At 40.2% G+C, this 144,179-nt stretch overlaps 5 protein-coding genes and 1 long non-coding RNA gene across 12 annotated transcripts in view; 4 read left to right on the top strand and 2 right to left on the bottom strand.

Moving 5' to 3' along the window:
- The window catches only part of cdh13 (cadherin 13, H-cadherin (heart)), a 311,068-nt gene extending 295,828 nt beyond the window's left edge, over positions 1-15,240 (top strand). Inside the window, exons 13-15 of the mRNA XM_086029056.1 lie at positions 1-18; positions 2,093-2,311; positions 13,098-15,240. The exon at positions 1-18 is cut by the window's left edge and continues 216 nt beyond it. Coding sequence (XP_085885182.1) covers positions 1-18; positions 2,093-2,311; positions 13,098-13,105 — 245 coding nt within the window. The 3' untranslated portion in view covers positions 13,106-15,240. The remainder of the gene's footprint in view (positions 19-2,092; positions 2,312-13,097) is intronic.
- Positions 15,241-39,027: 23,787 nt separating this feature from the next.
- Positions 39,028-48,187, top strand: LOC147148541 (uncharacterized). Its single transcript, XR_015086672.1, has 3 exons — positions 39,028-39,120; positions 39,314-39,632; positions 47,931-48,187. It is a non-coding gene; the product is annotated as an uncharacterized LOC147148541 (long non-coding RNA).
- A 3,703-nt stretch (positions 48,188-51,890) lies between these two features.
- Positions 51,891-62,178, bottom strand: mlycd (malonyl-CoA decarboxylase). The gene is made up of 5 exons (XM_086029683.1): positions 61,537-62,178; positions 59,550-59,662; positions 59,269-59,425; positions 57,407-57,559; positions 51,891-53,482 (listed from the first exon to the last, which is right to left on the bottom strand). Exons 1-5 carry the CDS (start codon positions 62,080-62,082, stop codon positions 52,937-52,939), a joined length of 1,515 nt encoding a protein of 504 aa, XP_085885809.1. The 5' UTR covers positions 62,083-62,178; the 3' UTR covers positions 51,891-52,936.
- On the top strand, positions 62,151-94,459 carry LOC147148539 (DNA topoisomerase I, mitochondrial). 6 transcript variants are annotated; one of them, XM_086029681.1, is made up of 21 exons: positions 62,151-62,279; positions 63,473-63,601; positions 66,411-66,462; positions 69,026-69,072; positions 73,111-73,209; positions 73,726-73,746; positions 73,820-73,907; positions 74,017-74,144; positions 74,390-74,505; positions 76,468-76,589; positions 80,677-80,799; positions 81,600-81,787; positions 82,240-82,384; positions 82,604-82,747; positions 83,837-84,022; positions 87,099-87,167; positions 89,437-89,551; positions 91,938-92,068; positions 92,846-92,946; positions 93,648-93,797; positions 94,096-94,459. In XM_086029681.1, the coding sequence occupies exons 2-21, from the start codon at positions 63,486-63,488 to the stop codon at positions 94,196-94,198; spliced, it is 2,244 nt and encodes a 747-aa protein (XP_085885807.1). In that variant the 5' UTR covers positions 62,151-62,279; positions 63,473-63,485; the 3' UTR covers positions 94,199-94,459. The 6 variants fall into 6 exon arrangements, with proteins under 6 accessions (XP_085885807.1, XP_085885806.1, XP_085885808.1 ...); XM_086029680.1 differs by lacking the exon at positions 62,151-62,279 and adding an exon at positions 62,795-63,167; XM_086029682.1 differs by lacking the exon at positions 62,151-62,279 and adding an exon at positions 63,063-63,200 and having other exon boundaries at positions 73,823-73,907.
- Positions 94,460-94,475: 16 nt separating this feature from the next.
- On the bottom strand, positions 94,476-100,347 carry hsbp1b (heat shock factor binding protein 1b). Its single transcript, XM_086029686.1, has 4 exons — positions 100,146-100,347; positions 97,406-97,472; positions 97,046-97,172; positions 94,476-95,102 (listed from the first exon to the last, which is right to left on the bottom strand). Exons 1-3 carry the CDS (start codon positions 100,188-100,190, stop codon positions 97,048-97,050), a joined length of 237 nt encoding a protein of 78 aa, XP_085885812.1. The 5' UTR covers positions 100,191-100,347; the 3' UTR covers positions 94,476-95,102; positions 97,046-97,047.
- Positions 100,348-100,405: 58 nt separating this feature from the next.
- On the top strand, positions 100,406-143,971 carry LOC147148537 (solute carrier family 66 member 2). Of its 2 annotated transcripts, XM_086029685.1 has the most exons (5): positions 100,406-100,737; positions 102,386-102,628; positions 103,508-103,641; positions 125,025-125,241; positions 139,160-143,971. In XM_086029685.1, the coding sequence occupies exons 2-5, from the start codon at positions 102,420-102,422 to the stop codon at positions 139,332-139,334; spliced, it is 735 nt and encodes a 244-aa protein (XP_085885811.1). In that variant the 5' UTR covers positions 100,406-100,737; positions 102,386-102,419; the 3' UTR covers positions 139,335-143,971. The 2 variants fall into 2 exon arrangements, with proteins under 2 accessions (XP_085885811.1, XP_085885810.1); XM_086029684.1 differs by lacking the exon at positions 139,160-143,971 and having other exon boundaries at positions 125,025-126,626.
- The last annotated feature ends 208 nt before the right edge of the window (positions 143,972-144,179 follow it).

Genomic DNA, 144,179 nt, shown 5'->3' with positions numbered 1-144,179 from the left:
ACGTCACCAGGGTCAACTGTAAGTATTTTATAATTTTGCAAGGTGTATTAAATATACTACTGTATACATTGTATATATGTGATACACAGTGGTTACTACATCACAGCTACATTTTAAAAGGATTACATTCAACTCTGATCAACACTTTTAAATAGTTTAAAGTTGAGAATGCAAAACAAAATTGCACATCTTCAATTCGGAATGGTTCAATAAGTTTATTTTTAATCTAGGCAGTGCTCATAGGATTCCACACTAAAAACAAGTATAGATCTGCACTGAGGATGAAGAGTCAAATGATCTGAAGAGGAAAAGGGTGTGTGTAGGGGTGTGCGTGTGCGTGTGTGTAGGCAGACAACCAAGACATTGATTCAGGGTTTCATGGCCGACAGCGCTGTCTTTGTGTGTTTGAGCGACAGAGCAGAGCTAAAAGTTGCCCACAGGTAATACTTGTGACTGACAGCTGGTGTAGGGGGGCACAGATATTCCTCAGTCACTAATTTGTCTGTGTGCCTTTGTGTGTCTTCATTTGAACTTATACTAAGAATATCAGTATTTAAGTATATCGCATGAATGCGTGCATACGTTTGTTGACAATCCATGTGAAATCACATGCACATTGCATCACTTAAAATTTAGTTGAGTTTTGAAGACTCTGCAGCAAAGCATCCTCTGCATTTTGTCCAAGAAAAGAAAATTGTATTGAATAATCTAAATACAGTGGTGCCTTAAGGTACAAGTGAGCTGACTTACACGTTTTTCGAGATACAAGCCGTAGGTAGGCTAGTTTTTTAAATTATTATTACTATTTATTATTAGTAATTCACATCACAACATGAAGGAGTTTGGCTGATGGAGAACTATTCTTCAAAAAACTAGGGGCTTCAGGCTGTTTCATTTCACTCCTGGCTGAGGTTTACTGTCAAACCAAAGATTAACAAAGAGAATTACATTTTTTTAACAACCATAAAACTTTGCTTAAAAGACCGTTAGATTCATGCTAACACATAATTGAATAACGATATAACGTTGTAACGATATTCACTGGCATATATCCCTTATCCTTATCTGTATGATGACGAGATCTGTTTTGATGCGTGGGGCATGTGCTTGAGTTGTTGGGGGTGGAAAAAACCATGGTCAGTGTCACACCCTGAAGTGGACACTGATAGTCTGTCATTGTGTTTGGCATAACCTGATAGGCTCCTGTTGTAGGTGAGAGGGCAAGTTCAGGAGCAAACCCATGTTTTAAATGAATATATATAAAATAAAAAAAATATCTAAAATACAGAGAGAGAGAGAGATAGAGGGCGGCACAGTGATCGACTGGTAAGCATGTCCGCCTCAGAGTGCAGAGGTTGTGGGTTCAAGTGCGGCCCCGGCCTTCCTGTGTGGAGTTTGCATGTTTTCTCCGTGTTTGCGTGGGTTTTCTCTGGGTACTCCAGTTTCCTCCCACATTCAATTCATGAATTGCTCGGTTGACACATGCACGACTGAGTCTCCCTGCCCTGGTGATAGTCGTGAGAGAGGCCGTGGTATGGCGGGTTACAATATAGGTTTGACTTTATGTATTTCTTCTGGCGTCTTCCTTGCCAACACGGCAGGACAGTGTTTTGTTACGCCTTTATTCAGACGTACACAGCCTCGCTCTAATTCACCTCTCTCTCGGTGTACCCCGTCTTTCGCCCAAAGAATAGGGGGCAAGCCAAGTCACATGACTTAACCAAACATTTGAAGGTACTGTATATTCCTGCTGTAAACCAAAATATGGAAATTGGAAGGGACCTGAACAGCGTTAAGATGGCATCTTACCAACCCTTAATACCAATTTCCATATTTATGGTTTGCAATGGATCTTGGGCCTGCGAGCATTAAGTACCTCAGCCAAGTCTTTACAAACTGAGGCATCGCTGCCCTTTTTTGTTCACTAAACCACTTACGTATTTCTGCTTTGAAAAATATGCTGCCGTTTTTTGTGTTCATTCAAACGTATCGAGAATATACTTTGAGGTGATGATGTTTATATTGACTTTATTAAACCTCTCTCTTTCTTTCTCTCTCTCTCTCGTTCTTCTCTGTCTCTCTCTGTCATTAGCCACACACTCCCAAATCATGTTGCTGCACAGTCTGAAAAAAGCCAACTATCATCTGCCATTGCTCATCACTGATTCAGGTGTTCCTCCTTTGTCCAACAACTCGGATGTCAAAGTTCAGGTCTGCGTCTGCAAGAAGAACAAGATGCTCTGCAGCTCTGCCCACTCACACCACGCCAGCCTTCTCGTCATGCTTGCAACACTCATTCTTGGCCTACCCTGTAAGTATCAAAGCACAGACAGAGAACCAGATGGTAATGTTTCCCTTAGTACTTTGAAACATACTTTTAATTATCCTGATCAAATATCAAACTTGAAGTTATTACAGATGACATTCTTTGTCGCTTCATAAATCTGAATACCTTGTCAACAGCCTTGATTTAGATTCACCAGTGTTTCTGAATAGAATGTTAAATAAATTTGGCTATAAATTATATATGAACCAACTTCACAGTAATAACCTTCAGAATACAAATGTGAGAATGTTTGTCACGCTCACGCTACTGAAGTACATATTCATGGCTCACACATTCTTTTTTAACTAAATAAATACATCTCTTTCAAAAGCTCCTCTTGTTTTTGCTGGTGGATCACAAACTTATTTCCAATAAGTCTCACGAGGCCATTAGCAACAGCATCAATAATTCAGCCTGCCCCATTCACTAAATAAATGTCCAACAGCTATTTTGATAAGAAAAATCTTTAAGAATTTAGGGGAGCTGTACATTCTGTCTATCCCTCTCGAGGCTTGTTGTGGCTTTCAATTTATATGCCAGAGGTGAGGAAAGTAAAGGCAACGGTGAAAAGAAGAAAGCCATAATGTGAATATTTAAAAGAGAGTACCAGAGAAAGTAGACACCAAAACAAGCAAAAAGAAGACTGTGATTTTCGCCCTGAAGGAAGGTGTAGGAGTAGTTCTCCCATCATTGCTTTTCTGATTTGCAGTCCGCAATGAAGATCATTGAGGAAAATCACAGCCATGTCTCTTTGAGCACTCTTTTCCATCTTGCAGTCTTGTTGTATTGATCCTCCATCTGTCGCACTACTTGTCTTCTATGCCAGCTCCTTAGTACTAATTTCAGAGTTGGTTCCCTGGCTGTTTTCTCTTTATCATGCTGTTTCTTTAGTAATCAGAACATTCTCATAATATCATTTACTCATGTGGACTGCAGTATCTAGAAGTTCACCACTGATCATTCTCATGGTTTGGAACGATTTGGCTATCAATGCAGATCAATACATTTGGTGTGTGTGTGTGTGAGGAGACCAATTGTCAAGTTTTGGGTCGGAGAGTTTGTTGTGGTGGTGTGCAGGAAAAGAACATAGGCAGACGCATTTTATTGAAGCAGATAAGGAAGGCATTAGTTCAGGGAAATCTAAAAATAAATTAATTAATTAAAAATCCCCAAGACAAATAAAAGCTACATGGTAACAAATCGAAAATGCTGGACGAAATTAACAATATCGACTACTGTACATATTTCAAGAAGTCTGTTTTCATGATGTGTATATCTCTACTCCGACCGGTGTCTTTATAAGTAGTGCTTCGAATGAGTCAGACTCATCGCTGTTTAACAGCGGGAGCACATATCATACATCTCTGCCAATTTACGGAGCTCCGTTTTAGATGAAAGATGAGAGCCTGAAAAATCAAGTTTCATTTCTTTTAGTTGTTTTACATTGTCTTTGTCTCCTTCAGCGCAGCGTTAATGGCCTCTCATTCTATTGAAGTATGGACGGTGAAAGATGATTCATTAGGCTGGATTGAAGCACTGGGGAAGCACTTTAATCCATTGCATAATGCAGGGGTCCCCAACCACCGGGCCACGGACCGGTACCGGGCCGCGGGCCACTTTGGACCGGGCAGATGAAAGAAGAAAAAAAAAAGCGCAGTACTTCCGGTTGATTTATTATCCAAGGCTGAAAAACATTTTATTTTGAAAAGTGACTGGATCTGTCTGTTACATCCATCTGTGACTCTACTCTTGACTGACGCATGTCAAGTTGTCTCCGTCGCGTAACAGTAATATTAACCGCACAAGATAGCAAATGAGTAAAATGAACAGACGTATTTGGAAGGGGTAGGAAAAGGGGTAGAAAAACTACATTGAGCAAATGAAAATATGACCATAACCTTCAATATCTGAAGAAACGGAATCTACAGTTTAAAGATGTGTAGAGGAGAAGCTCAGGAGAAGATTGAATTACGAACAGAAAATTATTAACACGAGGGATACTTGAGGAAATCCGTGAAAGAGAGAGCTTACTGGTTAAGGAGGGACTTGATCTGCATGATCAAGGTGATGATGAGGAGAGTGACAGCATGCAGGCGCGTGTGTGCGTGTGTGTGAAAGTTTGTTGTTATTGTTATATTCTGTCTCAAGGACTCAGCATCCAACCGCAGGATGCTCTTCGATAAGAGCATCGTTCCTATTCTGTAGCTGCGTCCTTCTCACATTCCACTTTCTTCACAAGCAACTTCGACTTAGATGATTCAAACACGTTTATAATACTGAATATTTCTGTAAATGCCTTAAAATACTTATGGGTAAATATGGAATAGCTTATGTACAGTTATTCTAACACGCGTGATGAAATGCGATCTCACAAAGACAAGCAGGCATTTTTGGATATACGGCAATAGTTGCTGAGTGGTTTCGAAGACGACCGGAGGCGGGAGCGTTGTAAGGTGGCAATGTCAGAAAGACTTGCTCTGAAAAGTAGTTGTTGTTGTCTGGGGAACCTGTTTTTCTGAAAAAAAAAGAAAAGAAAAAGAAAACCATGGGTAGGGCATATTTTGTTTTATTTACTGCTGCCTCCTTGTTCATAAATAAGAGGGATTCTTTGATTGGCTACATTCCATTCACATCACAGTCCGCAGACTCACATGGACAATTTGCAGTATTCACTTAACCTAACCTTTTGGAATGGCGAAGAAATCGGAGCAGCCAAAGAAAAGCCATGCAAGCAGGAAGTTAACTCCACACAGGAAGCCCGAATTCAAACCCCACTCTTAGAACTGTGAGGCTGTGCTAAACACTCAGTCACTGTGTTGACTGTTCTGAATTGAAAACATTTCCCATCAAATTTAACAAAGTGACTACCGTATGTGACAAATCTGTATTTTAAAACCTGTTGAAAAAGTATGTCGACTGTTATTTCCATACATGCTTTTTTTAATCAACGTCATCTGGCGGGCCAGATAAAATTGCTGACGGGCCAATTTTGTCCACGTGGGCCACAAGTTGCTGACAGACGCAGTAATAGAGCCTTTAAATCAATACTGAATCACACAGGAAGCTCATTTAGATTTTAAAATCGGTGTAATATGCCCCTGCCTTGTGGTCTTTGTCAGGACAATTTCTGTAATTGCAAACATGAGAAACTCTTTTTAGGAAGATCAGAGAGCATGCAGGGCATTAAAATTAATCTGTCTTCGTGAAAGGGGTCGACTCAGGTCATATTCTTCAAGTGATAACATAGTTATAATTTTAACGTGTGATAAAGACTGAATTCAGATTGTAAAATAACGCCCAGATACATTTTTTTTAAGTTGCCCATCATGAAATATGTGTCTGCAGTGGAACACCACCACGCTTGATAGCTTTGGCCATTTCACCTGTGGTGAGGGATTTAGAGAAAGTGTACAAAATGTAGTTAAAGGTTTCTCTCCGGGCCTCAGGACCAATGAATAAAATGTTTTTTCCTGGACAAGATGGAGAAAGTTCTCAGCCATCTGGAATTTGATGACAAAGACACAATTAAAAAGAACAGACTGGTGTTATCAGGAGATACATAGATGTACAGGTGCAAATCATCAGCATAGTTGTGGAAGTTCCTGTCGACTTTGTGTCTCCTGATGACACTGCTAAGAGGTATTATATATAAACTGAACATTAAAGGGCGGAAATCAACCCAAACATTTTTTTTTTTTCAAGAATATGTTCCCAGCAGGCCCACTAGTTGAAACACATGCATTCTGATTAATATTGCGTTTGTGGAGTATGAGTTAAGCGGCAAAATCCACCTGGGGCGGCATGGCTCAGTGGTAGAGTGGTCGTTTCCCAACCCGGAGGTTGTGGGATCGATCCCCGGCCAATGTTACCATGTCGAAGTATCCTTGAGCAAGATACTGAACCCCCAGTTGCTTCTGATGCTGCGTCATCAGTAGGTAGATGAGGTACAGTGTAAAGCGCTTCGAGTACCCAAGGCTGAAAAGCACTATATAAGTGACAGCCCATTTACCTGTTTTTAGCCATCTCAGGGGGCGGCCATTTTGTTACTTCTGTCGACTGAAAATGACATCACAACTGCTCAGGGCTCAGGTAATGACTAATCACGGCTCAGCTTCAGAAAACAGATCAGCCGTGACAGGTCGCTACCTGAGCACTGAGCAGTTGTGATGTCATTTTTAGACGACAGAAGTGACAAAATGGCCGCCCCCAGAGATGGCTAAAAGCGGGTCCATGAACTCTTATTCCACAAACGCAATATTTATCAGAGTGCCTTGATACAACTAGTGAGCTTGCATACAAGATATTCTTGAAAAGAATATGTTTGGGTTGACTTCCTCTTTAAGGACTTAAAATTCAACCCTGAGGCACACCATGTTTTTTCATAGACTTTAGCGGAGCATGTATCTCAACTCCAACCATAAAACTTCTGTCAGTGAGGTAGGATAAAAAACAATTGTGTACAGAACCAGAGAGGCCAACCAGATATTTTAGTCTCTTTAAAAGGACAGTGTGCTCTACCGTATCAAAAGTGGCACTAAGATTCAGCAGAACCAACACCATTCATTTATGGTAATCAAGATTACTTCTAAATTGATTTAATAATTTGACAAGGACAATCTTGGTGATGTAGTTTACCCTAAAACCAGACTGATACCTTATGGAAATATTAATTATTTGCAAAGAAGTTGTTGAGCTGAGTAGTTTTTCTACATTTTTACTTTAAAGTTAGAGGCCGATCTGGAGTTGTCAAGATTGTTAAAATCTTGCGTCTAAGTTTTATGACAACCTGAGCAAACGGGTCGGAGTCTACTTTAAAGGAATGCTCTTATTTGCAGTTGTAATGACAGTAGGTGCCTCTGCATTTCGAAAGTGTGGTAATTGGTGACATTTGCATTATTATTTGCCATTTCTTTTTAATCTCAAAGATATCTGCAGTCATGCAAATATCGCACTGATCTACCGTGGCATTCATTAACCAAATAGCTACTACAGATGACACATTCTTTCCCCTCTGACCCTGAGCGTGCGCACATGTCCTTTAATTTGCACTGTCCAACAAGCTGATCGATCGCAGATGTTGCGTTAGCTTGGATGTGACTGCAAAAAGTAAGTGCTCGTGTCCCCTTTTCACAATGCCACAGTCGGTTATGAGTGACAACGACTCCAGGTCAAACACAGAAAAGCTCTGCACACAAGCTCAGCGGGCACCAGGAGAGATGACTTCTGCCCGAGCTCATCACAGACAGCGGCACTGGGCCACAGATATAGGTGACTGATCACTACAGTGTTGAATCTGAGAACATGATAGAGAGCCACACAGGATCCTATTTCTATTCCCTTATCTCCAAGCTGAACTCTGACCCTGACACAGAGAGATGAGAGAAAGGGAAATGGAAAGAGCCAGAGGGAAGGGATGAGAAAAGGAGATGAATGTGTGGAGATTAAAATCTTTTTTTTCTCCTTTTATGGCACTAGAACAGTGTAGTACAGTCTATCCATATACATACAAGTATATAGAGCAGTGTTTGGACTTTGAGAAAAAAACAGTCATTACATTAAAAGAGATAAACGTATTTGTCAGGCATATGCCCTCGGTAGTTCCGAGGCATATGCCCTCGGTAGTTCCGGTAGTTCCGAGGGCATATGCCTGACAAATACGTTTAGATAAATGGAGTCAAACAATGTGGTTAGGGGTTCCAATTTGGGCGCAGGCTTTCCTCTGTTAAGTTTGCGTGTTCTAACTGAGCTTGTGTGGGTTTTCTCCAAGTACAAAAACATGCTTCTCAGGTTAATTAAAGACTTGAAATTGTTCTGAAGTGTGAAATTGCGTGTGAATCCTTATTTGTGTATGCGTGCCCTACGATTGTCTGGCGACAAGTTGAGGAATCCAAACAAATTGTGGCCAAAGTGATAGTATTTTGGTCGTATCCTCTCAAGATATTTCATATTAAGGCAACAAAGTGGACTGCACTGTCCTCTATCACAGCACATGTAAACTGATGTTGTTTTAGTTACTTATGGTCACGTATTATCTCTCCTCAACAGCTTTTCGGGTGTTGCAAAGTAACACACCATTAAAGCTGAAGATGTATGGCTGAAGCCAATGTGAAAGCACAGACAGTATAGCCTATAAATAGTTTTGACAGATTGGTGGCTTGGACTTTAACTAATCATGCCTATAAGATAATTTAACTTGTGAAGTGAAGTTTCTTACACACACGTGTTCCCCCCCCAACGCCCCCCCCCCCCCCCCCACACACACACACAGTTCCCTTATGTAGTGCACAGAATTCCCCTACTTTTACTCGATTTAGGTCTAGAAGCTCAAACTTCAATCTTGTCCATGCAGGATTACAGGCTGTAGCAGTAAATTGGTCTGAAGCTGTGGTGCACTGCAGAAAACTTGATTGCTTCTGCTTTTCTTTGTCATTTCAGCAAGAGTCACAGAATATTGAAATGGCAAGAGAAAAGGAGAGCGGGATTGTGATGGTGTCGTAAAACCAAACAATTTACCCCTGAGTACTGCAAAAACACAATGTCTCTAATTTACCTTGGATCCCCGGGGTATTTAGTCCACGCTGTTTGTCTTCGCTGATCCTCCACTTCACTACGACAGCGATTTTTGTTCTTCTACAGCTCTACACGAATCCCCTTTCCATCTTGAAAGAGAGAGTGTGTTTACAGGCTTATTTACTCTTGGAAAGATGAATCTTTTCATGGTTTTCAGTTTCTTTGGATGGATACACTATATTGGAGTGTTTGCTCTCAGATCATGCTGTGAAGACTGATCATTGAGTTGAAATACTGAAAAAAAATCACCTTGTTTCTGTGGATATGCACACATCAAATATGATGGAACATGATTCGCTAATGAACTAGAACATGGTGGCAGATCATACTACACTATTCCTATAATAGTGTCTTTATTGGATGAGAAAGCTAATACCTTTGACCTCATTCTAAATGGAGAACAGTGAAAATCATTCATTTTCTTGCTTTTTAGAATAGTCTTAAAAAACACAAAAGGTTTGGGGGGACTACTGCAGCCATCTTCTGCCAGTCAAAATAAGTGTCCTGAGATAGTGAAATATGCTGTAAAAAAGAATGAAAAGATGATTACATTTAATTATGTGACAGCCGCTGTTCACACCGTCCGCCTTCCATTGATGAGCGTGGTTGCTTTAGCAACCTGTGACCTGGGTCACTAATGTGGCCCAGATTCTCACCTTAACAAACAAATGGTGAGTGAATGCATTGAAGCCATACTTTTGAATTATGAACTAAGCATTGGAATCTTGGAAAAAATGGTACGTGTTTTTTGTTGTTGTTGTTTTTTAATGAATTACAGTACAGTACATCAGTTTCCGTAATAAAAAAATATTGTCCCATATGAAAGTTCCATACTTTCTACAGCTTGTTCCTAGTTCATTTTTTTTAATATAAGTATCTTCAAAATATTCAAATTGATATTAATTTTAATGTTATGTGTAAATACTGGTTAAGTGGGTATAAAGAACAATGGGGAAGTCATAAAGTGAAATCACCAGGTTGCCATACTTAATTCAGCCCTTTTCAAACGGCCCTTCGGCAACAATGCCAGCTGTGAGGTTTATCAGGCCATTTCCTGCAAGCATGGCTCACTTAATAAAAATGTGCATATTTTTTTCCAAGCCTCAATTTGAAAGGAAAGCGTCTGTGAACAATGACTTTTAATTCTTGCCACACAATGTTGCATGCAATAAGGCTTTCAGTCTGTGACACTTTACCTCATAAGCGTCTTCTCTGTAGTTTCTCCCTAATGAAAGCTTGATTGATGAGTGGCTACTGCCAGTCCTCATACTGACTGGTTCCTCTGAGATCATTTAATTGGGACCACAGAGTTCTCAGTTATGAGGTTAGAATCGCTCAATCATGTCTCATCAGTAAGAACCTGTCACAACACTAGAACATCTATCGTGTCACCAGTTTCTGCAGTTTGTATGAATAAGGACATATTTATGTAAGGTAATCCCATAAACACGAAGCCATAAAACATGTTTTGCCACTTTTCCACTGCAGCTCTACTTATAATGGCTCAAATAGTGCAGAGTCGTTTTAATACATTTTTAGCTTCAGTGTTCCGAAAACGGACACACCTGCATTAAATCGACTGCAGATACTTTAATGAGCACAGGGGTAAACTGGGAGGTAATTGCGGAGTCATTAAAGCTGATTTTCTAACAAGGGACCATTCCAAGAGTGATATCCATTACTTGTTGTCGACAACAGCAAAAAGAAACGATGGTCGATGGCTGCCGGTGTCACGTCCTCTGGCTTTCCCTCTGTAGCACTCTCAGTCTCAAGTTTCTTCCCTTCAGATCTCTCAACACCATCATCTGGAGCTATCACAATTTTTGCCTCCTTTCTATTCGTCTATATGGTGCAGAAATCCTTCTTTGTCACCATTTTGAACCATGGAGAGGAATGTACAGCGTCTCAGCAACCCAATTTATAAATAACACATATATAACAGGCTTAGTGTTGCAGGATTGCTTGGTTTTGTGATGTGGTAAGATGAACAAATGTCAGCGGGTTGAATGTGCCCCCTTTGACAAAATCCTATGCCCCAGCCAGGACCCCTCAGTAAAATTGATCTAGAAACCCCACTTCTCCGGAGGTGTCTTTCTGCAGCACTTCATCTTATTAATTGGACTCTCACGCTGCTCTAGTTCACATTGTTTAGCACCACATTATGTGTTAAATGTCGCCCACTCTGTATCCCTCGCAGCCTGGTTATCCTGGAAGCGGGGTAGATAAGGGGATGTTGTTAATATTTGTCAACTGTGGGCCTGTGAAGCCCTTTGAAAAGTCGTTTGTGATTAAGGGCTTTATAAATAAATTTGACTTGCCTTGACTATAGAACCACCACAAAAGACAAGAGATGTCATGTTAATAATGTACTGTAGGTACGCAATGAGTTCAACTAAACGATAGCGAACTGCCAACCTTTGAAACAAGGCTCAGCAGGACTGTGACCCCCAATGTTAAGAGAAATACTGTGCTTTGAACAGAATCACAAGACACATCATTTGACAGTAGGCCATTAAAAACCGAAAGACGCTGGCTATGTCAAATTGCCTCCCGCTTACACAGTCTGTTTTACACCATATTGTACCACATGCACTTCGCTTAATGAGCAGTCCCAAAAAGGCTTAGCTGTAAGCCTGTAAAGTGAAACCTGTTCTCCTCTTGACAAGTATTTCTACATCAGTACATTAAATTGTGCATGCAATGGTGTAGTACCTCTGCACTATCACAGTCATACAAGAGTGTTGTGTTGCAGTACAATCAAATATAGTGGAGTGTGCACATTTACATGCGCATGCGACCTGATAATCTCTTCGGCGTATTTAATCACTAGAGGAAAAGCACAAGAAGAAAAAAAAAAAGTACAAAACATAAGGTACACCTGCACAATCCGACTGCGGTTGGCACCACACCTAATGAGTTCCATGGCTTTCCTTGGAAGCCCCAAGTGCTGGAGAGGGCAGAATAAAGCTGTGAGCTGGAGCGAGCAAATACTTCATTCAAGATCAGCCATCTTCCAACATGTCACACACAGAAGACGAGAAATGATCGATAAAGCCTCATATTTCAAATCATACTTCAGTGTGGGGGTGTGCGTGTGTGTGAGTCGGCCCGCTCTGTCTATAGCTATGACTGTCTTGGTTCTATTACATCTTGTGCTGTAATTCCATCTGCTGTGACAAATTGTCATACTACCACAGAACACCACCCAACACGCGCAACACGCGCACACACGCGCACACACACACACACACCCGCACACCCCCCCCACACACAGCTAAGATCCTGCGCAGAACCCTCAAGTACCCAGGCCTCTGTAGTGGTAAGGGTACCGAGTTTGGAAAAAAGAGAAAACGGTGTTCATTCATCAGTGCTTCAGTCCGTCTGTGAGTTCTCGTCTGTATTTCAGGCCCGACCAGTCGGTCCGAGTCAACCAAACGGCGTCAAGAGCGGACTTAGCAGTACCACGTCACACGCAGGTGCAGCACTCCTGGCACGCAGCCAAGTAAAGGAAAACTAAAAAATAATACGGTGTTCTATACCTTTCAGTCCCACAGACGCAATGACATGACCCATATTGTTTTTATTTCACCAATCACCACACTGTGCATGTCTGTTGTCTTTATTTGATATTTGTTCTTTATTTGGCTGCCTATCTGCTTGTGCGGCACCTGCGTGTGACATGAAAATATGTTCTTGATGCCGATTGGCTGTCACCGACTAGGGACTGACTGGAACCACGTGGGTCGGCCGGGAACTTAGTGACGGCTAGACAATGCCCTCTTCAGAGTATATATATATATATATATATATATATATATATATATATATATATATATATATATATATATAAGAACCCCCCTCTAAACAAGTCTGTCTCTGCAAAATGATAATGCAGAATGTCAGAGCGAGTGAAAGAAACAAGAACAAGGTGACATTTCTTATCCTCTCACTACAGCAGAATTTGTTATAATTCGCAGAATAGAATGCATACAGTACATTTTCTAAGTGCAAAGGAGTATTTTTCTAAGACTGAACCTCTCTCATCTGTTGTGTCCTCACTGAATATTTAATGAAACGACATGGATACCTGGTGTATGTAATTTACCTGATTCCCTGCTGACCTTGGTTTACCTCCTGTGTCCTTGTCCTTGCCGCAATTTCATGCTATTCAACCTTTTGCCTTCATGTCTTGTCTCACCAGGCCTGTAGCTTCTGCAAAATGGTCCTGTTTGCAACACCGGAAAGCAACAACTTATCTCCCGCAAACAACGCTGGCTTGGCAGAGAGGACGAAAGAGAAGGAGAAGGAGTCTTCACACCATGAAAAATTATACATGACAATAGACACAATCCCCACAAGCTCAACAGCTGTGTAAAAATCACTTATCTTCTCGCTACACTTGTCTGCTTTTCTTCATCGCTACTTTCCTTGGCGCATTGCTCTTTCCCACATAATATCACATCATCTTTACTTTGTCTGACTGACTTTAACATTTTCTCATCGGTCCATACTTACCCCGCACGCCATTGATTATTTAATCCTTATTTTTGACACTTTCCGGTTCTTACTTTTTGCAGTGTCAAAAACAGTGTGTGACCGTCAGCCTGTAAAGTCTATTTCAGTAGAATGTGTCATGATTACTTTTTGAGTCTGGTTCCAATGTGTTCTGTCTTAGCATGTTCCAGCATCAAGTGACCTGATTTGATTTGAGTTCACATTGAACCCCATCACATAATCAATATTCTGCTGAATCAATGTTCCACGACTGCTGATAAAGTCGATTAATTTCCATTGTTTTAATGACTGCTTTGCATCCTCATGGCAAACATCTGCCAGACATACTTGAGTTTATACAATCCCAAACTTTACATAGGCTGGACCATCTACAGTGATGATTAACATGAAAAATTATGACTAATTCCATCATTACAAAGATAACAATATTCAAAGATGTTGTGTTTAATCGTGTGGAACTGCTGCATCATGCCATCATTTTAGTTATCTCGTTGAGCTCGAGGAAAGGAAAATGCAAAAAAAAGAAAAAAATAAAAAGCTGACAGTTCTACCACAATAATAAACATGATAAATTAATGTCTCAATGGCAGTCTTGATAAAAACTGCTAGAGGACAACACAGTTGGTAAGCCTTTGTGTGTGCAGTTTGCATGTTCTCGCCGTGCTTGTGTGGGTTCTCTCTGCATATTCCAGCGTCCTCCCACAGCGCAAAAACAATTATGTTAGGTTCAAAGAAGCCTCAGTTGTCTTTAGGTGTGAATGTGCGTATAAATGGTAGTCTGTCCCTAAATGCCGGGTTTGTGATTGACAGGCGACTAGTCCAGGATGCGCACCACCTCTCATTCTACATCGACATGCCTGCGACATTAAACGGGAAAAGCGCTGTAGTAAATGTATGTATTAATGGTGGAAAAACACTACAGTATCATTTTCAAAGTGAATTCACTATTCGGCCCTTTGCAGAGTTGGTCTGCCATCCTGAATGTTTTTCACACCAGCTCCCCTACATAAGCCCCATGCCAACAAACACGGCAAGGGCTGAGACCGTCGTGGTGGGCGTAGAGTGTTGGCTTTTTGATGTGTTCTTTTCTATTCTCAACAGACTGTGTTTGATCTAGTTTCTCTGTTTCAGAGGAGAGAAGCTGCCTGTTTCTTTGTCTGCAGTGCTTGTGGTCTCTTAGGACAAGGTGGTAGCCAATAAGCCTTTAAAGTCGGAAAAACTCTGGAGTTGTTTCTTCAATTTACCTGTTTTTATTGCATTAGTTGTAATGGAGTGGAATCGGTGTATAATGGTGTACCTTAAAAAGTACTATTACATCAATATTTTATTTTTTACCATTGTATAAATACGATATTCAGTATTGATTAACTTATGTAGTTTAATTGGTTCCCCACACAGACAGTGACGAAAAGAGAACTGCTCCCCTCGCCACTCCGCCCCCCACCCCCAGTGAACTTGAGCACTAGTTCTAATGCCATTGGTGTTGGTGTTGACTTTTTCATCGTAACATCTTTGCTGGTGTTTTCTATATTTTTTTTATTGTGTTGAATTGCAAAGTGAGAGGTCTTTGAGTTTTCAATGCTCATGTGCTTAGGTTCAAATTTTGCTCCCCTGTTCGCTCTTCATCTGTTTTTCAAGTCCTAAGAAAGACGTAAAAGAAGAAAACAAAGAGTGTGTTTGTGGTGCGTAGTTCATCTTTTCTCTCCTGCCTGCACTCATCAAGGGGAAGGAGTGTGGGCTCGATTGGAAAGCAACCTCAAAGAAAAAGAAGACATTTTGAATGAGTAATGTCTGTCTTTTGCACTAATTTAATAAACCCGTTACTGAAAATTGCCACATGCTGCCTCTGTGCAATTTATTTGTATGCTTAACAAACACTAAAAAGGTACACAATATGCTCACTAAACTCACTCAAAATTACCTGACAAGAGTTCAAAATAAATGCGTCAATGTGTTGATGTTCCAAGCAAGGACAAGATAAGTCCCAGCAAGAAGGATACGGTTATGATGTGGAGTATAAAAGTAAATGACTTGAAGGCATGTTGACATTTCATCTGACTCACTGTACCTTCAAAACAAAACCATGCATAAATTATTTTAATTTCACATCCTAATTATAACCAGCTGATCTACAGCTTTGCCAGAATTGAGGATTTTCTCCTTACAGCCCCCCCGCCAGTTATTTCTGGAAATGTCAATAGCAACCATAATAGCCAATAATAATGATACTAATATCATCCAGCCGCCATTTCCCACAGAGCCATTCAAATTCATTAATTCCCTCCGAGATGATCATTTAGCACCTATTAACAGAAGATCCTCATCTGTAATGACCACTCAAATTTCATGTTCACTCCCATTCATCTCAGCATCTTAGCAAGGTTAAGTAACACCCTCAAACTGTGTCAAATGATGAACGGGCCATTGGCAGATATTAGCAGCAATTACACCAACAATATAATCAACCATAGGCCGAAAGGCTAATCAGATGCATTTTCTGTCTCCCTAAAATCTTACAATGGGCCGGCATGGCTCAATGGTAGCGTGGTCATCCCCCAACCCGAAGGTTGTGGGTTTGATCCAAAACCCTTGTGGTGTACTAATATAAATCATTTGTGCCTTCTATATAAAACTACAATGTCTAAAAATGATGTGTCAAAAATGTGTTGCTCTGTTTAAAAGTACTTGGGAAATACTTTAAAAACAATGACATTTTTTTGAGGGGCTAATAAACAGTTGTGTCCTCAACTGTATATGCCTCCCTCATTACACACTAGATGCGAAAGGCCGGTTTCGATGCCCTCCAAATTTTTGGGGTTAACGGGCACGGGGTGGGGGGACTGGGATGCAGCGGACGGACTTTCTCGAAGTTTACGCCCCCTCATGCCATTTCAAACATGAACATTCATCTATTATCGATCGCCATCCCATTTTTGACGATGGCCGACTGAGCAGCAGTGCATGAGGCAACTGTGAAAATAATAAACAAAACATTTGTAGTATTTGTACTATAGTGAAAAAAGTGCTAACTGAGTTATAACCAGTGATGTGCCGTCAAGGCTTTCAAAGCCTTCTCTCCTGGCCTAAACATTATTAAAAGTACTGACATGCATTTAAAACTTTCTGTGAATTTGTAAAATACTGTATGCATTTATTTTCAAAAGCCTTTTGTCTTCATTTAATATCACGTGTCTTGGCAGCGCAGTTTACCGTTGTTTGTGGGTTATCACGAATACTTTTTTTTCTTTTTGTCAAATCAGATTTCAGCTCTTTGTGTTGCTATATCAGTGTAAACTTCCCAACGCATTCTGACACAGGATTGCAAGCCCAGTGTAACTTTTTTTTTTCTTTAAGAATCTTGTGCTATGTAAGGCCTATGTCTGAAAGGCAGCGCACGCCACTGATTATAGGAAATATAATCAATTGCTCACTTCAGGCAGGTGAGTTTCCTAAATCCCTGAAATTGCCTGTCATCAAGCCACTTCAAAATTAAAAAAAGAACGTTGTATGCTTCCTTTTTGTTAATTACAGACCAATCTCAAACCTCCCCTTCTCAACCGAGATTGTCAAAAGAGTGTTTTAATCAACTTAGCAATTTTTTGAACCCAGATGGATTTTGAGGTATATTTCAATCATGTTCCGAGCCTCATCACATTATGGAATTGGCTCTTATTAAAGTACGTAATTATAGATTGAACACTGAAGATTGAACACTGACTCAGGATAGATGTCAGTTCAAGTCTGAGTGGATCCCAATGCAAAGTTTGATACAGTTGATGATAATTTTCTGTTGAACAGGGTGGAAACATACAGTGGAATCGTCCTAAAATAGTTTAGGCCCTGCTTGGAGGAAAGGGTTAGTTTTGAATTTGATCCAATGACCATGGCATGTGGGGTCCTTCAAGTGTCAGTCCTAGGACCTTGTCTGTATATGCTACCCTTGGGTGAAATTCTTCAGAACGCCAATGTTGCCTATCATGGCAATGCAGATGACACACAGCTATATCTATCAATGTCCCCAAATGACAACAGTTCAATTAAGGTGTTGTGTCATTGTCTAAAATACATTGATGACTGGATGAATCTAAATGTCCCTCAATGAAACCATAACAAACTGATGTAATTGTTTTTTACAATAAATAAAAAAGGATTGCTGTTTGTAAACACCTGTGGCCCTGTTTTGGTAGACTGGCGCACGTGCACTCGGCGTAAAAATGAGTGTAACTTCATTTTTGTGCCATAAAAAACAAATAAATAAAGTTTTATGAGCACACATTCATATGGTACAGATGGACTGGTCACCAGCCATTCGCAGGGCACAAATGGAAAAACAACCATAAATACTCAAATCCACACCTATGGATAATTTAGTAAAGTCAAACAGCTAGAGGAGGTCATCTTAGCGCACACACATCAATATTTTTAGTCGTAAATACTGAACAGTGAACATATTTACTATTTAAGAGATTGCCAGCCCAACTCTTACCACACCTCAGACCAAAGCATAATCTTGGCAGGACAACGTAAGACAATCAGGCCTTTGATGTCCTTGGTTGAGAAGCAGGAAAATTGGGACAAAAACAGCCCGATTGTCTTTGTGTGTACCCGGCTTTACTGTGATACGCAGTTCGTGACTTTGCCGTTTAAGTTCCTTCCGATCACTGTGTGCATTGTACACTATTTGTTTTAAACTTTCACTAACATTCTACAAATCATCACCAGTTTTGATAACTGCCAAGAAGATTCTTCCCTTCCACTCCACTTAGTTTGTTATTGATACATTTCAATGTCACTTCCACACGGTGCTTTTTTTTATTTTTTTTATTTTACAAAATGGTGTCAAACAGAAGATTTTGTTGTGTGAGTGAGGTCATAAAAGATTGGGGATGTCAGTGTTTTATTCCAACAGTCGACAATCTGCCTGCATGTGATGTGCACATCATGTATATTATATTATAGAATGACGGTAAAACTCTTGCCTCAATTATAAAACCTTCTCTCATAAGCATGGCTTTAAAATCAACACTGTGTAGTTGCCAGGCGCCTTATGTGTTAACTGTGGTGAAAAAAACTTCACAGGTGAAAAGTTGTTCTCAGCTGCATGTGGGAAACAGCCAAAGTTCAGGAAGCTTCGTTCCATGATTCTTTGGTACGAGACAGCCTGCCTGTAGTGTAAAGAATAATTTAGTGCCTCTGAGGATTTAACATCAATTCAGCAGCTGCCAGAATAGCATTTTAGCGCCAGACGCCCGTACTCTCCAGAATTACATGTAATTAATGTTTATCAAGCTAATTCTGTGTGGGACTAAAGCCTCTCATGTTCAAGTCATTACTGGAGCTTGGTCAACTTGTCAAGAAGTCAGCGGTGGGCTTTGCTGCACAAAGCAAAGAATATCAAAAGGATGGTTGCAGGGCTCTTATCATGCAACATCACACTGTTTGAATTCTAAGTGAGCACAAAGCTTAGTATGTGATGCAATTTAATGTCCCCAGGCCATTTTTATGATTACAAATAGAAGCCAATGTATGAAGTCAACCTCGGTGCGTTGGTTATCTTGTAAGACATGAAGGTTTTTATTAGCATAGCCTGACCTTTCCATGTTACTGTAAATACAGAAGTAATTTTGTTATTTACAATCCCTGCACAGCCACGTTCTCCCACATTGCAGCAACCCTGCCATCTTAATTGAGGCATCAGAACTACCAACAGTAGCGAGATGATTTGATGAAAGTCTCATTCAGTATTTATGTGGTCAGACTCCTGTGTTTTTTTCCTCGTGATGCAAATCAAACAGGCTTGGTTGTCATGGAGGCCTGTTAGGCGAAATTGTTAATACGCTTGCACCAGCAACGACTTTGATATGATTTAACCGGGGGGAAACAAGTAATGTTTAAAATTTCTCTTCTGCATCAAGCAAGTTGTATTTATGCTTCACCCGCCTTTAACTCTCGTGAATCACTTATCATTATCTTCACTTAAATATTCATCAGAGAAAAAACTTAAATATTCATCAGAAAAAAAATTAAATATTCATCAGAGAAAAAAAAACAAGCAATGTCAAATCCCAAAATGCTAACAACTTGGTTTCGAATTCAACCCACACTTGGTTTCTGTGAGTAAAATATGAGTGGAAGAGCTAATTGAAAATCATCATGTTTTATGATAAATGGGTTGTTGTTTTGTTTTGTTTTCTCCATTGGTTGAACACTATAGACACATGCTTAACCCTTTCATGCATGAATTATGATTTGATGATATGATTTATAATATAAAGATTTTTTTTAGATGAATTAATATAGGCGAAAGCAACTTTTAAACAACTGTCCATTATTGTGACCACTGTGCTTGAAAGAGTTAAACCAAAGTAACATAACTTTTAGTTGTTGAAGTTGTTGTCACTATTCCTTAAAGTGTGACCAGATCTTAAACAAGAGTGTTGCTTTGCACTTTAGTTGAAATTCTGGAACACCCTTGCTCTTTTTTTGCAACACACTTGCTCCTGTACACTACACACTATTTCATTCATAAACCGGTTTTAAAAAATGTAATCTCAGGGCACCAGTGAGAAAACACATCTATTCAAAATATAACACACATTGTTTAGTTGAACGTACTTAGACACACACTTAAAAATACTTACTTACAAAATTGAACACCAATCAGCCTGCTACAAAAAAAAAACTCAGTTAAGCCATTTTGACAACTTTGCGAGCATGGAGGCAGTGTGGTGGAGGACAGAGAGAGAGAGGAGGAAGTGGTCGAAGAGGCAATGGAACGGGCCTGCGGAGACATTCAGGTAAGGTCAATCCAGGGATGGATTCGGCACACAAGGGGATATTTTCCCCGACGCTTAGCTAGAGAACACATTGTTCGTGATGTTGACGAGATCTTGTGGCCAGACCGCAACAGACGGCTTGATTCAAAAGACCACTTGCACAGAGTTGTGTTTTTTGTGTTTACAGTAGCGCAGTTTGTTTTATTTTTGCCTTAATTGAATTGACTCCACTGGAAAAGACACTACTGCAAAGTAATGGCTGTTGTGAAAAAGTGCCTTCTGTGGAAGTCAATAAAAAAGTGAAAACGAAAGACTGTTGTGCTTTATATAAAGTAGACTAGTGTGTTGCTGCTGGTCTGAGAGTGTACTCATATGATGTAAGTGGCTATCATTTTGTCAAAGAAATGTTCGGTTTTGAAAGCAGAGTTTGAATTTGACATAGATGTGAATGGTTTAGTTACCTGTTAGACACAGTGAGCCAAATTTTGCAAAACGTATTCAAGCAATGGGAAAAAACTGTAATCCAGGTACCACTTCACCGCATTACTTACGACTTTTAATTATGTAGATCTTCTAACAGTCTGTATTCCATTTACAAGGGATTTACAGTAGTTTGAACGAATAAAGACAGGTTGCATTATATTCGGCGGAATTAACTCAGATTAGACGCGTCCTGGAATGTGTTTCCATTTTGTGAGCTCTAAATCTCTACAGGATGCAAATTACAAAACAAAGGTCCTGTAACACATTTCTAGAATATGATATGTAAATGACAGCTAAATGAGTTGTCCCAAATACGGTGTAGTTATACACCATGGAAAAGATATATTTGTAATTGTAGAAATACTGTGAATTTAATCCATCTCACGTAGAGTGTAGAAGCAATGGTTATAGTCCTGAAGAGATGAGTACTTAGGAATTGCTTGAAGGGAAGAAGTCTGACTATTGGGAGTGAGGTGACAGGAAGAATATTGTGGATGCAGTCTTGATTTTTGTCACTTTATATATATATATATATATATATATATATATATATATATATATATATATATATATATATATATATATATATATATATAAAATATTTTTTTGTTTTTTTTTTGTTTTTCCATTTATGGTGGAGCTTTCACAAAAGTATATATATATTTTTTTTTCGACTGATTGATTCAATAAAACATGATGGAATTGCTGGACCAAACACGGATTGAACCAAAATGAATTTCATTACGACTGTCAGGCTGTGCCATGATTAGCATTAAGTAGTTAGCGACATTATTAACGTCCAGCAAATGATGGGCAGCTGTTTTAGCCTGCCATTTACAGGAACAGCTAATCACGTCATACCGTGACTGCAGGGAATCAAACATATTGCTTAGAGCTGACATGTGCCTCACATGGTCTGAGAGTCGAGAGCACTTTACATTACTTCCAAAGTTATTAAATGTCTTATGTTCTTTGTACATGTGGCAAGTTAATTGACATGAGGTGTGACTTAATCCACCATCACATTTTGTCTGAGAGTTGTACATGTGTTAGAGTTAGTATTTTATAAATTATTCTTGTATATTGGCAATGGAAGAAAGATGTCTGTCATCTTTGAATCACTTAAACTTTTAAATGCTATTTGTTCCTACAGTTACAAACCCTCGTGTTTTATTAGTTATTTTATCAATTTCTGCATTATGTTGAAAACACAGTAGAGGCATCTCACCTCAAATCTGTCAGCTGCTCCTCTGACAATTTACAGTAATTAACTATGCTGAAGCTTGCTAAAGAGGCATTACTTACACTGATAGTTATTCATGTTGATTCACCTGTTGTCTTGGTGTTTTGGAGGACCGGCATGGTCGTCAATACACTGTTCTAATAGACCAAAACTTTCAGTGAAAGATTTCGATTTTTCTTTTTGGCAGGTATTCAATAGAGTACACAATTTTGTACATTGGTTGACGGTTGGAGTCTGATCATAAATGTATTCCATCTTACACGTTCAATGAATCAGTCAATGGTTATTGGAAAGTAGAATCATTTACTCTACAAACCACATAAACTCAGCTATGCTATGCTCAGTAACAGAGTTCCAAATGTCCAAATATATATATATATTTTAAGACATTATGGCTAACGCCAGCTCTCGATAGCTGGTACAAAGAATTTTACCCCTCTGTTGGTTGACCTGACTTGAAAGAATAAGACTGCGTGCTTTGGCGCTCAAGGTCATGTTAACCAATCAGACGCCTATTTTGATAACCTGAAAAACTTCATTTCAAGGAGGACGCTAATTTTCAGAAATAAAGACATAGTGGTAATGGTTGAATCGATAAAAATATTTTGAGAGTCCGAAACAAGTCTGAGTCAAGGAGTCTGAACCAAGTCCGAGACAACAACAAAATGCGTGTCTTGACGACGCAGAACGGAAAGGGGTCTATGCTATTTTGGAGTTCAAGTTCAAACTTATTTGAACTTACTTAACACTATTTATACTGTATATCAAAGGACTTCCAAAACCCAAACATCTTTTGACTTGGAAAATGCCTTCAGTGAGCCAAATTATTCATTGAACTAAACCTAAGTGGGGGCACACACTGTGGCCAGACAGGTGTTTTTTCTCATGAGGGTGAGAAATCTCATTTAGCATTCCTTGTCAGAACAGGAGCCGATCAATAAGTACAAAGTACGATGATGTATCAAGGCTGAGTTGTTGCGGTTTGGGCAACCACAATGTAATAGATGAGTTACAATCCTTTGTCCCACAAGCAAGGGCGTTTCTACATCCTCTGGGGGCCCGAGGCAAGAAGGACTGCAGAACCACAACCCCTCAAAGTAAATATATTAGAAAATAAACAACTAGAATATAAACTTACAAACTTCCAACAAAGAAAGCAAGCAAAAGAATAGAGCAAAATATATTTTCTTAGCCTACATTAAAATGCCCATGCAAATTGTTTCTGCCGCAAACACTGACATTTCAGATGTGTATGCAATAATTACAAAAGCAACTGGCAGTAACGACTTCACAGCTTCATGTTAATGTTTTGTTTAATGTACCATTTAGTCTTTACCAGAAAATTCAAGGAGACACAGTACATCCAGAGATGGGAAATCCAGGTCCACTCAGGGAGCTCATTTACCTGTCGGTTAAGTAGAAGCACCTGTGGCTAAAGCCAAACTGTGGCAGGGTTTTACTTCCTGAATTGCCCATCTCTTAGTATACCGCATCTTTCTATTCAAACACAAATAGTGCAATTTTGGACAGAAAAAGCTGACAGTGTTTTACTGCCTATTGTTCTACCATTTCATTTTTTATTTACAGTCACCTCGGGAGCACTGGTGGGCGGTGCCACTTGCTGTCAATAATCTTCAGCGGGATGTTTTGATGCAGTAGAAGAGGAAGTTTGACCCTGACTTATTCTATTTCTTGTCACCAGTGTCTCATAGTAGTCTTTCTTCCACCACTTCTCTGTCCATCTCTTTTTGTTATTTCTTGTTCTGTCTGAGTAGTTTTTCATTTTGTGTTTCAGCTTTGTACTTGGGATTTTTCTCTTTTGGTTTAATGATCACGTCTGCTCTGGGGTCCAGGATTCAGCATATTCACCACCTTATGAAATGCGCTATATGAATAAAATTGTATTGTATTGTATTATGCATTATAAATGCCCAGAGCTGGGCAGTCTGTCCCGGGGGCGTAACCATCCGTCCCTCTATCCCACGCCCATTTTTGGGACGGGGGGCGGGGGCCGACATGGACTAAGTCAGGGCGGAGCTGGATTTTAGTCCGACTCACTAATTGACCCTCATAAGTGTGACGTTGTCGCAAGGCGGCAAAACTTCATCTCAACCTACTCGGTGAAATGGGCGAATGACAAAAATAGCCTCAGAACACTTCAAACGCACCACTAGTCACTCAACTGGGTGTACATACTTGCATTGAGAACGCCCCGGCGGAAACGCTGTGCACTGCCCACGTTCGGTCTGCATGGATGGGAGATGAAAAGGAAGAATGAGAAGAATGAGATGAATAAAAAGAATGGGAAGAAGTAGAAGCGCTAGTGTGTGATCTGGGGAAATTTAAAACCTGACTGCCGTAGCCGCTTCATTCGCGCACGTGGCAGAGGGGTGAGGCTTTGCTTGGTAGAAAACATTGACTGGCAAAACAAAAAAAGGATCAAGTGGGCGACACTGTACCAAAGCTAATGCAAACAAATTGCCGTCTTGGTAAAGTTCAACAGCTGTAAAAAAAAACTAAAGAAAGAAAGTCAAAACATACCATGTGTAACAAGCTTTTTTTTCTTTTTTTTTTGATGGGTGGGGACGGACGTAAGGACGTAACCGTTTTAAAGGGACGGGGGTCACAGGGCGAGCATTTTTATGAATAAGGACGGAGTGACAAGGCCGGAAGGGTATCCAGGTCGCGGACGGAGGACGGACCGGCAAAAAAGGGTCAAGTGCCCAGCTCTGTAAATGCCTAAGCATTATTCTACTATAATTGGAAAAAACAGATGAGTATTGTTCCGTCTCACGTAGTTTATAAACTGGTCTGCTATTTAAATAATGTTGGTGAATAATGTGAGCAACTTTTTCTCATACTGTATTTGTTGAGACTGGGACAAACTGTAATCACTACTTTTCTCCTGTTACATATACACTTTCCCCCATACCACTATCATGTTACTTCTTAACCTCTTCTTGTTTTTTTCTTTTCTTTTTGCGCGCCCTGAGCGATATGTACACCTCATTTTGTTGAAGTGTAGGTGCATTCCAACAAGCCCGCTAGTAGATGGCCGTGTGCAGAGGATTCCCTCCGGTGACACGCTGTTGCAATGGGCCAATGTCAGCCATCTCTCGGGGCCCCCTTTAGCTTGGGGCCCAAAACATTTGTCTGGGTTTACTGCCCTGTTGTAGTGTCATTGCCTACAAGACCCGCAAAATGTTCTCTCTCTTTCTGCAGAGACGGAGACACAATGGAGCAACTTAAAACTTCCTTATGACCATTATTAAAACCAGCTCTCGGATGTAGAGGAAGGATGGTAAAACAATCTTCAGCCATCTCTTGCAGCGCCACTCAATTCTGGTGGCAGCAGCAGTTTGATGGATGACATTCCCCAGCAGGGATGGAACAGGCGGTATTACCATGGAGCAGGTATTAGTATGGAGCCTCTCAGTCCCTTCTCAGCTCATCGATTTGGGCTGCTACATGACCCTAACTTCCTAAAGGGGCCACTGAACTGGAGACACTGAAACATGTGTCAAGCCTGGGGGATGCACTTTGCTTTGCCTCTGTCTTTTATCATCCTTATTCATTTCTTGCCTTCCCCCATCTCCTCCATAACCTCTGCCATGCTTCATCTTCCTAACTCTTTTTTTCTAGTCTCCAACACAAAAGACCTGAACATTTTTCTGAAAATGGCTAAAAATGGGTTGATTTTGCTGCTTAACTCATATTCTAGTAATACAATACAGGAAGTCCTCAAGTTACAAACGACTTCCATTCCTACACTGGAGATGTAACATGAATTTCCGCGCATGTCGGATTTCACCATTAAGGGCCAAATTTACGTCAAAATACTTTGTATAAAAAAAATGAAAATACATTAAAATGAAAAAAGCATAAGATGTTGTATTTAGCACTACTGCTGAGAGGTGGATGGAGAAGAAGGAGAGGAGGGCGAAAAAAGCTGGTGGCCAGTGGGCTGACCCGGCTTTGCCTAGTTTGACCCGGTGTTGTTTCAGTTCTGAAAATGGCTTTTTTATTCCGCACAGAATTACTAAGCATTTAAATTCATTTGTTGCCCCTTTCATCTTAAGCTTCCTGTTTGTTCGGATATAGATATTCAACAGGCATCCAAGACAAAGTGAATTGTAATAATCAATGAAACACTAATATGCAATTAAAAAGGTTGCTTGTTCGGTTAACAAATGCACATGTATTACTGCTGAATAAACCAAAAAAGACTTAGCGAGAGAGAGAGAGGGAGTGAGTGAGAGAGAGAGCTTTTACTTTAAAAAAAAAACCTTTTATTTACACTTTTTAATTAAAACAGGGAGTCAACACATCCAATAAATAACCTCAGTTTCTTTTCATACAAAAAAAATCATTGCATTGAAAGATAACCCCATATATAAAATGACAACAAAGCCCATTGGATGAAGAATATTCACATTAACATGTTAAGATTCCAGTCGCAGGAGGACCCAAATAGAGAAACGAGAGTGAACAAACAAGTGGGGGATGTTCATGTATGACAGGAGGGAGTACATGGAGGGAGAGCCGTTGTCCGTAGGTATGCAGTTGTGCAGGAGGTCCAAGAGCTGAGTCCGGATGGGCATGTCAATTGCAGTGAGCAGGCTCGCTGCGAGCGTAGGGAAGATGACAGGGTGGCAACAAGGAGCAAAGGTCTGAGGTTGGAGTAGGGCAGTTGGTGAAGATGGGGAAACAGCTACTGAGTCACTCCAGTGCATCAAACCAGAAAAAAATTAAATCAGAGGCACACGCACACACTTGCATACACAAACTCAGAAAGCTGGGACACCAGCTCCCAACCAAAAAAAAAAAAAAAAAAAAAAAAACAGTTCTAAGTAACAAACTTTTCTCAGAAACAGAGCAAATGTACAGAAGCGTGGAACCGCCAATGAGTAAACATTTTTGACTGGCAAATACGTTTGAATGAACGTACGAGCGAAAGTGAGTTTTCCCCAAATTCCCCATGTCCACCACACCCCTGATTCCAACAGTCAAACATGTTAGGGGGTAGTGTGATAGTCTGGGGCTGCTTTTATCTTTCAGGAGCTCGACGACTTGCTGTAATTGATGGAATTCTGCTATTTACCAGAAAATCCCAAGGGGTAATGTTCGGCCATCACTTTGTGATCTCAAGCTGAAGCGCTTTGTGTTCCGCAGCAGACCAATGATCCAAAACATGCAAGCAAGTCAACTTCTGAATAGCTTTAAAAAACACCAAACAAAATGAAGGTTATGGAATGGCCGCGACAAAGTACAGACTTGAATCTGATTGAAATGCTGTGGTATGACCTTTAAAAGGCCATTCATGCCCGAACACCCTCCAGCATTGCTACATTAAAGCAATTGTGCAAGAAAGAGTGGGAAAAATATCTTCACAGAGATGTGAAAGTCTCATTGCCACTCATCGAAAAAAATTTATTTTAGTTGTTGATGCTGAGGGTGGTCCAAAACAGTTATTAGATATGGTGATTAGTACGTTTTCCACACAGGGACCTGTATAGCTTTGAATAGTTTTTATTTCCTTAAAAAAGAAATTAAAAAAAAAATCACCATTTCAAAATTGCATTTTATGCTTACTTGGGTTGCCTGGAATTTACATTTGTTTGATGATCTACATCATTACACAACATTAAAGTGGGGAATCTTTGCAAAAAAATATTAATTTGAGAAGACAGCAAATACTTTTTCATGTCACTATCTATCTATCTATCGATCTATCTATCTATCTATCTACTGTCTTTCTGTCCGTCCATCCGTTTGTCAGTCTCACCTTTGACCACCAAAATTTAATAAGTACAAAGATGTTTGCATCAGGGCCACTCTAAATGTAAAGCTCCGGACCTCAGCTATTGTAGCTATGCAGACATCAAAATGGTCACCTCTTCACATTTACCTTCAATCATTTGAGAAATTTTCAAGTTACCTTGAATTTTATGAGAGAACAGGACAGTGTCATCATTGTTTTAATAGAGTTCAGGGCAAACAAATTATGTTTCTTGTGCGCAATTACATTTTATGGACTGTGTTGATGATTTTACACAGATGCGCATGCACGCTCACACACACACACACACACACACACACACATTACTAACCAACCCACACTGCTGTTTGTAAACGAGATGATACTTTGATAACCCCCAACATACGAATATTATCCAAGCTGCTCACCCTCACAAGTGTCACAGGCGTGCTGGAGCCTATCCCAGCTGTCTTTGGGCAGTGGGCGGGGTACACCCGGAATTGGTTGCCAGCCAATCACAGAGCACACATAGACAAAGAACATAACATTCACACTCACAATAACACCTAGGTACAATTTAGAGTGCTAATTAACATACTATGCGCAATTTTGAAATGTGTGGGGAAACTGGAGAATACCCATACAGGCACAGTGAGAACATGCAAACCCCACACAGGAAGGTCGGAGCCCAGATTCGAACCCTAAACCTCTGCACTGTGAGGCGGACGTGCTAACCAGTTGTCTACCGAGTTCACCTCCATTGGTTTGCGGATTTTACTTTTAACATCTGAAACCTTGCAACCCACTCTTAGTAGCTTCGTACAAAAACATGGCAAAATCTGAACTTACAGCAACATTTTACTGGATGTGAATTGAGGACTTGTTCCACCAATATTGTATAATGTGTATTCTTTTTACATATCTCCCATTCACACTGTTTAGTATAGCTTGTTAAGTGAAAGTGTCTTAACCTATGTTGTGGACACTTTTTATTGGCCCATTTTATGTCTTCCTTTAGGAAAATCCGCAAACAAAGACAAACACTTCTCTTGTGTATTGTTTGTGTGCCCTTGCTGTCCCTCTGTTGACCCTTTAAACTGCACCTGGTCATATTTGCTATGTGGCCGAACGATTTATCATTCTAGTAACTATATCTAGATATGACCCTTCAAGATATTCATATCTTGAAATCAACAATATAGGTTTTGCCTGCTTGAAACTGCATGTACAGGAAGTCCTCAATTTAGGAACGAGTTCCGTTCCTACACTGGCGATGTAACCTGAATTTCCCCGTATGTCGGATTTCACCGTTATAGTCGAAATTTACATAAAAATGCTTGGTATAAAAAAAAAAGAAAATATATTAGAATAAAAAGCATAAGATGCTGTAATTAGCATTACTGCTGAGAGGTGGATGGAGAAGAACCGGCTGCTTCATTCCTGTGGTGTGTGACATGACTATCGAGTGTTTTATTGACAGTTAAAAGTAACACACGGAAATGACGTCGATTTGAGTCACGACTCCGTGTGTCGACGTCACAGTGGCTCATTCAAATGCCGGAGCAACTCTGTCCGCTCATTCATGTAAACAGGGTGTTCAGAATGTTTCAGAAATCTGAATTTTGACGTTAACCCAAATACTCACTATGGTGCTGGGGACAAAATAGAAGAGGAAGAGGCATGGGCGTCGTAAAGTCGAAACGTCGTAGGTCTCGGACGTCGTAATTTGAGGACTGCCTGTTCATTCAAATGCAACACTTAGGCCAACCACTCACAAACCCCATTTCGTGTTTACCGTGGCACGTCGGTGCACATGACATAACTCAACGGATTTAGTGGCAAAAATAAATCCTCCATTATTATTTGGAGGTATTTTGGTTGAAATAAAAGAGACTGAACCAGTAAAGTGTTGTACTTGTTGTGCTCACTTAGTAAGCCAGTACAACTTTATGTTAGAGTATACCACATGAAACAAAAACGACAACAATGTTTTTAGTGCATTGAGCAACATCGTAAATTGTCAGAGGTCCTGTCTGAAGCCAGACATGATTAGTAAGATATTGTTTCTCAAATAATCTGTACAAGTTGTACTGTTCCTCTATGCATTTCTTTTGCCCCCCTTAAAGACTGAGGTCTGGTGACGGATCTGCTCTGACCCATCCTGGATGACTGAACTAATCACCCTCTCTCTAATGGAGTGCTCAGATACCCTGCAGAGAAAACTAATTTTAGCCACTTGTTCTCATTGTTCTTTCACTTCCCACAGCTCGAGACCATAGGGGAAGGTGGGAATAGATTGACAGGGAAATGGAGCTGCAAACCGCTCCAGTGAGAGCTGAAAATCACAGCCTATCAAGCATGCATCTGCAAAACTCAGAAACTCAACACTGAGGTGACCAAACCTGACCCTCTCAACTCTGCAGCTAAAATTACGTACCTGTAAGCACAACAGAGTCTGTTGATGGTGTCCAAAGCTCACTGGAAACAAATCTGAATTAGTGCCAGTAATGCAGACCAAATTCTGACACGGGTTGTATCAGGGATCCCCATACTTCCGGAGCACCATGCGCAGGAATCCCTTGGGGGGTGGTCAAACACTTTCACCAAGTACACATGTACAGTGTGGTAGCACGTGTAGACCGATAGAAAGAAAAGCATGAGAGTTCCCTCTCTCGCTCTTTCTTTCTCTTTATTTTCCACGCATATTCTTAATTGCCCCATTGGGATTTGTAAAGCTATCTGAACCTTATTATGAATCTGAATGGTCCCTCCTGAACTGACTGCGTAAAGCTGGTCGACTTCTCCACAGTCAAGAAGACAACCACGTTGCTTCCCAACTCCAAGGTTTGTCTTTCCGATGGATGATCCTCTCCAGAACCCCCAAATTACCAGGGAGGCTGATGAGTTATGGAACACACACTCTTGTCCCACTTCTCATACAAGACAGCCCCATGAAAACCAGAGCCTTGAGGAACTCAGTGCAACATTATCTCATCAACCCCCGGGGCCCCTGCCACCGTGGAGCTTTTAAACCACCTTGGAGACTTTGCTTCTTCAGTGTGTTGTCATTACTCTTATAACCCTTAATTTTTCTGAACTCTTTTTCCTTCCTGGTGAGCACTATTACATTTTGTAATTGATAAAATAATATGTGCCATCATATTTTTTTCCAGAGATATTCCCCCATTGACCCATGTCCCTGCTCCATTGTCACCCACTGGCCACAAGATTAGGTACATCTGCATAGCATAATGAACTCCAATACTAGATGTGTATTGACTTTACAAATACAGTATATTACTTTTTTGACCGACACGGTCAGAAAGGTGTTAATCCAACACTAAGTTAACTGTTGTATTTATAGTTTAGAGTGCTTTGTAGAACCTCTCTACACTATGCTGTGTAAAAGTTGTGAAACAACTACTGCTATCGCCAACACATTCTTTATGACACGAGATTTGTTTATACAGCTCTTTTATTGATGAATTTTTAATGAGACCAATTACATGATCTTTCCACAGCTATAATGGTATAAATCTATTTTTAAAGAGAGAGAACTCCCCGACAAGTGGTGGCTTAAACCATGGAGCCTTTGTGCATCCATACCAAAACAATAACATCACTATCATGATTAATGACATGACTATCCCACCACTTCATCAAACAATAAAAGTATCTAATCTCAATAAGTGCCAAGGGTCTCTCACTGTAAAACGAAAAATACATAAAATTAAGTTCAACAAAATTTTCAAAAGGCATTTTAGTGGTAAGGATGCTGTGCTGTGAGGTCTTTTACACAACAAGCAGGAAAAAGCCAAGCGCTCTCGTGGTCTGATTAGAGCAGCGACAGGGGAGAACTGGGAGGAGGCTTAATTAAAAATCATCGAGATGAAAAACGCTGGGAAAAAATCCCATTTTGTTGGGGAGCTGCTGGCATCTCCAAGGTTGTAGAAGCAACTGTATCTGTACCTAATCACAATGTTGGAACGGAGAAGGACACACCAGCCAACTGGCTAATGTAGATTGAAAAACGAATGCAATTAGCATGTGCTCAAGCTGCCTGGGTTACAGAGTCCAGATGCAAACGTACTTTTGCTTCAGGTGACAGCTCTCTCTCACTTGCTTCCTTTATCTTTAATTTCGCTTCCGTATGCTCCCTCTTTGTCAACATGTTGGCGCCAAAGAAAACATACATCAATGTACATTCTTATGGATACAACAATGAGTCAGAACACACCTTTGTCACACCTCTGTTGGTGAAGTTTATTCCCAGCGTACCTCAGCCAGTTTGTCTGATTCATTTCTTCCTCCTGGTTTTATAAATGACGGCACAGCATGGCAATGAAGCCCATCTCGAATGCCCATTAAAAATAATGAGATGGCCATTTTCGCCGCCTGTTACTTGAAAACAATCAATATCACACAGGGGACTTGTGGCACACTCAAGGGGAGCCGAGCAGAAGGCAACAATAGCTGTGTGTAGATTTACTTAACAACCCCTTGTTGTCCTTGGACTGGCTGGACTGCTGAGCTGCTGTCCTACAGGATGCCTCCAACAAAACACAAACACTGTACACTAAAACACATCCTCAGCATACTTCTGGAAAAGCATGCCTGTGCTTATTTTGTGTGTTCGTTTCTTTTATGTCTTCTGTTGGCTTTTTGATCCTCTGCACGGAGACATATGGTGTTTATGAGCTCAAGAGAAGAACATATTGTGGCATTAATGCAGTAAAATGAGAGTTAAGGAAGTTTCTTTTGATAAATAAGTATTTTTTCCTTGCCTGTTTGAAATTAGGAAGGATGCTGCATGCACCTCATAATATCATTGCAGTAAACTTATTTACGAATCACCTGCTGGTTCTTGGACGAGGGACAGAGCTTTTTAAATACGTGTATTTGTGTATCCACAATTTGAGAAAATATGTACAATTAAAGTCTCTTTCCCTATGTCTGACAAATATAAGTAATTATAAGAATATGCTAGTGAAAATGTATTCGGACTCGCCGATAGGCGCCCGTTTAAAATTAGAGGCGAACCGGCCTATAGACGCGTATTACCATTTTCCCCCCGGAAAAAAGGCGAATGACAGACAACGGAAGGGTACCCACGCTGCAGACGGATGACGAATAACAGGCAGTTTTTAGTAAGATAACAGGCAGTTTTTAGTAAGATGCCCATCTCTGTCTATATGTCTACAGGAAGTCCTCAAATTTTGTCTTTAGCGCCATAGTGACAACATTTATATGAAGTCAATTAAGGTCAAAATTCTGATTTCCGACACACTTGGAATAACCCGTTTATATGAATGAGTGGATAGAGTTGCTCCGGCATTTGAATAATCCACTGTGAACGGCGACGCAAGGCGTCATGACTCAAATGAACGTCATTTCCACTTGTTACTTTCAACTGTCAATAAAACACTCGATATTCATGTCACTCACCACATGAATGAAGCAGCCGGTTCCCTCCACCCTGTAAAAGTGTGCTTTTGTGCTGCATCTCTGAGCTTGTTTACCTCTCCTTCTTCTCCATCAACCTCTCAGCAGTAATGGTAAGTACAGCATCTTATGTGTTTATTTTAATGTATGTTTTCGTGTTTTTATACTAGGTATTTTGATGTAAATTTTGTCTTGACATCGCCAGTGTAGGAACAGAACTCGTTCATAAATCGAAGACTTCCTTTATCTATCTATCTATTTATATTTATATTTATTTATATCTCTATACACAGTATATCTATGTATATGTATATATCTATATCTATTTATCTCTTGTATATTATATATATATATATATATATATATATATATATATATATATATATATATATATATATATATATATATAAAATCAGCAGTAATATGTACACCGTTTACTCAATGTAAATTAAAGATTTAAAAACTGTTGATTCTATAAAAAAAAAGAAAACCAATTTTTCATTCATTATATTGACATATTTTTATTGTTTAATAAAGCCAGAAAACATGGTCTAAAAGCATGCCTGAGCAGGCATAGTTCCTCTATGAGCATCCTTTTAAAAATCCTATAAATCATCTGGAAATTAACCCATTGTGCCATTTCCATTCCAATTGCTCTGATAAGCCAGAGCCAAGTAATTACAACTGTACACATGGCCCCCACAAAGGAGATGGAGAGAGTGAAGAAAAACACAGGAGGGAAATCCATTTGTTCCGAATTGAGCAAACAGCTGGGCCTGGCTGCGTTGAACACAAAAAGGAAAGAATAGCCCAATCTTTACAAAATGATAGCAATTCTCAGCACATTTCCCTTGAGTTTTCATCAAGAGACACCACTGCTAGAAACAACTTGACTTGCATCTGTACTTTGCCTGAGAGAACAAGATAAAGTGGGGCCAGATGGGACATGGAGAGGGATAAGGCTAACAGCATTGATGGGTTAAAACAATGGTAGAGATAGCAACTAAATGAGCTCTGCAAGGGAATGGGAGAAATTGGCTGAAGCTGAAATAAGATATTTCCCGAGGAACATATTAGGAAGCATTCTTACATAATGCCCTTGGTTAATACGGACTGCATTGTTCACCGAAGTTGCAAGTTAATCATTCTTTCCAATCTGTGTCCTGTTATTGGCTGTAATGAAGGTGCAACATGAGTGAGAGGCAGCATCAGTGTGTGTCCATGTTCATGCCTTAGCGTATCTCACAATGCAGTAGAACAGGAGAAGCCAAGTGGCTGCATCAGTTCACATTTTGAAAAAATGTCCATTACTATGCAATGCTGTGAGAAAGTATTTACACTCTTCTCATATTCTTACTTTTTTGCATAGTTTACCCTCTTTAACCCATTAAAGCCGAAACGCACAAATGCGTTTTTTGCAAAGAGGGCCATATTTGGTGAGGTGAGAATGTGTGGGGGCCGACCATTCAGCTTCAAGTTGCTTTAATTTTTCACGGCATTTGTCACCTTATTGTAGTTTGCATGTTTCATCTGGTAGTGGCGCTTGATAATCAATTCCTTGAAAAAGCCACTGAAGAAAAATATGACAATTTCCACTTGTCCTGGAAGCAACGGCCCTCTCTGTCAACTTTCTTTTTCTTCACTACAGTCTCCATTTTAGAAATGGTCTGGAAAGGGCCACGCAAAAGGTCATGTGCTTGCAAGGTGTTCACTATGACACCGAACACGACTTTGAGATGGGGTGTTCTGAGAGGCGGAGCATGCTTCTGACCTGAGAGGGCAACCACAGGTCTGCTGCCACATGGTGGTCAAATATAATTTTTCTTTTTTTTTCCGCGTATTTTGTACTGTTGTCAACACTATTGACGGGCCACTCATTATTCATTCTATGCTAGAGGCTGTGGGCTGGTAGAAATTTGAACATGGGCCGAATTTGGCCCCCGGGCCGGACTTTGGACATGTCTGCTTTAAAGTGTAAGAGACAAGAAAAAAGTTACCCTAAAAAAAAAATGTAAGAAGCAGTACAAGTACAAATAGTGAGATTCCGATGATTACTTTGGTAAAAACGTAATGAAAATGCCTCAAAAAAGATGCCGAAAACTCAAAATTTTCACCAGGTAGATCCTCCTATTGGCCGTTTGACCCAGTGCATGCGTGACGTCACTGGCCCAGCCGCGTTGTCTTCAGACTCTGAAAATGGCAATGACAAGCTCTCGGTAAGTATTGGTCGCTCATTTATATTGATGAAAAACCACGATGAGCACACTTCACAGCCACCAAGTCAGAGACGTGGCTCAATGATGTCATATTTGCCATCTCCACGATTTTGCCCTGCCCGGAAGATTTGCAAAGCATAATGCTAAATCAGGGAAATACTTGGTTAATGTGTATCAATTCGAGAAAGCGTTAATTGCAGCATGGATATTTTATTGTTTAATACAACATCTTAAAATTTGTAGAAATCGTGACCCATACACTTATGTTTAAGATCATCAAACGTAGATATCAGACAAAGACAACCCAAGTAAACATAAAATGCAGTTTGAAATGGTGATTTTATTTAATAATGGAAAAAACAGCTACCCAGGGCCTGTGTGATCAAATACTTGCCCCCTAAACCTAATAACTGGTTGGGCCACCAGTATCAGCATCAACTGAAATGAAACTTTTTCTGTAACAGGCAATAAGTCTATTACATCTCTGAGGATATTCTGGCCCACTCTTCCATGCAGAATTGCTTTATTTAGCAACACTAGAAGGTTTTCGAGCATGACCATGAGCCTTATAGGGACTATGCGGCTAGAACAACCTATTTTTCCACTCAAAACTATCTTTATGCAATTTTTGATCAGGTAAATGAATTTATGTTACATTTTCAATTTGATCAATTTGTTTGGGAAAGATCAGCAAATAACTCACTACTGTTAAAACGTCTCTTTCTGCTGTCCAATATGGACACACACCTCCCTTTCTCCCCCCATAATTTGGTGTGACATCAGCAGAGGAACTACAATCTAAATCACTGAACATACATATAATATCCAAAAACTGGACTCAATCGGCACCAAAATGTATGTGGAACATCTCTACTTATGCCCACGTCAACCTCTGAAAATATCACAACAATAAGGCTCTCCATATGAAGTCACTATAAGAGAATGAGGAAATTAGTACATAAATGGGGTGCTCTTTTTTTTTTCTCTTATGCATGCTTATATTTCTTTGATAATAATAATAATGACATTTATATAGCACCATTCACACCCAGGGATGCCTGTTTGTGTCAAAACAAAATAAATAAAGGAAAAGAAAAAAACTACTAGGCCTACTTCTTGTTGCCGGTGGCGACCAGAAGTCCCAGCACTCACTGAGAGGAAGACAAGTGAGGCTAGCTTTACTCGTTGAAGCTCACTGCTGTCGGCGTGCAAAGCAGAAGCCATACCTGAAGAAAATCCACAGAACTGATCCAGAAAGAAGGCAGTAATTGTCCGGTTAGCATTGCCTGCGTTAGCGGCTGGGAGCTCACAACTGTCAGCGGGCGAAGCAGCAGCCGTGCCCGCGAAAGAAGTCAGGGATACTGCTGCTGCGAGGGTCAACCGCGGCAACATAACATTAAAAAAGTTTGACCACAAGACGGCCCATGGGTTTACAAAACCCACCAATCATATGTCATCTATGCTACTGCTCCAAAAATCAATTATTCAGTCATTTGAAGTAATTTAAATGATTAACAGATAAGCAGGTGAGAAGTACTTTTTCTTTCCCCTGGGGTGGTATCTCACTTAGCGGCAGGTGATGAAGCTCAGTCAGTCTGTCACTCATTATCAGTTAAACGCTGAATGAAAATGGCATTATGGCAGAGTGTAAACGGCGTCATGTGTGGAGCTATTTCAGTTACACAAACAGCCAAGATGTGGTTTGTGATATTTGTGGAAAGCCAATGTTATGGCAACACAACAAACATTACGAAACACCTCAGCGTTAAACCACATCATACAAAACAAGGCATTTATGATGACATAGAAGAAGAGAGCAAAGTGCCAAGTGCTGCTGTTTGGGCAAGACAGACTTCTCTGGCATTATCCAGGTACTCTTAATTCTGTTGTGAATAATTGCCAAGGGCTTTGGAGATTTGTCCATGCTATTTTGATCATGTAATTTCTGTTTCAAAACATGAGCCAAAACAAATCTGGAAGTAAAATTTCAGGAATGCAATTATTTTCCCAGTGCGATAGTATGGTAAATTAGTAAACATCACATATTGTACATAATCTTACTTTCAGAAAATATTGGAGGAAAATTGACAGGATATAGTGATACAGGCCTTGAGGAGTTGCTTTACAGTGAAAATGAAATCTCACATCCAGGGGTGCACATAATTTTTTTCATGCGGTACTCGCATGAGTACAAGGAGATTGTCTTTGGTATTCACTAGTGATCCACCGGATCGCTTCATTTATTTTATAAAATGCTTTTGACCATAAAAATAACAAATCAACTCCTAATATGGCCGTTTAGGATTTAAGAACACAATTTAAGTATGTAAGTGGTACAGTGTATACATTTCAAGGTATCCTGTCAGACATTTTGAGCTGAATGTTTTCATACAATTATAAGGCAAACGTGTTGTTATAAATTAAATGAAGACAAAGTTTTATTTTTATTTTCATAATGAAAAAGATTTGAAATGCAATTTAAGGCACCTTTCTTAAAACATGGACAGCACATTACAAAGTAATTTAGGTCCACAATATAGAAAAAGAAGTTTAAAAAAAAAAAGTAAGCCAAGAGGCAGCTGTTGTACTACCAGCTAATGATAACAGCTGCTAGCCACTAACGCCGGAGACGTGTGCCGTATCATACAATGACATCGTAATTAACCAGCGGTTTGTTCGTGTCCTAAATTAGTGACTGAAAATGATTTCGAGACAGCGTTGTGTTGGTGTGAGTAGTACTGAGTAGCAAGTATTAAAACTGTCGAGAGACGTCGAAAACGGAACTTAGCCGTTACGCGGGACAACTTCAAAGTAAAAGTCAACTAAGGCTATTGCATTGGCATTAAGGACTCAATGTATTAAGCTTTATTTTGAAGTTAGCCTTTGTGGAGGCTGTGTGTTCGTTGAGTATGTTTGCAAAACGTCCTCTGCTGAATGCAGACTAATCACGTTGTGTTATTGTGAACGTGCACAGTTTATTTCACCAACTATTCTGCGAATCTACCCATGCTTGATCCTTACCAATCAAAGATGATTTGTTCCACTGCATCACTAGTGTTAACAGGTACGCAAATTTGCGTCGTGACGCAAATGACAGTACGCATCAGTGATTTCTGTTGCGCATGTGTGCCTGCGTACCAGTTATGTGCATTGTGCGCCCCAGGTCATATCTATATTTAAGTGGTTTATTATATGCAGTGATCCCTCATTCATTGCGGTTAATGGGGGGACAGAACCCGCAAAGTAGAAACCCGCAGTGTAGAGTCTGACTTACGATTATGATTATTATTTTATTTTATATTTATTGTACAGTTTTATTTTGGTGGGATTTGCGGCTCTGTTACGTCGACATGGTTCCTACACTTCTAAATACTTGTTAAGCAATAAATTTAACAATAAAAATGCAAAATGAAGAATATAAATACCAAGCTGCAGGATTTAATCAGAATTTAGCTTCGACCGCCCGCAGCAACTGGCGATCATGGAGGAACGTTCGATAAAAACTACGTTAAAGTTTTAATTTTTATCATAAAATTGACTTACCTTAACTAGAATGCCATAGTGTAATTCATCCAATCCTGCACTTTAAAACGCTTGTCGTCGTCGTGAAAAGTGAAAGTAAAACGGCCGCTTCTTCTTCGCATGATTTTTCTTCTTCTACTCCTCCTACTTCATTTCAAAAACGAAGAAGAAGCATGGCCGCCGGATAGGCACCATGCATTAACTTTATCTTTGCACAATAACATCAATAATGTCCTTCAGATAAAATGCAACGCGGAATTGTAGTTAAGGTAAGCTGTTTTAAGACAACCTAAGACAAAACTAACAAACACTTTATTTGGCGATGTCCTAAGTCGTCCGTGCCACTGGCCGGCCGTGAGTGCAGCTTATAAACACAGCTGTTGTACTGTACGATTTTTACAAAACCTTATTAGAGCAAATATCCAGCTTGACTCTGACTAAATCAACGGCACATTTGAATAGTGAACGAGACTAAGCGAGAGGCTGCAATGATGTGCACCCAGTCAGCTCTCGTACAGTACAGTGTGTGGAGAAAGTAAATCCACTTTGGTCGATCTCGCGCTGGGAACCAGTCACCGCCTTTTATGAGTGCCTGCGGGTAAGTACAAAGCCTCCGAATGCAACTCATATCTTTGAAACAATGCATCTTTCTGCAATATAGCTCCTGATACGGCTGTGTTGTTTCGTTTTTAATTTGTTATGAATGCTTCTGAAAAATCTGTGATGCATCGATGGCACGAAAGCTGAAGTGCGAAGAACCGAGGGAACACTGTACTGAGAAGTGAGTTTATGGATTGTGTTCTTTCCTGTTCTTTAGTGGTTGTAAATTAGTGTACATTTCTGTAGTGCTATTTCTTCTCCACAACATTCTACCTGAATTGGCAATTTGATGCTGTGAAAACACTTTTGTAGATTAAATGTGTGTGTTTGTGACAAAATATGAAAGGGGCCCTCGAAAGTCTTCGTCTGTAACAGTTCCACATGCGTTCAGAGCACAGTGCAGCTATGACAGAAGGAGAAAGGCTGCATTACAATCTTGAACTATATGCGAACTCTTGTGAATTGACACATAAATAAATTGGAGAAAAAAAGAAACCAAAAATTGTTTCCTTTGCAATCCTGGCATTTCAACATAAATTGTGACGCTCTAAAATCCAGAAACAACTTGTTGGAAAGCTCCAGCTTGCTCCCTTCAAAAGAATCAGCTTCACGCATGCCTCCCTGTGGAGCTATTCTGGCCACATCCAACCGAGGAGACCTCAAGGCAAAACCAAAGCATGCTGCAGGGATTACATATCCCATCTGGCCTGGATATGCCTCGGGGTTCACCCAGAAGAGCAATCCAACGTGACAAGAAAGATAGATGCGTGGCCTCCAGTAGCCTTGTGCCACAGTGACTCAGAAATGTGCATTGATTAAATTTCCTGCCAGCATGTGGGTCTGAAAATGAGAAAGCTGGTAGGCAAGGGTGCTAAAACACTTGTTTTGATTAGACTACTTTCTCTCACTGCCTCTCTTGTCTATGCATCTTACGCGTTAAACGTGTCTGCATAACACATGTACATTTGGGTACTATTAAAGAAAACTTGAACAGTAATAAATGAAAGTACAGTAGATACAAATAACCAGAGCTGGGCATTCCGCCCATCTGAAGGACCGGTCCGTCTATCCGCCTATGAGGGAAGGCCATTTTGGGGGCAATAAACTATAGACGGCAAACAAAAGAGAATTTTTTATGGCTGGAAAGCGGGCGGGGGGTGGGGGGCTGGTCGGGTCGTAGTGGTGAAGTTTGTCGACGGAAACGCTAACGAAAGTCCGTTTAAAATGATAGTGTGTCATGATTATCGTGGGGGAGGACCCAAATGCAGGAGGCAAAAACAAAGTGCACCATTAAGTATTTAATTTAAGAAAAACAAAAAGGCTAGCAAGGCACTGGGACAACAAAAATGTTGAAGTCCAAAAACAACAAGGACCCAAACAAACTAAATAAGGACTAGGATTAGGACTGGAACTGGGACTGGGACTGGACTTTGACAAGTGACAAACCAACAATGACTGAAAGAAAGCGGAGAACTAAATACAGAGTTGACGATACAACGAGGAACACCTGGACAAGACACAGAGGGTAGGAGGAAGCTGGTTGGCTAACACAAGGGACCAGGATGATAAACACAGGTGGACTCAATAACTTAAAGAGAGACAGACAAAGGAACAAAAGGAAAAACATGAAACTAAAGTCAAAAGACAGACTATGTTATAGTCGGACCAACCTATAGGTGATTACTATCTGGTCCGCCTTGACAAAAAGGTGAATAGACGGACGGCGGAGGGGCACCCACGCTGCAGACAGACGGCGATACACAGACCGGCAAATTTTTGTAAAATGCCCAGCTCTGCAAATAACCATTAGAAATAAATTTGTTACAGTTCAGAGCTTGCAGGAAGAGGTTGATGCTTTTAAACTTTTCTTTCAATTTCGGGATTAAAATTAGAGCTTTGCAGTAAACTTCAATTCCTGTCAATGCATGCATTGCTGCACACACTTTGGAAATTGGTTCACTTGTCAGTGACATTTGACTATCTAACAAGTGCCCACCTCATGCCATAGTGAGATTGAATGGTGGCACAGACAGATCAATATGCTCACACTGAACTTTAGCCTGTTCTTAAGATTAATAGTTGCTGTTGCCTGTTGTACATTACAGAGTTGTGTTATGGTTGTTTCATCATCTTGCGATTAACTACAATAAGCAGCATACAGTAGTACTTTATAAAGGTGGAACACCTGCTTGAAAACATTGTAAGAACTAACTGCATGTGACCAACACACAATGTTTTACTGATTGCAAACAACTGAGACACTTCTGACAAGGATTGGTGACTGGTAATGATGCCAAAATCCCACTGGGTCTGTGGGTTGTTTCTACAACCAGTGAGTAAAACAAAATCATGTTAAAATGCGGGGGGATACTGTTTGCAGCTGTTCAGACGTTTCTTTTACCCTCCTCTTTCTCTCTGGCATAAAGCATACTGACACATAAAGTAATGGTAGTACTCTCCAGTTTGGCAAAATGTTAGTTTGTACAAAAGTATATACAGCATATATTAATAGTATTATTAATAGTATACTATTAATAGTAAAAGCAACATATTAATCAATTAAAACAGTAAACTACAAAATTGTCTGACTGTCAAATTCAGTAGCCCTTGTATAGGTTAGTATCCATGTTGTAGTTTTAGTTTGTTTCTACCTTTCTTCTGCTATGTTCTGCCCAAATCTTTCCAGTCATTCTTCTCATTTGTGGTGACCTTTTTTCATTGTAGTTTTTCATTTGATAATTTGTATTTGTTATGGGGCGACATGGCTCAGTGGTAGAGTGGTCGTTTCCCAACCCTGAGGTTGTGGGTTCAAAACCCAGCCCTTGTGACCATGTTGAAGTGTCCTTGAGACCCTAAACCCCTAGTTGCTCCTGATGCTGCGCCATCAGTAGGTGAATATGAACTCAGTGTGAAGCGCTTTGAGTGCCTTAATAGGTGGAAAAGCACTATACAAGTTAAAGAAAAGACTATTTACTTAGGTTACGTGCACCCTCAAAGCTTAACCACTGTCCTGTTTAAGGGTCAGTATCATTGAGTTTTTGCCAACCGCTACATTAAGAAACTAAAAACTTTCTATTGGCAAGTATCTGTCTGCTTTTTTAACACTTGCACGAAACAATACACCTCCGTCATTAAAGGCTTCTTTCTATTTTTGTGTGGTGCTTTCGATTGTTTTTGTTTTACCATGTAGTTAAAATGGGAGTTTGCAGTGTTAAAACTACTAGCAAGATTTTAATGAATCCTCACTTCAATAATGCTTCTCCCCCTCACTGACCAAAGCCAGGCTTCTCACTAATGTGCACGAGACGTGCACTGAATGTAGCGCACATTCATTGTAGCTAATATTTACTTTCAGGGCATACTGACAGCATTGTCCAATATGACAAAAAGTGTATGTTTTTTTTTCCCCAAATCACCCTTATTCTTTGTTCATTTACATGTATGGAAAAATTAACCCATTAATTGGTGTAACAGTAAAATTTTACACTTCATAAGAAGTCATGATGAACCTATATCCTTGCTCTTCATTTAGCACAGTATTAATCATAGCATTGCTTCGTCTTTACGTCTCTACGGCTGGGGCGGAGCCAGAACGTGGCTAATGGGTGGGCCTGGAAAAATCAGGGTGGGCCTGAATATTTCTCCCACTGAGCACAATCCTCCTGTCCCGACACATTGTATTTCAAATAAAATGACAAACTGAATAATGTGAGGTTCTTCCTTAGGCAACCACAATTATGCCGTTCTTAATATTCAATAAAATAAAAAATGCACGAAACACAAATTAAAAAATAATTTAATAATACTGTATTAAAAGAAATTTAAAGTATATATTTTTTTCATGAATCTCACTGGGTGGGCAGTCTGTCAAAATGGGTGGTCTGTGTAGGCCCACCCATGGCTCCGCCCCTGCTCTACGGTGAATAAGTGTCCAGTTTAGTTTTTGCCATCCGTGTGCTGCGTGTCACCCAAGACGAATAAAGTGTTCAAGCAAAACTTAGGAGTGTGCTGCCACAGCCATGTGGCAACACCCAAAAGCAGAGCTGGGCATTCCGTCGCAGGGACGGACGGATTTGTGGACGGATGGACGGAGGACAAGAAGTCTTTTAAAAAGGACGGACTAAGCAAGGACGGAAGTGGGTTTTCATCCGTCCCCCTATTCGTTCCTAACCGGGTCAAGTACCGATTGAACGTGTTATGTTGGATTGTTTTAAAAAAGCAAGACTACTGCATGTTCTCTTCTACGGAGCCGCCTTCATTAATTGCCGGCACAACACTCTTCTTCCAAAAAATGTGTCCTCTAACCGTTGTAGAGGTACAATTGCTCCTGTTCTCCGGTGTTCAATTACAGTATTTGGATTTTGCCTTTGGGATTGTTGTTGCTGTGCAGATGTTTGTCTTTGTTGCCATAGCAATTTTAGACACAGTACCTGTATTGGATGTTAGGTGTACCTAATACCACTAGACACCCGATGCTTGAATAGACTATGGCACATTGTTTGATCATGCAGCAAAATCGAAGCTATACATTGACTTTATTTCACCCATTCACTTGGAGGAAAACATCCAATAATTATGTTGCACATTAAGTCATACAGGTGAATTAATCTTAAATTAATATGTACAGAGGGCAAAAGTCAAGAAAAAAAAAATTCCAGATGCTTTGAGAAGATTTCATTACGTGGCAAAAACGCTGACTTCATAATGATCATTGGCTTAGCTCATCAGTCACACGTAGCTGTATGCTTAAGTCTGAGATCAATGATCTGGGAGGGTGATGGGAATGGCTGAGATGAAGTGGATATGGAAAAGATGTTGGCATATGTGCTGATTAAAGAAAGCGCTAGATGATTAATAATTTGGTCATGATGACCTTCCCACCCCTCACAGACACTCATTTGTTTGGTAGCTACTAGGGCTGCCACAAACGATTATTTTGTTAGTCGACTAATCGGATGATATACAAATCGCGTCAAATCGCAGCAGCAAGCTGAACTCCGTTCGCAAGAGCGATAGAGGGAGCAAGCGTTCGCTTCCTGCTTCGATGTCCACCACGTGCATAAACACACAGAGTTTTGGTTGTTAATCAATGCGGGTTTACTGAATAATGGCTTAATCCATAGAAGATGCTACGACGTGAAAAAGAAAAAAAAGGACTCCACAGTGTTGTGCAGGCAGTTAATAAAGGCAGTTCCGTGGTATCGCAGAAATAATCTTGGTCTTTACTTTTGAAAGAACCCAACACAACACGTTCTTCGGTGCTTGACCTGGTTAGGGACGATTACGGGGACGGACTTGCCTTTTAAACAAATGTGTATATATATATATTATCCCGCGTCCTGCGTCCCCCAAATGGGCGTCCTGTCTTACGTGTTGAACCAGTACCACTAGAGGGCGGACTATGCCTGTGAGTACAATGCTGCTGCAGGGCACACACATATAAAAGAAAAAAAAGGATTCTAGCTGCACAGTGTTGTGCAGGCAGTTAATAAAGATGGTTCCGTGGAATTGCAAAAGAGAACATTGGGCTTTATTTTTTAAAGAATCCAACACAACACGTCCTTCGGTACTTGACCTGTTTAGGGATGATTTCTGGTACAGACTTGCTTAGTCCATCCTTTTTTAAAAAAAGATATTGTCCTGCGTCCACCGTCCACAAAATGTGCATCCGTCCAGGACGGACAGATGGACCATTTCGTCCCATGGACAGAATGCCCATCTCTGAAGTTAAAATGCATGTTTTTGAGATGTAGGAGGAAATCGAAGGACCTGTAGAAAATGTGAACATGCAAATTCCACACAGAAAGGTCCATATTTGTAGAAGCATTTTAGAGACCGTTGTTTTTGTTCCAGCATAACTGTGCCCTAGTATAGAAATTAATGTACATACAGGCATTATTGGATGAGTTAGTATATAAGACCTTAACAGTCATTCAAATGAATGAACACATGAACTCAAACAGATACTGTAAGTTGAGCTAGGCCCCTTTGTGTCTGCATTTGAAAGGCAAATGTTGTATATTGTTCAATATACAGTTAATAATGATGGATTAAATGCATGCATTCAATAGAGAAATTCAAGCATGTGGTTCTTCCACGAAAGAACCACTTCCACCTCTCTGTGGTGAGTGTGATGTATATTAATGTGTGAAACGGGGTGGCGTTTTGGGAGGAGGTTTCGATTTTTTTTTTTATGACTTGTAAAACCATTACTAATTTTGAAATAAAGAAAGTCCTTATATGTGGTACTAAACTAGTGTTGATGATTTTCATCCGCCTACGGTTGGTACTGATGACTCATGCTCAAACGTTATTTACATCCATTTTTTACCCATCCATTTTCTATACCACTTGTCCTAATAGCTCTGTCCTTGCATGCACACAAAACCTTGTGTGAAACTAAAAATAGAACCGACATCACCAATGAGCCGAAATTGAACAAGGGTTTCCCCAAACATAGTTGGAGCCCTAGATTAATTGCACCCACATTTTAATCAAAGCACCATCGCACTACAAATTCAGCTACATGAAGAGGAAATTATTTCATTTAATCAATGCACAAATAGTCTGCGATCAACGTGGGCAGGAGGAATCAACGCACGATTCATTTTTTCTGCAGAATAGCTCTGTGAGTGTGTGCCTCACTGCCTCCAATAAAAAGCTGAGGGCGGTTGGCTGCGCCACAGACGTGTAAAAATAACCTGGACTTACAATGGCCTGTCGCGGCTGAAGTCGGAGGGCAGCCATCTTGCGTTGCGACTGTTACTGACAACTTCTGTTGGGTTTTCGCTGAAAACACTGTTATTAGTGCATATTTTCCACCAGGATCCCTGTATGGAGTAATGAGAATCCTTCACTGGAGAGAACTTCACTGGCTATTCCATTCAGACCATTCAGAAACTCAGTATTGGGAATCATGACTTACAGATGTTAGGTTTACATTTCGCAGTGACAGTCACATACAGTACTATCTGTAGTGGCATAATAATGAGATAGCTTTCTTATCTCCTTCACCTAGCAAATATATCAACTACGTGTTCAATAAAAAAGCCCAAATTTCACAGTCAGTATTTCCATAATTTGGGAGTAGACAATATCATTATTTCAGTAGACTATTCATCCTTTTTCACATTTTTGTTTGCTGGTTACTCTTGAGATTTTTGTCATGAAACATAGGTACCTTGGCTCAACACAGGTTGTTTTCCAACTGATCAAATCAATACTCACATAAATAAAAGCCCAAGTAAAAAAATCTCATATGATAAATTGACGCGTTTGTATAAACAAAGCAATTTTCAACAAAGGCTGCTCCTCATGTAGCTTCCGTGGATTGCATAAACCAGAGCAAATTTGGTGAATTTAATGTGAATGTCTTTAAATTCCTGTTGGGCTTAACTAATGTTAGCAGAACCAACGGTGCACAAACAAGCAATGCAATAGTACATAAGGAGCACCGTAGAAGATAGCTGTTAGCCAATGGGCAAGGTTGCTCTGGCAAGCATTAATGCTACATGGCTGTTATTAGCACTTCTATACACTGTTGCAGCTCATTAATAAATGAGAAAGAGTTGTGTGTGCTTATGAACCGATGGGACACATGCAAACAAAGCTGTTTAACGGGTTTTAACAGCAGTTCCACCCTTCAGTCCGTATCTGCGAGCAGGCTGACTAACAGCAGACAATGAAGCAGTGTGAGTGAATGTTGATGACATGTATACAATACAAGACAATACAATTTTATTTATATAGCGCATTTCATAACAGCTAAGGCTGTAACAAAGCACTTTACAATACAATAAATAAAACAAAAACAATAAAAGGCTGTGGTACATGTATTAATAAATATAGACATAAATAATATATGAAATATAAATGAAATATAAATAAATAAAGCCAATAAATTGACAGAAAACACTATATACAATCGACACCAGAAAAGAGACGAAAAATCCAGGTCTGATCAAAAGCCAGAGAAAAGAAATGTGTCTTCAACTGGGTTTTAAAAATGGACAGAGAGGGGGCTTGCCTAACAACCAATGGGAGGTCATTCCAGAGGGAAGGACCAGCGACAGAAAAGGCTCGATCCCCTCTGAGGCTCCGCTTGGTCCTCGGCACCTCGAGCAGCGCCTGATCCGCAGACCTGAGGCTGTGGGAAGGTGCGTAGGAGTGGAGGAGCCTAGCCATGGTTAAATATTTACCTGATATCAAATAAGGAACAAAACCCCAAATTGTAATGTACCTGTACATCCATTAAGTGTGTGAGAAGAGATACTGTACTCTCATTTCAAGTTATTAATGACCTGTATCAAGCCTGCAGAAGATTGTCTCCATATGTTGCCAATATTACGTTTGTCTGTTAACCTTTTTCCCCCAATTTAATAATTTAAAATGATACAAGACATTGGGTCAGCTGATAGTGACTAATTGGAATAGTTGAAGAGGGGATACCATCAGCAGTTAAAATGATTTCTAATTACAGCCTCCAAGCCAGATGTGGCAGCTTTCTCAATCTTGAAGTCACACTCACCTGAGGATTGAGATGGTAACAGAAGTGAAGTGAGAAAAATAATGGCATGGACACATGGGAGAATCCAATGGAAGAAACACAAGGACAGGTATCACCAGATAACATGAGGAATAAGGTAAGTTGTGGAGAAGTGAGAGAGAACATAACAGAGAAGTAGTGGGCAAACGGTATATGAAGGAGTGGAACACCACTGCCCCCTATAGGCAATAACAAGCATAATAAAAGTAGTCTTCAATGTGTATAAGGCTGAGAATGTGTCTGTTTGTCATGATTGCTCCCAAAGTGTGAAGCCCTTTGAGAAAAAGGGAGGACTAATTTGCAAGGCTGTGGAGGCAAGGTGAGCTTAGCAGGACATGAAGAGGGCGGAGAATGGTGATGGTGTGAGGTGAGATGCATGACAGTGGGGCAGCGACAACCAACCGAGAAGAATTAATTATTATCACACGCAAAGAAACGTCCTCCACCTTTCCTTTACTAAATTACTCATACATATACTCGTCCAGTAGATTCCAGGTTCAGCCAATCTTTGGAATCCCCCCCACCCACTCCATCCCTGCCAAGGGAAAATGTAACATTCTTCATCAAATACATTAAGTTCTACCATGTCTACAGTTTTCAAATGTCACAAGTACAAAAGTCACCATCATTAAAGTGGCTCAAGCCAAAGCAGCAGTGTGTTTAGATTTTCTCAAATGTGTTGTATGTTTAAAAACATACACACACTAATAATTTTCTGATTGATCACACTAATAATTTTCTGATTGATCTGAATTTTTATAACAACACATCGGATACTTTATCCACTTTACATTTAAAAGCAAGGGTGCACAGCTCTGAGAGGTGATTAATGAGCCATGAGCAAACAAGAACTATACCAGTAGTTGTATTGCATGGATGCTGGCCCAAAGAACAATACACCCACACAACTCAAGCTGAGATGTCAAATCCATTTTGCATTCTTTTGATTGTTGCATTTGCATGTAAACATGCTCACATATATGTATAGAGTCTCACAAACATGATGTCTCATCTCTACATTTTTCTGTTATTCCCAGTCCGCAGTATTAGAAGACATACTGTACTGTATTTGGCAAAGCTCACATTACTGTAGTTTGTGCTCTGTTCCAATGTTTTGTACTTTAATTTTTCATGAGATCGAGATCAGCTACAGTCAACTGGAAAAGAGTTGAAGTATTGTGTTTATGGTGAGAGAAAACAATGTATCTATTGTAGATAGTTATTTGAAGAACAACATTAAAGATCCATTTCAAAGCCTCCCAGCAATAATATTGGATCCACGTGTAAAATCGAGTGATATTCAATACAAGAGCTGTATCAAACATATTGTATCTAACTGTACTGATTTACGTGTTGTGTTGGGTTCTTTTAAAAAGCAAGATCACTCTTCTCTTGTGCGATACCACGGAGCCACCTTAATTAACTGCACAACACTTTTCATGTGCAGTAACATTGCACAGGCATAGTCTGCCATCTATTGGTTCAACACATGTAATACCAAGCATTATGCAATTTCACTGACTGACAGAAACACGTCCAGCCTGTTTTGTGTGTGTAATCCAGGATAATATATATATTGGGTGTAGGCAGACCCGTCGCTCCCAATACGCAGAGCATGCACGGTGCGTAGAGCACCATCTTCCGTTAGGGGGCACCATTTCGTCGGTGGCGATACATTGCGAGATTGTCGAGTGTGCACGTACGTCATGCGTGCACAGGCACTGGGAGAAATGAAATACATGTAGACTGGCGTTACATATTCAGGATACAAAAAAAAACTGCAATTGTATTCCACTATCCTTGCAGAAAAAAAGGAATACGATTACAGGTACATTAAATGAAAATGTGGATTATTTTGCAAAATTAAATTTTTAATGTGAGAAGAGACACGGCACAGTAGAGTCCTCACCGCTCTCAAACTTGTTGGCCAAACGATTTCACGGAGTTAACTGGTCACAATATACCTCAACGGTCGTCCCACTAATAGTTTTTTTTGGCCAACAATTAAATGACTCAGACAGGTCAGAGCTTGCTGGATAGAAGTTGGTTTTAACGCAGTCAATTTCAAAAGTCAGTTTCAAAAGTGTCTCGAATGGAATGGACGGTGACTAGGGTTGCCAACCATCCCTTGACAAACGGAATCGTCCCGTATTTAGAAATATAAGTACGTATTGAGTTGTAAAGGGACGCACTTTGTCCCGTAATATCGTGAGAGTCAAAAATAGTCCGTAAAATGTCAATGGAATTAATGAACAACAATTGTTTTTATATGACAATTTACGGTAATGGTCCTAGGACCTCTCTGCTCTATGACCAATGAGCTGACAGCATATTTTTACACGAGTATGACGATACCGAATCCGCTTATCTTATTGGTCGAGGAAATTCCGCTTGCCAAACTCGATAGCGATGGACAAACAAAGCAGCGTGAATGACACGGTAACATTCCTTCGAGCAGCAATACGACCGGCAGAAGCACTAGTCCTTCGCAGACATGATTACAAAAATACAGAGGACTCGAAAGCAGAAAACACATGGGTCGAAAAAGTGACAGAAAATAGCAATCTATCAAGTGCACTGCACTGTTCGCCAGCGCACTTTTTCCAGAGTCCATGGTGGACTGACTGACCTCAAGCAAACTTGCTATCAGTGGTGGAGACATAAGGAAGGCTCAACAAAACTAGGGGAAATTTGTTGTCCATCAGGTAAAGCCAGAGCTAGATATGGTAAATAATATTTTTTTTAACCGTCTGATCAAGGTTAATATGGGAATGTGCAATTAATGTCAGCATAATAAGAAACATAATTTTGGGGTGGAATAGACAAGTAAGTAATTAATTGATTGACATTGATGAATAACAGCTAAAGAATATACCCCCCACACACACACACACAGCCTTACATTAATTACAAGTTCAAACAGATATGTATAATTTTTACTGTACAGGCAGTCGATATACTACACTTTAATTATAATTATATAGAAAAACAGTAAAAAAAAAAAAAAAGTTTTATTTTTCTCTGCTATGATCGTTCTTCATCCAATCAAATTTGTTTTGGTGGGCGGGACCAGAGCCAGCAGTCTAGTTCTGCCAAGGCAGAAAGCTCTTTGCCCTTGGCAACACATTGCAAAAATTCTGATTGGATGACAATACAACCTTCTAAATTATGGATTAATAAATATATTATACAGTATATATGAATTAATTGCAGATATCAATACTTTAGCTTGAGGATCCATACTTAAAATTGAGCACTCTGATCGCTTTTTTTCAATATGTATTTTTGAAATGAACTTTAACATGAAACCAAGTTGCATGGAACGTGAAAATAATTTAAACTCTATCACGTGCACTGCACCTATTAACTCACATTGGTAAAATGCCTCCAGTGAGGATCGAGGAGGCTTTTATAATTTAATTTAGAGCGACGAGATGTGTCGATATATCAAATTTCAGTGCTGTAGCCATTTGGTGAACAAGCTATTTGTCTTCTTGGTCCTATGGGAAATGCCAGAATGACAACTTAAAAAAAACGTTTACAATTTAACTCTACAGCATTATAGGATTTTTCCAATGATTAATTACATAATTTGAAGCTACGGTTAATTTCTTCAAAAACTGTTCTGTGGTCATTATGTTGGACCCCTATGGGCAAAGTTGACTCAAACACTCACAGAAGTTTCTGAATATGGGACTGCTTTTTCCATGGTAACCCTGCAGTTCATCCCCCTCAATCATAAAATGGCGTGACAGTCTTCTTTGCATCCCCAGCACACATACATGAAGCACCACGGGTGTTTGAAGAGACAAACAAGTCTCTCAAGGGCATCCTTTAACCAACAGTCCTTTTTATGGCTCTTTATTCTCCTCCTCACTTCACAACTGAACGCCATCAATCTAACCATTTACTTTAATTTTATTTCTCACTCCATTAGTTTCAGCACATAGAGCAGCAGCACAGAGAGAAATGGGAGGAGGAAAAGCATGGTAAAGAAAGAAAAAAAAAAAAAGTTTGGCTCCTTGGAGACATAAAATGTAATTTCACAGTAAACTTGCTGTGATGTATTATTTCATAACAATTGGGTGTGGGCTGATATGAGCCCTCCTTGGCACCTGCACAGAACTGTTAGAACATCACCGATGGCCCTCTGGGGGATCTTGGTTCTGTGTGTGTCAGCAAAATTATTGAAAGAAAAAAGGAGGAAATACATCAAGTGGGTCCTTCCTAATGCTTCAGGAGAGAAACTATGAAGGTCACAATACATTGTAGTAAATTTAATCAAACATATTGGTTAATGTTTGTCATGGTCTGACATACTATACTGTCAAAAAATGATTTATGTGGACAGATTACTTTTCCTACTTCAATTTCAGACATTAAGTTTAACAGTGACAGGATAATAAAGTATCAAATGCTGCCATGACATTTAGCACTAAGAACATTTGAGGTGATCCATAAAGTGTAACATAAACACAAATATCCCTTGTCGGTTTTTTGTATGATATTACCAGTTTGAATTCATTTGTGAAAAAAGTGAAGTATGTGAAGTATAACAGCAGGTGTTTGGAGACATAAAAAGAAACTGTATGCACTCTTATTGTTTTCTAAGAGAGTGCAACTAAAAGTAAGGATCATTTACTCCAGTAGCTGCACAGCCTCATTGCTACTTCACCATTACACACAGTTATTCTGGAACATGCTAATCGTATAAAGGTGCAGGGTGCTTCATTATCTGCAGTCTCTCATCATCAAGCCACCCAGATGCAAAACCTAACCGACAGGTGTACTTGAAATAACATATGGGCAAACTATCAGATGATGTCTTGTAATGCTCACAAAGCTGTCACACAAGATTTTTTTTTTTTTTCATCACGGTGTTGCTTTTACTGTACACAGTACGTATGTGGTCATATGCAAACGTGCACATGGTCTCTTTTTCAGAGTTTACTGTTCTTCTGAAATTGCGACACCAATCCGAGAACTTGATCCGATGCCATGATGATTTTGTTCTGCAGGTAAAGTGCACTGTTTTTTGATGTCTCATTCAAGAAGTAACGATAGTTCACCATAATGCCGCAGGAGTTTGACACACCCTTTGGGCTCGTGTCAGCGTGCCAGTTAAGCCGCCACAAGGTAGCGCCATTTTGAAGGTGGAAGTTGGCCACTGGGTTAAGTGCATAACCTCGCCTCTTCTCCCCATAGAGATACCAGGCACAGAGTCGCATCAGGACAGGTTCCAGGATAAAAGAGAGACGTTCCGAACGCAACCATTCGCTGGTGGCTATCAACTTGCGAAGGGCATCTATGGCACTGGTGTCTGGGGATAAGTCAGTGACTTGCTCCACTTCCTGCCACTCCTGCTCAGATAGGAGGTCCAAGCCACGGCCTTCTTTCCGGTATTGGCTGAGGAGACCTTGGAGCCACAAGGAGAAGCCTGGGATCGGGGAGAGGCTGGAAAACTGGGCCATGTGGGGAAACTCACTCTAGGAGCAGAAAGGCAAATTAAGTACGCGTTAAATAGGAACAATTATGAAAAAAATAAGTTATCAGGATTTTCATGCGTGGAGCCACAACTCCACCTCAAAGAACCTCAATTTCAAAATGTTCTTGTGTGTGTTCTGATTTCTGTTTCAAGATCATGCTGATGGAGTGGAGATGCAGTATTGTCCATCATCCCTGTTCAGTTGTTTTCCTCTCACCTTCAATTTCTTCCACTCATCCACATTTGTCTCTTGGCTGATAAGTGAGTGTGATGGAGCAGAGGTGACAAAAGCTACAGATGAAAGAGCAATTGCCAGAAAACCCCCAGAGAGTTAACTGTTTGTTGCATTGCTGTATAGCTCCTGCGAGTTAGATTTCCTTGACATCAACATCCAGCCGGTTGCAGGCTCTCTTGTTATATCAAGATCTTTCCTCACTTCAACGTCTTTCTTTCCAAGTGTGCTAGTGGTAGTTTGCTGAAGCTTGTAGTCGGAAACGTTAATGGAAGCCCGTTTAAAATGATAGTCAGACCGGCCTATAGGCGATTACTATTTGGCCCGGCCAGACGAAATGGCGGATAAATGGACGGCGGAAGAGCACCCTGACTGTTGGTGGAAGGCGATAAACGGACCACCAATATTTTGTAATATGCCCAACTCTGCCAATAAACAATGTAAATAGAGTATACTAACTAAAATGGTGAGCCGCCAGTGGGCTTATCTAGCACCAGGCTTAGCAACTTTTCTTGGTGAAACCCTGCCTAAGTGTTTCCACATGGCACCAGGACACCTGAGGCTACAGTTCCATGCTAGACTAGGGGCCGCATGTATTGGACACTCAAGTGAAGAGAGCGTCAGAGCCAAATGCATTGTGAGGATCTGCTCGGAACGTCTGGCAGAATCCCTGTCAGGAGGAGTTTCAACTCCCACCTCCGGCAGAACATCGACCACGTCGCGAGGGAGGCGGGCAACATTCAGTCAGAGTGGTCCATGTTCCGCGCCGCCATTGTGAAGTGGTAAGGGCGTTGATGCCTGTTGTGGCGGCAATCTCCGAACCCGTTGGTAGACACTAGCGGCGAAAGATCTCATCAAGCTGAAGGAGTCCTACCGGGCCTCGGGGGGAAGCTGACTGGTGCCGACTGGTTGATCAGAATCAATTAGTTTTAATTAGTTTTGAAGGCTTCATTTTCTCATTTGCAAACCTGTCTCCACATACAGTATTACGGGTAAGCAACGCGGGTTTGATTCGAAAGAATCACCTGTAGTGATATACCTGTATTTTAGCTGGGAGTGATGATATTGTCTTTTAAATGCAGCTTTTTCATGGAAGTTGCAGAATCTTTTCTGTTGCACCATTTGGCCTTTTTCCTTTTCTGATGAAGCTTTTGAAAAAACGGAATATTTTTTTTACTCATTTCTGCATCATTGTGGGATTACTTTTACTAATGATCAAGACAAGCGGTTTGACATATGTAATGAGGCAATAAAACCTATCCAGACTGATGATCAATGAAATGATTTTTTTTCTGTTCCTCTGTGTGGCCAGACAGGTACAACCGCTGCTCTACGACAGAATTCATTCTACAAAGACAAGTCTAAGCTGCTCCCTCATCTTCTCCTCATTTTAAATCGGCACTGACCTTTTCTTTTTCCTTTTCATCTTCTTTATCATAAATTTGGTCCATGTATGAGTGCAATAATCCTCTCTTCACCTTTACCAAATGTAAATTTTGGTCTCAAAGCCTTTGTTGAGTATCTGTTATCATTTATGTGGCCCCAAAGGTAAACTGGCACTTGAAGTATATTGCCAGGGTGCAGGGACAATACTTTAAACATAAAAACATCCGTTCGGAAGAAAGATTCATGATAAAAGCACATACGCCATCTTTGAGGCTCAAAGATTAAGTTACCATTTTAAACCAAAACAATTTATTCACCAGTAACAACATGTACAATTTGGCTTAGGTCATTTTCTCTGAAACTGTCACAGCGGCTTAGCGTTGACCCCAGCAAGCTCAAGCATCTTCAATCAGGTGTCAGTCAAACTGGGACACTTTGTTGGTATAGTGATTGACCCTGCACATGTGTGAAACTGAAATGACCGGTGCTTGAAGCACCGCCACTGGCGGTCAAGAGGGGTGTAATAGAACTATCTTGTGCTATTGTGTGAGACAGCAAGTATGGCAAGAGGTGTAGACACAGAGAGCTGAGACCTGATATGGCTATGCTATAGTCAAAACAACACACTGGGGGAAGAAAAAAAAAAAGGCATTTGAATTTACTCATTTGAACATATGCACTGTTATGCATCAGTTGCACCTTATTAAAATGTGTACAACTAATTTGAACATAATTAAAATGTGTTAAAATAGCATATATTATTCTATTATTTTCAAGGAGGGGGAAATTCGGACAGTTTAATACATTTCGAGCATGTGCAACCGATAATTGTATCTATTTTTTTTCAGCGTTAAGCACACAACGTAACCTCTTTTCCAGCTATGGACAAATGGCTTCTATGGGTTGAAGAAGGGGAAAAAACAGTCTGCTGTGCTTTCTGATCCAAGTAAATGAAAATGCCAAGAAATATAATGCACCAATCTGCTTGAACTAAAAACTCAAGTGCAATGGAAAGCTGGGAAAACAGATTTTATGAGGGCGCAATTCAAAGATGCATTTTCCCCATCTGTTGGGCAGAGTGGCTTCTGATGGTCTATTCAACATTCTCACCATTTCACATGTGCTGGCAGGCGGGAGTGGGCTGACATGAAGAGCGCTTCTAAGCTTATTGAGAAGGATGGATGGGATTTCATTGCAGCGACTATCTGGTAACCAGAGGGTGGGCATTCCGTCAGACTGACGGACCTTCACTGACGGATGCCCAATTTGCTGGCAATTGACGAATGATGGGACACCTTTTAAAAAAGATGGAATGATGAATGATGCAACCATCAGTGTAATTGCCATCAGTCACTGACGGATGCCCATTTTCCGATGTTTTTAGGAGGGGGCCAACTGACGTACCAACGAACTTCTGACGGACTGACTGATGGACTTAACTGACGATTACAATTCTGCTCGTCATGAAAAATGACGGACTGACGAATGACGGAGGGGTATCTTGTCCGCTGACAGATGAAGGACCAGCAAAATTGAGTAAAATGCCCACCTCTGGCGGTAACTACTAGTTTGTCTGTCTTTCTTCATCGATAAGAGTATGTAAACAAATGCTCAAATAGCGGGAGATTAATTTAGTTTTTACTGAAAAAAAGGGACCATTAAACCATTTGAAGAACAGAAAAAAATAAAATAAAATAAAAAGTATTTCCAGCTAATTTTGTATAATAAAAAAACACTTTGCTACATGGGCCCCACCTGAAGGCTACAGACCAAGTAGGTTACGGTAGTTGCAAAGTGTGGGATATGTTGTTCCTGCAGTGTATATGAAAATCAAGACCAGGGAGTATGGGTGGATGCACCCAGCACAGTACAAGTGTCAGGTGCTTATCTTTACAAAACCTTACTGAGGTCTGCAATGAAACTGTGACAGAGCATAATGATTCTTTCATCTCACTATTATACAATGCTTTCATTTGAGTTACAGAAAACAAGAAATCTTACTCACGCATTCACTGCCAGCCATCCCAGTCTGATACTCTTGGTACAAGCTGCCTGTCCACGGCAGTGAATGAGTTAATTTTTAACTTTCACCCAACAAATACTTTATAAAATGTCAGATTGATCACTAACAAGGTTTAACTGTGCTCTTTACATTTAGTGGTTGATGTGGCCAAAATTGCAGAGAAACTAAACCATATATGAAATGATGAATGTATAATTTGGAACTGTGGACAGTTTGGACGGACCATTGACTCACAGCTTCTGTAATATTAACCACACAACTACAATTATCCACAGTGCACCCACCTGCAGTTCCCGCACCACCCTCTTGATGAGATAGTTTCCCAGCTCAACACCTTGTAGACCAGCTTGGGTGGAGGAGATGGAGTAGAAGACTGCTGCATTTACCTTGTTTACATCTTCTTCAGGGTCAAGCGTGGAAAATTCCCGAACAATACTCTAAGAAAGGGACCATAGTTTGCTGTAAAATTCTGCAGTCACCAAGATGAATTACAAATATAATTTGGCAAACCAAAAGCACACAATTTTATCCTTTTTAACGTTATGACAAAATGCAGCGCTCCATATTTATTGTGTGTGTGTGGAGGGATTTAAATTGTAACACGGATGTCACTGGAAAGCAGTGTAGTTCAAATGAAATATCGTGCTGACAGCTTCTAACTAAGATCTGACTATCAAGTTGTGACCTTAACAATCTATGGGATCCAATACAAGAGCAAATTGTCTTTGCAAAGATAATAATGCACAGTTTTAATTGAAACCGTCAATGAGTGTAGTTCTGTGGGTATTTATTTCTTTTTATTACGGTTATCTCAATTAATAGCATGAGGAATTGCCTTACACTAACAGAAACAGTTATCAATTCATTTCTGAGTTAGTGTCATTGAACAGGTGCTATGCTGTTAGAAATAGGTATTGTTAAAGCTACTATATATTTAAAAAAATACGTGTATATATTAGGGCTGGGACTATACACTTTTGTCCCAATCCGATACCGATCACGATACTTGGGTTGCGATCCGATATGTATTGCAATACTCAACTGAGGCATGTGTTTCTAAAGTTTTAACTTAAGTGCCATTTGACATTTATTCAAGTGTCACGATTGAAAAGTGCATAAGCTGTTCCATTAACTGTTGCTGATACACAGAAGTGCAATAAATAAAACGCCATTCACAAAGCTCAACTTGAAAGACGTTAAATGTTCCATAAGTATGTTATAGAACATGCAAAACATAACATAACATAAGATATTTAAAGTATCAATACTTGGTATCGGCATAAAAAGTATCACAAAACATCGCGATACTGTATTTTTACCCCAGCCCTAATTTATACAGTGCTGCTCAAAAGTGTGTGAACCGCTTGAGAAACTTAGATAGATCATGCAACATGATAATGATCCAAAGCATTCCAGCAATGCAATCAACGAATGCGCTGAAGAAGAAAAAGATTTGTGTTTTGGACTAGCCGAGTCAAAGTCCTGACTTAATTCCTATAGAAATGATGTGGCGGGACCTAAAGCGGGCAGTTCATGCTAGACGCCCATCCAATATCTCAACTGTCTGCATTCTGCAAGGAAGACTGGGCACAAATCCTCCAAAGTAGATGTGAAAGACTGATAAGTCACGACACAATCCGTATGGTTGAGTTATCACTGCAAAAGGAGGTGCAATATCGTATTAAGTGAAGAGGTTCACAAACTTTTGCACCCATGAAATTAGAGTTTTTCTGATGTTAAGAACTTTTGTTGAATAACGAATGACACCATTTTCATTATTTTTGTTTGAATCCGTTATTTTCAATGTCAGCATTGTGGATTGGGGTATAACTAAACATTTAATAAGGTTATTTTAATATTTTTTACGCAAAAAAATAAAACAAAAATAAAATAAATCGACCATCCCTGCAAGGTTCACAAACTTTTGAGCAGCACTGTGTTAACTGCAAGCAAACAATATACATACAAACAGCAAAATATGTGAGCTGTGGCCATTTTCTCAAGTCAGCACTGTTGGGAGTTACTCAAAGGTAAGCCAAATAGTTGTGCTTTTAGAGCACATTGACAAGGAACAATATAATAAATTCCTAATTGCTTTCATTGTGTGAAAAATTGAGAGACGTTCTCCAAAGACTTTCCTTCTAACCTGTATATTATCTGAGATTTCTTCTGTGAGGGCTACATGCAGCACAACCAGAGGCTCCCCAGGCATGGCAGCATGGGTGAAGGCATAGCAACGACGATATGGCCCCACTCTGCGTTTCAGATCAGCCCAGTTCCTAACAGGATGCACAGCCTCATACCTGACAGAGGATTTGTAATCACTTTTTTTAATTTTTCAAGCTAGGCTGCATGATTCAGGTGTTGACATTTGTTTAAAAAGGTCTCCAAAAATACAATTTTGACGAATCACATTTTCTGCCTTACTGGCTGATCTTTTGTAGGATCTCACAGGGTGACTGCCAGGTTATTCGCTCGAGTCGGAGTAGACCTACAGAGAACCACTCGGACAGCAAGCTTTTCAGAGTTCCATTCAGGTCCTAAGAGAGAGGATGGGGAGTCATGAAGAATTTTACCCTTGTACAAAAACGGAGTTATCTTCTCATAATTCTCAAACTACTGGATAAACAGGACTACCAAAATCATCACTATTAATGAAAGAAGACTATATGGTGACTGGCAGGCAGCAGAGTTACTTAATTCCAGATAAATTACATCCCTGCACCCTGGACCCCTTGTGGGCTTTGTGGTTCCCTGATGCCCATATGCCGTTTGAGTCTTCACAAATGTAATGACGGTTCTGAGCTTGTAATGTTTACACAAAAACTTCTTCAATAAGCAACTTGCCATTTGAAAGCAGGTCTGATGCCCTTAAAAGGCCATGCTTCATTTAAAGCAAATATCTTGCAAACACTCAAACTGCTGTGTTCATAAACCCACACTTTGACACTCATACAGCTGTAAAGACAGCTCCACAGGATGACTACAGGTTTGTTTGTCAACTATAATAATATCATTAGCAAGCTCCGCTAAACTTCAGTCGTACTGCGTGCTGCATTAACATTGTAAGCAAAGATCATTGCAGTAAACTAAAAGGAAGCATCTATCCAAATGACCATATCAGTATGCTGATACCTTTACCCCAGTAAGATGGGTGCAACCGATCCACCCTTGGATTCTTTCAGTAGGGGCAAAAAATAGCCAGCATGACACTAAAGTAACCCACACCACCCACTTATGTCACTAACACAGTAGGCTGAGACGGCTGCAAAATGAGTTATGTCAATTATTCAACAAAGGACGACCAATGCCAGTTGTGTGATTAGTCTAAAAATGCATGTTTCCCCCTTCTCACTCAGCCAACAACAGCAAAGTGTTCTTCTAAAACATATTGATTTAAGCGGCCAGAATTCTTGTGCCTGAACTCTAGATAAGCCCCTGACCTAAACAAGCACATCTGCCAAACAAGTGCTGCTCGAGATGAGGGGGAATCCCATTAAATTGCCCTACAAGCAAGAGACAAAAGCAAGCGTATAGCGGTGTAATTCCAATTACATTAAAAGGTTCACATAGGGGCAGTGTTTGATTGCAAATGACTAAAGTAATCTCGAGTAATACTTTTAAATGTAAGAACAGCTTGTTTATAAAATTTAAACAACACAAATGAAATTACCATTTACTCTAAAACTTATGATAGAGACCATAATTTAGTTTTACATATGTAGGTAATCACTTTGTACTGAGTTTGGCTTTGCCCAAGTTAGGCATGCAAAATTTAAAATTTAAATAGATGACATTTGGCTGCAAAGATGGGAAATTCAGGTCAAGGAAGTAAAAACCCTGCCACAGTTTGGCTGTAGCCACAGGTGCTTCTATTCAGGGAGCTCGTTTACCTGCCAGTTGAGTAGAAGCACCTGTGGCTAAAGCCAAATATGTGGGTGGGTTTTTACTTTCTGGACCTGGATTTCCCATCTCTGTTTGGCTGGGATGAATCAACCAAAATTATAAATACATACACAGTAAACAGTGTTTTTTTGTTGTTCTAGGTTTTCAATTTCCCCATGCAGTTCAAAGTCATTACGTTATAAGCAGAATCTCGGGGTGGGGGTGGGGGTTGTATTGACTTTCATCTGGGCATGCTTACGAGCGAAAGTCTCTATGAGGAGAGCAAACTGGGGTAAAGGGCATTGTGGCAGTGCTTTCTGAAATGTGAACCACGTGGAAGTCGGCTATGACGTCTCTGCGGGTTAATTGCCCCCACCCAAATGTTAGCCATATTGCATCAAACAAACTCGAATAGTGTATTCAAATCAACTACAAATTGAGTTCAGCCCCTCACGTAACAGTTGAACAATTAATGTCTTAACACATGCGAGCATCCGTAGAAAATGTCAACAAACAGTACATGGTTTACCCTCAGGTGCGGGCTCTCACTGCTTTTTGATGAGGTGATTTCAAGCACGTCGGCTCTAAGGTCCACCAGAAACTTCACTCCCCCTTCGACCCTGCTTATGTGGTTAAGCAACTGTTTATAGCGGGGGGTCAAGCTGTAACGAAGTCTGTCCTCAACCTGCAAAATGGTCGCTAAGTCCCTAAGTTGGGTGTGCAGAAGCTTCCCAGCGAACTCCGAAACGTTTTTATGATCAACTCCAAAGTCACGTGACAGCTTTGCAAGGAAATCCAGTTTCTCTCCCTTGTCTAGACTTCTGTAGAAATGCATGAACTCCAAGCTGTTGGCTTCTGGAGGAGGTGGGAATTTCTCTCTTGTTTCGTATGTAGGCAAAGGTGACACGACTCTTGCCAATATTTCCTCCATACCAGTAACGGCTCCACTTGTTGGCGAAGACGACCAACGACAGTTGCCCAAGTCTAACAACCCCAAAGAAGCTTTCAGGACAGCCCGGTGCCGCCAACACTTAAGACTGGCACGAAAAGCACTCATAACAGTTTGGGATAGCATTGCTGGGAGGGATCAGGGTTTGTTTTGGGACGCACAATGGATCACGTAGAAAGTAACTGTTTCCGGGTTTCTTAAAGTGACAGGACACATGTGCAAGACTACAGCTAAAGATATTGATGGCATGTTGACAAACTTTGTGTAGAAGAACAAGCATCACCACTTGAAAAGGGGACTTCTTTCTGGCTCTAGAGCTCAAGGTGGACTTGAATTATTATCTTTCATGGACTTGAATCGTATGTTTAAAGTGAAATGGCTGAGGGAATGTTTAAAAGCTCCATCATCACTATGGTACTTTAATTCCGCATAATATTTGCATGTTTTTAATACATATCTTGCTTTTAATCATTTTAATATAATTATTTTACATGATTTCAATTTTTTGTAATTCTTAATGTTTTATTTCTCTTTCTGTAATTCTTTTAATGTTTTATGTAAAGCGCTTTGAATTGTCTTGGATTGTCATAAGATTGCCTTGCCTTGCCTATAAAGTATAGTCAACAATTGCCGTTGTTTCTTGTAAACAAACGTAAATTGTTGCCCTGTGTCCAACCTGGCAACCACCCACCACCCCCGAGCCAATCACAATCACCTGGCACTGAACATTTCATCACGCAATGGTGCATTCCATAAAAGTGGGAAATTGGAAAATCACACATGGATTGAACCAGTAGCGGCCACAAACCCCTCCGGGCTAACGTAAACTATAAGATGATCGCGATAAATTGTTTTCTTTTTGTTTTGTTTGTTTGTTTGTTTCCTCAAAAGATTTGCGGCCTCCAATAACTTGCCTTCATAATGTTCTCTAGCTATATAAATAAATCTTATTTTATAAGCATTTCATACATTTCACCGAATAACGTCATGCGGTAGAAGGCAGAATATCTTGACACAATCAGTACAAATCGTGTTGTGATACGTGAAGTTATGTCGCATAACTAAAATAATAATAATAATAAATATAGATAATATAATCTTGTAAATTATGTTTTGCCATTCACGGTCTGGTTCTCCGTGGGGGTCGAGTGACGTCAACTATGTGAAGATGTACATTCTCCGACTTCCCACTGTCAGGGAACGCAGCATTAGTACGTCGCTTTCGTGATTGAGCCACGTGAAAAGTTTGTGTACTTTTTAGCATATATCTTATATTTTAAGTGTGTAGATAAACGCTGGACGTTTCTTGCGCACAGTGTTGTACGCAACACCCCATCATTTTATGAAGTACTTGTTCTGTAGGTAACCTGCAGCTTGATGGAATTGACTAGTTTGTGTTAATTGGCTAACACTAAAGACATGCTTATCCTAGTGCGACTGAGTGGCAATATCATAACGTAAATCGTGGAGTTGTCTCGACCTGTTGATTAATTATTACGTCATCTGTCTCTCGAAGGAATTTCTGAGAGATGGGGGGAGAGAAGGACGCGAAAGAATACGGGAAATCCAAGCACAAAGTCAGTAAACTGAACAAGAGGCTAAAAGACAATGAGCTTGCTGGCGCTGGAGATGACACTATTAGCACGTGAGTTGAATATTTGCTACAAATTTGTACAGTGAAGTTCCCCGTGACATTTGACACATTTGTCATTATGCATACATTAACATGTGAAGCAACATCATTGTTTACGAAAATAATAACGATAATAAATATGGGAGAAAACTGGAGCTTGGTAGGGGTAAACTGTACATTGGAAAGTTCTAAAAGAGATTCCAACCCAGAACAATTTAAAGTGAGGCAAATGGGCAACCCATACGCAAAGCAAGCAGTTCCACCATTATCCGAACCGTTTATCGTCATTATATTATGCAAATTAAGGATACCATCTAATATGTGCTACCGGTCAAAGGATTTAACACAGTTTCTCATTGAAAAGAAATATAAAGGGTGTCCAAATGTAACTGGCAGTGTTTGCTTGCTCTACTGTGAGCTGGTGGTTGACATTGAGTGTATGCCACGGTACATGCAGTCACAGTGTTTCATCTTAATATGAATTTACCTTGATATCTTCTGCATTTACTGTATTTCCATGCATTTGTGAGCGGACAAATGCAAGTGAATGAGGCATTATCATTGGATTTTGGCATTGTTATTTGTAATTGATGGCAGCATGTAGTTTAACTCAACTCAACTTGATTTAACAGCTGCAGCTGTAACAAAGCACTAGACAAAACATCAACAATCATAAACCAATAAAATCTTTTTCTCCATTCCTACATACACTATGTTGTTTGAAGTTATAGTTATAGATGAAAGAGTAGCGATTTGAACTCTCTTTTGACCAGTTGATAAGAGAAGTCTATACCTGTCAAGATGTACACTTTCGGCGTAATTCTTACAGGGGGAAACGCCTTTACAAACATCGCTGATTTCTATTCACGTGACAGCAGCTATTTGAAATTAATGTATAATGTCTAAGATTACATGGAGATATGTGGGGAAAATCACAACTTTCGTGAGATTCAGTACACCCCGGGGTTGACAGGTATGGAAGTCATGCATGCATAATGTCACTCACATATGATATTTTAACATTTAATAACCCGTCAGTGCAACTGGGGTGTAACGGTACACGTGGATGTATTAATACGTGTCGGTATGGCATGTTCGGTTCGGTCCACTTGCGTTCGGTTTGGTCCACTTATCAGCGCGAGCTTATGCACGGGCGCTATTGACTATTGCACGCGGGAGAGGAGGACGGCGGCACTAAAGAGGAGCCAGGGGGCCAGAAGCTGTGATAAATCATAAATGGATGGATAAATGGCATTATAATGGCATACGCAAACAAGCCAGAGCTCGAAGGTCCCCCATACACTGCTGTCTCCTGTTTGGGAACATTCTATCATTTCCTGTTAAAATTGCCGATGGGGAAAGGTACGTGTACAAGTCCCAAAGTTGTGTGCCAATATTGCTACATGAAATTGGCGGCTGCGTTGCAGGTAGTACGTCTAACATAATAACAAATATCCGACTTTGGATATTTCTTAGACGAGGAAGCAAGCAGTATTCTTTAACCAAAAACGATATTTGAAGCCAATATTTATTCGTAGAGAAAAGTGGTAAAATGGTGTCAAATTTATGAAAAATAAAAACTCCAAGACTTGACTTATTTTAAATGCCTAAAGCCCATGTTTATTAAACAACTTTTGTGATGTACAAGATGTTAAAGCTTTTCTAGATCTTAAAAAATAGACAACTTTGTTTTAAGTCTCACAAAAAAGTGCAGGGAGCTCCCGGGCTCAGCTGCATGTCTTATAGTTCAATGAAAACAAACATCTCCTTACAGTAAATAGTTTTCTAAAAATCCACTATAACTGAAATGTTTATCTTTTACATATCTTTGTTTTAAAGTTCAAAAACATAAAAGTGAATCCTCAACGCAGCTAATAGCCAGAAAAATAAGCATGTTTCCAAGACCGGACTTACACATGCAATACTTTGCCGTAAATGTTTGCACCATGTACAGCACTTGGAGCGGTGGTTGTTTTAAAGTGCTCTATAAATAAAGTTGAGTTTAGGTTTTCATTACGTGGCTTACACACAGACACGCACACACAGGCACTCACTCACGTCTAACTTTTATCACCATTTCCCGATATTATCAGCAACTTCTCTCAGGAGCCATGTCATTCACAAAGCAAATTAACTGTTGTGACATTGGGGGTAGTGGTTTGCTTGAGCCGCAAGGCAGCTTACTGCGGCGAGCAGAACTGCCCCTTGTGTTTATATGACATAGAAGGGCTCATAGTAATGTTACAAGTGAGATATAGTAGACTGACATTTACTAACATTTCAGCAAAGTCTATTGCATTACCTTGAACTACTAACTCGCCGACTCCCGTCGTATATGTGCCTAGCTCATCCAACAGACAGAGAGCGAGCAGGGAGCAAGCACGCAGCTTTACGCTGATTTGCTGTTAAGCACTGCACAAGGAACCAATCAGATGATGCTTTGGGCGGGCCAATCGTGCAAAATAATAGAGTAATGGCGCTGGGTCATAATTACCAGTCAGTGTCTTGCTCCTCAAGTGTGGAAAGGTTAGACATAGAAGAAACATGAAAGAAATGCATGGGGAACTTCCGGACACTGTTTAGCTAATTGGTGGCATTTTACTGCATTTTCTGACTAGAATACCAACCAGGTCAAGACACGACTTCATGACTCTAACAACTGCTTTGGCTCCCTTTTAAAAGTTATAAAAGTGACCAATACATCAAGTTAAAGCAAGTTTTTAATAAACTCTTCAGGTCACCTGTTGTATGTATGTATGTAATTGATTTTATATACTGCACACAGAGCTTACATTTTCTCTTCATTCCATATGACCTGCAGTGCAAAGCCAACAAAATCTACAGAGAAAACTTCTAATGGAAAAGACCAGAAGGTAAATCACACTTGTTTTCTACTGTGACCACGAATATGCTTACATTGCAGTCAATAACCCTTTCAAAACCAGAATATTGGCAGTGTTGAGGTTTCGAAAGGCCATGTGAACACGCGCGGCAATCCAAATGGTTACCCCTTTTCCAATCCGAATATTTAGTCATATAAATGCGATCGGGTTACCTAATTTGCACAATGGTTTGACATTGGTTTGTGTTCTGTGCATGCTCTATTCACAAGGAATCTTGGTCTTTGTAGTATAGGAAATTAGTTTTGCACGGGATACTGGTCCCAGTACCGTGATTTTTCGGCATCAAAAACTGCTCGATAGCATTTTTTTTTTTTTGTACTTTTACTTACTTTTTTTACACTGGTATTAAAAATAAATAAATTTTAAAAAGCCACACGCAGCTTACCAACTCTGTCTTAAGTATACATACGCCTGTCACCACCTGTCTACCGACATGTGAAAAACACCTTTAATGTGGCACACCTCCTTCTGCGTGTGAGGAAGATGGGCTCAAGCAATGAAGCGCCTGTTTCATCTCCATTGCTGCACTTCCATTCCTCATTGAAAATCATGACGCGCAAAGTGTCATCAGGAACGTTTTTGCTTACATGGCCGACAGCCATGGCAAGCCGACCAATTTGAGATAGCCCGTCTGGGTGGCTTGTTTTAAAACTAGCGTGGCTTGAGGTGGGAACACGTCCAATCTGGCCAAGCACCTTGCTGACCGGCATCCAGAGTTATACCACCAGTTTAAAGAGTGACAGATTGTGATGCATTTCTTCTAACTTTTTCCTCAAAAATAAGTAGTGTGAATTATTTTAACAATTTGATGAGGCATTCGACTAGCTGGGAGCGGACAAGAGAAGGGTAGACGCACACGCATGCACACACACACACACACACACACGCGCAAAGCAGCATTACGTTGAGTCATCAATTAAATGAACATATTTGTCAATATTAACAATGGATGACATGAAATGCAATCAAATCGGTCAAGAATGTCATGTAAAGTAAAATCTTACAGTGAATAAATGTATGTATGTATGTATGTATACATTATGCTTATACAAACGTATAAATGCAGGCATTTATCTCATTATTTAAAAAAAAAAAATCCTTCTTAATATTAGAATTCGCTAATTCTGTGTCCAAAAAGCCTAGAGGCTGTACAGCTGCATCTGACCCTGAAAATGATCATAAGCGGCGGCCGTCTTAGGTTGCAACTCGCAAAACCAGCCTAACCTGAATAAATTGATTTCTCCGTGGTGTTTTCTCCTTATTTTCTGTCTCTCAGGCGAAAAGGACACGGTGTGTATATAGACACACATATACTCAGAAATGGGCACTTTACCCTTTTTTTGCTGCTCCTCCGTCCACGACCTGGGTACCTTTCCGTTCTCGTCCGTCTGTCCTTATTCATAAAAATGATCGCCCGCTGACCCCGTCCATCCTCGTCCATCCTCGTCCTTTTTAAAGCGGTTCAGTTCTAACATTCCGTCGGTCCGCCGCCACCATTCGTCAACGTCCTGGGCACCCGTTCACCTTCGTCAATCCATCATTTTTTTTCAAGCCGAACCAAACTGTAATTGTCAGTCGGTCAGTCCGTCGAGTTTATCATTAACCACGCTTTTGAGGGAAATTCAAAACAAAAACAAAAAAAAGGCATGTTTGTTGAGCTATTAACATTGCGTTGTCAAAGAGAGCAAGCCATTTTCAACACTTTAGATTGATCAATAATTATAAAATAAAAATGATACCAGACCCACATGTAGACTGACCAATACTGCCACACCAAATATTAGCAGCGTTGATTTTTCGATTCTTTGAATTGAGTCTTTAGGTTTTGGGGTATAAGTGTTGTAAAGTTGGAATGTCCCATACAGTCTTTGTTGTACAGTAGTAGGTTAATGTTGGTAAGTTTACTTGGCCCCTGAGCTTGTGTTTTCGGCAATGATTTGGTTTCCATGTTTACAGTATTCATGATGACTTACATTTCTAGCCTCGTGGAAAATCTGTCATCTCTGCTAAAGTGGAGTTTGTTACAGTCATTTGAGTTCATCCATAATTCTTGTCCTTCGTGGAATAGGTCAGGTCAGATGACTGATCCCAACCCTTATTACCCACTGAACCCAGAGCAGACGCTCATACCGACAGTGTGTGCGCCACCTCGCTTATGCTATTTGAGCTCCCCTAAATTAGTATTATATTTAGTACAGTACATTTACACTCACCAGCCACACCATTAAGCATATCTACACAAGCTACCAAAATACAATACAATTGCTGAATTCCACTGCTGTCGATGCCATCTTTTGCTATATCACTGTTCTGGGTGAAAGTCACTGATAAGGAGTTGTCCCCACTGTACATGTAACAGTATATTCACAGGGGTCGCTGTGTAAACTAATGAGTAGCGCCCTGTACCATCCTATTCATGGCTGAGTTGCCCTTTAGCAAAATGCCCAGATTAGCATACGTCCCATCTCAATTGGTTCATGTACAGTAAGTGTGTTCCATCAGTTTGCTGAGCTTTGATCTGTCTCTCCTGCAGGTAAAAGCATCAAAGACTGAGAAGATGGAATCACCTAGCAGTTCCAGGTAGACATGAAATTTTAATGCCAGTGTTACTTTAAGGCCCAGATATCTTACAAGTCTTCCTTAAATGATTGTGCCTAAAATCTCACTTTTGTCAGTCCTGTTTAATGTCTAAATCTATTCTTGCATTTTGATGTTCAAACAACTTGGACAAAAACCATTCACATTTTATAGAATGAGTTTAGCTATACCACACAAATGATCATATCCAGTGCTGAATCTGTGTGTTTTCAGCATAGTAACAAATGAGACTGCATGGTATGAATAGCTGGATGCTCCGCAGGGTGTTTGCAGGGATGGCAGATGGTGGCCCAAGTCTTGCTGTGTGTCAAATGTGTCTCACAACAGTGTTACTGTAGACTTGTTATTGGCTTATAGACTTGTTAATGGCTTGTATCCCAGATGTGGTTTTAGTCTAACCCTGTTTGAAGAGTGACATTTCAAAGGCGAAATCAGCTTGTAAAACATTATTCCTAATTCTGGCTTTTACATATTTTTGCATAATGGTTTAAGTAGTAATTGAGTGAGTTCACACAGGGGGTAAGTTGTGGTTGCAATAAACAAATTCCATATAGAGCCTATTAGTGTTGTCACGATATCACAATTTTGACTTCAATACTATACCTACCTTGATACCGATATACTGAGTCACTAAACATCAGAGTCAAGTTTGTAATTTTCTAAGTTCTCTGGGTATGTAAATCAATCCTCAGTATGGATATATTTGCAAAGTTTTTAAACATAATTAATTCCTGTCTTCAGACACGTACCTTCCCTGCCTTCAAAGTAGCAGCGGTTAAAGCCCCTTCTGAAGAACAGCAATTTAGATTTCGTCTGGTTTTAGATTGAACCACAGTACCGAGATGGTTCTTGTCAAGATTTTATGATTTTAAGGTTAATATTGATCCCCAGAAACTGACGGTGTAGGTTTGCTGGATCTTGGCGACGCTTTTGACATAGTACACCACAGCATTCGTTTGAATATCATAGACTTAAATATTTGGTCGGCTTCTCTGGTGCTGCACACAATTGTTATTCATCCTTCCTCACTGAAAGAACTTTTTTGGTAAAGTTCACTACGTTTGGATCCAAATGGATCCCCGGATCTTTGAAAGTGATTGAAGTAAGGTGTGGATAGGCCCTTTATTTTTCAATTTATACAGTATATCGTCGCTGTCCAGTGAAAAACACATATGTCAATTTTTTTATTAATTTCTTATTTTTACATGTATGGTGTTTCCGCGTTACAGACATCGCATTAACATGAAAATTAAACATTTTTCTAAAATTGGACACGTGTGTTTCACCGGACAGCGACAATATGCTCCCTCTTGGCAGTTTTATCAGAAGGCTCGCAGTGAATTCCAGAGGTGGGCATTTTACTAAATTTTGCTGGTCTGTCATCCGTCAGCGGCCAGGGTACTAGGGCTGCCATGATTAGTCGACTAATCAAGACGACGTCGACGATCAAAATCGTCGACAATTCATTTTAATTGTCAATTCATTTTAATTGTCGACGCGTTGTTTATTTATATATTTATTTATTTATTTGGCACATTATTTTTCTTTCTAGACTGCCGCGTCTCGCTCTTATCTGCAACGCACATGCACAGTGGGGGTAATCCGGGTGATGTAAACAGAAGCATTGTGGATAAAGTAGTGTAAGCCTTACACTGTAAGGGCAAATTCGTGTTGGCAACAGGGTCCGAAAGTTACGGCGCATTTCACCAAATATACTCAATACAATGCAAAGCTGCCTTTCATGGCAGCACGATGGGCATGCCCAATCATTTAAAAAAAGGAAGCAAGTTATGGCTTATGCCTGATTTCATATCTGGCATAAGCACAGTTGTGTCTAGAAGCTAGTTGCAGTTAGAATACACACGTTACGGTGTGTTTGATGTAACGCTCCTATTTGGTGCGCAAACACGTCGTAGCATCTTCTATGGATTAAGCAGCCATTATTCAGTAAACTCGCGTTGATTAACAACCAAAACTCGGTGTGTTTATGCTTGTGGTTGGACATGGAAACAGGAAGCGCACGCTTGCTCCCTCTCTCTCTCTCGCAAATGGAGTGATGCGTTCATGAATGGGGAAATATCAGCACTCAACACAAAAACGGCATATGTGCCACTCATCGGCATCACATAATAATAAAATCCATAATTAAGTTTGTTGTAATATACTATGTTATAGTGCAAAAAAAAAAATGGTCTTCCTTTTTTTGTTACAGGTGCATACCACATTTTGATTGTGTAGATCAATTTACTACTTTTAAATTATGCATACTAGTGAAAAGAATAACAAAACCTTTTTGATAAAGTTTAAATTAACACAAAATTCAAAACCATTATTAAAAATCTTGTCTTCATGACTAGTTTCTACATAAAGAATTTAAGCTGTAAGCGAATGATGCTTATTATAAGAGCAGCAGCTTGCTGCTGCGATTTGCCGCGATTTATATATTATCCGATTAGTCGCCTGATCGTGACTACTGTTAGTGATTAGTCGACTCTCAAAATAATCGTTCGTGGCAGCCCTATAGGGTACCCATTCGTCATTCGTCAGTCATCATTTTTTTGTGACAAACCAAATTGTAACCATCATTTTGTCAGTCAGTCCGTCAATTAATGCCGTCAAAAGTCCGTCAGTCCATAGCCCCAACTCCCCAAATCAAACCTGAAAAAAAACGGGCTAGTACGTCAGACTGACGGAATGCCCGCCTCTGTGAATTTCCCTAGCTACGCTGATGTTACGCAGCTCTTTATCTGCGTCTCCTTATCACACGAGGCCAATGGATGCTCTATTTCACTGCATTTCTGACATCAATTCCTTCACGACAGAGGACCTCCATCCATTTTCAATGTATCCACCTTAAACAGAACAAAAAGTGAAGTTTGAGTCATTGATGCTGAGGCCCAGAAACCTTTAACCAAAGTACAAGCAAATTCCTTAAACCCCTCACCACAATTGAAAAATCTGGATGTTATTATAGACCAGGGGTCTCAAAGTCCGGTCCTTCAGGGCCGCTTTAATGCATATTTTAGAGGTTTCCTCCTGCAACACACCTTGTTCAAAGGATCGTGATCGTTATCAGGCCTCTGCAAAACTTGAAGAGCTGATCATGTAGTGAAGTTCACAACCAAGACTAACGAACTATAACTTCCTACACGTGTTGTATCTCACTCCAGAGAAATTACATTCTTTTAAATCTGCTTTGTCCGATTTGTGTTTTAGATGTGGTATTGAGGTTCGTTCTTTTTTACATTGTACATGGCATTGTAACAAGGTGAGGCCCTTCTGGCATGATATTTACTCTACTTTAACTGGGATTAGTGTTCCACAGGATCCTGAAATGTGTTTATTGGCGAATTTCACCTCTATGTGCATTCTTTGAACAATGTACAGCTTAAAAATCTCCAAATTGCCTTTTGTATTGCCAAAAAGTGCATTGCGATAACACCGAAATCCGACTCCCCTCCAGTTATTGGTAGGTGGTCCTCTGAAATGAATAGTTGTGTTCCTCTGGAGAAAATTACATATTGTCTGATAAAACAGCATGCCATGTTCTTGAGGGTCTGGCAACCTTATTTAAATCACATCAGTGTGATAACTGCATCAAGCGCCTGATGTTTTCTTATATTGTCTTTGAATGCTGACTTTTTTTCCCCTTTCCTGGGTGGGGGTTGTTTTGTTTGGTTAGGATATGTTTCATATCGTCCCTGAATTGTTGTGAGTTTGTCGTTGTTATAAAATTTCAAAATTGAATATAAAATATTAAAAAAAAACAGAAACAAAACAAAGTTCACAAACTTTGAATTCTATTATTTTATGATTCTTCTCCATACACCGATTTGCAAGACCACTATTTTAGAACTTTTTTGGAAAAAAGCCACAACGACTAAGGTGGAAAGAAAAACATTGGCTCTGTTGACTCTGGCTGGAGGTCTTCAGATGCCATGTATCACAGTGATTCGAACAATGACACTAAATTTAACCTAATGTTGCATGGATGGTGTTTCTTTTTATTGCGTGTGATAGAGACACAGATGATGATCATTTCACTACAAAGAAGAAAGGAGTGAAAAGAAAAAGAATCAAAGATGAGCCTGTTGATGTCCCCACCAGTGACACACAAAGGTAAGTCAGTGCTAGCATTCTAAGCTGTTGAGTTTCCTATAAAGGAAGTGCTGACTGACCTCGCTACTGAAAGATTCATGAATACCTACATTTGTATATTTTCAAACTCATTACTCCAAATAATACATGTAGTTAAGCAGAGCTGGGCATCGTCTAATCGTCACCGTCCTGCATATTTAATCGACCCACGTGGTCTCAGTCGGTCGGAGTCAGTACTTTACCGGTACCACAGACGCAATGACTTGTGCCCCATATTGTTTTGATTTCACTGATCACCACGCTGTGTGTATGTGTCAGTTGTTTTTGTTTGATATTTTTTATCTTTGTTTGGCGGCGTGTCTGCTCGTGCGGCGCCGCCGTGTGACGTGAAATGTAACAAATGAAATGAACTGTAACAGTGTTTAACAGTTGTGTCTTGGGAGTAATGATGACAGGATTAGACCATTCAAGCAATAACTGTTCTAAGCAAGTCATATTGCATAAAATAAATCGTTGACTGTATTATTTTTCTTCCAGGAATTCCTCCTCATCAAAAAGGTATATGATGATGTCTGCTGAATAATGTTGCCACATTAGAAGACCATTTAATATTCTGTTTGTGTGGATACAGCAGCAACAATAAAAAAGGGCAACATTCAGCGGAAGAAAACGGTGATGGAGAACCTCTGAAAAAGAATGCTAACAAGAAAACTGAAACGGTAAAATTCTCCCGAGCTTGATCTGTCACCATCAATTATGTATGAGTTGTAAGAAATGTCAATGCTGGGAGTAATTGAATTCACATTTTCGGTGTATTCCTCCATATAGAATGTGAAAATAGAGGAAGGAGAGCAACCGGTCTCCAAAAAGCCTAAGAAGACAAAGGAGGAGATTAAAGCAGCAAGAGAATTGAAGATCAGACAGAAGGAAGAGGAGGAGCAGAAGCGCTGGCGATGGTTCGTAGATGGTTCTTCAACTTGAATTGAACTCTGCACTTAGAATTAATAACTTCCACATTACAAAGCACTTTGTCGCGCTCTCTTTCGCTCTTTCTCTCTTTTGCACGCGCTCACTCGCTCGCTCACTCGCTCACTCACTCACTCACTCACTCACTCGCTCACATACACCCCCCCCCCCCCACACACACACACACTCTGAGCATTACCATTGTCAAATATATCCTCACATCGCATCCTATCAGGTGGGAAGAAGAGAAGTATGAAGCTGGGGTAAAATGGAGGTTTCTGGAACACAAAGGACCCTACTTCCCACCCAACTACCAGCCCCTACCAGACAATATTCACTTCTACTATAAAGGTAAGAAATCTTCAGAATGTGCTAACGTTTACTAAAAAAAAAATAAAATAAAACAGGCTTCCACTCACTGCATCATACCCTCTCAAACTCAGCCATACCATAATAAATCGAATCATAATCAACTGAATTAGGGATGTGATGACGCATCGTTTTAATCCAGAGTTTCAACCTAAAAAATGATTGATCCATCCATTATCCAATCCGCTTATCCTCACAAGGGTCCCAAGCGTGCTGGAGCCTATCCCATCTGTCTTCGGGCAGTAGGCAAGGGACACCCCGAATTGTTTGCCAGCCAATCGCAGGGCACACAGAGACAAACAAACAACCACACTCACAGTCACACCTAGGGGCAATTTAGTGTGTCCAATTAACCTACCGTGCATGTTTTTGGAATGTGTGAGGAAACCGGAGTACCCGGAGCAAACCCACGCAGGCACGCGGACAACATGCAAACTCGACACAAGAAGGCCGGGGCCGGATTTGAACCCACGACCTCTGCACTGTGATGCGGACGTGCTAACCAGTCGACTACCGTGACGCCCTGATTGACACATGAAAAATGACAAAAAAAGTCGACTGTCATGGAAAAGCTTGTAAAGTTGTTTTCCTTCCTCTGCTTCTCTCTGCCTTTTGGGTGAATGCTAACAAGTTTAAAGAGACATGTACGTCTGTTTTCAGCTGGCTTCAGTGTAGCGCGTTTCTGATTCATCTCAGGGTCGAGCTGGTACAGCGCCCCACATGACACAACCAACCAATCTAATTCCATATGCCTTTAAGAACACTTGTGTTGTGACGTTCGCGAGTGAGTCAATCTTTTGAATGACTCTTTTGGGGTGAACTGTGAGAATTGATTCGCAGCTGTGAGAGAGCCGTTGGATTTTGTTTGATGTGGTATTTGGTCACACTGCCGCAGTCTGGTTAATCTGACAAAATCTAAAGGTACAATTGTTGAAAATAACATTCTCCAAACCTTTGGGTAGATTTTATTAGTGTATGTTGTGATAAATTGACTCGTACTGTATCAGATGAATTAGTCCTGGAAAATAATTTCAAGAAAAGAGTGGGAACCCTGTTAATCGATGTCTGCCCTAGGATCAAACTACATCGATTAAAGCTGGACTAGTTTACATCGATTGGTTAATTTAACCGATATAATTAACATTCATTTATACTCACAATTCCTAATTCCCTTTTATTTATTTTTTTAATTCAAGTTTGTTATTTGTCATCAACTATCTGTTTTTCGCTCGTACACGTAATCGGTCGGCGCTGGGGATTTACGTCAAGCATACAACGCAACCTAGATCATGGTGGTGAGGAAGACTAGAATTTTCAAATGACACAAGGCTTGTGTGGAAATACTTTGGAATTATCAGCGATCTTATGAGACGTTCCGAGGCTTGGGAGTGTGTCTCAAGCAAGAGTGCGAATGCCAAATGAAGCCCCAATTCGGAGCATGTGTTCCCAAAAAAATCACACGACCGATGACAAATGAAGCCCTGGTTTGTGCGAATGACGTCAAGGAAATCCATTCAAGTCCAAGTATTTTTGGGTCAAACTGTGATTGATTGACCATATTTGTTGTTGTTGTTGTTGTTGTTGTTTTGTTTATCTGATGAGCTTGAGGGGTGCTCTGTAGGGAGATGGTTTATTCTGGATTTGCATGGGGTGCGTGTTCTTGTTTGTAGTGTGTTTTGAATGCTGATCTTTGTCCTTGTCCCAAAGCCCTTGTCTATATATTACTGTAAGTGATTAGTCTGACAGGACTCTGGAGATGTTGGGCTTTTGTCACATGATAAATTTTAATCTTTTACTTGCGTTATGACTCGGAGTGCTTGTCGAAGTGAATAAAAGGGCTTGGTAATGTGGAAGTTATTAATTCTAAGTGCATTAAATATACACAAATCATCTTGCTTTGTTACAAATCCATCACAGCATTGTTTTGCTTGTATTTGCGCACAGGTAAGCAAGTGAAGCTGAGTCTGGCAGCTGAGGAGGTGGCTGTGTTCTTTGCTCAGATGTTAGATCATGAGTACACTACTAAAAAGGTTTTTCGGGAGAACTTCTTCACCGACTGGAGACAGGTAAATAGAAACTGGTGATTAAAAATGAATGCTCCTATCACAACTCTGACAGTATATACTGTACAGCATTCTTGTAATTCTTAAAATATTTCAATGAGTCTAACTGCGATTTGCTTTTATCTAGTTTTGTCTCCCATTTAAGGTGCTTAAACCCTCAAAAGAAATACTTGTGACTGACTAAAAATAAGTGAATTATTAAAACTTTAAAATGTGCATGGCACATGATTATAAAATGAATTTCCCTACATCCAGTGCCTCTATTTTACAGCCTCATTCTAAAATGTAATAATCCCCCCCCCCCCCCCCAAATTCTACACACAACACCCCATAATCAAAACACGAAAAACATTGTTTTGAATTGTCTAAACATGTATTCAAGGAAGGCTTCATTGACCCGATTGGTAATAATTAATTAGTCCATCTTGGAAAAAGGCAAAAGAGCTGAAAAATACACCGCTACATTGATATATTACACTTTGTGGCAACATTTTCAACACATTGGTACATCCATGTTGGGTCCATCGACACATGACGTGTACATTCACTGCTGGACAATAGACACACATCAAACTCAAACCTTCCCATCCGTGGTGCTTGTGGGGCTGTACAAAATGCGATTGGAGTCCGTGTTCGTAAATTAATACGCTGGGACACTGGACCAAAGCAGCACTGTTTTTGAACACGTGTGCAAGCTAGAGTAGGACATATTTCCAGGATTGTCTATGCGTGTGTAACTCGCGAGCAGGCACCATGCATCTCTCGATCCACTCGTTCTCCTAAGAGTAGATCCAGCGACCAGCGCTGCAGCTTTGTTGTCCTGAAGCCACTCCTTTGATGTCTTGACTGTATACTTTGTCGTTGTCGAGTCAAAAGATGAACCGTCGCCCCAGTCTGAGACCAAGAGTGCTCTGGAGCAGGTTCTCATTCAGGATGTCTCTGTACATTGCTGCATTCATTGTTTTATTTAATCCTGAATAGTCTGATCGTTCTTGCTGCTGAAAAAATCCTCACAGCCTGATGATTGGCTGGTAATGAGCAATGCCTGGTATTCTCCAAACATGACATCTAGCATATACGTGAAATGGCTCAAATTCGGTTTTAGCAAACCAGAGGATTTTGACTCTCATGGTCCGAGTCCTTCGGGTCTCTTTGGGAAAACTCCAGGTGGGCTGCCATGTTTGTTTTACTAAAGTTAACATACTGTACATATTCTGGTTGATTCCCCACTTTGTATAGAGTAATGCTGGAGCTGTTAACGACTGACCATCGGGTTCTTGGTCACCTTCCTTGATCGCTCAGTTTAGAGCGGCAACCAGCTCTAGGAAGAGTCCTGGTAGTTCCGAACTTCTTCCATGTACAGATGATGGAGGCCACTATTCTCATTGGGACTTTCAAAGCATCAGAAATCTTTCTCTACCCTTATCCAAACCTGTGCCTGCCTCAAAGGTCGAGGCTTTAACTTCATGCTTGGTTTGCGCTTTAACATGCTATAAACACTTTTGTTCAAAGTGATTAGAATTTTTTTTTTTATTCCTAATAAAGTCCCAAAAATGTCAAAAACACATTTTGTTTTGTCATAATTGGGCGGTTAGATTTTCTGTGGGGAAAAATGTATTTATTTAATGTTAGATGAAGGCGGTAACATTAAAATATGGAAAATGTAAAGCACACTGAATATTTTTAAGATGCACAGTACAATTTATGTCTAATGATATTGATCTCCGAAGTACTTTTTAACTGTCTTAGATTGGAAAAAAAAACAATGTACTGCTTGTTTTCCAGGTTTGTGTGAAAATGTGTACTGTATGTTGTAATAATTAAATATTGAAATAATGTGCAATTAAATCTACAATCATTGACTGGTGTCATTCAGGGTGTCTTTTGTGCAGGGAAAATGATGCGCCAAGCCTGTGGGCATATCATGCAGAATTAATTTTGCACTGCTTAGTGCTCAATGCACTTGAAAATATAATTTGTATGAATGTATTGATATGCTAATCCATACAAGTAGCTTCTCTGCATATGAACAAATCCAATTAAACTGTTATATTAGAGGCGGAAAAAACTCTTCTCGCTCCACTGCCCTCAGTATCCACCCTCTGTCGTTTATCAGTCATGCTTAGATATGCTGACTGACTAGATTGGATGTCCAACAGCCACCATGTTTGTGCAAGTGTACACTGTTAAGTATGTTGCTCCACAGGTCAGGTTTTGCGTTTTCAAACTCATTTGGCCTTACACAGACAATGTGCAGTGACACCAATTGATGACTAAGAGATCAAAGTCATTAACATCCTGTTCAGTGTTTATTGTCAAAAGTTTTGGACAAGTTATTTGCCATAGTTGCTAATTACTTTCCCACTTAACTGCTTTAAATGATTTTGACTCACCGCTGGTCAATGGCAGCATGTCCTCCACAGCATATACATTGTGGCCAGTTTGTAAACCTTGGTCAGAGATAATAGGTGGGGATAGAAATATCAAACTTAATTTGTTTTGGTTGTTTGACACTGTGTTCATCTCCTTGGGCTTTAGTAATTTCATAGAGGCATGTGCTGGTGGAAAATGTTTCATCCGGTTGGAATTGCGACACTCTGACGGTGAGAAGCACTTGAGTCCATGGCATAGTGTGCATTTGACCTATACATTCTGTTCTTTGATTTCTTTTAAAGAAAAGTAACGTCTATACTTCCAGGTAAAGACGGCTGCTTTACTTGTATATTTAAAGTGTAAATCTACCCAAACATATTTTTTACAAGAATGTTCTATGCAAACCCATTAGTTGAAACAAGGCATTCTGATAAATATTGTGATTGCGGAATAAGAGTTAATCCATCCGTTTTTAGCCACGTCTGGGGGCGGCCATTTTGTCACTTCTGTCGACTGAAAATGACATCCCACCTGCTCAGGGCTCAGGTAACTTTTGAGCAATCACGGCTGACCTGTTTTCTGAAGTTGAGCCGTGATTGGTCGTTACTGAGTCCTGAGTAGTGGTGATGTCATTTTCAGACAAAATGGCCGCCCCCTGAGATGGCTAAAAACAGGTGGATTAACGCTTAATTGACAAATGTGAACTATCTTTTCATAGTGAAAGTATGAATAGTGTACGGTTTTTTTGTTCGATTTTAAAATGTGCTAAACATTTATAGCCAAAAATGTCAAGGCAACATTATCGCCTTCAATTGAAGTTGCATCATTTATAAACATGTCAGGAATGCTGTACAAGGTGCAACGTGTAATCAAAATTGAATACACATTCATCTTGCTTTTATTTTTAATTTTCATTTACGTCAAAGAATTCAAGCTTGATTTAAGCTTGATGGTTATATAAGAGCAGCTGCTTGCTGGTGCGATATGCTGCGATTTACATATGATTCTAATCGCGACCACGATCGGTGACTATTCGGCTAGCAAAATAATCGTTTATGGCAGCCCTACTTGCATTTCAAGTCCTGCATAACTCAACTTCAGTTATCTCATAAAGTAACACGCCATGTTTTTTTTGCAGTAACAGTTAAATGTGTTTAATTGGACTACGCGTTACTGAAAAATAACACCATTTATTTATGACGTTACATTTATTACTGATTGTCATGTTCTGACAAATAATTTAGTAGAATTATGTTATGTGGACAGATTTCAGAGTATCAGTTTGAGGATACTAAAAGGCCCACGTTGCCATGTTTTTCACCCCAAACATCTGAGATGATCCATAAAATGTCCATCGACAGCGACCATTTATTCATGTCCTGTTAGCAGTCTCGTTGGAGATGAACCTTTTGAGCAATAACGGGAAGCTCAGCTAACTGCCGAATGTTTAAACATGCCAGACTGCCTTTTCTTTAGTGTCTGTCACATGACAGTGTCACAAATCCTGTATATTATTAGGCAAGTGTCAAAGAGGGATCTAAACATAGACAATTCCAATTCAATGGCTTTTGCATAGAAATAACTGATAACATGAATCTGTACATTGGAGTGAGGCCGTGTGACAACAGTGTAGTATCAAAACACTTTACCACTCGGAGTGTTATTTTTCCTTCATTGCTCTTGTAGCAAGGTGTAACTAACTTTTCACCTGTTGCAGGAAATGACGCATGAGGAGAGGTTGTTGATTCAAGATCTTGACAAATGTGATTTTGGAGAGATTCATGCAATGCATAAAGCCAAGGTAGAGGAAAGGAAAAACATGAGCAAGGAGGAGAAACTGGTAAGATTCCTGTCTAATATGTATTAGCATTGGGTTGGGTGACCTGTCAAAGTTAATGGACTGTGTACAGTTTTTAGTGGTTGTAAAGCGTTGCTCAGCTAACCAGCATAAGTTTTGAAAAATGGCTCGATGCTTTCGTCAATATACTTGGCAAGTACATCTCATTAAAGTAAAATGATGGCAGATATTGATGTCGCTGTTCAGCACGCACAGACAACCCCGGTGTCACTCATCCATTATCATCCGTGGATGCATTCTAGCTGTGCGCGCTAACTGGTTACTAATCCGCATCCGACAGTACCAAGCTATGAATGGCGCGGGGAACAGATTTGCACAGTGGCACAAGAAGGCACACTCAGTTAATTTCGGGCTACGTTTCCACTGTATGAATGGGAGTTCATGGTAACCTGAGGATGCTTTGTATAATAAAATATGTAACATGCATTACAGGTTGTTATCTTGAAAACACGTTATTTTGACAGGCATACATCAGAAACATTATTACGAGCGGTGTAAAAAGGTGATCATGTTCATCCTTAGTTTCTTAATTAAGAATAGTGTAGTTATGTTAAAAAAAATATATATATCTTGCATTAACATTTATAAAAGTGAGTCGTGACTTGGCAACAAAAGGGAAATGCAATTTCTGGGGTAAATAACAATTGCGAGCCACTGCCCGAGTTCATGTTGTGTATGCAGCCGTTTTCATACTTCACTGCATTGTTCCTGTTGTTACTGATTTAAGGGTGCCTATATGTTTCTATCATTTGGTTTTGGGGTCAGTGTTTAATCTGTTGCAGGTTTTGAAAGGGGCCAATCAGAAGATAATAGAGGAGTTTGGCTACTGTCTGCTCGACCACCACAGAGAACGTATTGGTAACTTCAAGATTGAGCCCCCAGGGCTGTTCAGGGGTCGAGGAGAGCATCCCAAACAAGGCATGCTGAAGAAAAGGATCCAGCCCGAAGATGTCATCATCAACTGCAGCAAGTGAGAGAGAAGCAAGGTTTATCCATCGATGTGTGACATTGATGTGATGCAATCATGAAGGCTGACTTGGCAAAAACCTTAGTGATTGTAGTGTATGCCATTATTGACAATTTTAAATATGTGTCAATCTAAATAGTAATGGTAAATGGGCTTTCACTTTTATAGTGCTTTTCTTCCTTGGGTACTCAAAGCGCTTCACACCGTGCCTGTTCATCTATCGGTCTTGATCAGAGTTAGCGGTAGCCCGTGCCATCCCTTCCCCTCAGAAAATCAAGTCCTTGTGTAAGCCGCCTATCAAATCAAACCCATGGTGGAGGTCATAGGCCAAGTATTGTCATTTCTGCCAAATTTGAAAATGTATACCATACACTTAAGGTTCATCTGAGAGGTTGGTTGCAGTGTAAAATGCACTTAGGGTGCTTTGTGATTGTTTCTTGCTCTGTGTGCCAAAGAGAATCCTGCATCCCAGTTCCTCCTGCCGGTCATCACTGGAAGGAAGTTCGACATGACAACTCTGTGACATGGTTGGCCAGTTGGACAGAAAACATCCAGGGGGGCATTAAATATGTCATGCTTAATGCCAACTCTAAACTCAAAGTCAGTCTGGGAAAAAAACATTATTTTTGTATGTAAAGGACATGCATTCTATGTTGTTCAGGAGCTCTGTACTGCAGATTTTGTTGTCTACATGAGTGAACTGTTTGCGTTAGTTACAGTATTGTTACATACCGGTAGTTGCTTTTTCTTGTTTGTTCTTTTACTCTTTACCAACATTCCATCTCAAGCATTTCCATTGCTTTCTGTTTTTGATTGCAGGGTGAAAAGGACTGGGAGAAATTTGAGGTCGCTCGCAAGCTTAAGGCACATGTGGATGACATTCGTAAGCAGTACCTTGATGATATGAAGTCCAGAGAGATGCGCATTCGACAGAGAGCTGTGGCCCTCTACTTCATAGACAAGGTCTGATTTGTAGATTCGATATATGAATCAAGTAATGCGGATACCAAGGTCTCCATTACGCCACAATATTAAGATGAACCTGTCACACAGATATTTTTTAACGCTCAGGTCTAATTTGAAGACACGTGAGCATATGGAAAAATCCACGCTGGGTCTTGATAACCTTTTCGGCCTTATAAAATAAAATACATTTTACAAGGAGATTTGACTGTATGTAAACTTTGCTTCCTCCTCCTGTGTTCCCTTCTCAAATTCCATCTTTTTTCCTGTTGGATTTTGGGGAATTTATTCTTTGCCCGCAGGGGGGTGGGGTTTAGACCAGGGAGTATTGGTGTTAACAGTGGGCATGTGAAGCCATTTAAGACACTTGTGATTAAGGGACTGTAGATAGACTTCACTTACCGTGTGTGCCCTAAATTGAGGATATGTCTGTATTGAGTACAATGATAGTGATCCTTTCCTAATCTTTACTCTTGACTCTGCCAAATATATTTTCAAGTCTTTACACTTCTTCATCTCTTTTGGAAGGAATTTTTTTTTTTTCAATTTCATTTATTTTGTTTTTAAATATTTTTTTTTTTTAACAGTAAATTTGAACATTTGCAGACAATAGAAAATTTCACATTTGAAAATATCAGTTTGGTTAGGGTTTCTACACACTGGTGGTGGTGTTGCCACGACTTTCAGCTTGTCCTGTCAGGATTTCTGCATTTGTTTCTCTGTTTTTACACCTGATGCCTTTACCCAATCAACCCATCCAGGCTTGGGACCGGACATGGCAGCATTTTGAGGTCACCAGGTTTTGGGGCACTAGCCAGGAATTAAACCTGTGCCATCTGTCTGAAAGGCAGTTGGGCACTGTACACCTATTTACCATTCCCAAAATTTAACATCTTTTGGTAATTCTAAATGCTTAAATATTTGGGCAGGGGTGGAGTAAATCTTGCATTGGGTGTTGGACAAATTAATGTGTTAACTGTATGTTGTTGATTTTACTGGGAAACGCTTGTTCTGAATTTGTGTAATGAAGATGAAAGCATGCCTGCTGTGGATTTGATATTGATCTCTGCATCTTTTGACCGGAAAAAGCTGGCGCTGAGAGCTGGTAATGAAAAGGAGGAGGGAGAGACGGCAGACACAGTGGGCTGCTGTTCGCTGCGTGTCGAGCACATCACACTCCATAAGCAGCTGGATGGCACCGATTGTGTAGTGGAATTTGATTTCCTGGGGAAAGATTCCATTCGCTACTACAACAAGGTCCCAGTCATCAGTAAGGTAAAAGAACAAAAGTCATCATGCACAGCTTCTCTCACACATGCACACACACAAATACAATTTCGTCTGATTTGTGACCATGGATAGAGCAGTGAGAATAATTGATATTTGTCATCTTGGGTGTTGACAGGCATCTTGCAACTATCGCTTGCCCGCTGTTTCTGTCTGATGAAAAGCATATACCTGTGTCTCTGAAATTTGTGCGGGTTTTTTGTACAACAGGTTTTTTTGCTTGTTTTTTTGGGGGGGGTGGGGGGTGGGATGGGGGACCAATATTGCAATATAGGGAGATTGGATATAACATACTGTATATGCTATGCTTACAGAGTCCGACACAGCAAAAATAAATAAAAGCCTTTTAATTTTGGTAGGGATGCACGATAACTATCGGACCGATAATTATTGACCCCATATTGTGAAAAAATGACATCACTTGCATCGTTCTGATATCAGTATGTTAGGCCAATATTGATAGCTGCCTCAAATACATTAGCGTTGGTCTGGTTACTGTCACTTGAAGAGTCCAAGCCTCTTCTGGATGATGGAGGACGTAATCTGGGGCCACTGCGCGCGACTTCAGAAGTAACACTGAGCTATTTGTGAACACGGCTTTAGTTTTCCCAGAGCCTTTTATTTGAACCAGGGCTCTAGTATGAGCCTAATTTCACGATATTGTGAAAAAATATAAACGGTAGGTTGCACATGTACAACCAGCAGAAGTCTCGTCGACTCTAAAAACAATATTTATTATAAATATTAATACCTGGGGTAAAAATGTTTGTGAGAGCACAGACCGCTTGCTGAGTCCCATTCACTTGAATGTGAGCCATAGCCGGGGCTCCGTCAGCTGTCCCCCGGCCCAACCTTTGTGGCCCCACCTCGGGGTTGGCCTGCTTCATGCAGCCGTCATGTCTTCACATCAAAATGGCCGTTCGCACTAAAATGTTTGGAGTCTTACCTTTATTGTTTTGGGGTTATATGCCTAATGGAGACTTAGGCGTGTCCCTCACTCTTGTGGTTCTTAAGTTCATTAGAAATGAAGTCAACCCAAACATATTTGTTTCAAGAATAAGTTCCCAGCAGGCCGACTAGTTGAAACACAGCATTCTGATTAATTTTGCGTTTGTGGAATATAAATTAAGCAGCAAAATGCACTTGTTTTTAGCCATCTCTGGGGGCTGACCTGTTTTCTGAATCTGAGCTGTGATTGGTCGTTGTGAACAGTTGTGATGTCATTTTCAGTCGACAGAAGACAAAATGGCCGCCCCCAGAGATGGCTAAAAACGAGTGGATTAACCCTTATTCCACAAATGCAATATTCATCAGAATGGCCTGTTTCAACAAGTGGGCTTGCATAGAACATATTCTTGAGGAAAAATTTTTTTAAAAAATGTTTTAAAATGATTGTTTATGAGGCCCCACAGAGGTTTCATTACAGCTCACAATCATCTTAGACTCAATAGGCAACTTGGTGTCTATACTAGGGGTCGGTGATCTGGCAAAAATCATGTTTTTTTAAAAAAATAAAAAAACGATTTTATCACGATTCTTTTTTTAAGACTAATTTGCACATTTCTGACCATTTTCTTCATGTTAAACACAAAACATATTTAAAATGTGTATAAAACTCTAAAAGAAAAAAATGACATTTTAAGTCAGCTAAGCTTTCTGAACAGGTTTTAATTTGAATAGTGACATTTTTTTTATCAAAATGTGCAGTGAATGTAAACATAAAAGGTAACATAATGTAAACATAAAAACACAGCTCGTAACGCAGGTCTTCAGCAAGGTAATAAGTCACTGCCTCAGTTACTTCTTTACACTGCTTGCTTGTTTTTTCATATGGAGTGCTCTTGTTAAATGACCGTTACTGTGGGTTGCGTCAGCTTGGAGCTAGCGGCTGCCTCTGGCTGATCTCCGTTTGCTTTGCCTGTCGGCGCTGATGTCCGAACAGAGTCCTTGCAAACTTTGCAAATAACTGGTTTGCGCTTTCTCCTCCGAGGAAAAGCCAAACCAAATCAACACTGTGGATGTGGAGTTTCCGCTATAGCCTCCCGCTATAGAAACTACTGGGAGGCGGGGAGTGTCACGTACCGTGCACTGTGCGTGCTGTGATTGGTTGGTCGGGTATACGTGTCAGCGGCTTTGCGCCGCCATAGAGCGAAACTGTTTAGAATGTGCCATGTAGACGATCAAGCGATCTTTCGGCTTTATGAGATCGTGAACACGTTAAACCGCTTAACGATCGAATACCGTCATATCGCCCACCTCTAGTCTATACCATGTGGTGTTTTAGTTAGATTACTCCATTAGTATTTATTTATTTATTTATCTCAATTTGTTTCAGATTTGTGGATTTCACACAGCCACTGCAAATAAGTGTAATTCTTTTATACTGCAGTGAGACAGTGTTTTGTCTTATTTTTTTCCAACATTATCATTCTAAATGTTATGCACAGAACTGCATGAAAAAGATAGGACTGGGTTCTCTTAGTGAGGTAAAAGTAAATGTGCTATTGCATGTTTAGTATCTGTATTGAGGAATATGTGCTCCATTAATCAGAAAGTCACTTTCAAGGTTACTTATAAATGGATTGGTGAGAATTCCACACATTTAAACAGAATAACCAATCAAGTATCTTCGCAGGCTTGTCAATCTGATATCTGTTTCACAGTGTCATTCTTTGTGTGCGTGTGTGTGCGTGTGTGCGCGCGCACGCTTGGACGATTAAATGAGTGCATGCAAAAGCAATGTACTCAACAGAATTAATTGGTCCCCTGCCTGATAGCAAAACAAATTCCCATGAAATGTGTGCGATTACTAAATGTCACTCTGAATTTTAAACATTTCCATTTGTGAAATCAGTGAGTCAGAAATGCACAGGATGGTAAACCTGTGGTATTCCTTATCTTTGCCCTCAAGATTGAAGGGTAATGTGAGCAGTGTGAGGTGGGAGCTCAGATGACCCTGTTTTTAAATTCGGAGGTTGTCTTGACATGCAAGTTACAAATTTGAGGATATTTTTATGATGCAGCTCTTACAAGAAAATTTGTAAAGTTAATTTTCTTTTACCAGGTCTTCAAGAATCTTACTATTTTCATGGAAAGTAAGGACCCTGGAGATGAGCTCTTTGACCGCCTCACTGTGAGTGTCTTGACAGCCTCGGCTCTCCCCGTTTCTGTGAATATTTTTAAGTATTTTCACATCATTTGTATTATCCCCAGAGCAACTTAATTACTCCACTAGTTGGCGGGTTCATACGAATTGTTGTAGTTGAAACAAATCAAGAGTCTGTTGAATTGAAAGCAAACACTGTACGAACCAAGATGTATTCTGAGCAGGAGACAGGCAGGGTCTTGCCTTAAGTGTGAGGTGTAAATTACAAGTCAAGTGGGTTTGTTGATATTAAAGGTGTAGATGAGCAGAAAGAGTTTATTTTAGGTCTAGGGATTGTAAAGGGAATCATAAACACTGAGAGATTAAAACAAAATGAAACCCTCCGCTAAGTGAACATGGCAGGTAGATGAATTTCTTCTTATAAAAATGTCTTTTCAGTCTTGGTCATCTAGCTGCAGGCAATAGATTTCAAGAGTGTCTCCACCGCTAGGGCACAGAGCTTGTCAGGGTCATTATTTGTCATGTGAAAACATAACCCAGGCTAACAGATTGTCCTCACTGTGGGACTAGGGATCTCTCGTTCAGCATGGCTTCTTGTAGTGCAGTAATGCTGTCAGCCCACAGACAGGTGACCCTGTGTTAAGTGCTTTGACTGTTGTGGAGCACTTTTCTATAGCGCAACAGAGCTACAGGTGAGAGCAGATACAACAGTTGAATTGACATTTCGCAGCAAATAGTTAAATGAAGGTGAAAGAAAATCGTTTAGATAAAGGCACAAGAGGGTCTGCCAGTCCGCCACCTCCAGCTTGTGGAAAAGGAAAAAGGCTTAAGACAGGATGAGATGGGGACGGGGAGGGGAGGGGGGGGGGCAATTGGTGGCAAAAGTACGCCGTTTCTGCCGTGTAGCCTTCGGCATGTTAGAAAATGTCAGGTTGTTGGAGGTGGCATGGTAATGGCTGCTTTTGGGCAGATCTGATTGACACGCAAAAAGGCCAGGCCGTGCAAAGAGCGGAAGGAGGATGGTGAGGGGAGTGTAGGAATAAGAAATGGCATGTGATGGCCGGACTCAAGTCGAAAAGAGAGAGGGGGTGTCAAAGGGTGAAGAGCAGCCCGAAATCTGATTGATTGACTGTTTGTTATTCTGAGACAGCGGCAGCTAGATTGGGGTTAATTAGGTTCGGTTACTCTCAACTACATGCAAGTATTAAATGCAAATCTGGCACTTGACTTTCAGTTTTCTTAAATCAATGGCCACCTTCTCAACTTAACATTACTGAAAGGCGGCTGTGTCGAATTTGAACAATAATGGGAATTAGACGACAGAACACATTTGGTCTTATGCTTGTTTGTTCGTCTCATTATGATAAATAGCATTGCGGGGAATGCCGGGTTGCAAAATGAACTTATGCAGCAGACTTAGAGCTAGGCTATCTTTAAAACAGTCCATGGATATTTGTTGTGGCATTATTTGCAAGAAGGATGGATTTGTTCAAGAGAAATTGCAGTCGGCATGATCAGAACAAAAGTAATGACACAGTCTAACGACTCCGACACGGACAACACACATTTGTGCATGCAAGGGAGTCTAAGGGCAATTATGCTCGTCCCTCAGACTCTCATACACCTTCATTAGCATGACCAATACAGAGTTGGGTCCCTCATTAGCAGGGTAGAGGCTACAGCAACTGTGTGCCCACGTCCGTCATGATGTAAATGCACTTGTATGTTTAAATGTCCATTGACACGCGTGCTCTATTTAACTCATTCAGTACCAGACTTTTTCAGACCCTCTGTGAAATGACATAAATATGTCATTGGGATAGAATGAGTTCATAGGCTCACATTCATGCAAATATGTGGCCTCAGTAAGCTGGGTCGTGGCCCCGCTTTGATTAAACCAAGCCTCATCATTATTGCAATCTTAATCTTGAATAATTTATTCTTTTTGCCAGACCTGTAATGACCCACAAGTGAATTTTAGCACACTGGCATTTTGCACCCTTTCATCCCTGCTGCGGTGTTGAGGCTCCAGCCAGTGGCTGGCTGCTGCCTACAACACCTCAAACTTGTTATGCCACACACTTACACAGTGCCAGAGGGTGGAAGGTGTTCTGAACTTTTTAAAATGAAAAATGGCGACTGCAGAATAGATGTGGTTTCTAAATACCACAGTGCCACCTAGTGGTAGTAAAGAGGTATTCCATTTGTTAATATGATGACTGTGCACCTTGTTCCAGTACAAAGGGACATTTGATCCTCCTATCTCTTGGTTCTGTTCCATTTCTTCCCATGACAGACCGGCATGCTGAATAAGCATCTGAGTTCCCTCATGCCAGGTCTGTCTGCAAAGGTTTTCAGGACATACAATGCCTCCATCACTCTGCAGCAGCAACTCAACGAACTCACAAATGGTAATTAAAGATGTTCTAAGAACACTATATACAAGCTTAACCTTCTATCCGTTATTTCTCACTGAATGGGAACCAGCAGTCTGCTACTGTCACTTTCTCTTAAGAATTGTTCACAAATGGCACAAACACTTTTCAGAGTATTGTGCCAATGCAACATTTTTTTTCTCATACTGAAGTATTTTTAATAGGAAAAATGTTACTCTTACTCCGTCACATTGTGCTTCGTTGCGCAGTTTGGAAAAAAGGTAATGTGCTGCGCAACCAGCAACAAGTGGCCAACTTTACCAATTAAATGGTAAACGGATAGGGGGTCACTACACAAAAGACTAACTTAACTTTGGGTATAACAAAATGATACACAGCAAGTAAATTACATACACAACTACTATTACACTGCGGTAAAGTAAAAACAACTAACATTAACGATGAAACACGTAATCAGCTAAGACTATTTACAATTAGTGCTCGGCATGGTTGGAAGTCCGCATCAGTGGGCAAATGTAATTTCTTTATTTGCAACTTCCTCGCTCCGTTGCTTACGTTACCGCCTCACACTAGCACATTGAGAACAACAAATGTTTGGTAAAATCAGACGTTCGCTCCTCGATGTTGTCACCTCACTGAGACGACACGCTATGGACGTGGGTCCCAAATTAATTGTTTTCGTGTCAGAATTATTACTATCACAACACGTGTCCAATTTATGCTTTGTTTTTCAGGTGGAATTCAATTAAAATCAAATATCAACAATTACTCTTCACAATTGACAGTGTGTGGAGCCTCTCACCACCCGTCACTCTGCACACCTCTCAGGGCTCCGCATATTTGTTGTGACCAAAAGTTTACAAGCAGTATATAAGAACACATACACTTTTTTTCTTTCCTCAAGTTTATCTGTTTGAGGTCAGTTAGGATTACCAAAACGTATTTCTATTTGATAATTGCCAGAAGAATGAGGGAAACATTGTTTGTAGGCAAATTTTCATTACTTTTGTCAGTCAGAAGAAAAAAAAGAAAGAAACATTTTCTTAAAAAATCAAATAAAAAAATCACCTTTCAAAAGCATACTTTCCCCTGAGCTTTTTTTGGGTGTTTGGGAAATACTTTTGGTGCATTACCGCCACCTTCTTTAGCATGCAGCTTCCATGCCTTGATTGGCTGTTACCTGAGCCCTGAGCAACACTGATGTCATTTCACTTGGCGGAAGTGACAAAATGGCCACCCCCTGAAATGGCTGAAAATAGGTGGATTTTTCTGCTTAAAGTGGAAGTCAACCCAAACATATTTTTTTTCCAGAATATGTTTTATGCAGGCCCACTAGTCCAAACACGATTTGGTTTGTTAGTACTAGTACGAGCTCTAATTTTAACATATACAAATCACACCGCATATAAGTCGCAGGGCATCCGAGTATAAACGCAGGACCAGCCAAACCACGAAAAAAGTGTGACTTAAGATATGTTATGTAAACTTCTGACTTTGAAAAATTGTCAACAACAGAAAAAATCTTTTTTCCATTATTCTGGCATTTAGCAGATAGAAATAATTTTTAGTAATCCTAATTGACTTAAAACAGGAATATTTAGTCTGATTTCTTAGCATACAGTGAGAGGGGGAAAAAGTGTAAAGCCTGTCTTTTTTTGTGTGCGTGTATTTAAACTTCCGGTTTCAACTGTATTATGTGGAATGCAAAAACATTGGAGAACCATCAATAATTTTATTTTCTTATTCTTGACGTGGCCAAATCCATTTGTCAAAATGTCATCCTAATTATTTGACTTTTACTGCTGAGTGACCTTGAGCCAGTGTAATTAAATATTTTCAGTATTAAATGCTAAATAAAGGATAACAAAAATATCAACTACTTAATTTTAAGTACACGGCACATGCCCATTTTAGACATGACTGTCAAGGAGCTGAAAGACTTCAGCAAAGATTTGATGTTTAAGTCAGTTTCTTGTCATTTGTTATTTTATAAAGATTTAATGTTTTGTTTTAGTTAGAGTGATACTGCAATAGCTGGTTAAATATTCCTATTGTTTTTTTATTTGACGATCATGCTACGATTACAAAAAAAAAGTTATCACCAGTTACTCAGAACTTTTTCCACTCTGTACCTATTTACTCTTATTTGGCATGCTAGTTTTCTCCAGTAAAGGTATTCTTGAGTACAGTTTGTATCTACTCTCCCCACCACGTCCCAAGATAGAAGGGATCTAGTCGATTTTGAGTGTAGTGCTGTGAAATTGTGAATGCTTGTATGCTATTTGTCAACAGACAGTAGTGCAGGGTAATTAAACCAGCAGTCCTTCCAATCAGACCGCATTGATAGTGTTGTCCATCAGAACTGTCTAACTGCAAATGATTGATCTGTCACCCTCCAAAGATTCAATGCACAATGATGCGGAGAAACTGCTGTGCTACAACAGAGCGAACAGAGCGGTTGCAATTCTCTGTAACCATCAGCGGGCGCCGCCAAAGACCTTTGAGCAGTCTATGGCGAACCTTCAGGCCAAGGTATGTGATACAGTGTAAGTGCTAAAGGCATATTGTGCGGTGGCAATTGTTGTTGTTATACCGTTTCTTCTTGACATCCCTCATGTCACAAGTGGCATTTCACTGTCTTTTGTCTATTTTAATTTGGCAGGCATAAAGTGTTTCCCCCCCCCCCCCCCCCCCCGATTTATATAATCACTGCATTTTTAAACCATGTGTGAGTTGTCAGAGAAATTCCAGGACTGGTGTCACAAAGAGTATATTTCAAACCCAAAGTACAAACAAAGAGTTTTCACTTCCAATGTGGGGCACACGATCAACATGTCTAATAAACAGCGGTCCTTGTGGAGTTTGAAGAGGCAAGACTTTTGGCTGCGTCACCATGAGAACGCTCCTGCTCACAATTCCCTGAGCATGACACTTACTGGCCAAGAAGAACATCGCTGAAGTAACCTCCCTACTCACCTGACCTGGCTCTGTGTGATTTAACCCCCCCCCCCCAGATCCCCCCACACACACTCAATCCTTTCCCAAGCTCAAGGGAGTCATCCAGGGGACCCGGCGTTTTGAAGTTGACCACATGGAGATGGCCATGATGACGGAGCTCCAAGGCATCTCAGAAAAAATCCTTCCAGGAGTGCATTAAGGCACGACAGAAAAGGCTGGGAACAAATTCCAGCGGGATTGCCTCAAGGGGGAAAATTGCAGTTAGGATTTGAAATATGGCTTATGTTACACCAGTCTTAGAACTTTGCTGACCCCTTGTACATCACAACTCTCTTTATCTAATTTAATCAGATTGATGCAAGAAAAGAGCAGTTGGCTCTTGCCAAGATGGAGCTGAAACAAGCGAAGAACGATGCAAAGGATAAAGGCAGCTCGGAGCCCAAGCCGCAGATGTAAGTATTGTACTTAAAAAAAAAAAACTCTGAAAGTATCTCACAATATTCTTACATATCGTCACTGTACTGTGGAAAACATTTTTCCATTTAATCAATTTTTCTTATTTTTATGTGAACGGTGTTTCCGCGTTACAGACATCGCATTAATGTAAACAATTTCCAAAATTGGACCTATGTGTTTTTCACAGGACAGCAACGATATGTATGTAACAACTTACCGGTAATTGCTAATGATAAACTGCAGGAAGAAGACTGAAAGGTTATTTTGTTTTGGCCTTCTACACATTTTTAACTTAAATGTAAATAGACATTCACGGGTTGCTTAGAGTGCAAAAACAAAATGTTCACTGGCTTTGGTGCTCTGTGATGCATTTTTAATGTACAGTGGACCATACTGGTTTGCAGGGTTTTTTGCAAAAGGGACACCTTTTTAAAAAAAAAAAAAAAAAAAAAAAAAAAGTGAAAATGAATGCCGGAGCAAGAATATGCGAGGCTTAGGTTCTATAGTATATTTTAGTACTTCTTTCGTCGCAATCATCAGCTAGCTTGGCCTGCTGTTCATAGTTTTGCAGCTCATTAACAAAAATAACATTATCACTATTTTAAGAAGATTTTATTGATCCCTCGGAGGAGGAATTCGCTGAGCTCCTGAAAATGGTGATGTATTTTTGTGAGCTGTCTCTGATCTGATATTCAAGACTGGTGGAGAAGAAGAAAGCAGCTGTGAAGCGCTGTAAGGAGAGTCTTCTGAAGCTAGAAGTCCAGGCCACTGATCGAGAGGAAAACAAGCAGATTGCACTGGGTACCTCCAAGCTTAATTATCTGGATCCACGCATCAGTGTGGCTTGGTGAGTGCATGACGCAACCACTTGATGGCATGATGACTACACTAGTTGTAAATAAACTGGCTAAATTGTGATTATATTGTATTCTCTTTTGTTTATTACACACCATGTTAACTGGCTCAGTGTGTAATGTAGTTCTGTGAAATGAGTTTTGAAGGACAGCAGTTATCAAATGATTTTCAGATTGTCAAGACTTTTGAAGCATGTTGCATTTTAAACTCGATACAAAAATGCTTTTGTCGGATTACTTATGTTGCAAACATAATCATATTTTTTAATTCATTTTTTGTACTTGTTTCAGGTGCAAAAGAATGGGGGTACCTATTGAAAAAATCTACAATAAAACCCAAAGGGACAAGTTTGCCTGGGCTATTGACATGACAGAGATAGACTTTGAGTTCTAACTTTTCACTTGGACAATTTTAATTGCTGTAATGCAATTAAGTGACCTTTGACATTACATTGACTAGACTAATGTTGGATTGATTACATGTTCTCGTGCGATTGTTGTTTTTTTCATGCAAAGTTCTGACATGACCAATGGCTGCTTGATGTTTTTTTCTTGACAGGTTTGCTTTGTTTGCCACTTTATTCATTAGATAACTGTTGTATTTTGTTTTTACAGTTTTGTTTGCATTCATTTGAATAAAAGTTACTACTATGCATGGAAGTGCCACGTCCTTCGGTTAAACACCATTTATTTGGATTAGCTCTACTGTACAGATTAAACATGTACCATGCAATTAATTTGCATTGTAAAATAGTTGTTTACAAAAAGCACCTCTTGATTACTTTTAAACCACCTAGCACCAAATATATACCATGTCATTCAACAGCATTTTATTAAATATTTTTAATAGAAGAAAATCTGTTGAGGGAATGCATCTCACGGCTCATGTGTCACTCAACAGTGCCTGTCAAATGATGCAGGCGTCAGATGTTAATTTTCCCATCTTTGAACGATGGTTCTAAACCTATTAGCCTGCAGAGTGACGTCATCACAGGCCTGGGCAACAGTGTCTCCATCAGCCAGCATTTCATTTCACAAGAATCGATTACAATATAGAACAACATCCCTGTCAGTGCACAAACTCCACTAATTTGTATTTTTGCACAGCTAAATTTCTAATGGGCAAAACACACTATTCTATCTAACAAATAACGTTCCATTTGTCTTTAAATGAATACATAACCATTTGTCACAATAGTCAATATATATATATCAAAAATATCACACAAGTCAATGTCATTTTCAGGATTGGAATTCCACTGCTCCAGTAGAAAGGATCAGGCCGTGTCTCTCTGGACCTGCAGGGAACACAGAAGTGTTTACTTGTGCTATGTTCACACTGGAGCTTTCTTTGCCCATATGAGACACATCAGATTTTTTTTAATGCAGTGTGAACAGTACAATTTCAATTCCTTCAAATCCAGCCTGGGCCTTTTCCATATGTATGCGATGCGACTGCAATATGAACGCTCATCCGTACACATCCCACCTATACGTCATCCAAAGCCAAATAAATGCTCCGCAAGAGACAGTGGAGGGAGCATACTGATAATCGTCCGTGAATCTGCAAAGTTGTTTTGAGTAACAGTGTTGTTTTTACATTTAACTTTAATCCCACTTGAAACATGAAGCATATAGTAGACATTTGTGGTGATAGTGGTAATTCAGCACCACAGACAGTTCATTTAACCCATTAAGGCCTAAAGCGCCTGGCTCAACAGCTCCCCAAAACCTAAGGTCGCCTTTGGAATTATCCTTGAAAACCTGAAGTTTTCCCAGAAATTCAACACTTATAAAATAATTAATATCTCAGCCCCTGTAGCAGGCAGAAACATAATTCCAAAAGAACTAGAGGATTTACACATGTGGCTTTCACACAGGCAGATTTTATTATTTACTAGTAAAGAATAATGTATTGTTTCAATCGAAGATGTAAAAATAACATGTCCGTGCACGAGAAGCACTATTTTAATTCTATTTTTAATTATTATCCTCTATTTTGTTACAAAGACGTCAATATCGTCATTGTCGATAAACCATATCATATCACATTCTACTGGTTCCACTGGTTCAAAGTCCACAAGCGCGTCGTCAATATATCACTGCCGTTACTTATTTCAGAGCTCCCGGCGATCGACGGCATCCGCCATTAGCCTACGGCTCGAAAAAAATCTAAGACATCCTCCGCGGTCTCGCTACATCGTCATGTGTATATTCTCATGCATTAAATTGGCTATGAGACGGAGAATTGGATTAAAAAGACACAGACGTATCCGCTCTCCCGACTTTAAAGGTAGAAGGACGCAACAGTGCTCCCGACTCTAGTGGTAGAAACGCAGTTATGCGCTCCCGTCCCTAATGGGTTATTATTCTTTTATTTCAGAATAAAGTCAGAATTCCGACTTTACAGGATTCTGACTTTATTCTCAGAATTCTCACTTTAAAGTCAGAATTCTGGATAAGAGAATCTTGCAAACCTATTTTTTTTCCCCCAATGGCCCTAATCCTCTTCCGCCACTCCTTCTGGCTGTAGCAGAACTTAATTCATTTGCGGTTCTGTGTAGCACCAGTAGCGGGTATGATTTTTCTCTAGAGAGTCCAAAGACTTACTAATTTGTCTGCTAATTTGCTGTGTTGTCGTTCTCCGCTTTAACGTGGTCCCAGGACTTTTCAAACGCATACTTGATCACCTAAGCACCTAATTCCGGTGTTAAAATGATTGTCAATTTTAGGTTAGTTTAACAATTAGCGTTAATTCTCCGTCTTTCCTCGTAGTGTCTTTGTGACAATGTTAACTTGTCAGAGGTGCATCCAATACACCGACCGCCATGAAGACTACGATTACTTATGGTGACTAACGGTGACTCCGCCATGTGTTTAGCCACACTTAGTGGCCAGTCGAAGCTTGCTGCTAGCTAGCTGGTACGGCGTAAGTAGCACCGGGCTTGCCGACCTCTAACTACCTGCAGTGGGTGCCATGAGCGACGCGTGCGCATCCAGCCCAGTGATGCTTTTTGGGACTGTCTCAGTGGATGATTCTCAGTTTTGCTATTCAATGTGTGTTGATGAGGCAGTAAATGCAAATGTTGCCTCATAAACTGCTATGCAAAACCGCTTATTTCGAGCTTTGTATGTTGATATTTGCGAATCTGTCTTCCCCTCTGATGATTTTTTTATTTTCAAAATTTGGGAACCTGGCAGGATCAGATGCCAGCTGAGCAGAATGAATGAAATGTCTTACCTTCATGAGGAGCCTTGGCTTTCTTTCGGCTTTTCAGGTGTTGCCCCGTTTTCTTCTACACCCGCCTGGGTCATTAGGTCAGCAATGTTCTTCTCCAAGTCATCAATCCGTGTGCTCATTTCATCAAGTAAAGAAGCAGTTAAGGTCAACTAACCTGCATTAATAACTTTTAGTTATGGTTAAATGATTAGCTTCATCAAACTCTGCATTGAAGTCTAAAAATTAGATGGCAATATGTGGATGCAACCAATCATCAGTATGAATATGTGCATCATTAATTCTATTGCGTACGATAAAAACTAGCTTTGCAATCAATCCGTTAAATTCGTGAGCCAATGAGAATTTGAAATGGTTGGATATTCCTTCCGATGATCTGGTCTGACATGGTCTGGAACTTGTCTTGCATCTCTTGCAGCAACGTTTGCACCTGGAAAACAATTAGCATTAATTAAACGTTCCTTTTCCATTGTACAGGTTCCACACCGGAATGGTCTTACTTGGTACTGATTGATCGCTTTTCTTTTATATTTTTTCTGGGCCGTGCGTTTACCATGGAACTGCTTTTCAGAAACTCCTCCGAGGTGGTTCTAAAACACTGACTGGTGCCGTGACGTCATTATCATCTGATTGGCCGACATATTGAGACGTTTCTTAAGCGATGCAACATAACTCCACTGCACACGCCCATTTCCTGGTTTTATGCAAGCGAGCCAGAGTTGCTCGCTGGTCGTGGTCAAATTATTTAAAAAATACAGTACATAGGCTAGGCTGTTCACACTGCAGCTCACGCCCGATTTTTTTTTTTGCCCATATGCAACACGTATCAATTTTGTTTTCTGCAGTATGAATACTGTAGTGCAATCCCGATTTTTTTCAAATCCTACCTAGGCCCCTTTTCGAGTGTGAATATGAATTGGATATGTATGCAGTGCGCCTGCAGTATGAACACTCATCCGTACACAACCACCTGTGTCATCAAAAGACCAATATGCACTCCGGGAGTGCTTGAGAGCGAGACTACTGACAATAATCATCCGTGAATCTGCATTACAGTGTTGACTTTACATTTGACTAATTTAATCCTCCGTAAAACGAAGCATAAAGTTGACATTTATGGTGATAGTATTAATTCTGCCAATTCAAATAGTTCATTTGTTACGCGTATCATTGACGTGACATCATCTTTAGTAAATCGTCCTTTTTTTTGTTACAGGTGCATACCACATTTTGATTGTGTAGATCAATTTACTACTTTTAAATTATGCATACTAGTGAAAAGAATAACAAAACCTTTTTGATAGTTTAAATTAACACAAAATTAAAAACCAATACAAGGGTTTATTTTAGTTTTCCTTAGCACAGAGCATTTGCCCAATTTACTCCTCTGATTTCACTACCTTCTGTTAAAAAAAGAAAAAAAAAGTCTTGGTGCCCAAGAAGAGTGAAATATGTATACAAGTACTTATTTTTTTATTCATTGATAATTTCACTGTATTAGTGCAACTCTGCATAGTGTATAGTTGTGGTTCAATTTTAAAACGCACTAAAGAATTACAGCAAAAAATTTTAAGGCCAGTGTATCACCATCAATTTAAGTCGCTCCATTTATAAACATGTCAGGAATGATGGCTTGAGTGGCAAAGTTTAATACAAGTTGAATGTACTATCATCTTGTCTTCATGATTAGTTTGTACATAAAGAATTTAAGCTGTAAGCGAATGATGCTTATTATAAGAGCAGCAGCTTGCTGCTGCGATTTGGTGCGATATATATATTATCTGATTAGTTGACTAATCGCGACTACTGTTAGTGAGTTGCAAAATAATCGTTTGTGGCAGCCCTAATTAAAAGTCACATTTGTTTTGCAATGTGAATGAGTACATAAAAAGGTTGTATTTAACAAAAACAAATCTGAATGTGAACGTAGCCATACTGTATAGTACAATACAATACAGGACGACACGCAGGTAACTCGGAGGGGCGGACAAATGAAAGTCCAGCTCTCCATGCAGTATGAATGGGAGATTGCAGCAAGCTTTGCGTAGAGCTCACGAAAAATTTACCTCAAGCGTCAATATTTATGCTTTTTACCCTCTGCTTCCAACTCCCATTCATAATGAATCGAGAGCAAGTTATCATTCATTTGGCAACCTCTGGCCCGCCCAATGCTGCCACCCCCAAGGCGGGGGCCACGACTGACCAGCTGGGAGACTGCCGAGGCTCCGGGCTGCGGCTGGAAACCTCTCATTCAAAATTATCAATAGATCCGGCGAGCGTTGCATACGCTGGTAAAACTACCCCGAACTTGCAAATGCCACCGTTACATCCATTAGTACATACATTCTACAAATATCAATAGCCCTGGTTAAGTAATTATTACATCAATCGTGTGTACCACAATTATTAGCACCACTTGGTACAACCCCCTTTTGTCAATAAAACCGCACCTAATCTCCTATTATGTTTCAAGATGGGTCAATACAGAAAGAGGGATCTTGGGACCATTCCTCTTTGCACAATCTCTCTATCATTGCATACTATAGTCTGTGTTCAAGCGCCGGTCTGCAGATTGGTTTGACTAAAAACTTATACATTCGTACTATTAGACTGACAGCACTTCAAACCATAACGTAATTGTCAAACTAATGACTGTTTTCGTATCAATAGCGATAAGGTAAGAAAAAGCGCTGAACAAAGTGAATGTTTTGGGAGGAGGCGTAAAGCGCCTCTGTATCGTTTCCATGACAATCCTCAGACTAACCAGAACTAACCCAGGCATCCACAATCAACACAACCGTTTTCAAAGGTTCTGAATTGCGATAAAATCAATTAACGAGGGAATAGTTTTGCTAACAAACACACACAAAAACTGAACTTCGGACATTAGGTACACACACATTAATAGCGCATTCGGGTCACTAAATAACGTAATTATTTATAACGCAGGTTAAGCATTTTTATACAACTCACGCGACCCTTTGAAATTGAACACAAAACACCCGCTAACCAGCTGTTATCGTCAACTTCGTTAGCTTTGTTAGCCACTTCTAGCTAAACTGGTGTAGCTAACGCGATCTTGCTATCAAGGCTTACGACTCACCACATTTGTAAAGTCCTGCACGGACTTGGGGTTTGTCTCAGCCATTATCTGTTGTGAATAAATATCTAAAACCCTAAAGGTCTGTTGGTAGATTCCACAAAATGATGATGATGTCCTGTTCGGAATTGCTAGCAATCTGTCTGCACAAGCCACTGCGCTGTCAGCTGTTCCGCTCAAGAAGGAACTCGCGCGAGAGTTCAGAGCGCCACCCAAAGGAATGTGGGACTTTGTGTTTTCAAGGAGGGACATACATAGTAGCTTGTAGTTTTGTTTCCCGTTTCAAGGCTCTGGCTCAGGAAGCCCAGAGGACTCGCTGATAAGCTGCGAGGTCTTACCAGCATCCGTTTTTTTGTGCGCTGCCGGAGAGTTTGGTGCGCAAAGTCATTGAGACCACACTATTCGGTATTCAGAGAATGAGCGTGTGTGTGTGCGCGCGCATGCGGCCGCGTCTCTGCTACCCTTTGGTGAGCGAGAGTTGAGATTTTGAAGTTGGATGTGTCAAGAAGCTCCGACTTTGGTTCTGACGCCACAACTGCCACAGTGTACCGGCTGGTGTTTAGTTTAGGTGCAGAAAACTGGATGAAGCCAACAGGTAAAGCTGAAAGTTAGCTCAGCAATGTGTTCTCTCAGCCAGTTAAAATTGCTATTTTTATATTAGTACCAAAATTCATTATAAGTTGCATTTTGTTTTAGAAACTGTTTCCCGACATTAGAGCAAGCTATTATGTTATTATCATGGCGATTTTTGTGCATTGTTATTAATACTCTTTTTGTACTTGCAAAACGGATACTGTACTTCTCAGTTGGCCCAACCCCATGAAGTTATGCTTTGGTTATGCAACAGAGCTAGACTGTTCCTAGGGGCTCTGTAATTCCAGGTAACTACTGTAATTGGTCACCCATAACACTATGAAAGAGGCTGGAGTAGGCTATAGAATTATTTTTGAGTAATGAATAACTCCAGTAAACACTTTAAAAGCATGTTTTACAGATTATGGCATTATGCTGTCAGCCTGTCAGTGATGTACAGTGTCTTTATGATCATCTGTCTTTTGCAATGTCCCCCCGTGTTTATTTACAGGATTGTGCGCGTGCGTGCACGTGTGCGTGTGTATTCATTTTCTCATGCATGTCAGGCTTGCCCCAGGAGAACCTGTTTATGGGGTTTTTGTTATTCTCTAACGTTTGACCAGTTTGGGCAAGCAACTACTTTAAAACAATAGCCTATAGTGTGACTTGTCATCTGATACTGGTCCCTTATTTTGTATGGGACAAAACAAGCCATGCTTTCAAGTGTTGGGCTCAGATTGACCAGTCATATTTACCAACTGCATATACCAAATAGTACATTTACCAGTCACTGAAGAACCACAGATGGACAGATTTTGGCTCGTGTCTGCATTCTCCAGCCTCTGTCAGCACTGCAAATACTGAGGGGGCAAAAACAGCCTTTTCATTTATTTATTTAATTAGTGAATGTTTTCTTTTTTCATTCAAGTGCTGGTTTGGAAGCATGAGAAATGATTATTTCTGTGATTGTGGAGTATGTCATAATGTCTAATATTTACTGAGAACACTTAGCGTGACAGATTTTGACACAGAGGGAGGCCAGAAATGTATCTTCATGCTGAAACAGCTAGACACCTCCCCCAGCATTTGTCACCAGTATCATGTCAGTCACTGTGACACACACACTCGGGGTCAGATAATCAGTTTACCATTCTCGCATGAACGTATTAACACCCAGCCTAATGAATGAGTATTGGCGTTTTGTTTACAACTTTCTGTTCTAGTTAACATTCTGTCAGTTAGCATGATTACATAAACCTAAACATAAACAACAACACATTCCCACCAAACATTTTAGAGGGGCAGCCCATTGTCGAGGAAGGACCCATTACATTTGTGTGTGGATCCAGATAAAATCGCAACCTTCACAGGTCATGCTTAACCACCTTGACTGCTTTCCATGTTTCAAATAGTCCAACAATTTAAGCAGAGTAATTTATTTACAGGGGATCCTCAGTTTACGAGAGATGTGGCATAGTCTATCAGTAACTTCCGCTAACACAGTAGTAAAGTTGTAATTACTTAAAAAAAAACAAAAAAACAGCACCACTGCATGCCGTTTGTCACCTTAAAACCATATATTTTGGGGTCATCATAAACTAAGATCGGCATCACCAAATTACGTTATTACATGATGCTCACACAAATGGCATTACTTCTGTTCTTGTCAGGTTCCTTGGACACTGCTGATCCTCTCCTAGTACAATGAATCCTCAGGTAGTTCTGCAGGAGGAGGAAACTGAAGGCTCATGGATGCTGTTGTCTTGGCTGGCATCCTGCCTCATGGTGATTGGGGGTGCCATGCCTTACGTGCCGCAGTACCAGGAGATTCAGAGGAGCAGCAACACTGAGGGCTTCTCTACCAGAGTGTGCCTGGTCTTGCTCATAGCCAACATCCTGCGAATCTTCTTCTGGTAAGGGAAAATAATTTATTTTGTTTGTCTAACCAATTTTTTTGGAGAGACAGTTTCAGCTTTCTCTTACTTTTTTGGGGCTTTCAGCTGCTAATTTGCCACTCACAGCTTTCAATACAGTAGAAAGTATATGCATATTTGCTTTTTCACATCGTGAATTTTGCAATTTTGCATTATGGTAACGAAACTCCTGCGGTTCTGCAGTGAAGTGGGTTGGTGAACTGTTGCTCATTTAAATAAGACCACCTCCTCATCAAAACAGGCTCTGTTCCGTGAGGCTGCATGGATGGATGTGCTGTAAATCTTGATCCTTTGGGTATTCTGACAAAAGATTTGTTTAAAATCTCTTTAAACTTTGCATTGGAACTTTCTCTTATTTTTTTTCTCCTACAATCCAATACAACTTTATTTGTTTAGCACTTTAAAAACAAACGCAGTGCACCAAAGTGCTGTACAGGGCACACCTGACTCAAAGGTAGGGTAAATGAATAACAATAAAAGACACAAATGGCATTTACAAATGATTTTGAAAAATGCTATAATTACGCCACGCCCGCCCCCCCAACGTTGCGATTGCGATGTAATATGCAATTATTTGTTCAAGTTCCTCCTCCCATGTATTGTCTTAACAAACACAATCAATACATTATTCTGTATTGCAATAAACAATACATTTTATTACACATAAATGATTTGGCCTTAGAGGTTAGGCGTACGCCAAAGTAAAGGCAAATGAACCATGAATAAATGTTAAAGACATTTATTTATTTATTTTTTTAAACAGATGTAAACACAGCTCGTTTGTTGTACTCTACCAGGTGTCGTTACAAATCAGTACTCCTCACTGACTGATGATTTTGGTTCATTCGGCTTGTGCAGGATAGGCAAGCAGTTTGAGCTCACTTTGCTGATCCAGAGTATGGTGATGATCCTCACCATGTTTGCTATGCTCCACCTCTGCTGCGCCGTTCAAAACACCAACCGTGTGAGCACCAGGCAGCACCGACTTTCAGGTAACCAGCATAATACATGAATCTTTCAGGTACAGTGATGAGAAATAGTGTCACATGCAACACAACATCTTCTTGCCAAAAGAGGGGACCACTGGCAAAGCTTGGAATGTCAAAGCTCTTTCTAAGAATCCTTACTTTACTAGTTTTTTTCATCCTCCCTCTGACCCCTTTCCACACATTTTCATTATTCATGTTTCTTTTTCATCAGCTATTGTTGTTTGTTTCAATCTGTATGTATAATACAGGATCGTTCTTTAATTTATACATGCACGTAGTTAAACATGCTCTTTGTACAACTGCAAAGGGAAGATATTGGTATTATTGATATGAATGGTGGGCCATAGGTTTCCATATACGGTGGGTTTGGGACAAATTTCAGTTATAAAGTGAGATGAGAGTCTATTTTGTGTTACTGTATTTGGAGTGAAAACGTGGAACTCTTGTTCTTATGAAATAGGGGACAATTTAAAAGAAGTTTAAAAGAAGACTATCATTAAGCAAGGTTACATATATCCCTACCTACCTTGGATTAATTGTGTGTATACAGATTGGTTACATGCTTCCACAAAATAGCAGAGATGGGCACTTTACCCTTTTTTGCCGGTCCGTCCTCCGTTCGCGACCTGGGTAATGGGTACCTTCCATCCTCTTCCCTCCATCCTTATTCCTAAAAATAATCATCCAACAACCCCGTCGGTCCTCGTCCTTTTAAAGCGCTTCCGTCCTTACTTTCCGTCTGACCTTTCCGTCCCAGGGACGAAATGACCATCTCTGAAAATAGGTTGAATGCTGGCCTATAGCTATTGCACAAAATGTGAAGGTCCATCCATCGCACTATTACACTGTCCATTATTCTGTGCTTATATGCAAAGATGTATTGTCCAATACATCTTTGCAAAGTGAATACTTAAGTTAAACATAAAAGAAAAGCCTACACGGCGAGGAATTATATTTAAAGTGTGTGTGTGTTTGTGTGTGTGTATATATATATAAATATATATATATATATATATATATATATATATATGAAATATTTATTTAATTATTCTATTATTATTGCACTACTCCTTGCCTGCCTTGTAACAGTGTTTCTTGAGGTCTGGTTTCAGTAAATGTAGCTGGGGGATGGTGGGCGCCGAACGAGAATAGATCAGAGAAGCCTTTAAATGAAAATGTCAAATGAGCTGTCCTCTCTCCACTGGCAAACATGTCCAACTAATCAGAATCAGCGTCATGTGAAGTAACTTCCCCCTTTAAGATTTGTGTCGAAAAGTTATCCAAATATGCAACTCTTTCACCTGGCTTTGCTTCCGTTTGTAATCTTCTTGAGAAACATTGTTCACTACACTTTGGACATTTCCTGATCTGCTCTCACTACTATCATCATCCTCCCTCTATATCTATTTCTCTAGAAATAGAAATCACTGCTTTCTCCTCTCTGACCCTTTCCACTGTAAACACTTTGGCCTCCTGTACATAATGTATTTGCCAATCGGAATCTATAAAACACCCAACACAAAACACTTATACTGTATGTTAGTCATTGTCTTCTGGGCGAATAATGAATGCATTGATTTCCCATAAGCATCCATTGCCTTATGTTTTTTAAGTCAATGTCAGGTTTGATGGACTAAGCCAGGCCAAGCATTTTGCAAAACAGTTTCAGTCAATTTCTGGTTCACTAAATGTGTGTTGCACTATCCTCCGCTCCTGGCTGAAATTGGTATTGCCAAACTGGCAAAGATCATTTAATTAGGAACCTGATTTGCATTTTGACAGTACTATTTGAACATAATTTAATGATACTGAGGGTGAGCGAGAGCTTATCCCAATTTACATTAGGTGAGAGGGCTGGTCGTCAAACAATCGCAGGGCACATAGAGACAAATGAGCAATAGTATTTGTTAGTAAGCAATGCTTTTGCAAGGCACAAACAGCAAGAGGCAATGGCGAGAAACTGCCGTTCCACAATCACGGGCAGTGTACAACAAACATGGTTAAATCTACCTATCAGACAAAAGGCTGGGATTTAAACAATATTACGCAACACCATCAACAGAGGGCGGCAAAGCAACATAAATACAAGCCAGCTCTCACAGGACATGGCAGTGATTTATTAGTTTTTAGTGGCCCGGTCGGGCTGACATATGACTGTAGGTTGTGGCCCGACGCAGTGGCCAGGAGGTCACTGTTTATGTCGAGCCCTGCAACACATAGGTACACTGAAAAAAAATGAAGTGTTGAATGTACTGAATTTTATTTCGTCGAGTTGTTGCACAAAATAAAATCATCCGGGTCCAGATACATTTATTAATTACGTGTTTAAACTACCTAAACAATATATCTAGATCCAAATTATTTTAATTCATGCAACCACTTGAAGAAATAAAAATGAGTAAATTCAACAAAATCTTTTTCATTGTAGGGCAAAGTAGCAAGTAGCTTTTAAATGTCTTGGAAATTGTGATATATGTCCTGGTGTTGTTTTAAACTGTTGGCATCAAAGCAGATGGATTCTTTTTTTAAATTTTGTTTCTTCCCTTAACTGTTCAAAGAAGTTTAACTCTTTTTTGGTTCAGTTATTTTTTATCGTTTGACGGCAAGTCCTAGGCTATTAATCGAAATGTAATAATGATTTCGATTTTGACTTGTCACAATCATAAAACAATTATAGTGGAAGAAAAAAATGTAATCCATAATTAATTACCGTAAATTCCTATATTGTGAAATAACCCTGAATGCCAATGTTGTTTCTGGAGAAAGCATTTGACGTGTACTGTATGTGATTTTGCCCTCCCTTGCTGCTTTAAACTGTTTAATGACAGAATTACTGTGAAACTAAACACACAACAAAAAGAATTACACACATTGTACAAGACATGCTTTGTTTTTGAAACATTGCCAATACTAAAGCTCAAGTCAATGTAAAAAATGTTTTGAAAATACTGAATAATTGTTTTTATTTATCATGATTTCAAAATCAATCACAATAATCATGATTTCTTCTGGGGTCGGAGGATGATTATTTTTATGAATAAGGACGGAGGGACAAGGATGGAAGGGTACCCAGTTCGCGAATGGAGGACTGAGGACGGACCAGCAAAAAAGGGTAAAGTGCCCATCTCTGCAATTTTGTGCAAGCATGTAGCCAATCTGTATCTCTTGAGTCAAAGTAACAACACAACAAGAGGAGGCACTTTGGAAAGCAAAGTTTCCCTCTTCAAATATTTTTTAAATCAGAAAGTTCAACAATCTATTTAATCAGTTTCGTACCTATAACTTATCAAATAAAAATGTGTACCAAGTCTGAATTCATGGAAGACAACCACGTCTATAAATAACTGAACAACCTATTTGAAAATGGCTTCAATGTCAAGTGGATTGGATGGCTGGATGGTTACTTTTTTAGTCCAACAGGGGGCAGTATTTGCCAAAATATACATTAAATTATACATTAAATGATTTAATGATTCTAGAGAGTCTTGTAACTATCCAACTGGTCAAATAAATTTCCATGAGCTATGGATCATTGAGGAAATTACCATACATAGCTGCTCATGGGCATGGCTTCAGCCCGTCTATATGTAAATGTAAAATTACACCACATTAACGTTTGTGCTTACGCCTAAAACAATCTTACTATTCACCACAAAGTGCCTCAAATACCCACTCTTGCGGTTCTGCAAGTGTACTTCACTTAACAGTGAGCAGTGTGTCTGACAGATTCATTTGATTTCTTATTTACTTAATTCACTGTATTTAAAGTAGAACTTGGTTACCTGACACATTACCCCCCCAACCCCCCACCCCCGGGCAAATTTTTGCCCAACTGAATTTAATATAAGCTATGCAAAATAGCCTGGCATAGCCTATGTAACACTTATTCCTGCATAACTAATTGTAAATGTCTTTCATCTGCCTTTAAATTTGGCAAGTTGTGTTTGTGCTAAGGAAGGACATATACTGTAGCATTAGCAGAAAATTGGCCTAATAGCCTACTTGATTCGCAGGTGTCAACAAGGTGCAGTATTTAGGAAATATAGAGGTTAGCAAAGATTATTGCATACATGTATTCCTATGCATTTTCTGAGTTCAGCTTGATATGATAAACTGTGCATTTGAGCGCAGAGTATGAGCACTCTGCCACTCACACTTATCTGCAACACTCAGCTAGCAATGCAGTGCGCCAAATTGGGTGCAATGAACTCAAGTAAGCACACACACATAGTACACATGATACAGCCCAATCATGCTTTTAGACACAGAAAAGTGTTCTGGATACTTTCACAGTGTGCTTAATTAACCCCCTGACAACAGTTTGATTAGCAAGGCAAATTAAATCAGTAGTTGAGAGGTACTGTACTTCATTAGCAGTCATGCTTTTAGAATTGCTTGCACAGAATCATTTTGGAATCGAAATGAAATGCCTCTGAGGGAGAACTCCTGGACACAATTGTATGATTTCTTTTTACACTACAGTGCATTAATTTAACCAAGCTTATGGTTCAGCAATTGTGAAAATGGTATGATTTTGGCTGAGGAGACATTTCTGTGCATGTCTAATCAGTTTTGTCATTTACTGTAGTTGCAGACTATCTTTCTGGTTGAGTTTCTAACCGTTATTAGTTTTTGCGTTAAGCGTTTAAAGTTAGCTCTGTAAACGATTGAAATCTTTATTTTCTTTAAGTTTAGCAGCGTTTTCATCGCCGGGCATTGTTTGAGCACCAATACAAACAACAACTCTCAAACTTAATAGAATAATAGAATAGATAATAGAAAACAAAGAACTTATAACACTTCCTTTCGACAATACATTTCTGGACATTTAACTGATTCATTAAATTGTGCCTTTTGCATTACTGCATTGTCACCTGACCAGATTACATTTCATACTACAACCACACGTACAAACAATGTGAGGATGGGTCTTTCAAAGAGAGGTGATTTTAGAATACTTTTTGCATGGTTCTTAGCAGAAGAATAAAGTATACTACATATAACATTATGTGCTTTATACTTTTAATTAGTCATTTCTTTTGTATATTTACAGGTGGACTGGCTGATGAATGAGTTTTCTACATGATACAGTAAACCAGATCCGTTTTATAAAGTGCGCTTCTAACCTCAAAATGATTTTTACAATGTGGCCTAATTGAATCATCAAAGGTTTTTGGACCGAGGGTGTCTCAGTGGCTAAATTATGATGCATTTAATTAAATGAAAACATAGAGGACTTGCATTGATTGACACTGAGAGTGTAGTGGTTCACTTGTCTAACTTGCCTGCAGGCATCGTATGTTCAGTTCTCACTCAGTGACAGTGGGAATGTGAGTGTGAATTAGGGCTGAACGATTATGGAAAATAATCTAATTGTGAATATTTTTCCCTCTATAAATTGCGATTGTTATGTATGTGATTATTTTTTTCAAGGTCCTATATCCAATTCAACTGCGGGTTTAAACTTACTAAAAATAGTTTGACATGTAGTCTTGTAAGCAGAGCTGGACATTTTGCAAAAAATTGATGGTGCGTTTATCGCCTTCCGTCTGCAGCTGGGGTACCCTTTTGCCGTCTGTCTGTTTGTCCAGCCGCACCGAATAGTAATCGCGTAGAGGCCGGTCCGACTTTCCTTTTAAACGGGCTTCCATTAGCGTTTCCATCTACCAACTTCGAGCAACTTCCACTCGCAGCTCCTCCCCCATCCATGCTGAGCTTTGAAACCAAAGACTCACCATGGCATCAAAGCTTCACAGCGGCCAGACTAAATTTATGACCCAGAAGCTGTCAAAAAGCCTTGTTTGATATTTATATTTGTTTGACAATCTTAAACATTAAAGTGGGGGAACTGTGCAAAAAAAAAATGAGAAGAGGACAAATATTTTATAACAGCTGTGCTGTCTTTAGTTTTAATTTGCAAGAGTTAGTTGTATGGTGCATTCCATTGTTTTACTGCCACCTTGTGGTAATCATAATTAATATAATTATAATGATTATAAAGATTATAATTATAATGTAATCATAATTAATATAATTATAATGATTATGATTAATATAATTATAATATGGGCGGCGCGGTGGTCGACTGGTTAGCACGTCCTCCGCACGGTTCAGAGATCGTGGGTTCGATCCCGGCCCCGGCCTCCCTGTGTGGAGTTTGCATGTTCTCCCCGTGCCTGCGTGGGTTTTCTCCGGGTACTCCGATTTCCTCCCACATTCCAAAAACATGCATGGTAAGTTGATTGGACTCTTTAAATTGCCCCTAGGTGTGATTGTCAGTGTGGATGTTTGTATCTGTGTGCCCTGCGATTGGCTGGCAACCAGTTCAGGGTGTACCCCGCCTACTGCCCGAAGACAGCTGGGATGGGCTCCAGCACGCCCTGCGACCCTTGTGAGGATAAGCGGTATCGATAATGGATGGATAATTATAATATAATTAACATAATTATATAATAATTGAAATATAATTACCACAAGGTGGCAGTAAAACAATGGCTTACACCAGAAACTAAGTCTTGCAAATTCAAATGGCACTGTATGTCAAACTGGAGACACCATTACCTGGCTGTTCCCCTACGTGTTCCCCCGTCTGAAGCATAGGTCACCATTTTAAAACGTTAATGTGACTGTGGAGGTTGCCAAAATGTGCTTTGTTGCTGTGCTCATACTTAGGTCTTCAGCAATTGCAGTAAATTACTGTATATGTCCTTTGACCTAGTCCAATGACATCTCTCTCTCTCTCTCTCTCTCTCTCTCTCTATATATATATATATATAAAATAGGGGCTCATTTTGGTTGAAATTGCATATTGTGTTTGTGCTAAGGACATATAGCATTATCAGAAAAGCGCCAATGAAGTGCAGACCCATGTGCATGAATTCTGAGGATTTGATTCCTGTCATTCTTGGAAGCTTTGTGCACGTTGGTCCTTGACTCTGCAATGTCAAGGAGGAGCTGTGATAGGCACACATCCCTGTGAGCTTTAAGCTCATTATTCTCCCCATTAAGCTAAACTGAAATGAGCTCAGCAGCCCCAACAATTGCTCCTCCACTCCCACAGCTTTGTTGCGCAGCCCTCTCTGATTAGGCCCATCACAGGGAATGATGTGATAAGAGTAACACCCTAACACCCTCCGGCATTCATGCCGGAAAATGTTCTTTGTTTCTCATGCACACAGTAACCCATAATACAGTAGACTGCAATACATTCAAACTACTGTATAAACTAGTCCTGTCAAGACTACAGTCTCGTCATTTCGTTTTAATAACCTTTCCTTCCACATCCAGTTAACGAATTACATAAAAGTCAGAGATAAGTTGAAATATCAAATCAAACTGCACAAATGGAAAAAACATCCATCCATTATCTATACTGCTTATCCTCAGGGTCGCGGGGCGCGCTGGAGCCTATCCCAGCTGGCTTTGGGCATTAGGCGGGGGACACCCTGAATTGGTTGCCAGCCAATCGCAGGGCACACAAAGACAAACATCTGCATTCACAATCACACCTAGGGGCAATTTAGTCCAATCAACTTACCATGCATGTTTTTGGACTGTGGGAGGAAACCGGAGTACCCGCCGAAAACCCACGCAGGCACGGGGAGAACATGCAAACTCCACACAGGGAGGCCGGAGCCGGGATCGAACCCACGACCTCTGAACTGTGAGGCGGACGTGCTAACCAGTCGACCACCGTGCCGCCCATGGAAAAAAACAAACAAAAACAAAACTGTAACAAAGAACAGAAGGTTACTGTATACAGAAGCTGTGTGCATAGAATATGTATCAGGGTGCCTTCTGAGAACATCACTCCCCGTGGGACTAGAAGACAGACCACAGGCTGGTGTTCGCTTCATTTGTATGGGTGTTTTAACCCCAAACTTGCTAGCAAGTGCTCTGTCGCTGGTTTGTCACACGGCATTGCTCTTTTTGTTGGTTTTGATGGATTGCTGGGTATCCGCTGTTCTTCCCAGTTCAGTCATTGATCTTGACCCCACACGGAAATGAGTGTGCGGTTGTTTTAAAAGATGGTGCCAAATCACTTTACAAAGAAACATAATCCTGTAATCCAAAATGAATGATCTTTGGAGTTACTTCGATAATACAGGACTGTACTTGTTTCGGTGGCCTCTGCACTTTGCATCATAGCATGCAGAGGAATGACAGGTTTGCGCAAATGAAAAAAGAAATACTTTTCCTTAAAAAAAAAAAAATGACACACTATATTGAATTATAGTAGAAACTGAATGACTTGTCAATTCATGTAATTTGAGCCGAAGTAAAGTTGAGTCTCTTGAACAACAAGTCAAAGTCAAGAAAGGTCTTTCAAAGGTTTTAGCCAAGACCTGAAATTGCTGGCTTGGTCTTCCTCCCTATCTCTGCTGCACTGTTTACATTATAGCACTAGCTGTGCTGGCCGTATGAAGGTCAATTTATTCTTCATCTAAATAACTTTTAATGAGGCCCTGCTGTGCTAATTATTTTGCTCTTGGACTGGGCTGGGGTAGGCTAATTGCATCTTTCGATTATGTTAATTGAGCAAATAAAGTACTCTATGGAACTGTTTGTGTTTCCAAATCTATATTTTTATTCATGTTGTAATGTTCTATAGTTTTTATGCATTGCTCATACAAAAACTACTGCTTTGCAAAGCAATACAAATCAGGTACTGTATGTAAGCTAGGATCTAAAACAGCACTTCATAGATTTGTTAAACAGTTTTATGCCAATAATTGTCTTGAATAAGAGCTTAATATCCTAATCAGTAGTAGCTGCGCATGACTGTCCATCGTGTTTCAAAAATACTAATTTGGACATTTATTTACTGAAGAATGTTTGTGTTGTAAGATGCATTTATCTGCCCGTTTTCCAATGTATAGTACCTTACCTTCGAATTTCAAATATCAAAACCAGTTAATACGATACTACGGTATTTACTTTTTATATCTGTTCATATAGGTGTCGATTACATGGGGTATAAAACACAGCTGGTGGTTCTTGATCAAGCAGCGTTGTTATTGGAACGTCATTATTACTTCAAAATTTGTTGGAGCATACATGACTAAATGACAAAATAAAGACATTCTCATGTTCAATTATGCAGTAACTTTGCAGAAGTCTTTTTTTTCTTGCTCTTGAATAAACTACAGTACATATCCTTACCAACAGTCACCTGCTGAGAAGTAAAGACAGGCGAATATTTTTCTCTCGTTGTTGCTGTTTCCTTAAAAAGTCCGGCTCATTTTGCATGTGTTCAGTGAGGTGTGGATTTCCGGTGGCGTGGCAGGCCTCTTCATCATCATGACTGCTCATCTTGTCCAACATAGTTTAGCAGCGCTGGTGTCCACGGCCGGTTGCGTCCTCCCTTTCAGCCATCCTTTCAGGGAACCGGGGCACATCGCCCGCTACTGCTCAGCGCCAGCACAGGAAGTCCATTTCCCTGCACCCAATCAAAGCATGCTGGGAGACATTAGATGGGGCTAGAGAGGGATGATTTTTTTATTTTTCACAGATCATATTAATCTTGCACTACTGTCAGTTCATAATGGCAGCTTCAACAACTATGGCAAAAATTGCAAATTCCCACTTTCAGTAATAATGAAACAAAACAATAAAATGAAAAAAAAAGGGATTGTACACTGAATTAATCAAGACTTGAATGCGCACATCATGCATCGTCTACTCCATCAATTATTGTAGTAATCCCCCCAATACAACCCCCAGTTGACATTTGTTTTTTTTCAGGAAAATGTCGGACATTGATAAGCATGCCTAAGTTGCCCAAGTTGAAACATTTTCATAGTAATTTCCACACAACCTAGGATCTGGTATTGCTGGTTCAAGTGCTTCTCGCAGCTGTCAATGGCTGCTCCGATGGCCCGCTGATATAATTACATAACTTTACACTCCACTCCACTCAACCACTGCTTAGCGATGTGTTGATTTAGTGGAAGGTGTTTTACTCCAGTAAAGTAGTGAAGGCACCTACTGTGATGAGACTAGCGTGCCCAGTACTCATTTACTTAAAAAGTACCAAACAGTGAACTGCACTTAGTGAAAGGCACTTACACAAGCATCATTTGCAAAATAAATACACTGCAGTCTGTAGTCTACATCAGAGTTTGGTATTTTAATACATGTTTCTGGCCCGTCAATTGTCATCCGTCAGTGGCCACTGGCCAAGGCACCCGCCCGTCATTGGCCCCTTTCAGAACAAACAGCCCTTGAACTTTGAGATCCTGGTAGCAGGAGTCCCTGGTAGTAAGAATTTGTGTGTGGCCCACTAGTTTGCATTCACACAGAGCAACAGTGGGCAAGGTAGTTTATTCAAATTGGACTGCTGATGAAAGTCAGTAGGGGAGGGGAGTAATGAACTACTCCTCCATGCCTGTGCAACTATTATAAAGTTCTTAAATATACCATTTAAGGGATTTGAAATATTTTGTGTTTGTTTGCATAACCTGTTTCTCCTAAAAAAAATTTTTTTTTAAAAAAAGAATAGATTGTGCTTTGCAAGTTTTTAGTGCTTCCGTTATTGCATTCCGTCACGGTGTAAGAAACCCCCCCCCCCGACCCGCTGCCATCGCAAAAAAAAAAAAACCTCTGTGCATTAATTCCATTCCAACATTATTTAAAGATCATTAGCTGGCTAATTTCCTGTGCACATCCACTTACCGGCTGGGAATTGTGAGTGGATTGAATTGTTTACAATTGTTGAACCAAGATAGCATTTAGCTGCAACACAACCCTTCGTGATGTGATTGCTCTGACTGGAGCAAACCAGGGGACATCAAGAGAATATTTAAGATGGAGTTATAACGCAATACTATTGCGTTTTATTGCAAAACGTTTGCGTTTTAATTCAAGACGTTTTCAGTTTTTATACAATGATTATTGCAAAATAACGCAAAGTTATTTTAAGAGGAAACAAAGACTTTCACTTCTGGGTCGTTTAAAAGTAGAGATTTTTATGGTCTGAAGATACCCCACACACGGACATACTTCTCATGCAAAGGGATAAAGTGCTAAATGTTAACAAAACTAAATTGCTATCACGGATTACACGCACAAGACAGGCTGGGCGTGTTTCCGTCAGTGCGGCGAAATGGCTGACTCCTGTGGCATTATCCATGGTATTACATGTGTTAAACCACTAGAGGGCAAAATATGCATGCGCAATGTGACTACTGGTAAGCACGTGAAAAGCATTGTGCAGGCAATGAAGGCGGCTCCATAGAAGAGGACATGCAGTGACTGAGTGACATACTGACATCACTTGCCGGTGTGCTGTCTCTGACGCTGCTGGCGCTACTGGGTCTCATCACTTGTCGTACTAGTAGAACTCACGCTGAACTCGCCCGGTAACTAGTGGCCCATTTGAAGTGTTCTGAGGCAACTTTTGTCGTATGCCGATTTCCCCGAGTTAGTTGAAATGAACTTTGGCCACCCCGTGACCACGTCACACGCGTGGGGCGATTAGTGGGCCGGACTAAAATCCACCTCCGCCCTTGCTTAGTCCACCCCTTTTTCACCCCTCCCGTCCTCCGCCCCAAAAATGGGCATCCCTCCAGGACGGAGGGTCAGACCGTCCCCCCTGGGACGGGCTGTTCAGTTCTGGGGTGCGGCTTTTATAAAGGTGCGGCTTATAGTTCAGAAAATACGGTAGTTAGTTTAGGTTGAATGGTTAACTGGATTCGTAAACATTTACTTTTGTATATAATACACAATTATTCCAAAAGGCTTTTACTGCTCTGGACTTGTACAAAACGCATTTATTTTTCTAAGTCTCCAAGTATAGACAATGATACAGGTAGCATAATTCGTATCATCCTTAATCTTCCTCTTTTTTTTTTTTTTATACTGACACATTTAGTAGTGTGTTCGCGTTTGTGAGACAATATATTAGGTATAACCAGTCAAATCAGAACAAGAAAATGAGGGAGTCCAAGTGTAGTTAATTGGATGTCCTGCTCCTCTGTCTCTGACTCTGTCCTGCTCTCCCAGCATATGTTAGAGGGAGCGAAGCGCTCCAGTGATGCATTACTTCTTTAATTCCATCCTCCCTTATCAGCAACTCCTTCAACCTCAGCACCAAGGTCACTGCTGTTCAGCAACTTGGGCCTCTCCTCTACATCAAAAACTCCATCAAAAACATACATAGAGAAAATGTTTTAATCTGTTAACAACTATTTTTCTTATGTTTTGAATAATTGACATGCCATTGTTGTTTGTGAATTTAACCTTTATTACTACAGTATACTTGACATTTTTTAACCCATTTGTTCAATGTAGGTAATTGTCAAATCTTCAACTGTTCTACTTCACAGCAGTGCCTTCAGCTCTGATGTCTTCCATGCATTTTATTTGGCGACAGTATTTATAGTGTGTTACATGCAGCATCTCACTACCCAGTCTCTTGGAGTAAAAGTGAAAGGAAATCACCTGAAGTGAAGAGAGGAAAGAAAGAGCATTGATCTTAATGACACTACATTAAAATATGCTTTCTAAAGAAAGGGGGCCCATTAATAATGACAATATTATTTATACTATTCTACCTAGTGGTACTTGCACGTTTTCTGTCATTCCGCATGTTGAGGCGGGGGGCAGGTACATTGTATCGAAAAGTACCAAGTAAAATCTAAGGAAAATAAAATTGTATTTACATGATAATTTTTTTTTGCCAAAAATCATAAAATGTAAGAAAGGTGAACAAGTGCAGCACAACTTTTATTTAATTTTCCTACATTTATGTTATTGGCTTCTTACTGGAATTTTAATTCATTGATCTTTACTTTACAAATACATGCCAGTTTCATTACAAGACAGAAACCTGAAAGTGATTTTTTAAAAAAGATGCATACTAAAAACCAACATCTTCAATGAATCCAATATACTGTATATCCTCGCCCCTAAAATACTGCATTAGCCAGGAGCAAGCTGCATTCATAAGAGATAATGAGCCCAAGTAATAGCACAATGGGACACCTAGGGGAAGCTGTTGTTTAGACACAAATTGTGCATTTGTAATACCGATAAATGTTGCACCTGGAGGGCTGTCTTCAAAGTTGAACGTTCCATATCCCCTCAGCAGTTTCTGCAGAACACACGCACGCACACACACACACACAAGCCTCACGCTTGCTGCACTAATCCAGAACCGATGTTCATAACTTCTCTTTTCAATCTTTGGAAGATGCATTTTTCTAACCCATCAAATATTTTCCTTGTGGTAATGGTAAAATTCCATCGGAAAATACTGTATTATTCCATGGAGAGAAAATTATATTCTCACACGCGAACAAATGAATTCCATTGATTTGCAGGCAAGGGAGAGATGTCAGACTGAGGTGGTTGTAATTGCATCACAACAACACTCTGGAAACAGACCAGAAGCTCAACCAGTGCCAATTGTTTCCCTTTTGACAACATTTTTCCTACCACTTATCTTGGACAAGGTTGGGGAAAGCTGGACCCCGTCCCTGATGATTTAGGGCAAAAGGTGGGTACACTGGACTGATTGCACATCAGTCACAGGACTGAGTGAATGGGACATTGAGTAGGAATTGTCCTTCGGTCTGCTGCATCAAAGGCAGCTACTGTATATGCGAGCTGCAACACTACCTAGACACACACTAATATCTAATTATCAGATTATCATAGTTGAATTGCGTTTTACGATGAGATTTGAACATATCTAACAGCATAGGTCATGGAAGGGGGCCCAGCAAGTGTATCCTATCTGGGTGGGAATCTTTTGAGGGGCTTGCAGCATTTTGTGTTTCAAAATGTTCGCAATGCTCTGTGAATGACAGTGTGACAATCAGTAAGGTTGCCATAATCCTTGTGATATTGAGGAGGATGTTGGCAGACGCTCTGAGGCAGATGTGACCAAACAGCTTAGAGAGATCACTTTATTGCCACACTGTGAAACAAAGTGGTCCACAGGCAGTCTTAATTTGTTTGCTTATTCATTGTATACAAAAGATACTAACGCATTTGTGACAAGTCAGGCAGTGAAGCAACAAATTGGAAACTGGATTAAACATCAAAGAAGCAGCAATGTGCGAAAAATAAATACAAATGTGTCTGCTGTTGTGCTCCCACACACAGCGCGGCTGTAGATAATAAATAAAAAAAGAACTAAGTAATTATAGAAATTGATGTTTAGCCTTTATCTTTGCATTGTATGTACTGTACATGCATGTGAGGATTTGTGTCTGCTAGACTGCTACAATCCTATTAAATGTTTATGCTTTAAATCCATTTCGACAAGGTTACAAAAGGTACACAAATCAGGCAGAAACAAAAACAAAAATATTGCTGGCGGCGGAATGAAATCTCCTAGGCCACAACTGGGGAAATTTCACATATTTTTTCACAAATTGATACTGTTGGTCAGTTCACACGTGTGTGTTATTTTTGCAAATGCTGTTTCAGTTTCTTAATTTGTTTATATAAAATTCACTTTTTTTAAATAAAGTGTGGATCCAAAATATATTCGTCAATAATTAAATAAGTTAAAAGGGCATACAGAGGGGAAAAAAAGAAGAAATGGAACAGTCCTGTTCTTTACCTGTTGTTTTTCTTTCCGTACAGTATAATCTCTGATAAACTTTTCATGGCACAGAAAGTCTCAAAATTATAGAGAGCATGTGGGTGTGGAGGTCAGATCTTTAACATAATTGCAGAGCACACTGGGTAATCCCAGTGAAACGTGACCAAAAAAAAGCTTATTATTTTCAGATCATCTATCCTGTGAGATGGTTTTGCGTCACAAATTCTGGATTCGGTGGCCTATGTGCTTGTAGGCCTTTATTTGCACAATGTGCAAAAATTGAATCAGATCCAAAATTAGAGCTGTATCAAAAATTCTGCCTTTACAAAGACAATTCTCTGTTTTTGCTAACACTGTCAGAGAGGCATGAATTTAACAATGTGTTTGAGCTGAGTGATGTATAACTGCACTGCATCCTACTAAAAGGCAAAGTATGTCAAAGATTTTGGTTACTGCTACATAAAGTCAAATTATTTGAAACAGCTGAGTGTGATGATACCACTGTGAACAAAAATCCCAATAACAAACAAATACTTAGAACGCCTTTAATAGAACATTACATTTTTAACAGTAGAATACTTACTAGAGTTTTTATGATCATAAATTTTACCGGTGTACCGAATGTTGTTCCATCACTGTCATCAGGACGGGTACCCGTCCATCCACATGAGAGAGCACAAAACAACATTACAAGTCGGTGATGTCGGACAGACTAGACGAATAGACCAGTGAGCACTGACAAATGGCCAACAAGAGAAAAGCAACTTTCACACATCTTAAAAGCAGCAGACAGACTTCATTCTCACTGTGCTGAGTCAGCATGTCTTCAAGCCCCATAAGCTGTCACTCTCTATCTCTGTCTCAGTGCTGCTCCTCTCTCCTCTGAGTTACACTCTTCAGCTTGGCCTAATGGGAAATGTCTGCAGTATACTTTAGCATTCATACATCTACTTGAATGACTCATGGCCTCTTTGTCCCTGAATCACTATCCATACATTCCTCATCTGCCTATTAGTGTGAAACTGTTGTGCAGTTCTGTCTGTGCTGCATAGTCTCCAGAAGACGACAAGCTGTCAAACCAGACTTCTCATCTTCCTGTAAACCTCATATGAGGATGCTGTCCCCCAGCTGGCATACCTCTTTGGTTTTTGTTATGGCGGTTGAATTGTTTTATGTTTGTTGTGCTTTGAAGAGAGTACAGGGAAAAAAAAAAGTCCCTTACCTTCTTGGAGATAACTGAAGCATGGCCTTGACTTGATTACACATCAAACACAGGGTCATTTGTAGAAGCTCACATTTCTTAGGTGGCAGCACAGACATCAGAGATCCAGTTCTCAATCTATAGAACCGAAGAAGCCTTTTGGTGCGTGAAACATCAATATCTTGTGTCATCAAGTGGGGGATGGAAATGGCTAAAAATCATGTTCATGTATCATGTTTTTAGTTGCGGGGGAAACCAGAACACTTCGAGAAAACCCATCACTCTAAAAACAGTTGGGGCAAAAATAACCCAACTATAGGTCAAAAAGAGACCAACTACTTGAGTCAATTTGACCAGATTTTTTTAGGTGGGGTCAGTTGTGCAAAACAATCCAATTTTGGCGGGGTTGTGTTGCACAAAACAACCTTTTTTTGTGCAAACCTCCCCCAAAAGTTGTGTCAAATTGACCCAAGTTGCAGTCGGTCTCTTTTGGAGGATTTTTTTTTCTCAATATTTTAAAATATTTTAAATGTATCTATTTATTTATTTTCAGTTTGTTTGTGGGGTCCCCCCATTTTCACCATTATTTTCCCCCTTTTTTTTGGGTAGGGGTAGACGGGAGGAGAATGCATGTTGGAGGCATTTTGGGAGAATTATAGGGTGTTTCAATGTATTTTTTTTCTTTTCTCCAATGGTATTTGACGAACATGCAAACTCCACACAAATGACCCCAACGTTTAGTGCTGGTCCAGAAATGTGTTAGTCAAGTGATCAGTCTACGTTGTTCACCAGCATGCGGTCTTGCTGACCCGACAAAGATCAAGCGGGATACCGAATTGATGGTGGATGTATTCTTTCACATTTGTTTGGTTATGTTTCTCTTCGGATCAATCAATAGACTGTGTCGAGCTTCACCCTTGAGGTAACATAGTACGACAGCTTGTGGTAAAACAGTGCTAAAAAGTGTGTGGAGTAGTTATTTTGTTACCCGTTGAAACTTTATGACAGTAGAAATGTAAAACGTTGCATGCTTTGCTGGATTGAACCTTACTGCTTGGTGGAAACTTAAGAGTCAGCGAATCAGAAGAAAAAACTTTGAGTGGGCTTGTTTTGGCTTGTCCAGTAAAGGAAGCTTTGGATGATGTATGACATGAGTGGAAAAATAAAAGGGATGCCCTCATGAATAACGCATGACTTTTCTGAGCAATTTGATTATGCTGGTAAAAATAGCAAGCAGAATAACCGGGAGATGAAACGGAATGAGGCGAGATAATAGGAGAGGAAGTAGGTGTGTTGCATTATATGTGGAAATGGACTGAGTGTGGGCTATGAGGGAAAGTGCTTAAGTATCTGTGTGTTTCTAAGTGTAGTGCCAATAGGCACTACAGATTTAAACTTGTTGTCAGCATGTTTTTACTTGAAACATCTCAGCCTGAGTGGAAAGTTAATTAAAGGACTTTTTTAATGACTAAGGGCAGTCTGCAAATGTCCCTGCAGTTCCTGCCATCCATAATGGGTGTACAGTAAATCCGCCTCCATTGCGGGTTCTGGGTTTGGGTTCCCAATATTTCGAGGATTTTCTTTTTGTATATGAACTAAATCTTGGTGTTTTAAATCTTGTCTATTCTGGATGTAATAGCCATGAGGTGTTCCGATAGTTTTACGTGAATTAGAAACGAGGAAAAGAAAAAAAGGAGAAAATAGGTTTTTTTTTGTCCATACAAACAAAGCAAGAGATAATAGAAAAGTATGAAAAAGGGATGCATTTGGTTGATCTCGCCAAAGAATATGACCGTAATGTATCGACAGTCGCCACGTTATTGGATCAGTTCTTCTGGGGTGCTTGGAACGGATTAGGGCATTTACATGGAAAACGCGTCTCTACTTACAAAATTTTCTATTTAAGAAATTTCGTCCAGAACCAATTAATTTCGTAAGTAGAGGTACCACTGTACATGTTTTTCACAGGAAAGCGACAACATGTTTAAATGTTTTTGTATTATTTGTGTGTATTAAGAATAAAAATAATGCATGTCCCAAATGCTATAAAAACATCCCTAATGCAATGTTTCACAAGCTTATTTCTATAGCGTGGATTTCACTTATTGCGGGGGTGGTTTGAAACTTAACACCTGCTATGGAGGGTCGGGGGTACTGTAGCAACTTCACAGGTTTTTAATTTGTTGCCATAAATAGGAAAGAACAACTGCTTTAGTGCATCTGATCAGGGGTGTCAAACTCATTTTTGTCATGGGCCACATCATAATTGTGGTGTCAATCGGAGGGGCGTTACGACTGTAAACCCATACAAATGTATGATCGCCTTATATTATCACATATAACCAACAGATTGATGGATAACTACTTTTGAAATCAAAAGCCGCTGCAAACTGTTTTTCAATGTATTTTAAAGTAGGTATTTATAACAAATGCTTGCAATATCTCATGTCGTGTTAACAGTGAAGACAATTTCAAAGAAACACATCAAGTCAATAAACACGATTTGCCTTCGCGGGCCACATAAAAAGATGTCGCGGGCCGGATCTGCCCCCCGAGCCTTGAGTTTGACACTTGTGGACTATGTCCAGCATCAGTGTCGTACTTTGAGGTGAGACAAGTTAGTTCCCAAGAGTCGATGTGTGTGTGCTGTGTGCATGAAAGGTCTTCTGTTTGTGTATCTTCTTTCCTTGTTTCATCAGCTGTGAGCAATGCTCAATCTTTTGTCATTCATGGTAATAAAGCTATTAATCATGTTCACTGTTTGCCACAAATATGCCACAGTGCACTTGCTATAAAATGTCTGCTCTCTGATATCTGAAATGCAAAAGCAAGATACAGCTCACTGACTGAGATGAGAACCATTCCAGAGTGCTTTGAGAGGGTGCCCAAATGCATATTTCATATTAAGATTCAATACGTATAAAAAGAATCACTAATATAATAACCATTTCAAAGCTGCGAGAGCTGTGAGTGCATAAGCACAAAGAAGACAACAGCTTGAATACCATTGTTTTCCTCGTCCGCTGTCACTCACTGGCAGGTGACATTCGTTTTTTGTCTCCACACTGTCAGGAGTACATCTCCATCTGTCTACATGACAACTAAAGTAACACATTACAAAGGATAAATTCCTAGATTTGTATTTCAGAAGTAGAAAAAAAAAAATACGCGAACACAGATATTTCATTTGATCTCCTGCACAATTTAACGATATTTAATACAAGATCTGAATCATATATTTTGTACATCCCCACATGGGCTATCTATAACATTCTGAAAGCCAAATTATTAGTTGTAATAAATTATGTTTATATTTTCTTCAGTGTCAGAAAATGGAAACAAAGATGAAAGGAAATGTCAACTGTTACTTGCCTGACAGTTATGATGCATTTGGTGACATACTGTGTGAAAAATATGGATTAAATATTGGACTAATGTCACAGTCTTTCAACAGTTTGTCTTCAAGGACACACACATTTGCATGTCACAACCAAGTTTCCAAAATGTGTTGTTTTTAAGATGTCAATCCCACCGATTGATAGCAACCTGTTTTTCCACAACTATATAATTACACTTAAGCAATTGGAGGTAATTGATCACGTCATGTAATGCGTAATTTAATTTTTGCCTCACTTTGAAGTGTTTTTTCCTTAATTGAGACTATTCAGCCACACAAATGCAGGTGGGTACTTTGAACATTGGGACTATGACAAGAAAAGTTGGTTGACTTGATGATTAGGATTGTATGTCCAGGAGAAGAGGTAGACAGGTAGTCAGACTAGAAGTTTAGGGGCAGGGTTCAAACTGTTTTACCGTGGTGTAGATGGGAAGAGGTAAGGAGTAGAAGTTACCTTTAAGGAAAACTTAGTTAAGAATGCTCTGGAAGTGAAGAGTGTCACATTGAGTGATGAGGCTGAAACTTGAAATTGAAGGTGTTATTTTTAATCAGAGCTGGGCACTTGACTCTTTTTTGCCAGTCCAGCCGCGACCCTCCACCCTTGACTTGCCCTTCCGGCCGTGAACCCCTGCCCTTATTCATAAAAATGATCACGTAAGCCTGAAAAGAAGCCTTTCACCGAGTAGGCTGAGATTTTGAGAATTTGGCCCTCTCGCGACCACGTCACCGGGCCGATTAGTGGGCCAGACTAAAATCCACTTCCGGCCATCCTTAATCCAGCCATTTTTTTTAATTTTTCACCATCATCTCACCTTCATCTGGCGATTAGCGTGGGTTTTAAACATAGGTGGCATCAAGTTAAACTAAACTGATAAACCAACCACCATAACTGTACAAATGGCAAACAACTTGGGCTTTTAAACAGATTTGCTCCTATTTTCGCGACATGACGATGACCATATATCGTGGCAATTTTAATATTGCCATCACAATATTGCTGATATTCTGACATCCCTAGTAGAAATTGATTAAAGGGAAGTCAACCCAAACATATTTTTTCCAACATTATGTTCTATGCAGACCCACTAGTTGAAACAAGGCAATATGAGTAATATGAAATATGAGTTAAGCAGCAAAATCCACATCACAGACCCTCTGGGCTCAGATAACGACCAATTATGACTCACCTGTTTTCTGAAGTTGAGCTATGATTGGTCATTATCTGAGCCCCGAGGGTGTGTCATTTTCAGTTGACAGAAGTGACAAAATGGCCACCCCCAGAGATGGCTAAAAATGGGTAGATTTTGTTGCTTACCTCATATTCCACAAACACAATATTAATCAAATTGCTGTGTTTCAACTAGTGGGCCTGCATAGAACATATTCTTAAAACATATACAGTATGTTTGGGTTGACTTCTGAAAAAGCATGTAAACAATACATTCATGCAAAAAAACAGGTTTGTTTGCGTGCTACCAGGAACATGCAAAACAGTCATTGCAATTTTACAAAGTGAGTAAAAAGTAACTTATCTGCACCTTTATACAGATCTACATAAAATATTCACAAATGTCTGTCAAAATGGGTAAAGTTTGTATTTTTGCAGTCATTTATTACACAGTACTAAAATGAGTTTTTGTTTGAAAATGTCAAGTTTTCACTTTCCTTGTTATAGTACTTTTCTTTTACAATTGTTTTAATTTCCAAGAAAGACCAATAATATCAGGCCTACTTAAAACTCACTCTACTTCAGATTTGACCTTTTTACTAAATCATCGGTAATAGCATCCTTCTACATTCAATGAGAGAAGATGCTCTTTGGAGAAAAAGCAACTGCTTTTTTTTTTTAACTGCAACAATCTTTCTATTTGTCTGTGTATTTCCAAAGTAGAATGTGATAAATGGGTAAGTGGAAAAAGAGACACTTTTAACCTCAGGTATTAAACGTTTCTAAATCTCCAACCTAATCTCACCAAAGGCCAGGTTATTCTAAAGTAATTGAAATGTAAAAGCTTTGGATCCCCTCATTTATCTTGTTGCATTCTCTCATGCATGTGCACTGTATTGATATAGGTGTGCTTTCTTTGCAGAATTCTGATGTACCGTTTATACTGTATTGCTTTCAATAATTTCCTGTCTCCCCTGCTCTTACAATTTCATATTCACATACTATCACCACACAGAATCACATGCACACCTAATGTTCTGCATTTTTCCACTCTGCCGTTTGCTAGATTTGGATCTGCATTATTTCTGGAAGTGGAATGCGTTTGAGGACTACCTTCTCTTCTGTTTCGGCCTCAGTGTCCTATGTGCAATGGTCACCATGCTGCTGCTGGACTCTGTCGTCTTTGTAGAGATGCTGGGCTCCTTGGCTGTGATATTTGAGGCTATGCTAGGCCTCCCTCAACTACTGCAGAACTTCCACAACCGCTCCACCAAAGGCATGAGGTATAGCACCAATGGGGTCGAATACAATTTACGAATGAGCTGCAGTCTCACACCTTTTCTCCCTCACTGGCCACAAAAAAGCAATTTCCATTTACATGAACTAAGTATGCAAATCAGGTCATTTATAATCATAAGGGGTAATGTGAGAAAAACACTTGAGTCAAGGTTTTTGTGTTTTTTTTTCCTTTTACACCCATCTGCATACATTTGGCCCCTGACAGTGGTTTATTACATAGCCATCCCCTGCAGTGCCTTTAGTATTAAATCTATGGATACATCCTTCAAGTGAAAGAGCTCATACCGCGGTTCACAGCTTGCCCTTCGTTGCTCCTCACCAAAGCTACCAAATGTTACGAATTGTACATATTGTTATTGTTACGGAAATCACTGAACACTGAGTCAATACGCTCGTGACACTGATTGTTCCGGCTATTTCAAAAATACATTGCTCAAAATTAATGTTGGCCAATATGGCACTGTGTTGGGCCAGTGGCCAATAGGGGTGGGTGATACGGGCTAAAAAAAAAAAAGTTTTGATTTTCCAAATAAGCATCTACAAAATAACTGTAATTCTGCACTTGCTTCACAGAACAACAGCCCTTATCATCTGTTTACCACTATAAATGAACTAATACAAAACCATTACATCTCCATCCATAACAACACATCCTACAGTACCCCTGCTTAACACGGAGTCCCTCAAGACATGGTGCTCGGATCTATTCTCATCACCTATATATTCCCCCACCCACTTGGTCAGATTATGCCTCGCTATGGTTTACCCTTCTATTACCATGGAAACAATGTGACTCTCTGTTTTCCACCAAAACCATCACCATTATCATTCTCTTTGTCCTCACCAAAATAAAAACCTTGATGAATGGCAACCTCCTGAAACTGAACCTCATTAAAACCAAAACCATCTTCTGCCCAACTTTACATTATGGTCTGGTTTTTAACTTTATTTCCAGTAACTGGAGCCGTCTTCAATATGAAATTCATTCTTCATTATCAATGGATAGTAAGAATAGATAATTAGAATAAACGTCCACGTTGGTTTACCGTACACCCTCTAGTTTTGATATTGCCCCCAGACATGAGCTAAAGTGGCCCTAGCCCTAAACCTCTGTCAACTCGGACTCGGGTTCCGTTGTCTCCATTTCCATGGTAGACGCGGGATCCTTTGCTCCATGAGCAGGTTCGGGCGTTGGGGCAGGAGCATTACTAGCATCGGCTCCCTTCTCCAACAGTTCTTCATGTCTGGGTTCCGAGCTTTCTTGCCCACTTTCTTCATCTGGAACTGGACTCTCCTAGACCCTGTGAAAGGGGCCTAGTCCAGTTTTTCCAGTCCAGTCAGGAACGGTGCTCGGACAGCCACAATGTACATCTGATCTCCCATTCCTTTTCATGAACCACGGACCTCCATATCCTTCCGCTGGACTTCTGAATTGCATCAGTCCACCAGTGTCAGTAAGTCTGTGGTTTCCACCTTTTCCACCTCAGGGATCCACACACCAAAGGTCTTGGTCCACATGCCTCGTACCCTGGTTCGTTTTTGTGTGAGTATTCTATCGTGCAAATGACTTGCTTTGTCCACTGCATGGTTTTCTCGTCTTTGCAAACGACATGCATCTAGCCTTCATGAAGGTATTTACGCTCGATGCGGATGAGGAATCCGGGTTCCGTATTCAGGAGGGTACAATTGTTGGTACGCTGGATATCTCGAAGGTCCAAGTCATCCAGGGATTGTCCTTCTGCATCCTTCTTTGTTACATTAAAATGCTTGCTGCTTGATTTCACCACCTTGGTATAAGTGGCCTTGGCAACTCCTTCACTTGCAGCGCCATAAGTCAGTCAGTTCGCCCTCGCTTCCGTGGTTGAGACGAGGTTGGAGTGGGAGTCGAGTTCTCCCGAGACCTTTTCACTGTTGAGGTTGAAGGATCAGGTATCGCAGCATCTGGGGGGATCAGCAACATTGCCGCGAGCCCTTCAAGCATGTGTTTCTTCTCCACTCGTCGATTTTTTTCATGGTTTTGCCCCACAGGTTTCGCCTCCTCAGACCTCCTCGGGCGAGTCGGGATTCTGGGGGGCTACCTCCTGTGAGGCTGAGGCAGTTGACCTCACCTCAGATTGATTTCTATTTTTATGCCACAGATTCTCAGGAGTTTCAGCCGAGAAAATGGTTTGTTTTTTGTTTGCATCACTGCAGCCTCAAAGCTGAGTAATGATGGGTTACAGCTTCGCACGTGACAGAACAAATGTCACCATCTATCTTTTAGTGTAACAAACCGTGCTTTCCAAGATTTTAAATGGATTTTTTTATGTGTATTTCTTTTCACCGGGGAAAACGCCAGAGCCAGTTCAAACTCCTGCCCACGTGTCTGCTCACACAGAAGAAAGCACGGGTACAAGTTTTCTTGATGTTCTTTTGTGTTTTGGCTATGCTTTATTTGCTATTTTTCAATTCCCCAAAGCACCTTTTATACTTTATTGACAGATGTGGGTAAGTCAGTCCGTCAGTCATCCTTTTGCCATTTTTTGAGTCTGTCCAATGTCGTCGGCGACAGCCAATCGGCGTCGAGAACATACTTACTACATCACACAGAGCAACAGACTCCGGTTGAAAAAACAAAACAAAGAAAAACAGTGCTGTATACCTTTCATTCGCACAGACTGCAATGACATCCCACATTGTTTACATTTCACCAATCATCAGAATGTGTGTGTACGTCTGCATGTCTGCGTGCGTCTGTGTCACGGCGGAGCCATGGGTGGGCCTGGGTGTGCGCAGGCTTCATATTATTCAGTTTGTTATATTATTTCAATATATGATGTGTTGGGACAGGAGGATTGTGCTCAGTGAGAGAAATATTCAGGCCCACCCTGATTTTTCCAAGCCCACCCATTTGTCACGTTCGGGCCTACATCTGTATTGAGATAGTGTGGACATGAACAAGAGAAGGCGAGCATGGCCTTGGTTTCTGTTGCTTTCCCCTTAAGAGCCTTTCACCCTTTCACTGCAGACAAGAGGCAAAGATGACATTTATTTAATATTTTCTACACATACTGCATGCTTTGCTGTAATGCTGCAGCTCAACTGCTTTTCTATTTCCATCCTTCTCTCTTCCCTTTCCCTCCACACTTAATATCAGTGAAGGGATGATATTTTACAGAGGAAAATATGCAGCTTGGACATTACAAATGACTTCATATTAGCCATGTGTCCATCCAGCCTTTTTTAAGCTTTTAAGTTTTAATGCAAAGAAGCAATGTACTTAAAGATGCGTCACTGTCTGCAATTTAGTATTAAATGGCCTAAGGTTCTTTTTGGTAAATGTGCTCAATTTTCCCATAGTGTCCTCAAGGTTTACAGCTGCGCTTTCTAGAACCGTCATTTCAGCTCAGAGCGACAATCTTGCCAAAGATTAATTGTGCAATAATACTACATTAGGGTGCGGAGATGACTGATGAAAAGGCCTGGTCTTGTATCATAGCCATGGAAAATGCCTACATGCTCAATATTATGACAATATACCATCAACCACTTAAGTATCCTACCATTTCCCATTTCTTTTTTCATTAATTAGAGTGACAAAAATGTCAGAATAAAATTTGTTTTTAATTGGGGCAAATGTCAGCATCCTGATTGTACAAATTCAGCACTTCTGCACCAATGAAAGAAACTGATCACTTTTAGTCTGGCTTGAAAGGTTGTACAGATATAAAAAGTTTGCACATCCCCTCATGTCATCCCATCTGAAACACTTGTTGTTTTCTGGTCGCTTTGCCATGGTTCGATACTGCTGTATATGACTGTAAGAATACATAACCATTCCCAAATGAATGTTATGGAAACTGCGCCAGCATGTTCAAGCGCGCTCCATGTAATTATGCTTTCTGTCCAATATCGACACATTGCATTGTCTGCACATACGCACTCACAACACCGCAACGTGGGAATGGAAAGTAGTATTGAATTCGTTGTTGTATATATTATATACAATATATATATATATATACATATAGCCTGAGTGAACAGTGATCTTTTTCTTACCATAGTACATTTATTTTGCAGACCTTTCCTTGTTTATATTAATCTGATTAATCTATGGAGGGGAGCACCTAGGCAGGCTTCAGCCTTGGGTGTCCCTTTACCCAGGGCCGGCGCTCCCTATGCACAGATAATGCACAGTGCGTTGGGCACCATCGTCCATGGGGGTGCCCCACGACCCGATGGGATACATTGCGACTTTCAGTGCGCATGTCATGCGTGAACGTTCCAAAATGCACCTGACATGTCTTTCAAATATCCATCAATCCCTCCCTTTAAAATGTTGTTGTTCCCCTTATTTTGTTGGTTTTGTTCTTGTTTCTGTTGTTGTGTTGTTGGTGTGTTGACTTGTTTACATTGCTCTGATTACTCTTTTTTTCTCAATTTACTAAAGTTATAATATACCACTGTCCTCTTGCGTGTTACGAATAGTTTCTTTCCCGCTTACTTGATGTTGCCTTACTTTGCTTTTGGTATTGTAGACAGGCCTGTAGTTTGGACTCGCTATCGTGGTTTGCAGAAGCCCACAAAGCGCTGTCTGCAAAATGCATGAGGCGGTCCCTCAATGTTGCAACAATGTTTTGAACGCAGAAACCACAAAACAAATCAAGTAAACACCATGGTAAAGACAACTGTTACACCTGTGAATTACGTTGTGATTTGGTGCTTGTTTCCAAGATGGCATTACCTTTTCAGAACACCACCTGCACCGCGTTGCTCTGTCTCCTCTGACTCTGATACTTCTGAAAATGCAGTTTCACTCATTTGATTTATTTTGTCAGTCTGGTCTGCTCTCTTACATCTTAGTCGCCCACAGCTCTTTAATCCACACTGACATTCAGGCTTAATTAAATTGTTTTTGACTGCTGAAACAAAGCACACAAGGAATTGCACATAGTAACAAGTAACCAGATTCATATAAAAATAATGTGCATATGTGAGTGATATGGATTCTCTGTAGGCATTTAACTTTTTTCCCCCTCTCATTCAAAATATAATGTTCACCTTATCTCTTCTACCCCAACTGCTGAACAATGTCCGCTACACAGAGGAGGGCTTTCAAGTTGCAAGAGCACAGACCAATTTGTGTGTAGTGCAATTGAGTTTTTAATCAGTGCTGTGGATTAAATTCACATACATTCTTGCATTTTTGGATAAAGAATTGCAGTTATTATTCGTCTTCAGGGAGTGAAGTGTACGTCTGTGCGTGCGTGCGTACGTGCGTGTTGTCCTTGACGCACCTTCACAGCCAACAGCTTCTTTCTTTCGCTCCATTGTGAGCAGAACTGAATAGCAGCCTGATGGCAGTTTCATGTTTCTGTCAAGGTGGCCTTTACCTCACAGCCATTCTGGACAAGGGGCCACTACCTTTTACAGTCAGACCCTGGAGGATATGGTGCAAACATGGTGATGACCTCAAATTGTTTTGTGACCTATGAACCAGCGTTATTCCCCAAAGGGGAGTCCTTACTTGGGAAATGAAGGATGGACTGTCTTTGCAAAAGTGTACAGTAATAGCAATCACAGGGGGGTTGTTTAGCATAATGTATTGATTTATTTGTGGATGGTAACTATACAGGAACTGAGTCTTTTTCATGCAGAAGGATGTAAGTCAAAGCGTAACAAAATGAAGCGTCAAAAGAAACCACCAGTCTTTTACCCAGAATATTTGTCATCATCTGTGTTTTGGGCATGTGCAAGATGCATAAGATACAGAATAAAACAAAAAAAATAAGCACACGGATCTATTTATTTATTTTTAGACTCGCTGACTTCTTTGCCTTGATCGCTTGTAAATATGTTTTGATAAATATAAAGGTAGGATCTCTGGTTGCGCAGTGGTACACAGCTTGACTTCAGAGCATGCAACAGTTCCCAATTAGAGATGGTGTCAAATATGAGTCTGAGTGGTTGTCTGTGTGTATGTGCTCACTGTTATTGACTGGTGAACAGATCCAGCTGTAATCCTCCATTCACCCAAAGTCAGCTGGTATAGGCTCAAGCTTCCAACAATCATGTGTAGGATTATCTGTATTGGAAATGGATAGATAAATGTATAATGGACAACAGACTTGTAATAGATTTGTGTTCATTTGGACGCTCATGCACATTTAGAGCTTTCTGTTTATTCAGTAACCGCTGAAAATAACTTAAAGCAAACCGACCGATACACCTCGTCACCTAACCTTTGTTTCATTTCGGAGAATCCATTATCATACGCATATTGGTACTTTTCTGTATTTGCCCATGTGCAATCAATAAAAATGCATTATTCATAGTTAGTGGGCCTGCAAGCGGTTCTGCAAAGCCGTGCTCTTAAATCTCCACACACAAGGATGTGTGTGGGCATAAAGACAGATGCGCAAACAAGCATGCGTGAACTCATCATCCTGACGCACACATGCAAAGTTGTGCTGAAAAAAAACTGCTGTTGAAGCTTTAAACATGTGCACATTGGCTCCAGGGCGTATTGAGTACGATCAATTGGTTGCTCACTGCCACATCTCTGTCTCCAATACAAGCTATACAAACCTCAAATCTCAACGTGAAATGATGAGAAATTGTCATCCATTACAAATACACTTTAGTCTTGTTTGTTCCTCTGTGTTGTCAGAACTAGAAAACTCAATATTGGAAGTCCAAACCTTCAGTGAGAAAACTTCGGGAGCATCACATAGTGCATTGTGGTGTCAAGGACATTATGACCATTTGGCTGTCGTTCAAACCCACATTAAGACACCTAAGCATGTCTTGGGCAGTGGACACTGTGAGAAAATCAGCACAGGAGGCTATAAAGAAAGATAAGATGACAATCGTTGACGGGAAATGAGTCTGAGGAGTGCAGAAGGATGAGCGTGAGAATCACGAAGAAAAGGAATAGGCAAGGGTAACGAGGGGGAGAAGTTAGACTATACAGTAATACAGTCTTGTATAATTGTACAGGGTTTGGACAGTTGTTGTTGTGCATATTGTCCAGTATGTCAGGTTTTTCCAGCTCACATGATTTGATTAACACAGATTTCAGAGCGGATCTGCTTGCTAACACAATCCTCCAATTTATCAGAACTTGGGAGCTGCACAGTAGACTTGGTTTAGAGAATAAACTCCCACAACCTTTGTGCTGAAGTTAATCTTTGAGCAGGTGTCATAGATAACCATCTTGTGCAGGTCAAGTAAAGCTCGTGGTACGGATACATTTCTTGATTAAACATGAGAACTGTTCTGCAGAGCAACACATCTTTTAGGATCCGATGGCTAGAAAAGCTGGTGCTAGCGTTTCCACTTGGCTTTCTTAGAGTTCTTTAACGGAAGTATTTTATCAATGATTGTTTATGGATGGATGGACGGGTGGTAAACTGTATTGCTGTAGGATACTATCATAAATTCCAACTGATATAATTTACACTATTGGAGACTTGAAATGTGTAAACTGCAGATTTCCCACTAATGTCAATTTAATCCCTCCAGTGTATATTTGTGTTTCTTTCTAAATGCCACTCGGACTCATCTTGTACACTAGTCTACCGGAGCTAACAGTAGTTCTGACGGCCCCAATCGATATTCGTCACAATTAGTGGCTTGCCCGCATGTGGTGCAGCCTTTCACGGTGCACAGTCAGACCTCCCTCACGTTGTCCCTTGCTTTCTCCTGTCCCGTCACTCTATTAGCGTGGTATGGTTATTCACCTTTCTCAAGATTTATAGTCCCATACTACACTATCATCCATCTCTCACCATTTTCCTCTCAACTCCATCCACTGTCATCCAAAACAGACCTGCTCTTTTTATAGCTATCCCTCAAGAACCCAGTTCACCATTTCACCCTTTCCTCCCTCATTTCTCAGCACTTAACTCAGATGAAAGTGTCAGGTCAAGACCTTTCAATGCAACTTGACCAGGCTGAGTTATGGAGTTTGCCTGTTGGTTGGTGTGTGTGTGTGTGTGTGTGCTTGCCTTGGTGTGTGTGCTGTTGTGTGTAGGTGTGTGCTTGTGTATACTGTACACTGTGCGTATACACCTTGGTGAGAATGAAATGTTAGTATGCAATTTCATGGTTTGCACATTGGGTTTCGCTTGGTCTCTTGTCTTTGTCGTGCAAATAAAAAAGCAAACACTGCTGGTTGATGACTGATGCATGTGTGTTAATGTAAGATGTGGTAGTCACTTATTCAGTCTTTTCAATCAATACCATAATCACTTTCTCTCTGTGTTCATGTACAAATCATCAGTCTGGCCCAAATTCAATCATTTGTTTTCAAGGTTTTTCAGCAGTTGTCAGCATAGCCGCATCAAGGCCAACTATGAATGCACCCTGTCACATGCCGCTAGGTGAGACTGGCATGATAAAGAGTAAAGAGTAAAATGTGGGAATTGAATTCATGCCTGTCAAAGATAAATGACCCCCAAATGGTGTTTGGTCCCCTTTCTGTTGCATTTCATTTGAGATTATACTTGTAAAGATGACCTGCCCGCCGTAATTACATTGTTAATGAGTTATACTGTATTTAATGGTGCCGGTTGTCTCTTGAGCAATGAATCACACAAAGGGAGCGGAGTAAATAACTTAGGAAGGTAAGGGTCTGCAGAGTTTGGCAACATAGTTGGGACATTGCTGGAAGGCTAAAGATTATATAGACACTGCAATGGATAATCAAGAAGAGTTACGAGTTGTACGGAAATTAACAAAATCCTAACTGCTCTAATGTAGTGTGGTCCAATTGCAGAGGTGGGTAGTAACGAGTTACATTTACTCCGTTACATTTGCTTGAGTAAGTTTTGGGAAATTTTGTACTTCTAGGGATAGTTTTAAATCCATCCATCCATTATCGATACCGCTTCTCCTCACAAGGATCGCGGGGCATGCTGGAGCCTATCCCAGCTGTCTTCGGGCAGTAGGCGGGGGACACCCGGAATTGGTTGCCAGCCAATTGCAGGGCACACAGAGACAAACATCCGCACTCACAATCACACCTAGGGGCAATTTAGAGAGTCCAATCAACTTACCATGCATGTTTTTGGAATGTGGGAGGAAACCGGAGTACCCGGAGAAAACCCACGCAGACACGGGGAGAACATACAAACTCCACACAGTGAGGCCGGAGCCGGGATCGAACCCACGACCTCAGAACTGTGAGGCGGACGTGCTAACCAGTCAACCACCGTGCCGCCTAGTTTTAAATTCACTATACTTTTTACTTTTACTTCAGTAGATTTGTGAAGAAGAAACTGTGCTCTTACTCCGCTACGTTAGGCTACATTGAACCCGTTACTTTTATCCCCTCCGCGTACGTACGCGTCTCTCTCTCTCTCTCCCTTCTGTCTCTCTCTCTCAGAGAAAGGTGCATTTATTTTGTCAGAGACCTGCGCCAGGCAAACGTAGCCGTATGGCAGTCTCGAAACGTGATCGTATTGAACTTCAGCTGCGGGAAAGAGTTGTTTTTCGGATGAAATGGATCTAAAATGTCTGCATCTGCAGCCTGTGAGAGACTTTTCAATCATGCTGGACTCCTGTTTACTGCTAAACGATCACAGCTTCACTGCAAGAACCTTGAGAGCCAACTACTGTTAAAGCTTAATACACATCACTGAGTGAAATGTTTGTTTTTCATGTTTTGTCACAAACACACAGACTGAAACACACACACACAGACAAACACACACACAGTTTATACGAGTTCATGGGCCACCTTGTTCTGCCTGCAAAGCCTGTTTCATAAAAAAGTACAGGGGCTGAAATGTTGTGCTATTTGTGCTTAATTTATTTCTTTTATTTATACTATTATTATTTTATTGTTGATTAAAGTACTTGAATTTACCTTAAGATTATTTTAAGCTATTCTTTAATTAAGTGTAATTCATTTTATTGATTGGATGGACTTTAATGTTTAAGATGATTATTTTGTATTTTCGTCTGATTGAATGGTTGTTTAAAAAAAATATGAAACGTTGCTACAGTTACTCAGTACTTGAGTAGTTTTTTCACCAAGTACTTTTTTACTTTTACTCAAGTAATTATTTTGATTACTACTTTTTACTTCTACTTGAGTCATATTATTCTGAAGTAACAGTACTTTTACTTGAGTACATTTTTTGGCTACTCTACCCACCTCTGTCCAATTGTCCACTAATGCTTGCATTTGCCAGATTTTTTTTTTTTAGTATTGTGATCCATAAATTAGCTACTGAATTTTGGGGAAAATTTCCTGAAAAACATGAATACAAAGTAAATACAAATCCTGGATGTGCACTTTTACCCAATACCCTCTTCATTTGCCCATGCACCACCCAAGATGAGATATCAATTATTTTGTAGGTGTTGGATTTCCACAAAACTTCAGGTTTTAGAGGGATGTTTTGCCATGCGATTTAGGCCTAAATGGGTTAAAAAGGCTGACTGACTGATTACAAGTTTGAAGACACCTGTGATGCTAACTAGAGGACACACCTTGGTTGAACATGTCCATGGTCAAATTCTTTTCATTTTATCCTAAGGGTGCTATCATTGTTTTCCAGCCCTGCTTCATGAGTTTTTTTAAATAATTCTGTTGAACGAAAATTTAAAAGTACTATTTGGAGCAGCTCCAGTAAACGATGCCATGTTTACCCCGAAAAGTTTAAATTGTTAAGGGAGCAGAAAGTCAGCGAGAGTCGGATGTGCTCAAACCAAGTTCTCCTCTGGCAGCCCTGGGAGGAGGAGGATGAAACAGACAGAGACTGACTGAAGTCTGCTACAGAAATTGGAGGTAGAGGACAATGGAGGCAGGCAGTATGTGTTGAAGAAAATTAAGTTTGTTTTGTTACTTATCAGCTTGTCATCTCTTGCTTAAGGTAGACTCTTATTGCACAACAGAAATCAGTTCTAAGATGACGTAGTCTTTGAAGAATAAAGCCTCCTGAAGAAACAAGCCTTATAAATGATAAACCATAGACATGTATACAATGGCAGCCTTGAAAAGGACGCCAACATTCGTTATCTGTCATTCTTTGGCTTTGTTAAAGGTGCTTGAATCAGCACAGTGGAACACTCACGAGTGTCCACAAGAGGGACTGACCCTAACCCTTACAAAAATGCATTGTTGTTTTTTTTTTTTTTTAATCAGACAAAGTCTAAATATAGTAATAATAGTGGTCATAGTTGTTATTTTTTTACAGGTACAGGGTACGAATCCGGGCTCCGGCCTTCCTGTGTGGAGTTTGCATGTTCTCGCGTACCTGCGTGGGTTTTTTCCGGTTGCTCTAGTTTCCTCCCACATTCCAAAAACTTGTATGGTAGGTTAATTGAACACTCTATAAATCAGGCATGTCCGAAGTCTGGACCTGAGGCCAAATGCGGCCCGTGTTCAAATTTCCACCGGCCCGGAGCCCTTGTCATAAAATTTTGTGTGTCGCCCGGCAGTACGATTGCCAGCAGTAGAAAATATACATGTAAAAAAAGAAAAAAAAATATATATATATATTTTATATTTCACCAGAAGATGGCAGCAGGCCTGTGGCCGTGCTCGTGGCTGTTTTCGGAAATACCTCCAAACACATCATTCTCAGTCAGTTATGTGCCAGAGTGAACGACCTTTGTGTGGCCCTTTCCCACGCATTTCTAAAATAGAGACTGGAGCAAAGAAGTGAAATACAAAACAACTGTGTCTGTCTACTTTGCTAAGAGACTGGCTGTTTTCAAGAAATTCAATATCAAGAGTAGACGAAACATCGAAACATGCAAACTACATTGTACGACAAGGTGGCAGGTAACGAACACCGTAAAAAATTAAAGCAATTGGAAGCTCTATGGTCGGCCCCCAACACATTTTCACCTCACCAAATCTGTACCTCTTTGCAAAAGGTTTGGACGCCCCTTCTCTAAATTGTCCGTATAGGTGTGATTGTGAGTGTGAATTGTTGTTTGTCTTTGTGTGCCCTACGATTGGCTGGCAACCCGTTCAGGGTATACCTCGCCTACTTCCCGAAGACAGCTGGGATAGCTCCAGCACGCTCACGACCCTCGTGAGGATAAGCGGTTTGAATAATGGATGGATGGATGGTTTGTTACACGTACTAACTCCTCATTATTTGGCACATTACTGCATTATCTAACACCAATAAGAAGTATAGTGTCCCCCAAAGATGAAAAATTCTTAATACTAGTCTTATGGACTAAATAGTATGACAGGCCCTTGTGTTTAAGTGCAAATACAGTGCTTGACTCAACCCATCTCTGCATTTACTCACACCTTAATCTGAGAAACATTGTGTTTTCTAATATTTACTAATCTTTTTCACAGTTTGCCATTACAACCAGCATTACCAAGTAACCGGCATATCTACTTCGCACTTTCTTTGACTGGACCCACATGAAGTATGGGGTATAATGTTATCGTCATTTCTTTGCCAATGCTTCCGTTCCTTGCCAGTGCCTTAAGGGACCCCAGGGCAGAAATGGGAGTTTGACATGACTCTGCAAGGACAGCTCAAGGATAGTACAGTCCATACATCCCCATGGTCATTAGGCTGCTTCCCAACCCATATAGACTCATCATCCGTATCATTCTCATCTCTATCTCTGGTGGTTTCCTGGCTATGCCACTGCACGTTGGATAGATGTTGTCCTCTGATGTTCCTTTCTCTCCCACCTCTGTAAGACCCCCACAATATATCTCCTTGATGACTGATGGGCTTTCTCTCTCCCGGGCCCAGTCAGCTCTAATGAAAAGTATAAACTCATGATCCATTCATGCCAGTGGGTATTCACTCTCAGGGGATCGGGGTGGAAAACAGCAGGGGCAGAGTTGCTGGAGCAGAAGTGAGGTAAAACAAATGAGTGTGAAGGGTAACAAAGTAAAGAAACATGACAGTAAAATGAGGCCAGACAGACACAGAATGCAAAGGAAGGAAGGGGAGCATGAGTATTACAAAGATGAAGCGAAACTAGGGGTGGGATACAATTAAGATTACATAAAATGAGTGGAGTGGACTATGTGAAGCTGTGATACAAGATAAAGAACATGTTTCGTGCTCTTTCTTGAGCGTTTCCTTCTGACTGCTGTGCTTGCATCAGGCTGCTTGCACTGCAGATTACTCTGGGCTCTTTTCTTGCAGTTTGTGGGTATATTCGAGTACCGCATGATGAATATTGTATAGCAAATATAAGCAAACAAAATGTCTTGGCATTATTTCACAATCTTATAGTAGCCATGCAAATGCTGTGCTAGCAGTTTATCCTTGAGAGCTGGACTCTGTTGTATTGGTTTATCACTCCTTAACCTGCAGTTTCTTTGCAAAAGCAATTTATTCAACCCAAACATACATACAGCAATGAAGGTCCACTGAGGGCCACCAGAGGAGGGTTACCATGGCAACTAGATGATCATACTTAAAGGGTAGTTGTAAGCAGTAGGGCGGCACGGTGGTCGACTAGTTAGCACGTCCGCCTCACAGTTCAGAGGTCGTGGGTTCGATCCTGGCTCCGGCCTCCCTGTGTGGGGTTTGCATGTTCTCCCCGTGCCTGCGTGGGTTTTCTCCGGGTACTCCGGTTTCCTCCCACATTCCAAAAACATGCATGGTAAGTTGATTGAACACTCTAAATTGGTGTGATGGTGAGTGCGGATGTTTGTCTTGCGATTGGCTGGCAACCAATTCGGGGTGTCCCCCGCCTACTGCCCGAAGACAGCTGGGATAGGCTCCAGCGTGCACCGCGACCCTTGTAAGGAGAAGCGGTATCGATGATGGATGGATGGACATAAGCAGTAATAGTGATTGGAACCTTGAAGAATTAACTACTGCTCCTGAACCTGCCATGATTGCAAGGCTGTGATCACGTCTCATCTGTGTCAACCAGTATCGACTTTGCTTAACTTTTTGTGTCTCCTTGCTGCAGTGTGAAGATGGTGCTGCTGTGGATGGCCGGAGACATCTTCAAAACGTCCTACTTTGTGATGAACCAAAGCCCATCTCAGTTCTGGGTGTGTGGTTCTGTCCAGATCCTCATTGATGTGGCCATTCTCCTCCAGGTGCTGTTCTACAGCCAGGACACGCGTATCAAGTTAGGCTGAACAAGACAAACACAGGAACTTTTCTTCAGGTGTGATCATATAAAACCAGAAGTGAAATGTTTGTATTTTCAGGCAAAACGTTGGCTCAAAATGGAACTTTTATTTGTGTACCCCAATTTTATCCTTGAGCACCTCTACCTTAGCTTTCCTAAGATAAAACAACATTTACTGTAGATGTGCTTTTAGATGTTTCTTTTAGTTATATGAGACTGAATCCGCCACTCCTTTTTAGTGGACATAGAGAGTGTAAGAGACAGACATTACTCACAATGGCAGCTCTCTAACTGCTGGTCTGTTGCTCTAATGGCAGCTGTAACAAGCAGTGCTGCACCAGTAGACCTCCACTGGCCTCTATCGCTTGACTGATGAGTCTCCCACTCCACACCTCACCAGACTGGTCCCATGTCATGCATTGTGTGTGTATTTTACAGAGAGTGTGGAACTGTTGGAATACCTGCTGATGTGTGCTCGCAGCCAATTTCGATTTTTGCCGTTGGCAGAGCCAAGCCAGGCCGCACAATGTACAGCTACTAATGGTCTGTGCAAAGGCCATCAGTATGTGTGTTAGGACACAACCTGTGAGCTTTATTAACAAGGACTGAAGTTCTTTAGCATATAACACAAATAACATTGATTTAGAATCCGTCCGCAACAAGGCCAGCAATTACTGATCACACATTTGAGATTTATCTTTTGAACTAACGGTGCACTCTAAGATTATTTTTTTATTAAACATATTTATAATTTTCTAGAGACTGTGTACAGCATGGACAACCTCTTTGCCAACTTTAAGCAAATGGTGTTATAGAAAATATGCTTAAACTGTATTATTTACCTGCATCCCTAAATGCACGATTGTTCACAAATATTTCGAAGCACTTGGCTGTAATGAGGAAAATAGCTTAGCCCTAAAAAGATAATTATGCATCATCCTTCAGCTATGGAGATTAAATTAATCAATGTCACCATATTATGCACTCACTATTTAGGTATTAAAATTAGGTCCACCTGCACAGTCTAATGACATCCAATCAACAAGCTTTGCCAACGCAAACATAACAATGCATTGATGCTTGCTTTTGATTGATTCGTACCTCCATAGTATGTTTTTACTCACATTTTAAATCAACAGTCAGCTTGCTTCTGTCGTGCTACGCTTACACTATGTTCCTGGTCGCCACCGCAGCCCCGTTCGCCCAAAATGAAGTGTGCTGTGGGATTCTGGCCACTTTTGTCTCCATATAAAATGTTTTGTTAAGTCTTGCTAAGTTTTCTCACGATGTATCACGATATCCGTGATGGTGTAGTAATGAGTCCCAGAGGGTTTTTGTTGCATTCACCTCATTTGACTACGACTAACCAGGTCTCTAAGGTTTCTACGCAAAGTGACTGCCATTGTAGTTTTTTGACAGTTTCAAAATCTGGCCTGGCATTCACGGCATTCACCAGCTGTTACATTTGCCCATTCCATCACCCCGTATTGTCTCACATCCATCCCGTTTTGTCCACAGTTGACTGAAATGTGATCATAGCATTAAAATGTCGGTGCATTTCATGTTTATAACACACTAAGCACTGAGTATATGTTTTGCACCACATACACGAATATAAGTACAGATTTTTTGGGCAATTATAGGATAAATTATGTCATCCCATGACATGTATATATAACAGTGACAGCTCATCATATAATGTGCAGTGGGGCAAAAAAGTATTTGTACAACCTCCGATTGTGCAAGCTGCCCTACTTAAAAGGGAACTCGAGTAAAACATTCACTTTATGATGATATGTTCTGTGCAGCCCCACTAGTCTAAACACAGTATTGTGTTTGTGGAATATGAATTAAGCAGCAAAATCCACCTGTTTTTATCCATCTCAATGTTGCTTGTTACCTGAGCCCGGAGCAACTGCGATGTCATTTTCAGTCGCCAGCAAGTGGCAAAATGGCCGCTCCCTGAGATGGCTAAAAACAGGTAGATTTTGCTGCTTAATTCAAATTCCATAAATGCAATATTAATCAGAAGGCCATGTTTAGACTAGTGGTGCACAGAACATACTATTGTGAAGACATTTTTTGACTTAACTTTCACTTTAAAGGGATGAGATAGCTCTGTAATTTTCATCATAGGTAGGCTTCAACTGTGAGAGATAGAATCTGAAAAAATAAATAAATATTTAGACACCTCCCGACCAGCAAGTTTTCTGGCTCTCGCAGCCATGTTACCTCTTCCATAAGAAGCGCTTCTATCCTCTACTCGTCATTCCTGCATTAATGCCATTTCTTTGATCTCATATCAGTGTAAAAGACACATATCCACTCACATAATACATCAGACTCCCATTTCTTCATCATGGGCAAGAGACTAAGGAGCTGTCTAAGGACTACAAGAACAACATTTTAGACCTGCACAAGCATGGGATGAGCTGCTCTAAAATAGGCAAAGCAGCTTCGTGAGAAGAGATCTACTGTTGGCGTGATTATTAAAAAATGGAAATACAAGATCACTGACAATTTCCCTGGACCTGGGACTCCATGCAATAGATCATGTCCGACACGGAATGCCCATCTCTGAGTAACACATGATGTCGCCATGGATTCAAATCCTGCAACCCAAAAGGTTCCCCCGCTTAAACCAGCACATGTCCAGTATCCACACGGGGACTGGGAAAACGTCATGTGGTCAAATGAGACCAAAGGTTTTGGTATAAACTCGACTTGCTGTGTCAGGAGGGAAAGGAATGATGAGTGGCATCCCAAGAGCACCATGCCCAATGTGAAGCATGGGGGTGGTAATATCATCCTTTGGAGCTGCTTTTCTGTTAAGGGGACAAGACGACTGATCAGGATTAAAGAGAGGATGAATGGGGTCATCTATCGTGAGAATGTAGGCGAAATCCTCCTTCCCCCGCTAAGAGCATTGAAGACCTTCATGAAATGAAATTGACCGCAACGACATCACATGGGCAACTAAGGGGTGGCTCCTTAAGAAGCATTTCAAGATCTTAGAGTGGCCTAGCCAGTCTCCAGACCTCAACCCAACAGAAAATCTATGGAGGGAGTTGAAAGTCCGTGTTGCCCAGCGACAGCCACTAAACATGACACATCCAGAGAAGATCTGTATGGAAGAATGGCCCCAAAATACCTGTGACAACGGGTGCAAACCTAGTCAAGAACTACAGGAAACATTTGACCTCTGTAATTGCCCAGCAAGGTTACTTTAGTTAACAACAACTAACAAAATAATTAAAACTAAACAACAAACAAGTTCATTAAAAAAAAAAAAGTAAAGTAAAAACAAAAATTCTTTTACAAACAGATGAAAACTATCAAACTACTTTTTATGTTTATAAATCTATAATTATAGTGAAAATGTCCTTCATTTTCGTCTTTGGGAATTAATTTAATACACCAGCCTTTGGTGTTGATTATACATGTATTTATTTCGATTTTACTGCACAGCCGTTAGCCGGAAGAAGAGGATTCTTTCCCCCCTGGATTTCCCAGCCCTTTTTTTCTTTTTACAATCTCTCTCTCTCATAGTTGAAGTGTATCTATGATGAAAATTACAGACCACTCTTATCCCTTTAAGTGGGACAACTTGCACAATCATTGGATTTCCAAATACATTTTGCCCCACTGTATATTCTGTGTGAAATCATAAACATTTCATTTGGGTTGACATGACATGCTAGTATTGGCTACCCGTGAAAAGACCAACATTAGCATCTCTTGTTTCTATATGTGTGTGCTAATTTGCAGCCTGCAGTCCATATATGTATGCTACTGTATAGCTATAAGTCCCCATCACAAATGCCGACTTTGCATGAATGTGTTGGTATTACATGTTTGATGGATGTGAAACTCACAGTGCCACATTATGCATGAGCCATGAAAGCATCCCGGCCTGGGCTTTACATGTCAAATTCTTACATTTATAGAAGTGTCCAAGTGGTTGATAGATTTTTCAGATGTCCGGCTAATACTGCAGCTGTCAGCGTTGTTTGCCTGTGACCTTCTGTTGTTTATTTGCTCTCTGTGTGTTTAGTGCACGAGACTTGTGTGTACATGCATTTTTCAAATTCTTGTATCTCATTTTACACATGGCTACTGAACATGTCTAATCTCCATTACAGCTAAGCTACATTAATGCTACACTGCAGGCTTCTTTGTCCTTATTTCAAAAACATTCATCACCAGATATGCTGTATTGTTGATCCCCTCAGCACAGGTTAACAATAGCCCCCTTAACAGAATTTCTTCTACACTCGGCGTCAGTAGCATCAACAAGCACAAGCTTGACCATAGTTGGTTGACACAATGATTTTCATCTTGTATTTTCTGTCAAGTCATTTTGTAATATGGAGGAAAAATATCCGAATGTTACTTTTATTTCTTTGAATGTCTTTCCGCTGCAAGTGTGTTGAACTGACTTGTGATCCAAATAGAACAGCCAAATTGTTCGGAGAGTAAGTTAAACTGGTTTCTGATGCCTTTTAATGTTACCTTTGTAAAATGAAACCATGCAAATCTATTGTTCAAATTGTTCAATAATGCCTTTCACTGTCTCCTTGAGACAGTACGTTTGTAAAATATTGATGTTGTTATTTGTTTCAAACATAAAGTATTTATATTGCAGTATGCTGGTTTGTGTTGTTCTTGGTAGCGTGATTTGAACCGTGCGCAACACAGTGACAATGACAATGGAAAGACAAACAGCTGTAGAGCTTGTCTGAGCTCACCAGGCTGCCGCCGCAGCTTCAAGCTAGACTTAAGCGGGTTTCGGAAAACCTCACGTGATCCTTTCAAGGTCGAACTCTCTTAACATACAGAAAAGCCACTGTGT

The sequence above is a fragment of the Filicampus tigris genome, chromosome 4 (genome assembly GCF_054856515.1).
Source record: "Filicampus tigris isolate MCC_2025a chromosome 4, RoL_Ftig_1.0, whole genome shotgun sequence".
In the NCBI taxonomy this organism is placed as follows: Eukaryota; Metazoa; Chordata; class Actinopteri; order Syngnathiformes; family Syngnathidae; genus Filicampus; species Filicampus tigris.
Note: the sequence above shows the minus strand (reverse complement) of the source record. Positions and strands in the feature narration are given on the sequence as shown.

Excerpts from the sequence above, each read along its gene's own strand:
- LOC147148537 (XM_086029684.1), top strand. The coding sequence starts at position 102,420 with ATGAATCCTCAGGTAGTTCTGCAGGAGGAGGAAACTGAAGGCTCATGG. Across the intron at positions 102,629-103,507 it reads ATCCTGCGAATCTTCTTCTG|GATAGGCAAGCAGTTTGAGC; the intron begins GTAAGGGAAAAT and ends CGGCTTGTGCAG. Across the intron at positions 103,642-125,024 it reads CAGGCAGCACCGACTTTCAG|ATTTGGATCTGCATTATTTC; the intron begins GTAACCAGCATA and ends GCCGTTTGCTAG.
- hsbp1b (XM_086029686.1), bottom strand. The coding sequence starts at position 100,190 with ATGGCTGAGACAAACCCCAAGTCCGTGCAGGACTTTACAAATGTG. Across the intron at positions 97,473-100,145 it reads TGCAGGACTTTACAAATGTG|GTGCAAACGTTGCTGCAAGA; the intron begins GTGAGTCGTAAG and ends ATTGTTTTCCAG. Across the intron at positions 97,173-97,405 it reads AGACCAGATCATCGGAAGGA|TTGATGAAATGAGCACACGG; the intron begins ATATCCAACCAT and ends CTGCTTCTTTAC.
- mlycd (XM_086029683.1), bottom strand. The coding sequence starts at position 62,082 with ATGCTATCCCAAACTGTTATGAGTGCTTTTCGTGCCAGTCTTAAGTGT. Across the intron at positions 59,426-59,549 it reads ATCCTACAAAAGATCAGCCA|GTATGAGGCTGTGCATCCTG; the intron begins GTAAGGCAGAAA and ends ATCCTCTGTCAG. Across the intron at positions 53,483-57,406 it reads GGGTGGTGCGGGAACTGCAG|AGTGAGTTTCCCCACATGGC; the intron begins GTGGGTGCACTG and ends TTCTGCTCCTAG.
- LOC147148539 (XM_086029681.1), top strand. The coding sequence starts at position 63,486 with ATGGGGGGAGAGAAGGACGCGAAAGAATACGGGAAATCCAAGCACAAA. Across the intron at positions 76,590-80,676 it reads TCTTCACCGACTGGAGACAG|GAAATGACGCATGAGGAGAG; the intron begins GTAAATAGAAAC and ends CACCTGTTGCAG. Across the intron at positions 93,798-94,095 it reads CCACGCATCAGTGTGGCTTG|GTGCAAAAGAATGGGGGTAC; the intron begins GTGAGTGCATGA and ends TACTTGTTTCAG.